At 40.1% G+C, this 144,179-nt stretch overlaps 7 protein-coding genes and 2 non-coding genes across 17 annotated transcripts; 4 read left to right on the forward strand and 5 right to left on the reverse strand.

Moving 5' to 3' along the window:
- The first annotated feature begins 6,591 nt into the window (after positions 1-6,591).
- Positions 6,592-39,746, forward strand: cbfb (core-binding factor subunit beta). 4 transcript variants are annotated; one of them, XM_062421069.1, is made up of 7 exons: positions 6,592-7,060; positions 7,730-7,816; positions 13,756-13,872; positions 30,534-30,650; positions 30,922-31,017; positions 32,331-32,396; positions 38,912-39,746. In XM_062421069.1, exons 1-6 carry the CDS (start codon positions 6,983-6,985, stop codon positions 32,358-32,360), a joined length of 525 nt encoding a protein of 174 aa, XP_062277053.1. In that variant the 5' UTR covers positions 6,592-6,982; the 3' UTR covers positions 32,361-32,396; positions 38,912-39,746. The 4 variants fall into 4 exon arrangements, with proteins under 4 accessions (XP_062277053.1, XP_062277054.1, XP_062277051.1 ...); XM_062421070.1 differs by having other exon boundaries at positions 38,917-39,746; XM_062421067.1 differs by lacking the exon at positions 32,331-32,396.
- Positions 39,747-45,714: 5,968 nt separating this feature from the next.
- phaf1 (phagosome assembly factor 1) lies at positions 45,715-61,494 on the forward strand. 2 transcript variants are annotated; one of them, XM_062420170.1, is made up of 16 exons: positions 45,715-46,957; positions 47,177-47,259; positions 48,247-48,330; positions 48,704-48,747; positions 49,140-49,219; positions 49,357-49,451; positions 51,246-51,343; positions 51,802-51,914; positions 52,345-52,478; positions 52,648-52,731; positions 54,074-54,156; positions 54,349-54,392; positions 54,533-54,582; positions 56,899-56,957; positions 57,077-57,149; positions 57,368-61,494. In XM_062420170.1, exons 1-16 carry the CDS (start codon positions 46,894-46,896, stop codon positions 57,461-57,463), a joined length of 1,284 nt encoding a protein of 427 aa, XP_062276154.1. In that variant the 5' UTR covers positions 45,715-46,893; the 3' UTR covers positions 57,464-61,494. The 2 variants fall into 2 exon arrangements, with proteins under 2 accessions (XP_062276154.1, XP_062276156.1); XM_062420172.1 differs by having other exon boundaries at positions 51,279-51,343.
- A 4,268-nt stretch (positions 61,495-65,762) lies between these two features.
- b3gnt9 (UDP-GlcNAc:betaGal beta-1,3-N-acetylglucosaminyltransferase 9) lies at positions 65,763-70,002 on the reverse strand. Its single transcript, XM_062421223.1, has 6 exons — positions 69,895-70,002; positions 68,854-68,973; positions 67,270-67,647; positions 66,558-66,799; positions 66,193-66,448; positions 65,763-66,104 (listed from the first exon to the last, which is right to left on the reverse strand). Exons 1-6 carry the CDS (start codon positions 70,000-70,002, stop codon positions 65,763-65,765), a joined length of 1,446 nt encoding a protein of 481 aa, XP_062277207.1.
- A 4,926-nt stretch (positions 70,003-74,928) lies between these two features.
- bbs2 (Bardet-Biedl syndrome 2) lies at positions 74,929-83,037 on the reverse strand. The gene is made up of 18 exons (XM_062420847.1): positions 82,934-83,037; positions 82,251-82,380; positions 81,837-82,064; positions 81,411-81,536; positions 80,819-80,881; positions 80,649-80,726; positions 80,382-80,486; positions 80,178-80,264; positions 79,892-80,027; positions 79,385-79,524; positions 78,679-78,808; positions 78,418-78,589; positions 78,159-78,288; positions 77,843-77,962; positions 77,295-77,432; positions 76,952-77,064; positions 76,335-76,483; positions 74,929-76,074 (listed from the first exon to the last, which is right to left on the reverse strand). Exons 2-18 carry the CDS (start codon positions 82,365-82,367, stop codon positions 75,968-75,970), a joined length of 2,139 nt encoding a protein of 712 aa, XP_062276831.1. The 5' UTR covers positions 82,368-82,380; positions 82,934-83,037; the 3' UTR covers positions 74,929-75,967.
- Positions 83,038-90,421: 7,384 nt separating this feature from the next.
- trnap-ugg (transfer RNA proline (anticodon UGG)) lies at positions 90,422-90,493 on the reverse strand. Its single transcript has one exon. It is a non-coding gene; the product is annotated as a tRNA-Pro (tRNA).
- Positions 90,494-99,343: 8,850 nt separating this feature from the next.
- On the reverse strand, positions 99,344-99,415 carry trnap-ugg (transfer RNA proline (anticodon UGG)). The gene has a single exon. It is a non-coding gene; the product is annotated as a tRNA-Pro (tRNA).
- A 469-nt stretch (positions 99,416-99,884) lies between these two features.
- Positions 99,885-103,241, forward strand: setd6 (SET domain containing 6, protein lysine methyltransferase). The gene is made up of 9 exons (XM_062420098.1): positions 99,885-99,998; positions 100,962-101,042; positions 101,153-101,297; positions 101,397-101,538; positions 101,674-101,868; positions 101,956-102,100; positions 102,208-102,388; positions 102,581-102,717; positions 102,821-103,241. The coding sequence occupies exons 1-9, from the start codon at positions 99,972-99,974 to the stop codon at positions 103,145-103,147; spliced, it is 1,380 nt and encodes a 459-aa protein (XP_062276082.1). The 5' UTR covers positions 99,885-99,971; the 3' UTR covers positions 103,148-103,241.
- A 772-nt stretch (positions 103,242-104,013) lies between these two features.
- cnot1 (CCR4-NOT transcription complex, subunit 1) lies at positions 104,014-125,118 on the reverse strand. 5 transcript variants are annotated; one of them, XM_062420102.1, is made up of 49 exons: positions 125,015-125,118; positions 123,098-123,392; positions 122,879-122,986; positions 120,940-121,032; positions 120,587-120,655; positions 120,448-120,502; positions 119,423-119,626; positions 119,121-119,289; positions 118,706-118,832; positions 118,241-118,351; positions 117,810-117,980; positions 117,462-117,589; positions 117,059-117,299; positions 116,810-116,929; positions 116,525-116,647; positions 116,260-116,411; positions 115,890-116,040; positions 115,427-115,640; positions 114,302-114,427; positions 113,495-113,619; positions 113,086-113,372; positions 112,921-112,999; positions 112,535-112,780; positions 112,248-112,388; positions 111,971-112,150; positions 111,642-111,758; positions 111,426-111,536; positions 111,189-111,266; positions 110,730-110,907; positions 110,366-110,523; positions 109,916-110,212; positions 109,540-109,680; positions 109,326-109,430; positions 109,029-109,148; positions 108,703-108,897; positions 108,425-108,567; positions 108,194-108,302; positions 107,847-108,016; positions 107,485-107,716; positions 107,125-107,373; positions 106,854-107,017; positions 106,618-106,735; positions 106,408-106,509; positions 106,115-106,288; positions 105,865-106,014; positions 105,585-105,765; positions 105,329-105,461; positions 105,086-105,220; positions 104,014-104,965 (listed from the first exon to the last, which is right to left on the reverse strand). In XM_062420102.1, exons 2-49 carry the CDS (start codon positions 123,197-123,199, stop codon positions 104,887-104,889), a joined length of 7,161 nt encoding a protein of 2,386 aa, XP_062276086.1. In that variant the 5' UTR covers positions 123,200-123,392; positions 125,015-125,118; the 3' UTR covers positions 104,014-104,886. The 5 variants fall into 5 exon arrangements, with proteins under 5 accessions (XP_062276086.1, XP_062276084.1, XP_062276085.1 ...); XM_062420100.1 differs by having other exon boundaries at positions 115,439-115,640; positions 120,940-121,038; XM_062420101.1 differs by having other exon boundaries at positions 112,535-112,789; positions 120,940-121,038.
- Positions 125,119-128,250: 3,132 nt separating this feature from the next.
- On the forward strand, positions 128,251-139,961 carry si:ch211-216l23.2 (uncharacterized protein LOC565061 homolog). The gene is made up of 9 exons (XM_062420845.1): positions 128,251-128,432; positions 128,619-128,705; positions 130,021-130,094; positions 130,951-131,071; positions 135,947-136,146; positions 137,546-137,824; positions 137,975-138,145; positions 138,428-138,667; positions 138,904-139,961. Exons 1-9 carry the CDS (start codon positions 128,371-128,373, stop codon positions 138,939-138,941), a joined length of 1,272 nt encoding a protein of 423 aa, XP_062276829.1. The 5' UTR covers positions 128,251-128,370; the 3' UTR covers positions 138,942-139,961.
- Positions 139,962-144,179: the final 4,218 nt, after the last annotated feature.

The following is a 144,179-nucleotide window of genomic DNA, read 5'->3' on the forward strand; positions in this document are numbered from 1 at the left end:
CAAGAGCAGAAATCGTTGTGTAGACAAGTCAGATGGCACTTTCCAGCGTCGGTTTCACTGTCACAGTTACAGACGGGTACGAAGAAACTTGCAAACGCCTCGTTTCTGCACTACAGTGTGTCTGAACATTATTGAACAAGAGCAGATACCACCCAGGTAGCCGAACACAGACAAACACCGAGAGACACTTTGTTCGTATTCTTGCTCATTCTCCTTTTTACACAAACACACATCAGAGAAATAAGTCGAGTACGGCATTTTCGGTCTCACCTCCTCTGTATACACACACACACACACACACACACACACACACACACACACACTGATTGTCTCGAGTCAGCTGTGTGTCACTGTAGCATCATTAGCTCTTGTGTGTTCCTGTGTTATTGATGCCTTTTTAAATATTTATTAGGCCACTTCCACAACAGCAGGAGCATCTTCTAAACCAGCGAATATATAGCAGAGATATTTCTGCTTGGGTCCTTGAATAACAATGAGGAGGAACAACAGTGATACATCCATGTGATATAGGACAGATTTTCACTTTAAGGTTTGAATTTGTGTCTCAGGGATGTTTAGGAGCTACTTATTGTACACAAAGGGGAACAGTAGAGAAGCTGAAGGGTTTATATGTTCCTGTGATCCCTGGTCAGCTCATACTTCAGACTTGAACTGAATAATTGAAATCATGCTCATCTGGATATAACAATGTAAACTAATGAATGATAGAAAATAAGATAGCTAATTACTAGTTAGTCAGTAGAGCAGCCTTATACACTGCTCATTGTATCATCTGTCATTTCAGTCGTGTTTTTTTCTCATCACCATAAATGAAAAAACATTGGGGCAGAAATTAACAGTTATTTTCATTATTGATTAATCTATAGGTTTAGTTTATATTAAATTACAAGGAAGTGGTTAACAGATGATAACTTCATTAACTCTAAATGGAAGGATCCTGTAAAGGAAATCTATGAAATGGAAACAATAACTATGAGAATTAGAAATCAAGTAGATATCTTTGTAGAAAGATGGGAAAATGGGCGAGGTACATAACACATAATACTTCTAATTAGACAATTAGACAATATAGGATGAATTTAGTTGTATTGATGTCACTTTGTTTATGGATATATAAAAGAACATACTCACAGGTACATATGTGAGAATCAATTTGTGAGCTAGCAGGCGTGGTGGTGTATGAGTGCTTGGTATATATATATATGTATGTCTATGTATATATATGAACATGTATGTATGTGTATATCTATATGGCACCTGGCACCTGTTTGTATACTGGCATAATATATCCTCTGACCTAAAGGTAAAAAAATTATCAGACCAATAAAAAAAAAAGTCCATATCAATATATTTGCTGATAATGTTATATGTATAGAATATATACATAAACACACATTTTTTTGCAATGATCCCTCAAATGTGGTTATCAAACACTGATTAAAAAACAAAAAACATTAAACTTGAATTAAGTAAGATGATGAAGTATACATAAAATGCTGCTTATATAACTTATAATAATATCAGCACATATCAGACAACATTCGCAGATACCAATATATCTGTGATAGGTCAATATCAATATCGGGCTCTAGTTTATATCATAACACTGTTCCTCAGATTATATGGGTGATAACCTTTTGTTGTCTAGAAATACCTTTTCATTTAGAGTGATATAAAGAGATAAAAGGAGTAAATCTTGTCATTTTGAGAAGCAGTAAACACTGAATTTTTGGCACGATGGCTTGATTAAACTTAAACTTAAAATAGTTTGTGCCGTATATTTAATATCTGAAAGTTATCATTTGGACAAAGGAGACAAGTGAACAACACAAAGACACAGATGATGTGTAAGAGTCACACAAAAACCTGGGTTGTGATAAATTCAAAGTATTCTGTTTATTGTGCACGTGTTAGTATGTGTGTGTTAGTGTGTAAAGATTGAAGAGAGAGAGAGAGAGACAAAAAAAGGGACATAAAAAATAAATGAAGACATAACACACAACTTTTTCTCATCTTCTTAAAATTTTACATTTTAGTGAGACAGAGTTTATCGCCTGCATAGTGCAACAGCTACAACAAAAATAGTAACGATATTCAGTATTACAGGAGGTTTGAAGTTTTTTTCTAAGAGCTAATGGACCATACATAAGAGGTGACTCAGCCTCCCGTATCCCAGTGTTACTCCAAAACGCCTCGCTCAGAAAACATTAGCAGAGGAAATCCATCAAGCTCTCCGTGATCCATCATTAATGTAATTTCACTGACAGGAACACTGCACATCTTAACATCATTTAAAAGGCTGAAGTGCATTTTGCTTTTTACAAATTTGGAGAGAGAGAGAGAGAGAGAGAGAGAGGGAAAAAAAGCGGTCAGAACCACAAACAAAGGAGTGCACAAGCAGGCTGACCTCCAGTGTTTCAACCAAATTCTTTTAAGACATGACATCATATATTCATCTATACATAAATAAACTGAACTAATTTAAGATTTATTAACGAGTGTGTATTTATGATGTGAAAAATAAATATTCTTACATTATTCAGACTGACAGACAGTTAAAAATTGTTCAAAAATGATGAGTCAACCAGCCAAACAGAAAAACAGCTCAGCACTGCACAAAAAAAGAAAGAAAATCATTTACAGCCATCATTTCCAGCACCGACGTGGAGACAATGCTCAGCTCCTCTGCTTCCTTTCCTCCACTTCCTGTGGCTTTCAGCGTGAAGAAGATGAAGAAGAAAAAAACAGACACACAACAAACTAAATGAAATGTACAAAAAGTAACCATCACTAACTTAGACTTAAACTTTACTATAGTTTAATTCAGCAGTTCCCAACCTAGGGGTCGAGACCCCTTCAAAGGGTCACCAGATAAATCTGAGGGGTCGTGAGATGATTAATGGGAGAGGAAACAAAGGCTTTTGGACTTTTTCTATGATCTTTGATTTTTGTTGAAAAAAAGAAAAAAAAATGAAACCATGTGAGAAGTTTAGAGGGAAAAATCACTATTCGGTGGAGCTGTTAACAACTCATAGACATCTGAAATGTGAGCCTGACTACACACTGCTTTTTATAAGACATCAAAAGACAAAAAGGTTTCATCTTTAACAATGTGTTGTATTTTAAAAGCTTGTTATATTAACCATTGTGTCAATTCTTCATCTGAAGAGTAACTAAAGCTGTCAGATACATGTAGTGGAGTATAAAGTGCAATATTTCCCTCTGAAATGTAGTGGAGAGGAAAGTATAATGTAGCATCACATGGAAATACTCAAGTTAAGTATCTCAAGTTTATACTTAAGCACAGTACTTAAGTAGATGTACTTAGTTAATTTCCATCACAGCACTTGTGCTTTTCCTACTGTGACATATGAAAATTAACTTTCTGAAAAAAATCTAAACTTATTTTCTAAAGTTACCTAAAACAAAAAAAAAAAGAGAAAAAGATCAACCAGAATAAACCTCGACACAAACTAAACTTCACACTTGACCCGACGCTAAAAACACGTTGAGGGGAAGACGTTAAAACGAAGTGACGTGAACTAAAGTGAGCTGTGCCCACTGTGCTGTGTGAAGATGAGACCAGACTGCATGTCAGAACTCTTCGCCATGGCAACCGCAGATTATCTGATTAATTAATGAACCTTTTACTGCGTCACCAGCTACTGTTGTTAATCACTCACGCACTGTTTGGCCCGCAGCTAACACACACACACACACACACACACACACACAAATGGCCACTTTGACATTGTAAAGCAGTCGGCTCTGTGTGTGTGAATGTGATCCTCAGGCTACATGAATGGGTGAAGAATTGTTTGAAATCAATGACATGGGTGTCATAAAAGGAGCGTTTCTTTTCATAAAAGGTTTTAAGAGCATATGCTGTGGCCCCAGGCTCTGTTTCCACCCTTGTTAGGATAAAAAAAGTAATGATTAAAACATTTAGCTGCCCATTCTGCACACAGGCACCATAAGTAGGTCAATGTGTTTAGTTTTACACACTTAGACATCTTGTACTCGATATTCCTTCATGATAATGCCAGATATTATTGCTCCAATAAGTTAGAAAACTCTGTCATTAGTTGAGTTTCTCCTCTGTAGAGTGTATGTGTTTGTTTGTTATTAAAGGGTAATTGCATGTGTTTCATTTTCCTTCTCCCTTTAGTCTCAGGAGATTCTTTGCAGCAAACATACATTTCACAAGTTAGTCTGTGAACACACACACACACACACACACTAACAAAATAAACAACAAAACATGTCATGACAGAGAAACACTGCATGAGAATACACACACACACACACACACACACACGCTTATTTTCAACCTGCAAGTTCTTGTTCATCGTTTAATTAAGATCTGTGTGGGTGATTATGAAACTCCTCAGGGAATCACGGAGTCATATTTACTGTGTGCATATGTGTGTGTCTGTGTGTGTGTGTGTGTGTGCGCGTCTGTGTGTGTGTTGACTACAAAGGAGCCGTGCTACATTCCATGGGGCGTGTGTTCTTATCCACCTGTTTATTGCATAATCAAACGTTCATTCCTCATTAACTGCCAATATGTCTCGGCTGTAAAGTTGTAAATTTAAGTTTTCAGCCTGAGAGTCTGTGTGTGTAGCGTTGTGTGTGTGTGTGTAGTACCGTGCGTGGAGTGTTGTGTGTGTAGTCGCGTGCGTGTGGTGCTGCATGTGTACGTGTGTGTATGTCAACTACTAATGTAATACCAAACATCAGGAAATACTCAAGTAAAGCCAGGTAATTGTAGTTATGTACTTTGGTGTTATTTAAGAACCATACTGAGTCTATGTACTGAATAATAATAATAATAATAAAACATTTTTTGTACAAAATGTTGCTTTTTTATATAAATGTTTTACTGCTATTGTCTTTTTATTGCTTGTCTACTTACTTATAATTTATTGTTTTTTATTCTTTCAGTTGATGCTCTTTCTTTTTTGTTTTTTTTAATCCACTTTGCTGCTGCAATAATGTAAATGTTTCATATTTTGCACAAGGCCTAATAGAGTTTATGAATGAATGACTTCAGCATTTGCAGAAGAATATACTCATTTAAAGTAAATCAGCAAAATGTACTTAATGTATAGGTACTCACTGAGGAAAACTGGCCCATTTGGTTGATTTATGATTCTATCTGACATTAGTAGATTTTTTTTCACAGTGTTGCATCAGTGTGTGAGTAGAACTTTACTGTTTTTAGCTGCTTGAGATGGAGCTTGAACTACTTTACATGCTGTTAGGTAGTTACATCCAGCGGTTCCCAACTTAACCCCCCCCCCTGTAAAGGCTCTCAAAGTCAATCTGGAGGCTTGTGATGATTGAATGATTGGAGTATACAAGAATTTTTAAAAAAAAAACAACAAAAGTCTGAACAAAATCTGAAGGACCTGGATCATTTGAACAGATATTTAAATGAAACCACATGAGAAGTTTAACTGCAGACATCTGAATCATGACAAAGGGGCCCCAGCTGGACACTATTCTTTTTAAAAGGGGTCACAAGCCAAAAAGATTGTAACACGGTATCAATTTCATTAGATTATTATATGTGAAGTAAGTAGTGTCAAATGGAAGACACTGTTGAACTTAGTACGGCAGTAAGCAGACTGTGTGACTCTCCGTGCTCTCCCTCCATCTCTCACTTTCTCACATAAGGATCCTATAAAGTTTCTGCGGTCCGGGACCCCTTTGACGCATGCGCAGTGACGGCCCCGAGTAGCGTGTGTAGTAGTATTATTATTGTGAATGGGGGGGCGGAGGTGGGGTGTGTGAAGGAGGGGGTGTGGGGGCGGTATTTTGGGTGCACAGTCACAAGAGCGACTCGACGGAGCCAGGAAGTAGACTGTTGATGCCTTCAAGTGCGTGCTGGAATTGTGGTAATTTCGAGTGAGAGATGTGCCAGAACGACCCGCCAAAGTGTTACAAAGAGCAGGAAAACAGCGTGACGTGAAGTAGAGTGATGCACTGAGGCGTTGTTAAGTGATGAATAAACAATAGATATAACATATGAATAATAGTTTTATCCTTTAAGCTTTATGTTGACTTGTGTTTTTTTGGCCCAATTATCACTTTTTAAATCTTTTTTTTTTTTTTTTTTACTTTCAAATATAAAGACAACCCCCTGCAAAGTACATGCATTTACTGAATCACTTTCCTTTTGACTGATACATAAATACAAATGTTAATTATAGGCTTACATGCCTCACATATATTTCCTCTTTAATCGGACACCAGAGCGCAGCGCAGCTCGGTGCCAAATCATCATTAAAGCCGTCAAAAGATGATTAATTAGGCTATTTGATGGATTCATTTTGTTTGTTTGTTTGTCTGTTTTTTTTCTTTCATGCACAAATACTACTGGGGAGGAGCAGTTGAAAGTTGCAGGTAGAGAGAGAAAGGAAGAGAGAGAGAGAGAAGGAGAGAGAAAAGGAGAGAGCGCTCGTTTGTTGCCTCTTGCTTGAGATCACACGCTCGTCAAGAGAGAGAGAAAGAGAGAGATAGAGGTAGAGAGACTGAGGGAGGGAGAGAGAGAGAGAGAGAGAGAGAAAGAGAGACGCATGGTCAAATTGAGCTTTATCTATCGCAGTTGGTCACTTAATAAGACGCACTTGGATCCAGAGGCGACCGGGACGCAGATCATCTTAATAAGAGCAACCGTCATAATTACAGAGGCCAGCAGAAGAAAAAGCACATTGCTCCACACAGGGAAGAAGAAAAAAAAAAACCACACACACACACACACACATACACACACATACATAGAGAGACTACACACAGACACGGAAGAGAAGTGAGTGAAAGAGAGGCTGAGTGAGGAACAGGACGGCGAGAAACACAGCTGAACTTTTACGCAGCGGGGAATCGTTGAAGCAAAAAAAAAAAAAAGAAAAAAGCCAAAAAGTGACAAAAAGGAGAGGTTGGAAAGTGTTGGTTGAAGATGCCTCGGGTAGTCCCGGACCAGAGGAGCAAGTTTGACAATGAGGAGTTTTTCCGCAAGTTGAGCAGGGAGTGTGAGGTGAGTCTGCTGCGTTTCTACACACACACACACACACACACACACACACACACACACACACACACACACACACACACACACACACACACATATATATACACTCACACTCAGACTCACACAGTGGATCCTTTCTGTAAGACGGCGGAAATAAAAAAAGACAAGAGAAGAAGGCTAGTTAGAGGAGAGAAGCATGCTGGCGGGTTGAGTTTCTCTTTTTAAGGATTCATAAAGATTACTTCATTCATGTTGGGAGAAGATTTACAGTTGAATAAACCCCCCCACCCCCAACCTCTAAAGTAGACTTGAAGCTTTAAAAAAGAAAAGAGAAAAAAAGGTGTATTAAATGAAACAGTTTCACATGTATCACTACTTTTAAGAAAGTGAGGAAAATACATTGGGGGGGAAAAAGGCTGATAAAATGATAAATGATTACCCTCTTTTAATATATTTTTATTAGTTATTTTTTATGTAATGCAGAAACAAAAGCAGCCTTAAATCAAAATTCCTGTGGCTTATCTTCAAATTGCAGGCTGCTGTCAAACAGAGTGTTTTTCTACTATAAGATCAAACACATGGTACACACTCAGACTACGAATGCATGTGTGAGTAAAGATTGTATAGCGAGTGTGCTCCTCAAGGTGTGTGTGTGTGTGTGTATGTGCTCTATAGATCAAATACACTGGCTTCAGAGACCGACCCCATGAGGAGAGGCAAGCCCGCTTCCAGAACGCCTGCAGGGACGGACGGTCAGAAGTGGTGAGTGCAAAACTAACATGTATACTCCTCTTCATCTTTGTCCTCTTCACACCGTACAAGAGAGGGAGATGTACTGTAGAGCTAAATGATGATGAATATTTGACTTAAAGAAAGACAGAAAGAGAGAGAAAAAGAAGGCGGTGTGTGTTTTTTGAGGGATGTGAAGCTGATGTTGCAGAATAACCTGACACAATAGATGAGTAGACATCATAAGCATGTCTTCTCTAATCCTTTGTGAACCATATATTTCTTTTATTAAACTGTACAACACACTGGCTCATCTCAGAAGCTTTCAAACAGCTTGCAGTAGCGAGCATTAATCTCAAGACTTAAATAGACAAATGAGCTCTTATTATGAGAACACTGCTGTGTGTGTGTGTGTGTGTGTGTGTGTGTGTGTGTGTGCGAGTGTGTGTTCTGATGTCTCGGTGTGTCCCTGCACCAGGAAGTAGACGTGCTATCACGCATGCAAAGACCACCAGGCTTAACGTACCACACTCCCAGGCTCATCACCACTTCTTCTCCCCCCCTCTTATATTGTACAGCTGCGCTCATCTTTCGTCTACAGCTTTGTTTGTGCAGAAGCACGAACGCACACATCGAGACACGTCGTCGCACTTTATGGTTACAACAAACACCGTTAAGGCTGTAATTTTGGGCCTAAAAGCGGTAACGTAAAGTAAATATTACCTGTCACGTCTAATTTTGGTATATACAGTAAACACGAGGATACAGTGAGCACACAGTGGATAACGCAATGACTCGACAGGAAATACAAACACCTGATGTGAGAAAAATACAGAAGCCGTTCAGTACATAGTGACTTCATTTAAATATGTATTTGTTTGGAGTTGAAACTGTTTTTCTAGTTAAAGTTCCAGCTTCTCACCTTCTCTTCATCTTATGTGATAAATAATAACCTTCACTTTGGGTTTTGGTAAAAATGAAGATATATCACAAGGGTTGAAACTAATGAGTTTTTTAATATCTGTTAATCTGTGTGTCAAAATGATTTTTTTTTTTTTTTGTTAAAGGCAGCTTTATGATTTAACAGGCTCCATAGTGGCATCTTTAAATTCCTTCTTTTTTCCAAACAGAAGTCCAAAACCCTAAAATATTTGTATTACTGTCCTATATGACAAAGAAAAGCAGCACATTCTCATATTTAAGGAGCTGAAGCCAAAGAATGTTTAAGCATTTAATGATTAATCAATTATGAAAAAGCCAAATATTTTTTTGTGTCGATGGGTTTTACTGACTGTTTTACAGACTAAAAGATTCATTAATTGAATGAGAAAATAATCAGCAGATAAATGGACAATGAAAATAATCATTAGGTGCATCTTTACTCTTATTTAGTCCTCTGCTTGAGCTGTTTTTGTGTTGATTCATCTCTTTTTGTTGTATTGTGGTGTTGAACTGCATTATACTGAAAGCTTTCCCTCTTCATTTTTTCATATATGGAGGAGACAGTCAGTCAGTCCGTAGCCCACAGTGTCACAGCAAGTGTATTCTTCACCGGCATCTGTTTCCCTCCATTTCCAAACCGCGCGTCTCTGTCGCCGCGTCTGAAACGCGTCTGATCGTCGTCCAAATTTGAGAAGGGTTGCCTCCGAATGAGCGTCAATGAAAAGTAGCATTTAGGAACTGAAAGTAATAATATTAAAGAGAGTTTTTTTTTCTTTTATGAACACACATCCTTTACACAAGACACAAGTCTTCACTTCTCTGCAAAGATTTCTCCCAAAAAGTGAAGCCGAACCAATCGTGACCTTTTTTACTGTTTTCTTTCAAAACACTGGGTGTAGTGAGTGGAGGTTTTGTAAATGAGCAGCTTATAGCATTTAAAGCGAGTTAGGACACATTCATATTCTCATTATGTCATTACTGTACGCTCGGTGTGTGAAGTCTGTGTAAAAAAAAAAAAGAAGAAAAAACCTCCCTAAAAACAGTGTGCTCAACAACAACAAAAAAAGGTGAAGTCAGGCTGACACAAAACACAGGGGCAACTTCTGCTGTCTTAGTCATCCTCCAGGTATTTTTCACAAACACGTTGTCATCATTGCTGGAGGGGTGGTGGTGGTGGTGGTGGTGGTGGGGGGGACACACATCTAGTTTTACCATCTTTTAGTGGGACATGATGCGTCCGTCTGTCTGTCTGTCCTCACTGTATTTATAAGCCCCCCTCTCGCCGTGAGAATTGATGGCTACAGTTTTAATGGTTTGACGGCAGCTGTGACATCATGTCGCTGATTTATCTATCGGGCCAGACGCCGCTAAAGACCTCCTGCTATTTTCATGGTCAGCGCGAACAACTATTAGACACAATGAGACGCGAACGTGCTGCCAAGGTCCACTTTTTTTATAGATGAGACGGGCGAACGGAAAACATATAGACTTTGACGCTGTGTTCAAGCTTGTCAGGTTAACACTGGATTTATGTTTTGTTTTTGTTTTTTTAAAAGTCACCTTCTGCTCAAAAAAATGGGCGTTTTGCTTGATTGTTACGTGTGCAGGATGATGTACATGCATGTTTTCACCTTCATTTGCTGAATCAGATATAAGACACGTTAGGTTATAACATCATAGCAAATCTGGAGCCAACCATAATCCAGTGTGCAGCTGACACGAGTGTACACACACACACACACACACACACACACACACACACACTGAGAATGGACTTTTTTAAGTAGGAGACGTCTTGTGTCCAGCAGGAAAACTTTTGAACTATCTCTGAATATTCATAGATTCACTTTTTTATTTTAATCATAAGAGAGAAGAAGTAGATGTCTTTTTAATGAGGTAATTCAATTTTCTGTGGAAAAAACATAGCAGACAGATACATGTCCGGAGGGAATCTTTAAATATCTTTATCCCCCATAAACAGTGCTTTCTCTTGTCAAAAAATTTGCTTCCAGACTTGCTGTTTTTGTAATAATCTAATTTCCACATGAAAAACAAAAATCGCTGGTTAAGTGAATAAATGAACGGTCTGTTAAAGAGGGCAGAAAATGAAAGACTAACACGGTATTCAGCGGATACTTTATTCTCCAAATGTTAAAGCAGAAGAGTAGCAGGGTAGTAGATATATAGATATAAAGTGTGTGTCTTAATACACCCCGCATTGATTAAACAGTAATATTCAATATTTAACCGGTTAGTCAGGATCAGAATTAATCATGTCTTTGAAACTCAAATTGAAACCGTTTTTACAGAGGGATCAGTCATGATGGATGTTTTGCTTGTGGTTTCATGATGCTGATATAATTGTTTGTTTTTGTTGCTGTTTTGTATGTTTTCTTGTGCTTTAATTTATGTTTATGTTGATTTTTTATGCAGTTCCATGTGTATTTTACTGAGTTTGATGTATTTTAAAAGCCCATCTAAGGACATGCATTACTAGCTTAGGTTATAAATGTTGTTGTAGAGGGTGTATCAAATAAATATTAAATAAATAGACAATAAAACTAATAAAAAATATGTCAAATGCAGCACATGCAGTCATTTTATCTCGTACTATAAATTACAGGCTTATTTTTTTTCACTATACGTATCATGTAAAATGCAGTTAGGCAGCTGTGTATTGCCAGGAATTTCAGATCATCACACACACGCACACACACACACACACACACACGGCTCGACTCACAGGGCGACTCTAAAATGTTCAGGATTGATCTGATAAATGGGACAATAATTCAAAGTAAATTATCTTCAGCTCAGCTCATTAGAGATGAGTCGCTTTCTAAACTGCTATTGATTTTCATGCTGTGCTTCTCTCTCTTTCTCTCTCTCTCTTCCTTTCTCTCTATGTCCGTTCCCTTCCCTTTTATATAATTTCCTCCGCTCTCAGTTGTATTATCTTCTTTCGTCTCTCCATCTCACTTCCATTTCCTCTTCCCTTCTTTTTTTCTGACTTTACTTTTTATCACGCTGTCTTCTCCGCTGTCCTGTTTCCCTTCATTTCTCTACCTCTTTCTCATCTTCCTCAGCATGCGTCCACCCCCCCCCCCCGACCCCACCACCACCACTTCCATTTCTCAGCGCCTCCCTCGCTTTCCTCTTTCTCCTCCTTTGTCTCTCAGTTTCCCTCCATCTCTCTCCTCTCTCTGCCTCCCCTTCCCTCTTTTTCTCTCCAGCAGTAGTAGGCAGCAAATTGGTATCAGATGGTTGTAATCCAATACTTCAAATACAGCAGAAATGATGACTCGGGTGTTCTTTTAGCTCTCAGTTTCTTAAGTGAGTGTGTGTATATAGACGTGTGTGTATGAGAGACGGTTTTTTTTCACTTTGTGTGTGTCCATGGACGCTCATAGTAGTTTTCAGCTTTGTCCGGCCTCCATTTCTCTGTCTTCTGCTTTCTCCTGTTCTCTCCGTCTCTTCCTCTTTCATTCAGTTCTTTTCTCATTCTCTCTCGTTCTCTCAGTCTCTGATGAGGGACAGATTTGACAGGATGCATAATTCATATGCTTCCAGCTCAGTCGCAGCCCTAATGTCCTTAGTATTGATCTGTCTCAGCACACACAACAGACCACACACACACACACACACACACACACACACACACACACACACACACACACACACACACACACACACACAAAGACAATTGACACAAACACACATCCACGCATAAAACATAAATTTTCTAACTTGATTTTCTGCCTCTCTGTAATTCATTGCTTTCTGACTGCAACAGAGAAATGCTTTCTATTGATTTTCATTTTGTTTGTGTTTCAGTATTCATGCGTGCCTTTGTGCATGTGTGTGTGTGGTTGTGTGTGTGTGTGTGGTTGTGTGTGTGTGTGTGTGTGTTTATCTTGAGGCAAATGTCTCCCATTACAGCAAGAAGTCATTTTACAGAAATCAAAAAATGAGGGAAAGTTCCAGTTTGATGTGATTATGTGTGTGTGTGTGCGTGTGTGTGTGTGTGTGTGTGTGTGGCGAGCAGGCCAGTGGTTCAGTTTGGGCTTTTGTTCTAAGACGGAGAGCGGTTTGACCAAAAAGAGGGAGCGATGGAGGGTGGGCGGGTTGAGCAAAGGAGAGAAAAAAAAGGAACAACTTTGATGCACTCTATCAGACTTAAACCCTTCCAGGCTTTCACCCAAATAAGATATTTAAACTTATTCAAACATTCTGCTATTCCAGTTATACAACAGCTCTGTAGAAACCTCTATGAAGCCATGGTAATGGTGGAATCATTTCCAATAGCTACTGTCTATTTGAAAATATTGATTTTGGACCCACTTTACCACTTCTTTAAGTTATATTTCATATTAAAAGACAAGTAGTAAGTTATTATTGCTCTATTATACATTTATAGGACTAACAACAACAACAAAAATAAAAATATGCCAGATTTTGGTCATTAGTATTGATCATGCTCCCCAAAAAACTGGATCCTACACTTCCCACAATGCAACTTAACAGTGGTTTTCTTTAGACTAGGTATGTCCAAAGTATTGCATAAAGGGCTGTGTGTCTGTAGGTTTTTGTTCCAACCAATCAAGAGCAAACGATTCAACCAATCAACTGTCTGAAGAATGAGATCAGTTGATTAAATGAGTCAAGTGTGTTGTGCTCCTGCTTGGCAGCCACATGGCCCTTTAAGGAATAGTTTGGACACCTCTGCTTTAGACCCTCCCTCCCATTAAAGCCCAACTTTCTAGTTTAACTTTGACCTTCTGTACTTGCCGTAGTCATATAATTCAAACACACATTTTCTTCTGGTATTATGGATGCGTTCAGTATAGTATTAGTATTCGGTGTAGCGTCAGAGATCTCCACGATTACTATAGTGCCCCGAGAACTGATGAGCCATGCTATGAAAATAAAACTGTAGTTTTCCTTTATCGTTAAATGTAAATGCAATAAAACAAGTTATAACTTTCTAAGGCAACAATGATTAATGTGTTCTTTTCTCTTTCTCTCTCCAGGCCTTTGTAGCTACAGGTACAAACCTTTCTCTCCAGTTCTTTCCAGCCAACCTGCACGGAGATCAGAGGCAAGTGCCTACAAGGGAGTACGTCGACTTTGACAGAGAGACAGGAAAGGTAAGACAAGTGCAAGACACACACACACAGACACACACAGTCACACACACACACACACATTTCATTCTCCTCACCTGTTGGAAAGGTCATATGATTTGATTTAAAGCAGACAGATTGGTGAAAAAAAAAAGACAAAAGTGTTTATTGGTGTGCAAATCCAAACAGCAGCAATCTGTTGGTTTTCACCACATATTTGCCATTTAACAAAACTTATATCATGCTCAGTCATGTGCACTTGATTATTCCAGCTTTGTTGACACATGTGACAATGTGAAACTTTTACAGGAAAAAGTAGCTTTTGGAGAAACACATGCATCTCCATCTGCTCTTTCTGTTTTTGTTCCTCTTTCATTTGGTGAAATGAAAGGCACCCACATACACCCACACCCAGACACACACACACACACACACACATGCCCACACACACATTTTTTTTATCAATACAAAAATTTAACTTAATCCTGAACATGTGTGTCAGGATGGTCAGGGTGTGTGTGTGTTGATATCCCTGACAGAATACAGATTGATTTGTGTGTCAGGTTGAACACAAAGACAAATGAAAGGGATAAATCAGTCCGTAATCAGCTCCGTGTTGTGTAGCGTTGAGCTTTTAAATCAGTGTTTTTAAACCAGTGTGCGGTGTATTAATCTCCTGTGGTGCCTTTAAAACTATTTTCGCCTTTCTCCCACCAGCCTCTGAACATGCTGTGCAATGTTGTGACTGCAATTTATCCTGGTCACTGAGGTGAAATCACTGCTGTGCTCCTTTTCACACAATGGTCAGAAGTGATTGTGCTTGATCGAGATCACGGTCAAAGTTAAACAACTTAAAGAAGCTCAGAAGCAGTTAGTTTGCTGCTGTTGTCAAGGTGATATCTGCCGTACAGTGCAGCGGTGTTGCTGCTGTGTTTATGTGTATGTTAATTGTCTCCCCTGGCACTACGCCTGGACTCTCTGTAGGTGTGTTTGTGTGTGTGTGTGTGTGTGTGTCAGAGGGCCCTCCACGGACTCTGGCCAGCTGAAATGAATGCCGGCTGGCGGCTCATTAAAAATGCATTCTGGGGAATCGATGGACCTCCATGCCCCAAGGCTGACAGACTAATCTCACACTGTTAATTATTTAACACAAGTGCACTGATGGTTGAAAAACAGTGTGTGTGTGTGTGTGTGTGTGTGTGTGTGTGTGTGTGTGTGTGTGTGTGTGTGTGTGTTGATGGGCGTCAGACATTTTGCAAAGTTTCTGATTTGTCAGGTGTTTTTGTGTGTGTGTGTGTTTGTGTGTGTGTGTGTGTGTGTGTGTGTGTGTGTCAGACAAAGGGAGAAAGAGACTGTATGCAGTGTGTTTGTAGGTGTGTGGCAAAGAAAGAGAGAGCGAGTGTGTGTGTGTGTCTGTGTGTGTGTGTGTGTGTAAGATGATACCCAATTCTTTGTCACCTCAACAGTGCTCACAGATCTATGAAGTTTTAATGAGGCCAGGAGTTGTCAATGTAAAGCAGTTTCACAGTTCTTCTGAAGAAATGAAGCCAAGAACTCACAATCACACACACACACACACACACCTCTGAGGATCCAGACAAACGTGCTGACAGTCCGCTCTTTTCATCCATATTAATCTTTTGGACTGAAAAACATAAGTCATGATGTACCAGCATAGCTACTCAGATAAGTTATTCCAGATTGCTGAAATGTTCTTCTTATGGTGCTCCCCACAAAAGACACAAGTATAAGGTTTCGGTCTTTACTTTTATGTAATGCTCATTTATATTCCACGTGTATAAAAAAAACGACAGGCGAGCGCAAAATTGTGGTTTCCTGAGAGCAATATACTGTAAAAAAAGAAATATTGTTGAGAGGCTTCAATCAGCTGTCTCTATGCAGTCTTTAATTGTGTACTGAGTGTATGTTCTGTATTATTTCAACTTGCAGTTCATACAGTTAAACACACACACACACACACACACACACACCCAAAGTAACCCCCCCCCCCCCCCCCCCCCCCCACACACACACACACCCACACACACACACCCCGATCCCGCTGGACCTCCCTGTAGAATACAACTGACAGGCCAAGGCAGAGATCTTGTGAACGTTGCAACTTCTCTTAATTACTGTCACAGCTAAACTCCACACTCACATGTGCACGTACACACACACACACACACACACACACACACACACACACACACACACACACACACACACACACACACACACACACACACACACATACACATACACACAGATCTCTGATGCTTGGATATTAGTTATATCTCTTGCAAAAGCTTTTTCTTGCTTTTAGAATATTCTGTAGAACTTAAAACTGTTAAAAACACAAAATGATCCATGTTGCCCTTCTTACTTCTTTATGAATGACTTCACAGAATAGGTTATTTTGTGAGTAAAGCGCTAATAATAATAATGATATTGCTCATGTTTATTTATTGAGGGATGACACAGGAGAAAGATAACTTGAAGAATAATAGAGAGAGATTAGACAGCAGCTCCTGAGCTATGATTCAGTACAGGCTACCTGGATTCTGGTAGCCTAGAGCTCTTTCTTTCTTTCTTTGTATTATTTTCTCTACATGTTTCCTTTCCTTCAGCCTCCCCTGCCTTTTTCTGTGTTTGTTATTCTTGTGGCAATTTATATGAACATCCACACTGCATGTCTGTCTCTCTATCCCTCCATTCTTCCTTATTTCCATTCCCTGTGTTTTCTGCTTACACCCCCCCCCCCCCCCCCACTCCTTCCTTTTATCTTCCTCTCCTTCACTCGCTGCCATCCTCCCCTCTGTCCGCTCTCCCCCTCCAGTCCTCCCTCCCTCCCTCTCTCCCACCTTCATTTCCAAACACAGACCGTGCCAAACCAAAAGGGTAGCACAGCCAGGTTAAACTTGGCGACTGGATAGCCAAGTCTGTGTGTGCGTGTGTTTCTGTGTGTGTGTGTGTGTGTGTACGTGTGTGTGTGTGTTGGAGAGACAGAGAAAGAGTAGAAGTACAGGCTCTCTGTGTCGTTGCAGGCTAATGGGAGCCAGCTGTGCACAAGGTTAATTTTAGCAGCTAACGTGGTAGCGAGCATTAACCCTGTTGTAGGCTTGAACTGTAGCATCAGCAGCTTGTTTACCAGCAGCTTTAATTACAGCAGACTGCTGTAGTTTGTTCAGTTTACAGGGTTTCAATTTTGTAGCTGAACTGAAACACTCTGAATGGAATGGTTCCCACAGTAATTCGTGCTGCCATGTATTATATTTAAAAGTCTCTCCATTTAGCCGGGCTCACGTTAGCTCCTTAGCTTAGTTAGCTCCTGTGTGCCAGGAACTGGACCGGTTTGCTCTGGCTATATAAAAATATAATACAATAATGTGTAATTCCTTAAAAGTCAGACATGATTCTGGTGACTAGAATTTAGGTCATAAACACATTTTTTTTTTACACCCACGATATGAAATGAAAGAAAAAAGAAAGAACATCTGTTTTGGGTAGTAAGCTAACTTTGCCTGAAAGGTCATGTTTTTAATCTTTCAATATGCAGTTTTTTTATTTTGTTCTTGAAAAAAAATCATCCGATTCAAAACCAACAGCGACTGTATCAGCTTCTTCCAACTTTTCATCGAAGCTAGGACATTCACAACAAGTATTCAAAACTAGGTTCCCACAATAACTCGTGCCTGTATGTATAATATTTAAAAGTCTATCCAGTTAGCCGGGCTCACGTTAGCTCCTTTGCGCCAGGAACTCGACTGGTTAGCTCTGGAATATAAAAAATATAATACAATAATGTGTAATTCCTTAAAAGTCAGACATGATTCTGGTGACTAGAATTGAGGCCATTGCTGGATAAAGACTTTTTTTTTTCTACCCGTGATACTAGAATAGAGAAATGAAAGAAAACAGAAAGAACATCTGTTTCGGCTACTAGCTAACTTCGTCTGAAAGGTCGTGTTTTTAATCCGTCAATATGCAGCGTTTTCCTTTGTTCTTGAAAAAAAAAAATCATCCTATTCCACACTGACAGATTCTTCCAACTTTTCATCAAAACTAGGAAATTTACGAGTAGTACGCTATTCAAAACGAGGCCTGAGACAGAATGTAGATATTCTAGGTGCCTTTGCGACATTTTAATTTGCTTTTTATATATATTTCATATTTAGCTTAGGCCTATACAGTTAGCAGAACACTTTATTCACAATAAAGTTTACTTTATTCAAAATGTTCTGATACTTTGTCCAAAATACAGTTTTCTGAGCGATGTTTGGCTGCTTAGCATAAGTCAGTGAGGTTTAAGAGGTTTAATCTTAGGATGACTTCCATCATCGTCCTGACTAAAATTACAAAGATTTAACAAGGTTCATTTACATCACAGTTTTACATCACAAATAATCCAATAAATACAGACAAATTTTATAAATAAGCAGATGTGTGAAGTCCTACATCCTCCGCATCCATCCTGACTATATTATTAATTAATTGAATTATTAATTACAAGGAAGATTAGCACATGCCTATTAACAGCTGGTCATATTATCACACACATATCAAAACATGGTTGTCAGTGCGGTAAGCACTAAAGTGATCACATTTAACAGATGGGTGTTAAAAATGTGACAAGGACAAGATGCAAATGACAACCACATTTTGACAGCAGTGTTCTTGTAGATGTACAATGTATGCTATATTCATCTCTGTAACAATTTTAAGGCAATTTTTTTATCTTTCAGGACAGTTTTCTAAAGCGGAGACTGTAGCCTTACATACTGTGCTTTTTTTTATGTTGTTCCAAGCACATCACATTTGTCATCACTGAGATGCATTTTCCTGTAAAGGTTTGCTCTTTGTGACATTGAAATGAACTCAGCGTTCCTTCCTCTTGGTTGGTAAAAAGGTTTTTTGCATTCACTTGTTCATTTAGTCTTTGATCTGTCACCATTATGAATGTGTATTTAAACACTCTTTCCCTCCATTCATTCACGAGTTGTCATCTATCGAGTTTTGTTTGTGGTTTCCTTTGTGTGAAGCTGCTGAGCTTCTTGTTTCCTTTAGGTAAAACAGATACTGGACTTTCCTTCCTTCCTTCCTTCCTGAACTGCACTTTATCCCTCCAGCTTGCCTAATCAACTCTAATATGCGTCTGAAAATGTAATATACTTCCTCCAGAAGCAGGGATGCTGTAGTGTATCTGTCATACTTTTTAAAAAATAAAATAAAACAAAGGTACCAGTCTCTCTTATGTGCCTGATTTGAACCGTGAAGTTTTTAAGCCAACAGGGAACCAAATAAGCTCAGAGTGTAGTTGAGCGTGGAGTGCTTTTGGTGAAACATGTTAAACTGATTAACATGACAGCAGCTCAGCAACAGTTACTGCTCATTTCCATTATGCTCTTATTACATTTGAACTAAAGTGTCAGGGGAGAAGAGGATTCAACAGAGCTGATTTTGCCAGCCGCAAACAATTTTTTTGGTCATGAAAGCGCTTGGAGCAGGATGAGATCTGGTTGGAAACTGGAAACTTGCTCCAGTAGCGACCCTTTCCTTGTGGAAAAGTCATATCTGAGGATGTGACTTTAGACAAGGTTGAAACCGCAGGAATTACTGTGCAAGTTTCAGTGTTGAAGATTGTTTCTCTATATTTGTGTGTGTGTGTGTGTGTGTGTGTGTGGGTGTCCATATGTGTGTGTGATTTCTCATTTCTACCGCATGCTGATGAGATAGTGGCGCCAGGCTGATTGCTGAGCCTTACACACAAATATATGAATGTCTACACACAAAAAAACACACAAATATATGAACAGTAAACACAATCTAAAACAGAGAGAAAAGAAGTAGAAAGGGACAGAGAGAGATTAGTGGTCGTGGGGGGCGGGGGGGGGGGGGGGGGGACTAAATGAGAAGCAGACGAGTGTCTGTCAACTACATGATGAAGGAGGGTGGGCTGTCAGGGAGGAGCTCAAACACAAAAACCAGGAACTAGAAATGCACATGTGGGCCTTCATGCGTTCTCAAACTTAGGTATTTGCATCATTTCCTGTATATGCATTAACACAGTCAAACTCTTCTGTGTTTTATTTAATTTGTAAAGTTTTTTTTTGTTTTTTTGTTTTTTTTACTTTGAGCACCTCTTACCATCCAGAGAGAGTCTTCTATCTTTCAAGTAATACTTTTCAATATGTTTAAGAAAATACTCAATACTGACCTTATAATGCCACAAAAACTCACCCACACAACTTTCATCTCTTAATTCCTCTCTGTTTTTCGTCCACCATGCCACATTAAATACCACTATTGTAATAGTGAACAAAAGTCGTTTCAGATTCAAAAAGTCAAAAGAAAATACAGCGAATATGGACACAGCTGTCGGTGAACTGTGTAAATATTTTATTGTACCTCTGCAGCACTGCAGCTCCACACCTAGAATAAACCGATTGGCCACTATTGTGACAGATGTAAACAGTATTGCGTAGTCATTGATAAAAACACCCATTAATAACTTCTCGATTTCAATGTACATTCTTAACACATTGAAGTTAACTTTTAAAAAACTTTTAGAGCTCATAAACCTGGCCCTCTGAACAAGTTAGAAGACAACATTAAAACTTTTTTTCTGGTAAACAAAACAGGACATATTCAGAGTGTCGGAGTTGTACGCTATGTTTACCATTTGGAGAAGGTGAGCAGCTTCCGGGATAAAGAGAGATTTACTGTAACCACATTTAGTTAACCATTCTTGGACAGATAGTGTATTCTTAGCAGTGGTATCAAAGAGTAAGAATCATACCAACATCGAACAGGTATAAAGTTGAATTTGTAGGTATGTTTACATGCTGTTTAACAGGCTGCAGCTGAGCAGCAATCAGCTATCTGATCTATTAGCAGGAAAAGCTAATGTGGGTTGTTGTTCAGAGTCTGTGGCTCTTGTGTCATGTAGCAGGATGCAATCAGGCTCAGTGTGACCGTCTGCCTATGATAGACTGAAGACCTTAATGTAAGATTTGATTGGCTGATCAAATGAATGGATACCTAATAGTATTCCACCAAATTAATGCAAAAGAGGACGCATGAATCATGAAACCAAACAATATAAAATATGATATTTATGCTGTAGTAGACAAAAAAGAAAAATAATTATTACAAAGTACTTTATTTCCTTGTATTCCTTATTTCCTTTAGACTTAAATTCCATTTTGGCTTTTCATGCCAGTAATCTTTTTCTCTCTCACACACACACACACACACACACACACACACACACACACACACACACACACACACACACACACACACACACACACACGCACACAAACCCTCTAAAGGTCATTTCTTACCTGACACTTCTGTTACCCTGTAATTTAGTCATCAGGAGAAGCCGCTAGGATTCTCCTCTGTCACATGCATATTAACATCAGTCCATTTGTGTGTGTGTGTGTGTGTGTGTGTGCGTGCGCGTGTTTGCCTGTGCGCACAGTGTGTGGTATTATGTTTCCTTTTTGAACGGAAGCTGTGCCATCAGTGCGTGACTTGTCAGTGACATCATCAAAGCCAGACCACTAATTGGTTCCCTCTGCTACTGCTGCTCCACATCAGACAGAGTGTGTGTGTGTGTGTGTGTTTGTGTGCATGCGTATGTATGTTTGTGCAGTTGTGTTTTACATCTCATGTGTCCTCGCTGATTTCTCAATACTTTTTAATGAAGTTTGTTTCATTTCAATCAGTATAAATGAACTTTCCTCAGAGTCTCCCTGCTGATGTTAGTGTCCTACAAAACCTCCTCCCTGAAAACACACACACACACACACACACACTTGCAACGCCGTCTCCTCACACAAGGTTTCATATTTCCTGCTCCGGGCCTTAGATCAATGACCACACCCACTCCCACAATGCACTGCAGCACACATTCAGACAGGGTCCTCTGTTTATATGCTCTTTTCGTGCGTGTCTCTTACTGATTCATGCTGGTATCATGTCTTTGTATTCGTGTGCATCTCTATCCAAGTGCATCTGTACATAAAAGGTAAAGGCGGAGAGATGCTGTGTTTGTGTGTTCTTGAGGTACAAAAACTACTGATAGAGACACAAGGTTCAGATAGAAAACTAGTGCGAGAGGTCAGTCTGGTGTGAAATCCAGCATGTGTGTGTCAGCTCCATTCCTCTATTCTTAGTCCCTCTCTTCCAGTAAGTGTCTGCTGAGCTCGAGTGAAGAATGCAACACAACTCACCTGGATGTGTGTGTTTGTGTGTCTGCAAATATTTGAACCTGTATGAAGTTGAAAATGTCCTCAAAAGGACAGGAACATGATTTTTATGTTCCCCCCCTGGTCTATTTTCTGGATTTGGGTTTAATATTACAATATGAAGGAATGTTGACCTCAGCATATAGTAGGAGAATAAAAGTACTCACTGTAGACATCATATGCAATTGGTCAGACAGTTAATGTCTTGTAGGAAACATAACACAGACATGTTTTTATTGAGCGTATCTGAAACAGTTCGCTGTCAACGTATTGTACTTGTTTTCCAACAATATCTCCCTCAAGGAACTAAAGAATGATACATGTTTTTTATGGCCATGTTTAGGCAACCAAAAGCAGTTTAGTCTTGGTTGAATTTTTAAAAGGTTGTGTTGACCTTTTAGTTTAAACCACACTCTTCCCCTAAAGTAGTCTGAAACCTACAAAGACTGAACAAATCCACCACAGACTGTTTCCACCAACAAATCCAGATTTATTAGTGTTACAGTTAGAAAGGAGCACATAATCAACCACTGAGTAACTACGGAGACAATGCACTGGGCGAAAGGGTAGACTGATGATTACAGTCACATCACCAGACAACTCCAAATCCTGTGAGAACACAAGATTTGGGTGGTTCACACATGTTCCTGTAAGAAATGCAGAAATGGGCATTCATCAAAAAAAGAGCACCATAAACTCAATAAGGAAGTAAACTTCTGACAAAACCTGACAAAATGGATTATAAAATAATAGCTACTATCTCATTAGACCAGTCTTGTTTTATATAATTATTTCTCCCATTCACACATGTGATGTTAACTCCAGATCCCAGGCGTAAATATAAAATAAGTTCAGAAAAAATAGCAATGGCAATGATGTGGAGCGACTGGACAAATGATAAGGATCCTTTAAAACCACACATTTGTATGATCTCAACACCAACTGCCCAAAAGTTTAACAGACTTGATCCAGCATGGTCTGATCATGCTCAATCATATTCAAAATCTGCTCAACAATCAGAGAACACAGAAGTATGACGGTTAATTATAAGGTTAATTTATATATCTTCTTATTTATCTCTCTGTCTCTCTCTCTCTCTCTCTCTCTCTCTCTGTCTGTCTCTACCTTCCTCTGGTTTCGTAACTCTATCTACAGCCCGTGTGTGGATTTGCATGATATTTCCATGCCTATGAAAGCCATAGGAACAAACAGTGGTTTTTTTGGACCTCCGGTGCTCACCAAGAGGACTTTGCATGGCAATGATGCATATTATATGTCTACAGGCAGAGACCCAGATGGGACTGGGGCCAATTCACTCAACCCACAATGGAAATTTAAAAAACTGCCGGTGAACCAGTGAACAATTATTATATTACACGTAATTAGTAACAGACAACATATGACTTGACAAAGGTTTTTCAGTCTTTTCATTCTGAAAATGAAACTGATATGATGATGAAAAAAAAACATGAGATACGATTGTTGCGGCTGGTTTTTCTTTCTGTTCTGTTTGTTTGGGAGTCAGTTTAGGAGTGAACTGAATAAGCACTGAATTTTTTAAAAATGAGGTGGGGGAGTGTGTGTGTGTGTATGTAGGGGGGGAGGCATCTCTAAAGGTCAACCATGTTTTAGGTAACACACACTATGTGAAGTTGTTAGTTCGGATCCAGCTTGTTATGCATGTCGTCACCCATCTCTCACATCTGGCTCAACTGCATACACAACAATACATTTAACACCAACTTCGATGACCTGGCTGTCACTGAATGTCTAGTGATTTATGTGTGTGTGTGTGTGTGGTGTGGTGTGTTGTGTGTGTGTGTATGTCTCATGTTGTTTTGCAGCTCCTATAATTACAGGGTGGGAAGGCAGAAGAAGAGAGAGTGATCATGCAGCGGAGAGTACCGTACTATTATACTTCTGTTGCCTTAGCAGGTGACGAGGGTGTGTGTGTGTGTGTGCGTGGGTGTGTGTGTGTGTGTGGGTGTGTGTGTGGGTGTGTGTGTGTGTGTCAGACAATAGACCAGTAGACGTTGGGTTGTATTCACTCGGGGATTAGGAACAGAAGGCCAGTAACGTGCTTTATCTCCACCTGCTGCTGTCACACCTGACACACACACACACACACACACACAGTGATTCTCACACTCCTCTATCTCATTGTGTTTTTCCCTCCCTCTCTCCCTTTTGCTGTTAATGTTTTCAACTACTTCCTTCAAAAAGAAAAAAAGTCTCAGAAAATCTCAATTTAGAGGCTTAAAAGTTAAAGCTCTAAATATCTTAAATTCATTTTTTTTTTACGTTTTGCTTCATGTAATGGCATTTTTGAGTTTATGATTAACCTGCGTTTAATACAGTGTGAGTACAGGTTGGTTGGTATTGACAGATTCTTTAAAACAAACTCAAAAAGTTATTGGCACATCTGAGATATTACAATTTCCTGTGTGCTGCTTTGTCATTAATAATCAATTCCAACATTCAAAAAGATCAATCAGAAGGTGATTATGTGTCAAAGATATCTCGCTCCACCAGAAAGAGTTGTTTCTCTGCCTTCATGCTGTATTAAAACCACATACTGTATGTGTCATCACTTAAAGGGTAAAACAATGTGTCAAATGAATCTACACACATACTTGACAATGAACCGTTTAATGCCGTGTTTGTTCCACAGAGTTTCAGTGAAGTTGAGTTTCAGTTTGATTCTGTACTTTGGCTGTTGGTGTAGTCTTAATTTTGAAATGCAGATAGTGAAAAAAAGAGCTTGATAATTGTAGATACCTCAACTCTCTATCTGTCTTCCCCCACTTTCATTCCTGACAAAAAAGACAACATGAGGTCATGTTCAATAGAGTTGTTATGTCTTTGTTGTTGGCTGTGAAAGGGCCGCTGTGTGCCAGTGTGTGTGTGTGTGCGTGTGCATGTGTGTCATAGTGCTGTGGAGGGGAGAGCATGAATCAGGCATGATTAATGTACAAAATACTTGGATCTCGAATTGTCCTGCCGGCAACACCGATGCCGTTTGCTCGCTCTCTTTCTTTTTGAACTTTACACTTTTTTACTTGAAAGTATATCGCAATCTTTTATCAGATGAAGTTACAGATGGTTTTCTATAAGATTAAAAAGAAGAAGAAGAAAGAACATGAGTTGTCTGACTGTCTGGCTTCTGACTCAGACACACACACACACACACACACACACACACACACACACACACACACACACACGTGTTTATTGAGTGAATAACACACAGATTTCCAGCCAGTCACTAGAGCTCATCCATAATCTGAATGATACGTGCACGCACACGCACACACACACACACACACACACACACAGATGTTGAATGTTTGAATATAATCGACACACGCAGCCTCCCAGACGCTCTGACAGTCATTGATGTAACATTCTTCAGGATAATAACATAATTACTGCTCTAAATCAGTTGGTGCCTCCAGCTTAGACAGTAGACACACACACACACACAGACACACACACACAGAAAAAATACACACGTATAGCATAGAATAGAAGTGGAGTAGAAAAGCTCATATACGATCTTCATATTTAAGAAAAAAAGAGGGGAGTAGTGGTGGTGACTGAGGAATTCAAAGTTGCATATTTAAGTCTCCGAGCTGTTTATTTGAATGATTTGAATGTGTTTATATATGTGAGACTGTGCATGTGTGTGTGTGTGTGTGCGTGGGAGAGACACACTGCCACAACTCACGAGGCTGAAAACACAGATGCCCATTGTGTTCACTCACCTCGTGGGCACTGTTCCGTGTGTGTGTCTGTGTACGTCCGTGTCCACGTATATGTGTGTGTGTGTGTGTGTGTGTGTGTGTGGGTGTGTGCGTGAGCACTGGGCAGTTGTGCTGACTAGATGGTTGGCACTAGGCTGAATGAGAGGCACAGTGCCAACACATCCCTCTACATCTGCGTCACACACTCTACAGTACCCCTCTCTCTCTCTCTCTCTCTCTCTCTCTGTCACACACAGTGAGGGAGACTTGCCGGATGAAGGCTGAGCGTATTGGAGTGTGTTGATGTTTTTTCTTCAGTAGAGGTGTTGGGTTAAAAACTGTCATAGTAAGGTGTCACCTCGAGCTTTGAGAGAAGCTTCAGCGCTCCATGCCATCCATTCTCCACTTCTGCTCCATGCTTCAAGAAATCCCTGCATCTGGCGTTGTGATGACGGGGGTGGACAGTGCTGACTAACATCTTCAAATTCCTCACGTTGCATTGAGATCTGGTGACTGTGAAGCATACGATTCACATCACTGTCATACTGACACCCCTTTGGTCCCTCATGGAAAGTTATGTCCCTCCACTGGTTTATTCAGGTTTTCTTTTAAGTTATTCTACAGCAACACAAGAAACAAGAGTACAACAAAGCATATGTGGCACTACTAGTCTTTACATGATTAGGTGTCATAAAGTAGGACGGCATAGAAAAATGTGACACAGATTTCATGTGGGAAAATGTCACATAAAAGCAACAGTGGTTATGCAGACGTGTGACTTTTGATATGAAAGAATCGAGTGTGAAAACCTCAATTTCTCAAGTGAGGAGGATTCATATAGGCACATGCACATTTTCAGATATTTAGTGTGAAAAATGAATGTTCGTGTACTGTCTCAATCTGCAAAGTAAGTAGAAAAGCTGTGAAATGAATACTCCTCATCTGTGCTGCTGGCAGATACAAACAAATCCAAACAAAACACTCATCTTCCCGCCTGGACCCCTCAGACAGCAACAAGGCCTCACTTACACTTGGTTTTAAAGAGAGTCTGAATTGTCACTGAATTTTACCCTGCTTCCTTTTTTTATTCACAGAGCACTGCAGCGTGTGAGAGTTCTCCAGTCTTCATGTGTGTGTGTGTGTGTGTGTGTGTGTGTCTGTGTGAGGGGAAAATATGTAGAAACGGCCCAACCACAGACTTCCTCTGAGAGAGAACCATGTCAACCCCCACATCCATTTACTGACACACACACACACACGCACACACACACACACACATACATACATTTTCCCTGTTAAGCCAAATGAAGCTTTCTTTTAAAAGCACCATGCAGACCATCTCTTTCTCTCTACCTCTCTCTCTTTCTCTCTCTTTCTCTCTCATGTACACACACATGCAGTAAAACACACACACACACACACACACACACACACACACACACACACACAGAAAAACATTCACTCGAATAAACACAAAAACCCACAGTCTCTTGGGGTGCGGTCTCCCCTGCAACCCCGGTGCAGTGTGGGTAGCTGTGGTAAAAGAGGTCCCTGTGAGAGGCTGTCCAAAAATAGCCAGAGTAAAAATGCAGGAACGTGGAGCTCGCCCAGTGTCACACAGAAAAATCAAGTTGTGTGTGTGTGTGTGTGTGTGTGTGTCGAGGCGGGGGGGGTAGTGTTTGATTTTTTTGATTTATTCCTAAATTCTTGTTTATTTGGATAAAAATACCACGTAAAACATTCTACTCTGGGAAAAACAGACCATCTGTCTGCGTCTCACTTCCTCTCACTGTCTCTTCATCGTCGAAAACAATGTCGTGGGAAAGTAGAAGACAATGAAACAAAGAAAAAGAAAGAAAAAAAAAACATGCAGATTAGATTCCGGCTTAATCGCTTATTACATTATCGGCTCCTTTATCACATTTAGCTGTAAGACACATTCAGACAGCTCTCCTTGAAAGCCTGTGCAAATTTGTTCACGCTTCTCTCAATTTGACATTATGCAAATTATTTCATGGGTAAGTCAAAGCAAAGTGAGCCTTTTCAGTATTAAACCTGCATTCATTGAATTTGTGGCCACTTGGGGGCAGCAGAAACAAGCTAAGAACACTGACGCTGACATATTATCTATCAAACATAACCTATTTATACATCTTTTGTAGTATGTTTGTCCACCTGACGAATGTATCTGGCTCTTTACCTGCTAAATACTCCACTATGTTTGCCAGCTAGTTGCTAACTTTGTCTGTTGGTGACAGGCAGGTAGTGCACAGTAGATTTTGAGAGCTTTTTGTCTGAAAACAGCTGCCTCCTGTGGCCGAAAACTCTGTAACGCGATCTGTTTCAAACACAAGGTAAGGGTGGGCGATATGGCAAAAATATCATATCATGATTTTTTTTTTTAGGTAGGATCACGATCACGATCTTATCACGATTATTGTTCATATTGGTTTATTATTTTACAAGTTACTGAACAGTGCTTAAGACTAAAAAAAAACATTGTCTATTACATAATGACAGAAATGTGTCTGAGGTTAGGGGCTCACAAACAACACAAAAACTCATAAAATGACATTTAAACACAAACAAGTCCATAAATAAACAGGAGCAGGTGTTAAAAAGTAATGGCTGTTTATTTGGACTGGATATTGCAGTGAAACAGTAAAACCAAACTAATTTTACAGCTGAACAGCAAACACTTGATGTTGTGTAGAAGCGTTGATAGTTTGCCAAACACAGTACACCAGAGCTGACATCACGCTAGCTGGCGCCATGGCAGAAGCTAGTGCTACCAGTTAGCAGGCAAGCTAACAGCTAAACGGTGGTCGTGTAACTGCAGCCCAGATGTCAGATTAACATGACATGTAGTCATGTTCTTGCCATGTCGCCATGTTCTGTTCTCCGTTAGCCTCATGCTAGCAGACCGTGCTGAGTCATGGAGCTGAACTGATGCAATGTAACTGTGGAACAATACTAAAGATCCAAGTAGTCATGTGATCCACTGTCAATATAAAAGTATTGATTATAGCAGCTTTAAAGTTAATTGAGATATATTTTGAAGGCAAAAAAAATGCTATAAATTAGCACACGGATGTTTTAAGACAGACATTTGTCGCCACAAACTGTTTGGAGGTCACTTGATGAACACTGTATGTATTTTGAACCCGTTAAAAGGCAGAACTGTTACTTAAATAGCTCCAGAGAGTCAAATGCAACTCCAGAGGCTAACTCATTGTGTGTTGTGCCTTTGATTGACATCAGAAACAATATAATCTTTTCCCCTTAACAAAATATTTGTATTGCCAAATGTTGAGAAAGAGTTCACGCCGCAACATTTTCAATGTAGCTGAGACAGAGAGGCACATCTAAACAGGGGATAGGTTCTGTAATGCACATTCCCTCACCTCAGGGTAATAAACACACACAGGCACACGCACAGACACACACACACACACACACACACACACACACACACACACACACACACACACACACACACACACACATATTTGGTGGTTGCATTTCTGGCCTCTTGGCACAGAGCCACAGCCATGTAACCTAACCAGGATTCATGAAAGAGACAAAGCCTGACCTCCTCTGATGCTGCAGACTGTCTTATGTCTACAGCTGGCTTATTGTGCTGCTTAGTGTACATGACGAAGAGAAGAGGGTTATTAAGATATAAGTAAACACTTCTACCGTAAGTCCCTTATTATCTCTGCTCTTTCTCCCGCTGTCTTGCTCTCCCAGACAAAATACACACGACACAAGGTCAAAAAAGACTGACGTACTCCGTTATTGTACGAGGAGCTCACTGGGGTTGTTTAGCTCACACTCATGTACTTTTTTTGTTATTATTATGCCAGTGTCATTTTCCTAGAAGACCACAAAGTTATATATTAGCTGCCAGTGTGTGAATAAGGCCATTGAATAAAGTACGGACCCTTGGCAATGATCGTAAAACAAACACACACACTTACAAAAGTGACATCTCTCATGCATATGATATTTGCTTTTGATGACTGTTTCACTCAGTTTAATTCACAATCTAAACAGCCTACAGTAGCAAACACACACACACACACACACACACACAAGTAGACTCACTAACCTCGACTGACACACGTATGTAAATGAATGCGTGTGTGTGTGTGTGTGTGTGATTTACTGGTCCAACACTCAATTGTGCTGGAGAGGTTTTTGACGTAGTTGGTGGTTTTTCTCTTTCACAGCATTCAGAGTGGAAGGAGGGAGGGAGGCAGGAAAAAGCCCCCACTTCCCAAACACAGAGCTTTTCATTATTTCGGAGAAAAACAGCTGACGGTTTCTGATTTAGGAATTATAATTACTTTATGAAAATCCACGTCATATTAAACTGCATATTAAGCTCCTCCTTGGGCTAATGTAACAGTGGACAATAATATGACCAAAGTGATCCATGTATGATTGTGGATAAGCGTCAGACTGCAATCTTTTAGTCTTTCGTTGATTGTGCTTATTTTACATGTAGCTTCCTGCCATATTAGTTACTGAACATTAGATTACATCAGATATTTGCTCATATCAGAGGATTTTTAATCCAAGGGAACTAAAGAGAACTAATGTTGATTTTCGGCTGAGTCTATGCTGAGTTTTAGAGCTCTAAAAATCTCTCTCTCCCTCTCTCTCTCTCTCTCTCTCTCTCTAGGTCCATTTAAAGGCTCCTATGATCTTGAACGGGGTGTGTGTGATCTGGAGAGGTTGGATCGACCTACAGAGGCTGGATGGGATGGGGTTCCTGGAGTATGATGAAGAGAGGGCTCAGGTAACACACAACTACACACATCAACACACAGACATGATGCATATAAACACAAACACACACACACACATACATTGTACATACACACACACACAAGCGACACTCCACAATTGTGGTTATTCTTTCCTCTTTACCTCCTGAAATCAACCCCCAGTCTCTAAGGATGAAGAAATATAACCTGGTCATAAACTTGGACCGTCTTTGTCATGGAAGAGACAGAAAACTGAACACACTCTCACTTTCTGTGTGTGTGTGTGTGTGTGTGTGTGTGCAGCACGAGGATGCTTTGGCCCAGGCAGCGTTCGAGGAGGCTCGCCGCAGAACCAGAGACTTTGAAGACAGAGACCGATCACACAGAGAGGATCTAGAGGTGAGAGGGCCTGGGACTGTTACTGGACCGTGTATATCTGCTTCCTAACCTCGCAAAGCCAGTCTCTGAATCTCATCCAATCACATTTTGCTGCAAGATTCTAGTCTAGAAAAAAAAAAGGCTATGAATCAGTAACATTAACTGTACCTGCAAACTGTCACATCAGAGTAACTTAACACCAAAACTGAAAAGCAAACGTTTCACTTAGAGTCTGTTGCACGTCTGACCAAAACCATCATCTCTGCTGGGTGTGGTCAGCTTTCGTGCACCTGTAACCGCACCCAATAGTGATGAGTCAGCGGTGTATTGACCAAACCCTGAGTCAGCAAAAACAACATGCTCAGCTACTATTAAGTTACTCTATAAAGAAACCAATGTAAATAAAAAAAATGTTACAATCTAGAAACAGCATATCTACTTCTGGACTCGAATTTATGCATTCGGTGGTGTCAGTGGATAATTTACGAGGCAGCTGGCGTTTCCTGGACACCTGCCATGTTTTTTCAAATTACTCCGCTGGTATCCAGTCAGGTGTAGAAAACATCAATATGTCTTGAAAAAACAGGAGATTTCAAGTTTATTGGCTGGCTTTGCAAAGTTAGATATATCCAACTGGAAATTTGCACATTTATAAATTCATAAACCTAATTAGAATAAGGATTATGGAAATATTTGGTATCTGAAATTAACATAATATGCTATAATCTTTTATTATAACACCATGTTTTTTATATCCACAAGTCAAATTTCCAGTAGGTTTTTTTTTGTTATTGTTTTTTTTTTTTTTTGCTTAGTGCTTGGGGGCGGCTTAGGGTGGTGTTTGTGTGCTTGTGTGCTTTTTACTTTTCTTTTTCATTATTCAGGTAGAATTTTGAATCATAGGTTTAGTGCATGATCAGTTTGACAATAAATCTAATTTGATAATTGATTTGGTTTGATATTATTGAAATATTGAATGACTGATTCAATTTTGTCAGGTGTCCCAAAAGCCTCAGAAGGGAAAGTAGTTTACTCGCTTTGTGCTACAGATCATTGAAAAATAAACGAAATTATACTTGATGCAAAATAAAGATCTGTTCTTAAATTGTATGGAGTTTACTGAAATTGAATTAACAGTTTGTGTTGTTTGCCACGTCTTATATGTAAACCAAATTCAGACTTGTATACGCTGTAGTTTTGACTCGTGTAACCATCCCAAACACATTTAATTGCTTGAGACAAACTCACTTTCCCAGCAAGGCTTTGGGGAGATCGATGGCATCCTTCCTCAGTTGACGCCCTACGAATGAACCCCGAAATTGTTTATTTTTTAGGACCCTGTGGTTTCTAAAATCTGGGACTGATGACACACAGACAGACAGCCAGCAGAAAAGAACAGGGTCTGTGTCCTTCATTTCTCACCATCTATCACACTGTCATGCACTAAACCACCCTGTGCGTGCGCATGTGTGTTCGTGTGCTCATGTGTGTGTGTCCACCTGTGTCTGTGTCCACCTGTTTAATGCATTCAGCTGTCTTTGTTTTTTTATTTACATGTATATGTATATTACACCGTGTGAGTGTATGTGTGTGCGAATGTGCATGCACCTCCTAATGAATTTTATGACTACGGTATAATGTTTGTTTTGATGCTTTCATGATGTGAGAGACAGAAGCAGCAATATGTGATCATTTCATTGCTAGTGTGAAGAAACAAGCGCACGTGCATACACACACACACACACACACACACACACACACATACACACACACACACACACACACATATACACATCAAGACCTACCACAGCTTTGTAGCACATGGTTCTGCAGAAATTAGAGAAGAAAGGCAGGAACTCAGCACATGAAAAGAGCAGAAAGACAGGAAAGAAAGAAAGAAAAGAAAGAGAGGCTTTTCTTTTTGAAGGTCGTCTTTCGTCTGACTGATCTCATGTTTCTTCCCTGGGGCTCTGAGAGAAAAAGAAAAACCTTGTGTCTCCCTCTGAATCAATATAAGTACCATCCCCGTCCCCTAAAACACCCCTTAACAGTGTGTAAAAACTAAAAGGCATTTGATGTGGCACTGAAAAAGATTCAGATTTGGCAATAATAAGTGTAAACTGTGCCCCATTGCTTTAGGCTATATTCTGGTCCCATCACAGACAGTTTTGTTGCTAGATCATACTCACCTTTTTCACCAGCAGGAACAAAGCATAAGAAAAAAGGCATAAGATGTGTACTATGATGGTATGTTTTGTATTGTTTAGTCAATGGGATAAGGTGAATTCCCACAATACAGTAGGAAGTTGTTAACAGAATAGTTTTGGGAAATACTTGGCTCTGTTTAAGTCCAGCACTTTTAAAGCTCACAAATGAATACATTACATCTCATTAGTTTAATCCATATACAAACAGAAAGTTTAAAAACAAAAAACAAAGTGGTAATTATGTGGAAGGTTATGTGTTTCAGCTACTTCCTGTCGACCAGCAGCTGGTCGCAGCGACTTCCTGGAGTGTCCGCTGGGCACCTGGCAACCACGTGGTGCCAGCAAGACTCGAGGAAGTTAAGAGACATAACATGTCAATTTGTGAGTTTTAAACATGCTTTAAAATGTGTTTTAACCTGGATAGAGCCAGGCTAGCTGTTTTCAGTCTGTATGCTAAGCTAAACTAAGCTAAGCTAAGCTAAGCTAATGGTCTGCTGGTTCTAGCGTCATACTCCATGTACAGATATGAGAGTGGTATTCTGTCTTCCTCCTAAAATGCCACACAATTCCTTTAAAGTCTGGAACATTATATGTGGTGGGAGGAAATATGTTAGTGTGTATCTGTGTCATTACTCATGGATTCACAGATTCTTTTTTTGCTGTTAGCTTTAAAAGCTAAATTAGTTTTTCTCTCTGCTACCGCTAGCCATGTGCTTTTTTTGTTGTTGTTGTTGTTGTTTATTTAAGCTGTCCATTCCTTCCAAAAATGTGTGTGGCAGTTTGTCAGATATTATCCCTTTTTTTAACTTCTTTGTCTAAACCAATAAGACCAGATATGATTGAATTTTAGGTCAGTTATAGCGGATTCCCTTCTCCTCTTAATGACTTTATTTATGAATTATGGGCCTGTTGCAATTCTTCAAAACGTTCTAGTCCGACTATACAAACTACATGAAAACTATACTAAAGCCAGACATCTTAAAATATCTACATGTTTTTTCTTTCTATAAATACACAGTACATTGCACAATCCATATATTTTAATCTTGCTTGCCTTGTGCCGTTTGGCTGATATTCATAAACAGAGGCCTGGAACATTTTGTACATTTACATCCGTATTATGTAGAAAAACATGAGCACATGGTCTTTATTTGTGTCCATAGTAGATAGGTATACTATTTAGTATCCGTTTTGTAGTAGAGACTTCTGTAAAGTGTGGGTAGGAAACAGAGAAAGTTGTGGAAAAATTGATGTTGGATGTAGTAGAAATACATACAGTTATATAAAAAAAAATTTAAAGTATTTCATTTATTTACAGAAATACTTTGATGGCCTTGCAGATAATTTTACAAGTTGTTGCAAAATTAGTTTCCTATCATATATGTCCATATGAACTGAATGTTAGAGTTTTTAGAAACAGCAGTTTCAGTGCAGATGTGCTCTGAGTGGGTCTTTGGGTGTGACTGACGAGCATTGCTGAGGAGCTGCAAAGATTCAGCCTCTGCATTTCTGTGGTCTGAACTCCACCTCTCCTTCCGCCTCCCCACTTTTTCATCCATCCAGTTATCTCTCCGTCCTGTCTATGTAATTCAAAAACACAGTTAAGTTTTTCATCTTCTTTCCGTCAGATAGACGATAAAGACAAGACGGACTAAATTAGTGTTCTTTTTGTATTGCAAAGTATTCTACTTTTCAGTCTCTCCTGAACAGAGGGTCAGGCAGAGAAGAAGACACGAAAAAAATATTTGAAATGTGAAAGAATTAAGTAAGGCAATCAGGAAAGGACATCAGCATACAGTATTCACAATGATGTAAAAAAAAAAAATGGATTTGGACATTTCCTGGGTAATTTACATATCCGGGGCACACACAAGATTGACTGACACAGGATTTATGATATTTAAGTTGAAGTCATCACAAGTGGTGGTTATCAAGCTAAAATCTAAATCTGAGAAAACATCTGTGAAACATTTCTCAAACCATAAACCTCTCACACAAACCAAAAAATATAGATTTTATAGGTTATCAGCAGTTTAAGACAAAATTACAGATCTTTATGATTAATAAATATTACATTAAAAAATGTTGCTTGGGGATGACTCGACACTTCCTCTTGAATTAAATGTTTCCATTGATTTGTTATTACACGTGTGCTCGCTGAATATAAAGTTGTTTTACCCTCAATTCCTGAAGCTTTGTCATTTTGGCAGATATAACATTTTTCATCCAAAAGCAGTGATGCTCCAGTCAGTCAAGGCCAGAAGGTATCTGTCAAAATGATGGATGGTGAAGCAATAGATCAAGAAGGAATGCACACACACACACACACACAAACACACACACACACGCACTTCTCCAAGTGCTCAGCAGAAAGAGATTTGGTGGTGAATGATGAGCTGGCACTGAAAGCATTAATATATCATTAGTATTGATCGCCATCAGACCCCCTGCTTTGACTTACACACATCACACACACATTCATACTGTTCAGGCGCATATGTGCACAAACTCGCAGATACAGCAAATCTGCTTGTCGTTCGCCGCCACACACACACGCACACACACGTACACGTACACAAAAAGACACACACACACACACACTTCTCCAGTATTGAGTTGTGGTTAAGCAGCCTATAGCGGCTCAGCAGGCTTCCATCTGTGTGTGGATCAATAGAGAAAGCTCTTCTGCCCTTACGATTAGCAAAGACCGCTCCCTTCTTACAAACACAAACACCACACACACACACACACACACACACACCACTAAAGGCCCTGATGCCGCGGCAACAGCACGGAGTGAAAACACTGGATATTTCAGGCACGGCTATGAACAGCTTGTTTTTTTTTTACCTCATACACTCAAAGCCCTCTGTGTTCACACTCACATTTCTACAGACTTCATATAATTTGTTGGATTTATATAAATTGAAATGATTTATTTGAATTATCACCTGAATGTATTTTTTAGCTCTACAACCTAGTATGAAATGAATACTAATAATTAGTAAGGAGGAGAAAAAAGAAACAGAGCTTTGTCACCACAGACACAAACATAGGCGTAACTTATTTACTTTTTTACTATTTGCTTACTTAACATCATTAATTGCCGTACAACACTTGCTGGAGTGGAGCCAATCTTAAATGTTATCAGTTTCACTTGTGCTTTTTCCTGTTGCCGTAGAAGAGGTCCTTGAATGTGATTCATTCGGGAACGACAAAGAAACAAGTGTGCTGTTTTTGCTAGTGAGGCTGTCAAAATACAATTTAGAGAGACTTATACAGGAAGCAAATTGGCACATGAAGCTAAAAGTGGTGTTGGTTATTGCACAAACACCCATGCAAATTTAAAAGTCAAATTTAAGTCTTTCTTGCAAGCATGAATTCATTATTCTTTTTTTTAAAAAATCTGCTAGGTAAGATTATTTAAAGAAAAACAAACATAACATTAATATTAATAAGACAATTCTGCAAGATCCCAGAGTTGGAACGTTCAATGCCAACCTTTTATAATTCATTTTCTAGTATCCACAAATTGCACCTACAATGATGCAAAATGTTAAAAGTGAGGCAACTGTGGAGCGCCCACGTAACTGCAACATCCCCGGTTGAAGCCCGGCAAGGGACCTTTGTTGCACGCCCTACCCATTTCTCCTCCCTCGTCTCCTGCCTGCCACTTCACTGTCCAATAAAGGCCAAAATGTCAAAAAAAAAAAAATCTTTTAAAAAACTAAAACAACATGAATTGTTGGTTTGAGATGCTCATTCGCCTCGAAGCTTCTGCTGCTTTCTGCACTTGCGTTAATTGTAGGCTGTGGGTGTCGATACTGTGCTGCAGAGTCATCAAATATGCAATTTTCGTACCAGAGAAAAGGTGGATTTGGCGTGTGGCGGTTAAGAGTTGAGACGTATTTATTGTGACGCCGAATGAATCCAAAAGAAAGTAATTCTGAAGTTCCAGAGGAGGCAGACAGATACTGGAGTCAGTCTGGCTGCGAGGAGGTAAAATGGTAGTATGACATACTGTATGTGTGTGTGCATGTGACTGTGTGTATGTTGCTATTATGGTGAGTCATTGAGATGACACAAACTGCATTCCAGTTGAACTAAGCGACCCCTTCACTATCTCTGTCTGCATTTCCGTCTGCGCTGCTCTCTGCCTCACCCCCTTCTCCTTTCTCCCCCCTTTTCACCCCTGTCTCCCCTAGCCCTTCCCATTTCTCACAGCTGAGCTATCACTTGAGTGTAAACATATAACCACAAGTATTTTTTACAGCAGGGGCAGGTCATGCCACGGGCTCACAAACACACACACACACTCTGACACACATACACACATTACAGCAAGTCATGAAATATGTTTAAAAGTCTTGTCATGCCAATGATGACCTAATGATCCAGAGTGTGTGTGTGAGTGTGTGTATTTATCTGTGTCGGACAGCCTGCATGTCTGCCGCTGCCATGTCTGTCTGTCTGTCTGCCTTTCTTCTTGTCTGTCTGCCAGCTACCTTGACTAAAATATCAACATCAGTAAATGTATAAACAGCAGCACAGAGCCGTGTTACTATAAAGCTCTCTGGCTTCCTCTAGTGACACTTTGTGGAACTGCTGCTTGCCGAATAGCTTTTTCAATCCAGGAACTAAACTGAGTTCAGTTAATCTCATTAGGTCCTTGCTGGCCCTTATTTATCATTTATAAGTCATATATAATCAATTAATAATTGTTTCTAAGACACCAAAACACACTATGGTGTTGCTTTAAGCAGATATAAAGCCATGTGTCAGTGTTTATTTCTTCACCAATTACAACTGCTCCAATGAAGTGTTTACAGAGTAGATGCTTCATAACACAGTATAATATAACTATAGTCACGTACAATCATGTCTTCTTTAGTTGTAAATGTACATATGTACACAGAGTACTAAATATACTACAAATACTTTATAACCCACTATAAAAAAACAATATAATATCTTGTAATCTTAAATCATAAAGTTACATATAAAAATAAATATGGTGATTTCTTGTTGCACTTCCATAAAGTTGGGGTGCTGACTGCTGAGGCATTTCCTGACTTTTAGACACTAGTGTGGGTCAAACTCCAAAAAACACTGGATCCTACATTTCCCATAATGCAACTCAATAGTGTCTTTAATTAGGTTGTCCCTGCCTCCTAAATAGCCACTTCTTTCAAACGTCACACCTCCAGTTTGTATTTAGTGTCAAGCCCAATTTTTTAAACACACCGATGACATCATCAGTTATTTTTTCAGACTTCAGAAATTCAGAGTCAAAGACGACGTCATTTAACTGCTATACTACTACTAGTGACCAAAAGTATCAGTGGAGGGCCCCTTTAAACCCATATCAAGACATCATTCACCATTTTAAATATGTTTATGTTTATGCATCTGTTTAAAACGACTGAAGATAGATATATGATTGTATACATGATTACAGCTCTTATACTGTTAATACAGCAGTTACAAATGAATGGTGAAGCAGCCATCAAAGACATTTATAAAATGCCCTGCACAGATCTAGCTAAATCCCACTGGGCTTCAAATATTTGAAAATCTGTACTTAATTTATTCTCTCTCCCTCTCTGATCCCTTTTTTTGCCATCCCTCAAATGCCCTCCCCTCCCTCCTCCCTCCTCTGCTCTTTTCTCCTCCCTTCTTTTCATCATTCCATCCCTCTCTCTCCCCAGTCCAGACGACAGCAGGACCCCAGCCCTGGCTCAAACATGGCCAACGCTGACGTGGAACACAAGATGCGCTGAGGAGTGGAGGATGAGGAGCAGTGGCAGGAGGAAGAGGAGGAAACCAGGACTGGAAGTCCTTTCACTTTCAATACAATCAGACAAAAAGAAGAAAAAAAAGTCACCCGAAACTGCAATTGTAGACCAGTTGTTATCCATTATGTCCTCACAGGTTTGATATGATTATTTCCACATGCCAAACATTTTTGAGATATTTGAATGTAGATTTAAAAAAAATTAACTTCCTGAACTGATTGAATTGAAAGTGAAGCAAGCCCTAGAGCAGAAGGATTTAAAGGATTAAGGACACAACAGACCTGCAGGGTAAAAAAAGTATATTTAAATGTGACACATCCAGAGTTGAAGTTGTTTCTTGTTTCAAATATAAAGTCAATATCAAATCATGCAAATGCTCGCAAGCAGGTACATATTTTTTTTGTCCGGGTCTATAAAGGATTTGATGGATAGCTGTAGATTCAAATAACAAAAGTATATTTTCTAGTAATACAAGATGCTGAAAGTAGTAACAGAGGTATGGATGTGATTAACGGGGGAGTGGAGGAGGACAGACGGAAGCCAGAAGGAGCAGTGAAGAGAGAGAGAGATTTGTTTGGCTCAGGGTCATGGTCAGGGTTTATTAGTCAGGATTACCACAAAAGAGGTGTTGACAGTTTATGAAAAAAAAAAAAGAAGAAAAATCTGTATTGTTCAGTGCCCATTTGTGAACATGCCTTTGTTAACCCTTACTATACCTTGCTCACATCCCGAAACCTGCTGTTTTCTGAGACCAAAGTTCACTTTGCTGGAAAGTGAGGGAGCGGGGGGGAGGGAATAAAAGAAAAAAGACGATTTAAAAAAAGTGGGCAGGAGAAGGAGGAGAGCAACCAGAGAGAAGTTTTCACCTGGTTGTAAGGTTTAAGAAGTGTTTGCTGTATTCTAATCTTTTACAACAACACAACAGCATCCGGTTAATAGAGATCATAGATCACAGGTAATGTAGCAAAAGCCTTGAGGGCAGGACGGACAAAGACAACTCTGCTATCTTTGGCTCTGGAAGCGATTGGGGGGGGGGGACATGATTGGGTGTTTTTTGTGGGTGAGGGTGGGGTGGGTGGGGTATTAAAAACAGATCAATTCAAACGTCTTCCAAGGGGTTTTGCACTATGTGATACAATCAGTCTTGCTGTCCATGAATTTTTCTTTATATGCATGAAAACCAAACACAGGCCTACCTATGTTCTTTGATGTTCCCTATGCAGCCTATTTATCGTGAGCTTTACAGCGCTTGGATGAGGAATACATGTGTGATTTCGAGGCTAACGTCATACGTCATCGCAAAGCCAAATTGACATCAGCCAAAAAAAAACACGCTCACAACATCCATTAGTCGATTTTTATTCATTCATTTGAATCAATCACGCAGGTATTCCTCATCATGAAGGGACTGTAAGAGGCCTGAATGCAGAATACTATTCCCTGTCCTGTTACAGCACTAGTGTAACGAAAAGTTTTGTTACCTTATCGTTTTTGTTCGTGTGAAAGTCATGATGTTTACTTTTTATATTACTTCTCATCTCTGTATGTATTCATTTTTTTTTTGTTCCTCTTTCAGCTTTGTTATCTACTAGTTTGTAGCAGTGGTATTTCATGTAAAGTTGAGTCGAGAATTACAAAATTGCCTCCGGAAAACTGGGAGTTTTGAGGACTTTTTTGTTGCTTTAGTTTTGTTTTTGTTGTCATACATGTGTCCTTTTTTTTTTGTATTAATGTTCCTTTTATTTTTTTTTATTTCTTATTTTTAAAGAAAATCCACTTCCTGGGTTAAATGCATTGAATGTGGATTGACTCATTAGGCGACATAAATGTTTTTTATATTGTAAGCTCATTTCATCTTCCAGTGTGTTTTTACATTGAATGCACTCAACGGTTTCATTGTAATTATTATAACCAAGAAAATCTCATCATGTTCATGTTTTTCTTCCTTCTCAGTGTTACTTATTAAGAATTTAATGAGCTTTACATGAGCTAAGAAAACTGACTTTACATGCGGTTTTAGTCGTAAAGACGCATTGTTGTGGCTAACAATGATGATTGATATTAAAACTTTTTCAAAAATTCAACTCAAAGAAAACAAGATAAGTTTGATGACAGGACCCCAGGATGACAGGTCCCAGAGAGGGTTAGATAAGAGCCTGCAGGACGCTAAAGAACTGGAAAGTTTTCTACAGCTTCTTTAACATCATGGAGCTCAGGGTGCAACAACAACGAAACAATGCAGGATTGTATTTTATCCTAACATTTAGATACTACACAGGTCACATTAGGTCAGAAATTCAACTTTCTCATTGCTAGCATCATTTATTTTTTTCCAATTTTCTAAGACCAATACTGATCCTGCAAAGTCAGCCGGCGTTGTACCTCAATGCTTAATCGGTCAGAGAAGGCACCTTCGTTGTGAGAAGTGGTAGATATTTGTGGTCTGGGCTGTGTTTGCTATTGTATTGTAATGTTGAAAAGTCCCAACAGATGAGATAGTAGTGAAGTTGCATTAAAGACGTTTGGATAAGGTGTTTGAGGGTGGAAGGATAGAGGAAGGCGACAGAACATCGATCGTATGTTCTGGGTTCATAAAAATAGGTTAGATGAGGTTCAGGTTACTACCTAAGCTTTCAAACTGTACATGTGCAGTGAATGGTTATGATTCTAAGAAGATGCTAAATCTTTAATACAGATGGTGTAGACGATGGCGCAAACTACATGTTCAGATATTGGTTTACCGGTATTAATATAAGTGGAAACTGCATTATGTATGAACCAGTCCAATGAGAGATGAAATGTACGTGGACAGTAAGAAGCGGTACAGGTTTGAGATGCTTTAGCCTGGGGGTGCTCAGGTTTCTGTGTGTTTTAAGGAATCTGGAAGTCATGCGTTAATAAATCACGTCTGTGAAATGGCTAGATTACGCTTGCCACAAGTGTTAATAGCTATATGGCTCAGATAAATCTTAGTAATAACACCACTCATGGGTGGTCTCATGAAATCTGCCAAATGTGTGAAAACTGGCACAGCTCTCGGTCTCCCCCCTGAATATATCACCTTCATGGGAATAAACAGTGCTTAAGTTAAGAAACAGAAGTGAGGGAGCGACTGTAAAACTACATTTTTTCCAGTTGTAAGAAAGTAACCACAATGGGTCACCCTGTCTATATCATTACACCATTATTTAGTTGATACTCCATCCTTCAATTTTCTTAATGCAGGCATTAAGGCAAAAAAATAAACCACAAACTGTCTTTGTGTCATCACATTTTTTTTTCATTTCTATTTTCTTTGTTTTGTTTTTAAGTTATTTAAACTTTGGTTTTATTTAGAGATCCAAAGTAAATCTCTGATATTTAGTGGCTTGTACACACTCTCCAACTTTTTTCTCTTTCCCGTGCGTGTGTGTGGTCTTGTCTTTCCATCTGTTTTAGGGTTGAGCTTGTCCTCTCAGGAGGGAGAATCTGAAATATGAGATATTCAATCAATCCGAAATGTTGGATTTTTTTTTGTTTTTTTTTCTTCGTAATAAACATGTACGAATTCTTGTATTTGTTTTTGTCCTTTTAAACTGAAACAAAAACCGATTCGTCACTTTGCTCTTCTACGTCCGTGCTCCAACTGGACAGGTGTTTTCTCTTTGCCTGATTACACCACAGGACAGTGAGAGCGTGTGCAGACTGTTTTTAGATTGGCGTCTATCTCGCTCTCCAATTTGTTCTACTTTTATACTGTAATTCACGCTATGATGTAAAGTTTGATGATGTCATGATATTCCCAGCATAAGCACAAGTGTAATCAACCAGAAAAGGCCTTTTTTCATAATATAGTAGTAAAGTGCAGGTGCAAATAATAAAATGAATGAGGCTTAAATTCCAATTCCAATAGCTGCTTCAGTTTCGGGGGTCCTGGTTCACTGTCACATTGCCATGGCTTACATGCTTTTCCTATAATGACAAGTCAAAGTGTCTGCTGTGAAAAGGCCTGTAAATGAAAACACATGTGGGTGTATGCAGCCTTTAATTTGAACTTAACTTGCTGTGGTTTTGTGGTTGGCCTGCTTGGACTGAATCACACTAGTGCCTACTTTTCTCAGCCTATCAAATGAACATTCTGTCATAAATAATGGAATTTTTTTTGTTTAGAAATTGGTAAAACTGTAATAAAACACTGTAAAATAATCCCTTTTAGAATTATGTTATACAGTGGGAAATTACGGGGCCAGATATTTTTTGCTGATATTCTAAAATGTAACTTTTCAATATTGTAACGCCACAAATAAAATATATTTGCTACCTACCACCAAGTACAAAAAAGACAGCACAGGAGATGAGGAAGAAAGAACAGACCTCCTTTCTTCTCTAGACAGTCTTCACAACATGGATGAACAGAATAAGTGGACCAAAAAATGGCACGATGAAAGAGAAAGACAAACAGTTCACCTCCCCAGGTGTTCAGGCTGCGAGGGAGGAAAACAATGAGACGGAAAGAGGTCACAGAGCTGCAGCGAATAGATGAGAAGTGGTAAAAGAAGGTGGGACAGCTTAAGGAGCCCCTGAAAGAAATGGAGAAAGAGAGTCACAGTAATAAGGTACGCCTGGCTGGTGAGGAGGAGATCTTCAGATGTCTGTGGAACACTTCAGGAAAGGAGAGACTGTGAAAGAGGAGAGCATGAAATATGAACTCTTTGCAAAGGCTGGAAAAAGAGGATACACGTTTTTCTTTAAAAGCCTCAGCTGCAAGAGATGATGAAAAAGGCAGAAATGGATGGTGACAACTTGATATCCTGAAAGTCTGTCAGTTTTACTGAGCCTGTCTGCTCCATTGAGGTCAAAAGCACTTAACGTTAAGGAGAATAAATTAAGATGTTATCATCTTTAAGGAATGTTTTCTTGCGATTTTGCAAGAAATCAAAAAAATACCAAAAATTCAGTTAAATTGTTAACATTTATCCAGCAACATGTTACAGCATCCCTTTTAAAATAAATGATTAGGACAACAGGTTTTATTGCAACAAAAAAGAAAAAGAAAAAAAGTGCAAACGCCTAAGAGGGATTTCTTTCTGTCTTTGGAGTATAAGAAAATGATATGAAACTGATGTCTTAATGTCATGAAATTCAATATCACAAACCTCCAGCACCACTTTCCCCCTGTAATACATCCACAGACTCATATCATGTTCCTAATGTATCTTATTTTATCTCACTTAGGCTTCATGAACATGAAACTTAAGGGAAAATATTACCAGGTAATAGGCAACAAACCAAGCTTTCTTCCTATCCAAGGATACAGTTTACAGTAGTCTACAACATATCACACACACACCACAGGGACTAAAAGGTTCTAATATATACAAAATACATTGTGTACTTGCAATGACAATAAAGACCTATTCTGTTCAAAAAATATAAAAAATAAATGGTCTTGTAAATCTTACATAGATCATAAGTTTTAACAGATTATTAGTTTGTACATTCAGATATTGAAAAATCTATTTTTTGATATGAACGGTCAGCTCTGAAAAGTTAGGCTTTTTGCTTAAGAATGTGGATTCATGAATATAAATCTTGGATTCACTGAATCCAAACAATACATTTTTCCAGAGTAATATAAAGTGAGGGCAGATATGATCGGCAATAAATCTTGACAATTTACTCCACAGTTGGAGTAACACCAAAATAAATGTACCAGCGTTTCTCTGAGCCCCTCTTTCTTAACTTTCTGCAAATGATGATTAGTTAGATAAAACATGTGAAGCATTTTAAAGGATATCTCTTTATCTCTTTGACTTTGCTAGTTAAAGAAATACAACTTAGCCAATAGCCAAACTCTTTCCCAACCAATGTGGACGAACAATGATAAGGCAGAGGGTGTATTATGATATATTATTGGAAAAAGTTGATGGATTGCCTTATTTTTACTCTTGGTTGCCATAAAAAACAATTTTGTTTCAGTTGCATCTAACAGGGATGATTGCCATTCCCCTTAAATCTTTTAAAAGGTGAAGTGATAACCTGAGGGGAAAGCATCAAAGACAATTGAGAAATCCTTTGGACTTGCATAAACTCAACATAGTAGTAAAGAGTTGACTATAATGATTGAATAAAATGTTACTACTAAATCACTGTTGAAAACAAATGTATTTTTTTATAAATTTACATTTATGGATATGGTCTTTGGTCATTACAATAATAAGATTCATTATGTATAAATGTGTTATTTTCCGTGAGACCAAACAATACATTCTTCCAAATTACAATAAAACTTTCATTAGTATTTTCAACAATAAAAGCAACAGAATATATTCACAAATGGACAATGCCAAAATAAATGTATAGTTTCTGAACATTCATAACAAAAACTACAATTCACATCAATGTCTCTCTTAAATCTCTTTTAAAGATCTTTTTTAGCTGGGTAAACTTTATGAATGCGTTTAAAAGAAATGTTTTCCTTAACTTTATTAATTGATTAAGTATGGATTTGGTAAAAGCCTTCTTCCACACCATCTCATCTCCAAATCGATTCCAATATGAAATCACCTATGATAATGTAGTAATATTTATTTGGAAGAGAGCTCTTATAGATCTGTTGTTATTTGCCTATGTGAGTGTACTGTATATTACTTCTTGAGCTCGCTGTGTCAGCTGACTGTGACGTCATCACGTCAACTGACAAACCTGCGTCAAACACGGGAAGTTGAATTATCAGCTGATCCTGCTGGCTGTTGTTGATGCCTGAAGTTGCCGTTGTTTGGACACTGTGTCGCTCTTTATCTGCTCCTGACATTGAAGACACAGAGAAAGGGACACGGTGGGCATTTACCGACTGAAGGGCTTATGAGTAACAAGGGACGCTAGGACTTTGTAAACCAACGCACTAAAAGCGGCACAAGAGCTAACGTTAGCTCCAACCGTCCGCTTGAAGGGAAGAAAGAAAAACAGGCTTTCTTTGTTTATGTCGTGCCAGTCTCAAACGCAATATTCACTCTCCTTGTTGTTAATTTAAGCATATTTTTCTCTGTGCACACGTTATTTATATTTATACTTCATTGCCATTACGTGAAGGGCAGCTAGCCCGTGAGCTACCGTTAGCCCATAGCGCGAATAAAAACAGTGTTGTTGTCAAAGCTTTGATGCGTTTTGTGACCGCCCGACAGCGACAGATACCGACAGCTCACAGTCTGAGTAGTTGCGACAGTTAGGAGACATTATTTCCGTGCCTCTGTCATTTTTTAACCTGTTAGTCACTGGACTAGATGGTCTGTTTAGAGACACATAGGACACAACACTAGCCAAACAAGCTGTACATTGAATCCTGTTGGAGTTTGTCCTCTCCGTCTGTTTATTCTAAACTTGCATTGACTGGATTCAGGTTGTTGTTGTTGTTTTTTTATCTGTATCGATTTTTCTAGACCACACAAACAAGCAATAGGTTGACTGACAGCTGGCCTTGTGCGGTTTAAGTTTGCTGGCAGGTTGCGTAATTTGTTTGTGTGCAAGCTTGTCAGTCTTGGCAAAGGAACTTTTTAAACAAAATCAGCTGTCGGCGCCGCTGTGAATATCATTTTATATGTTCGACTCTTTTTATCAGTCCACTCTGGTACCGTTTTAATGTCAACAGTATATGACATGTGATCGAGTGGACACTTTTTTTTACTGTAACGCATAGATCGAGTGGCTGCTTCATGCTCACACTCATGAATTTGGTGGCTTTGGAGAAATAAGTGTGTCGCTGTAGAGTTATGAATTAAAGTAGCCGACTGAAGCTGTTGTGAGACAGTGCTGTGATCAGGGAGAGACGAGCAAAAGGAGAGAGAGAGAGAGAGAGGGTCTCTCAGAGGGTCCCATTGTGTCTTGAGGTGAGGTGAGCTGCCCCCCACTACTTGCCAATGCTGGATCTGGAGGTGGTGCCTGAGAGATCACTAGGAAATGAACAATGGGAATTCGCCTTAGGTAGGTATTACAACATTTCCACGTTATAAATAAGTTATTTGAACAAATGGCATTAAAAAAGATTACCAAGAGCTATTGATTCATGTAAAAAAACATGCACACATTGCATGTTCGTGTTATTGTTTTTACCATTGAGGGCTAAGGATGTATAAGACATACCATTGCGTTTCCTGATGTGTGTGTGTTTGGGGTACATTTTTTTTGGGGGTGTGTTTTCAGGGATGCCATTGGCCCAGGCCATCTCTATTCTGCAGAAACACTGCCGTATCATCAAAAATGTCCAGGTGCTATACAGTGAACAGGTAAGATGGCCAAATGTCTGTCTTTTTTTCTCTTTCTCACTCTCTCTCTCCCTCTTTCTCTCTCTCTCTCTCTCTGACACACACATACACAAAATGATAATCAGCTTGTGTAAGAGTCACCTTTTTGGCAGCAGTACAAGTTTCATGTGTACTGTTTTCTGGTTTGGTGGCAGTAATTCCAGCTGTTTTACAAACTGCCAATTTGTATTAAGCTCTTAGTTACATTATATTAATAACAAGACATGTCAGTACAGACATACAAAAGTACAAAATATTGATTCATGACCAAAGTCCCATCAGAATTACAAAATAGCATGTCGTGCTATTTAAACTCAGTTCGTCTGTTTCCTCAGCGTTGTGCAGGTGCGGTTTGATAAGATTTGATTGTAAGTGACCTCGCAACATAAACATAGAACCTCACGCTGTCATCAGATTCTGATTTAAATGTTGCTGAATATTGATTCGTGGAGCGTGTAGTGCATGACATCACCTTTTCCTGGCCCGCTTCAAACCAGTGAGAAGAGCGCTGACAAAAACAAAAAAAAATGTTCAGGCTGGACTCTTGTGCTCAAAACAAGAAGCAAATTGAGAAAAAGGTTTTCAGGGCTTTTAAAAGATTAAGTTATCTTAATAAAAAAGTTGTTTATGTCATGTGTATAAAAATAGATTTGGGCCATTATAGCCTGATCTGATGGGTTTTTTTTTTTATAAAGCTTTTAAATATAGGCTTCAACAATTAAGTACTGGCCTGACTATAGTTGAATTCTTTACCCAGGTGTAATGGCTATAAACTCAATTATAAAGACTTATTTTGAGACGCTATTTTAAGACTAATGACAGGAAGTGTAAGCAGCAGCAGTTTTTTTGTTCATTATACAATCTTAGTTCAAAAAACAGCAGACTGATTATTTGCTTATCTGCATATCTGTATATGAGGGCACATCCTCACGCCTCTGTATTAATTAATGTGTTTATCTCCTCCTCCAGACACCACTCAGCCATGACCTCATACTGAACTTGACTCAGGATGGGATTAAACTGCTGTTTGATGCCACAAATCAGAGACTCAAGGTGAAACATGTTGACTCTATGGCGGTTCTCACTGGCGAAACAGAACCAACGATGTGTGCACGCTGAGTCTCGGGCTGTGAGAACAGTTTCATTACGTTTGTGCTGCTGTCCAGCTAAACGAGTCTCTAAAGACATCATCTCTCAATACAAGGCCAAATCTGGATGTGACAAGTATATAATACTAAATAATTTTAGTTTGGAGTTCTACACTGGATATCTGCAAAAGAGAGCAAGTTAAAACAGTTGCAAAATTTCCCCCCATTTCTAGATAATTTGCCTCCCTTGACCTCCTTGTATAATCACATTCAGCTAACCATTTGTCTTGCACCTGTTAGACTCTAACTCCTTTCATGTGTCTGTTGTTCCATTCCAGGTGATTGAAGTGTATGACCTGAGCAAAGTCAAGTTGAAATACTGGTGAGTAGGAATATATGTCCAAAATGAAGCTAAGATATCATCAAACCTGATTAAACCAGGATAAAAGCCACGTATGGCTTATTGTATCTGCTGTGTACGCTGTGCATTTATATGCTGCTGACACAGAGACCACTTTCAACTCCCAAGCCATAGCTCCTCACAGATGGGTATGCAGGTATTACTGTACAAGCGATAACGGAGTCTGCCTACATTAATGTGTGTTAATGTTTACTCTCTGTGTGTGTGTGTGTGTGTGTGATTGTTTTTCACCGGAAGTTCCATTTCACATCGCTGCCCGTGTCTTCTCAAGTAAAGCTGTGCAACCTGTATGAATGTTAATAGGTTTAACACTGACTCTGTGTGTGTGTGTGTGTGTGTGTGTTGCATTTCAGTGGAGTCCATTTCAACTCTAAGGCCATTGCCCCCACAATAGAGCAAATAGACCAGTCATTTGGAGCTACGCACCCTGGAGGTACACACACACACACACACACACACACACTTGTACTCCTCCCACACTGTAAAACTTGGTGTTTTATGTGTACTCGCATGCCACGATATTACTTTATTTTTATTTAAGTGTCTTCCTCCTCCCCTCTCTCCGTCAAGTGTACAACGCAGCAGAGCAGTTGTTCCATCTCAACTTTCGAGGACTGTCCTTCTCCTTCCAACTGGACTCATGGAACGAAGCCCCGAAGTACGAGGTGAGAATGTTTTTTCGATCGATCTGCTCGTCAGCCCCTTCGAGAAGCGCCGGGCGGTCGATTCTTTACCTCCGTAGGGATTTAGGGCAGCCTTGTGATTTAGGTAATTACCATTCTGAGGTCAAGCCTCAGGTTTGCCTTATAAGTGATGAATCAGGGATGTGATTTGTCAGCTTATTTTGGACAAGGAGCTTTCATGAATCTAATAAGAGGTGAGCCACTGCATGCACAAATGAAAAAAAAAAAAAAAGAATTTTGGCAGATTTTCGGGGACTTTAGTAGATCTCAAATACACAAATGTGTTACATAGGCAGAAAAAAAACCAGACTTTAGACTTATGTTATCTCTTCACAATATGGTCACATTTTGATAAAGTCTGCAAACTGCATGTTGATACTTTGTTCCTTTCTAGCTTTGTGTTTGGGTTGCTGTTTGTATGATTAGTCAGACCCTCTTGTTGATGTTGGACTGTCTGCACTGTACAGCTGTGGTGTCCGGGGTGATGCGTGTCACAAACCAGCTGCTCTGCCGTCTGCTCAGTTCGCTACTGTGAAAATCACACATCATATGCACCGATGTCGTTACCGCTCCCGCTCATGTGTCCAGTTCACCTCAGTCGATGTCAAATCCCATCGACAAGTTTTACACAGCTCATCACGTCTTCTTGCTTTATCCATTCGGCTCGGCTTCAACGTACCGCTCCATTATATCTGTGATATGATCATAACTGCATTGTGTGTTTACCAAAACCGTCAAACTTCCGCCCCTCCCGAGCTGCATGTCGTTTTTGGTTGAACGCTTTCCTTTGGGTCACTGAAGCAGCAGCTTGTAGCTTCTAGTTGTGTGCATTGGCAAACATGATGGCTTCTGATGATTTATCGTTTCCCAAAGTTCAACACTCAGCTGTAGTTTCCTGTTTATCACGAGTGTAACGATGACAGATTGGTGAGTCGAGGATTCTGTGAGTCAGCTGTTTTCGTAAAAGTGATACAGTGTACTAAAATTAAATAAAACCACTTCAAGGTTTACTTTGAGTTATATTCAGAAGATATTCAGACACTTTTGCCTTTCCCACACTTTGTTGTTAATGTCAACAAATCTGTGCAACAACACATAGTGACAGAAGGAAACATCTTGTGAAATGTGAGTATGTATGACTCAGCCTGAGTTTATTAAATCGAAGTCATTTCTACAAATAAATAATTATAATAGATAGATAGATAACGCAGCAGTAGGTGATCTGAGAGTTTGTGATGGATTGTGAAATGAGACTCAGAGCGATGTAAGCTGGTCCCCAAAAACCATTAAGAGCTTTAAAAACAAGTTAAAGAAACTTAAATCACATCTGAAAGACACCATAGTAATAATGCATCTGCAGCCTTTCTGCATCTGTGCTAATTGTCTAGTTGAATAAATGTCTTCCTCTAGATTTAATATGGTGACAGCAACTTGGAAATTAACAAACAAAAATCAGCACAAAAGTGAAGTTCCAACTGCTGACTCACAACGAATTTTGATTAGGTATCGGCCCTCTACAGATTAAAGGACCTACCTGACAAAGATTCAAGTTGTATTAAAATGCAGTGTCATCAATCAGCAGTTAATTCCCACTGAAACGTCAGTCAGTGACTTATAAGACACTTCTCTGTGCTTTATCATATTTCTATCATATCTCTCTGTGCTTGAGATATATCTCTGTCTGGTTTGTTGTGCATTGTGTTCTCGATGTGTGTGTGTGTGTGCATGTGCAAACCCATCAGTCCTGTACTACTCCCAGTTGTTTTGCCTTGGCAGCCTAACTTTGCCATGGGTTTGGCCTCCCTGCAGATTCCACACGGGGCAATGGTCAAGAGGATGCACATCTACACTGGCAACAACCTGCAAGAAACAAGGTAACAAACAGGCTGCACAATGCTCCAACTTTATTATTTTAATGAAAGAAAATGTCATGCTAAGTAATAAACAAATGGGACAATAATATGAGAATATATGATTTTTTCAAAGTGGCAGCATGTTGGTATAACAGACTATATAAGAAGAACAAAGAGTTCAAAGCAACCTGTTTAGAGCAGCAGATGCTCGTTGATTACTGGCTATTAATTCAATGTGTTTCTGTGTCTGCAGTGAAGACAATTTTGATATTAATGCTCCCATGTGATCAAAAAAATCCCACATTACATAAGGTTATTATTTCAACAAGTTCCACATGTAACAAACTGAATAAATGTGTGAAGAACAAGGACCACATTAACAACAAAAGCCATTAGAGACACAAATATTAAACCTCACCTCACATCATAAGAAACCACTCAAACAATTGACACACACACACACCCTCTTCTGTCTTCAGAGCTCCGGTGATGCCACTGGCTTGTTTCCTTGGCAACATCTACGCAGAGTGCGTGGATGTCCTCAGAGATCGTGCAGGGCCTCTGGGGCTCAAACTGCGCCTCCTCACTGCTGGTAACATATGTCTCTGTGTGTCTTGTGTGTGTCTGTAAAAGAGCGAGGGACTTCCATGTTTATAACAAGACTCCAAAATAGTTTCCCCTCACATCTACATTTGGATTAACTGGGTGTGTGTTTTTTTTTAATTTTTTCTCCTGCCTTTCAGACTTTCCATGACAGTCATACCACAATGTATAATTCTACTGGACAGTTAAAGCTAAACAGGAAATCCAAATTAAACATTGTTAAATTGGGGGAAAACATTTGCCCATCTGCACCAAAGGCTAATATCAAAATATTTAACTTTACTAAATTGTGGAACTCTAACGAGGACAAACACAGACTTAGCTGCTGATACCCGGCAGCTAAGACCACATGTATCTATGGTAGCTGCTCACTGTCATTCTCTAACCTGCTGTTTGTCATTTTCTCGTCATTTTCTTAGGTGGTGGTTCCGGTGTGATGGCTGATGCTAAAGTGAGATCCCTAGAGAGAAGCATCTACTTTGGAGATTCCTGTCAGGATGTACTGGGTGCTCTGGGCTCGCCACATAAAGTCTTCTACAAGTCTGAGGACAAGGTAGGAGAACTCTTTTTCCATTTAGTGTTTTCTTGTTGTTTGAATTACATGTATTGACTTTACTACATCCTGTACTGTCAATCAGTGTCAAACATAAAACAGGCAATTTTCTGTCTTAATTTTCTGGGGGTTAACATGTATTGTCATTGTGTGTTGTGGTTTCTTTTAGATGAAGATCCACTCTCCGTCACCACACAAGCAGGTTCCTTCAAAATGTAACGACTACTTCTTCAACTACTTCACCCTCGGAGTGGTACGTAAGCTCGGCCGATGCTTGTGTGTGCGCGTATATACGTTTGCATACATGTGCGTCAGCGTTTTTTAACGTGACCGTATGCATACAGAGATTTTAGAAGTCTAGGTGAGAGGAAGTAATGACACAGGGCCTGTCCACGCTAAGTTCATCAACACTACGACTTTTGAAAACCCTGCTGACCCTGTTTTTTTTCATCAGCTATTTACTATAATGAGAATAATATCTATATATATGAAAATTAATAAAAATAGGGACATTTATTTGATAAAGTTGTTTATATGACATAAACATACATGATATATATATTCAGCCATAATTCTAATGGTTCTCACTTGATATATGGTCACATAGTTTAGTAATTGTCACACAACAGCATTTGCACTTGAAAAAATAAACGTTGGGAAAGAGGCTGTAATGAGTCCTGCTTGCCTGATGCCTCCTTTATTAAAAAAAAAAAAACCCAGAATATCATGTTCTAGCCAACCAGTCTGATGTGTGCAGAGAGGGGTGTGTGTGGTTGTACTGTAGCAGCCCGGTGACATCAGGTGGTTTAATAAAGGTAAACACAGCGAGCAACTGTGCGTAATAACACTGTGCTCTGGTGTGACACTTCTCAGACGCTGCAAATTTATCAACATAGATTCAAGATGAACTGAAGGAGAAGCTTTTCATACAGTATAAACAGCTGTAAGAATCACCCACATTCATTTATAGATCAGTGCAGGCTGATTGACTGATTTTCCAGCTTGTTTTTGTGATGACATGATATGCATTTTCAGGTGCATTAGTAAGGGGGGAGATAAATTCTGAAACGGTGCTAAAACACTTGTGCAGACAGAGATCATTTTCATTTTAAAGTGAAAACATATCAGTGTGGATGTAACCTCACTTGAGCACCACTGATGCAGAGAGTTAAAGTCATAGCTGGAGAGAAATGAAAGAAAACACAGTTACGATGAACTGTAACAAGATGCCAGGTTCTGATATGTATATCACGTTGTTATCTTTATTAGATATGGGTCTTTAGTTTGTGTCTGTCTTGTCAGCCAGATCTTGATTTTGAAAATATTTTTAGCCAGTGACCTTTTTTTGGGTCACTGTCTTAATTCCCAGACCTGATTTGGATAATCTGGGCTGGGAAAATGACAGATGTACTCATGTGTTCCTCAGCAGCTACTGTTTAGATCCTCTGAACAAGAAGCTTAGTGCCCAGCTGGTGACACTGCACAGTTCCCTCATATCAATAGCTGTGGCAGTGTGACCCTCCCTTTATCTGCAGTTACTCGCCCTCTGTTTACATTAGATAAGACTGCAGTTGTGTTTTCTTTCTTTTTTTCAGGATATCCTGTTTGATTCGACATCTCACCTGGTTAAGAAGTTTGTCCTCCATACCAACTTCCCCGGACATTACAACTTCAATATGTAAATATCTTGCTGTCTGCGCACTTCGTCTTTATGATTCTTTTACCCAATTTTTTCCATTACAGTCGATTATACTGAATCATAAATTAATGAATCGTAATTATTTATGAAAATAGATCTGATTTTCTGTTGTTTGTTGTTCTGTTGTTTAATTTTCTGTGCTTTTGATTATGTTCTTTTCCCTCATCGCAGATATCATCGATGCGACTTTAAGATTCCACTAGTCATCAAAAAAGGTGAGATGCTTTTCAAGTCACAAATTTTTTTCAAGGAGAATTATGCTTGCATGTCACCTTAAATAATGTTTTTTTATCTAAAATTATTATTCTCCTTTCATCTAATATCTGTTTCTCTATTTTTGTCTCTGCGCTGTCAGATGGAGCTGATTCCCAGACAGAGGACGGCATATTAACCACCTACAGCAAGGTCAGTCATAGACAGGATTTATACATCTTTTCACAGAGTTCAGCGCTCTGTTGTAAATTCACAAGGTGGTGCTGTGGCAGGGCTGTAATGATCTGACACGGTCTCTTGGCCAGCTCTTTATCAGTGAGTTCAGCTTTCTAACACAGGACTCTGTGCCTCCTTGTTTGGGATTACACAGACGCCTTTCCAGCTGATTTTCTCTTTTTTGTAGTGTTGCTAGGTTGTTTTTTTTGGGGTTTTGTTTTTGTTTTTTAATGAATATATAAATTAAGTGATAGCAGACAGTCATTTCCCATAATGGCTTTCACTACTTCCAAAACCTGGTCTCTCCTGTGCCATTAACATGCTCAATAGAACAGAAACAAATGATAGAGAAAGACATTTTGTAGTCTAAATAGGATGTACAATAAATGAAAATACACTAAATGAAGAAAAAGATAAAATAAAAAAATACAATAAGATATTTACACAGTGCAGCTATAGACGTGGGTGTGACAGCACAAAAATACAACAAGGTACAGTAGCTGTCAGTGATAATATGTATTAATATTGAAATGATGGCCACAGTACTGACATCAGGAGCAGAATAGATGGGGTGAAGATAGATGAATATAATTTATTCATCCCCATTAGCAAAATTCATGTATCCAGTAGTTGGTACATATACACAAATAAACACATATACATAATAAATAATAACAAATAATATATACAAAAAGAGATGAGATGAGCCTCCAGCTGCCAGCACTGCTCTCCTGCACTTTGAAGATGTTGTACATCTACAGATATTTCACTCAAACTAGATAAATTAGCACATTACTTTTTCCACAAGCCTGTAAAATGTAACATGGCAAAATGTTACCGTCTTTCTTAATGAGCTTGTTAAGTCTGTTGGCATCGGCTGCCTTCACACTGCTGCCCCCCAGCACACTGCTGCCCCCCAGCACTCTGCTACCCCCCGAGCACACTGCCACACAGAAGATGACGCTCACCAATACAGAGTGGTGTATTGGCCTTCTCAGCAGGAACAGTCAACTTGAACAGCCTTTTCAAACACCACCAACGTCCCTAAATTCCGCCTCTTGTCCTCAACTGTCACAGCCCACAATAGCTGAGTCATCCTAGAATTTCTGCAGATGACACGACTTTGATCTGTCCCTGAAGTCAGAGGTATAGAAGGTGAAGAGGAAGGGAGATAAGACAATCCCCTTTGGCGCTCTAGGGCTGCTGACTAAGGTGTCCGGGGAGCAGTTCTGCAGCGGGACATACTGTGGACAACCTGTGAGGTAGACCACAGGTCACAAGTGGTGCGTCCACATCCATGTCAATTAGCTTATTCCCCGATAATGACGGTCTGATTGTGTTAAAAGCTCTGATGGGGCAAACAAGGTGGGTAGGGGTGTTGTTGCAGACAGGTGGGAGAATGGTTATCTAATTACCCACTTCCCTGGTGTTATTCTCTTTGAGTTTCCTCTCCAGCCTTTTCCTGTAGCAGTTACTTCCCTCTTCAAGCTTGATTTTTAAGCTCACTCTGTACCACTCTCGATTCTTTCCTGTCACCACTCCCGAAAAGCTCTCTTCTTGTAGTTTAGCCTTAATGTCCTTCGACACCCCCGGTTTGTTGTTGGGGAAACAGAGCATAGTCTTAGCGCGGACCACAGCATCCCCACAGAGTTTGATATATGATGTAAACGCGGTAAGTCAAGCTGTCGATATTTTCTCCTCAGGGACTGCAGAGCACTTCCCAGTCCGTCCACTCGAAACACCCCTGCAGAGTCTCCTCAGCCTCCTGTGAAAATGCTTTTGCTTCCAGCTCAGTTGTGCAAGCAGGCAAAGCCCTAAACAAAACCGTTTTAACACATTTTATAAGCAGCAACTAATTGTTGTATAATTCAAAGCCAAGATGTTGTCAGGGTACAAAATTAACACCAGCTGGTAAAATATGCTTCACTCACCAGCAAAAAAAGCAATGGTTATCTTTTGAGAGGCTGGCAACATTCATTAATTGGCTGCTGCACAAAAAAGATTACATTTGGACCCTGTTCACTAATTTACACTAGACTTGTGAATTTGACACCTCTTGAATTTTGATATGACTTCTTTTTTTTTTTAATACTCTAGCTACAGTCATCCTCTGATATTATGACAGAAGGAGAATGACGTTTCATTATGTCACTTTTATGTCCCAATTTTGCGTCTTTTATGGAGATAATGGCTTTGTTTAGTGAAAACACAATACAAGATGTCAATGAACTGTTTGTCTTGTATTAAATTCAGTGTTGGGTCTTGAATTGTCTGTTTTTGTTTCGTTGTCAGTGGGATCAGATTCAGGAACTGCTGGGTCACCCAATGGAAAAACCTGTCGTGCTCCACAGGTAAAGAAATACACAACATTGCATTACCGTAAGAACATTGGAGAGGATATTTCAGTGTTGCTGCTGGTTTACAAAAGCAACTTTAGATCCAGTGACAACCAGATGTGTGTGTTTGACAGGTCTTCGTCAGCCAATAACACCAACCCCTTTGGCTCTACCTTCTGCTTTGGACTGCAGAGGATGATCTTTGAGGTCAGAACACTTTCTGTCTTTGTACATTTAACTGACACAATATGTGTGAAGCAACAAATGAAATACAGCACACTGGTTGTACACAATTTTAATTTGGATGTAATCAGAGTCACACGATTAAAACCACAGATTCTGTTTGAAAAGGAGTTCTGCTTGTTTGGAATATTTTCATATGTGACTCATTCATCGTACCACATCTTATTTTTCTTCCCCCCCAGGTGATGCAGAATAACCACATAGCATCAGTGACCCTCTACGGTGCTCCAAGGACCACCAGTCAAGCCCGACCTGAGTCCAGTAGCAGTTCCCACTGAACAAGTAACCAGAACCACATCCCATTCTGGCCTGTTCCGAATCTAGTACCTCTACTGACTGAACTTCTAACCCAGAGCCAGATTCTTAACCAAGCAGACCTAACCCAGAGCAACAAAGTCATTCTAGCCCAGCTCAGATGCTACACAACAGACACCCAGGATCATTCAGAACAACCAAATTCAACTTTGCATTATTCAACTTTTTTCCCTGGTGGGTTCCATGAATCACTCTTCTAACCAGACCAGACATACCGGGGGCCCGCCAGCAACCCAACTTTGACTATCGCAGCGGTTCTGCAAACTTGACACAGTGAAAGAAATGTGCATTCTAGTCGAGCTGAACCGTTTCCTGTTTCCATCCAGCGACAGCATCCGCCCAGGACCACAAATGAAGAGTTTGGCCAGACTAGTTTGGATGTCATTTTCCACCGTTAAGATGTAATGGCAGACTGTATGTGACAACACCCTTCACAACATCGTGGTGATGAAACGCAACAGAAGGAAAATGTCAAAAAGTTAATACAGCCGTCACCGAAAACTGCTGCGGCCAAAGTCTTTGAGACAAGGGCTGGCTCGACCCGCCGAACACACATCCACCGACAGCACTTCCAGCCCAGCTAGTACCGCCTGTCTTCCTGCCACACATTCAGAATTAGACTGAACTGGCTCAGTCAAAAAAAAAACCCGGGACACATCCAAACTGCGAGAACCAAAACCAGCCCAACGAGGAGAGCCGGCGGAGCCAAACACAGCGGAAGCTGCAGAGGTAACCAAAACCGGAAAAAACAAAACAAAACACCAGAATCCAGATTTTTTTGTTCGGACTTAAGAAGAACCAAACACACTCAGGGGTTTGGAGACAGACGCGGCCCAGGATGTAACCCCCCCACCACCACCACCACCACCACCACTCCCCCACCCCTCCAATCCTGCTCACTGGCCGGGCCAGTCCAACCAGATGTGAAGCCTCTTGAAAGCAGAATGATCCAAACTTCCAACATCACCTCCCTCATCCACCTTCACACACACACACACTCTTCCTCCAACTGTCTCCAGCGGCACCCACTAACACACACACACACACACACACACACACACACACACACACACACACACACACACACACACACACACACACACACACACACACACAACACTCTATTAACAGACGTTGGCATGTCTGGCTTCTTGCTTACACACACACACACACACACACACACACACACACACACACACACACACACATACACATACATTCACATAAACAAGCATCTGCATGCGTTTGGCTGCTGATTTTTTTAATTTTTTAATTGACATTTCAACAGACTGTAACTTCAAGCACACCGCATTTCAATCTGCTCTCTAACTACAGCGTGTTTTCTCATGTATTTCTAATACATGTCAACCGGCTCCATCTTTTTAGGCCTTTTTTAAGCGAACACGAACACGGAGACATGCAGGCATGCACGCAGACGCAAAGGATTTGCATGAACTATGACAGACGCATCTGAATGAGAGGAAACTTACTAAAAAGCACAAAGTGGCGACCTGTTTTTGTTTAGTAGCTAGTACGGTCCTGCATGTTGTGAGGGGCACACAGTTTTTCTTCGAGTTTTTCTCTGCCCTGTTTTAGTCATTCACACCATTTTCATGTTGTTGTTTTTTTTTTTTTTTTTTTTTTTTTTAAATCAATGTTTACATTTGCACTAATACACACCCTTTTACTTGATTGGTTTATCGTGCCCTATCCTCAAAAGATGGATCAAATTCGGAGAGATAGCGGTGTGTGTGTGTGTGTATGCACGTGCGTGTGTGTGAATGTGTGTTTTATCCATATGTTAGGACAGAGAAGAGGTCGTATGCAGTCATGCCTTCCGTGTTGCACTCTTCTCCCCCTTTCCTCTGCGCTTTTCACCTCCGACCCATCCCTCAGTGATGTCTGCGTTTATTTCTTTGTTGTCCAATTGCCAAATGCTATAGCCAAAGACGTTTCAGGATGATTTTTTTTCCCCCCCCGTTGTATCTGCTGACATTATCACTGTAATCTCTCTCGTCCGAACGTGTCCCGCGGAGAGTTGCACGTCCTCGTCTTTCCCGTCGCATCTTTTTGTTTTTCTAACCTGCACATCAGAGTCATCGCCGTGGTAAAAGCCTCTAAATTCAGCTCTTGGATTTCCGTAATTACGCAAGACACAAACAGCTGACTCGTGTAAATGTTCTACAAAGCAGTCAGCCATTTTTGATCTGGATTTGGTTACAGCTGGAGACGCATTAACAATACTAACAAGTAGTGTCTAATCGTACAGTGGTTATAGTTGTCAGAGAGCTGTAATTTAAAGAATTACCATTATTTCTTTGTGAATTCAGCACATTTGAACCCATTTTTGGAAATGGGGAAGACCATCAGTCATTCCTGCATCGTAGCATGTGACTGCAGTTTGCATCTCTCCCTCCCAATATATGAATTTCAATTTTTTTTCTTTTCATAACAAGTCATTCAATAAACGGTGTATTAATTGTAATACACATTTGCATTTTATTTTCCGTTGATGAAATGCCATTTGTTTTGTATTTTTCTCATTATTGCTGAATATATGATGTGTATGAAAGCATGTGAAGGCTTCAGGGGGTGAAGTCAGGGCCTGTATACATGATGACATAATGTATTAAGTGTTTGTGAAGCAGAGACAGATTTGTCTTTGTTCACATTTTAAAAGCATGAAATGAGTTTGGCTGCTTGCAGATGGGTTTGCAAAAGATATAGAGTTTCATAAAACGGGTACGATGTTTTGTCACGAGAGCAGTTTTGTATTTTACTGGCTTTTACTTTTTTTTTTTTTTGGATCTCATTAATAGGAGGAGGAACTCTTCCTGCATAATATAAGAAAAATAAGATCGACTCAAGGTGTCAAGCCCAATGTTTCTGATAAATTCTTAATCAAGAGGACAAATCTGTTACAGTTCATCGATGGTAAACATCATTCATGGTACCTTTTTAAGTCAGAAGGTTAACTGGATTGTTAAATAATTCACATGTTCTTTTGTTTCTTACCAGACAATTTTACCACAAGAAGGCCAAGTTCTAATTATCTCTCAGAACATTCAAGCTGTTAGTTCTTTCTGTTTTCTTCTTTTTTTTCTTCTTTTTTTTCTTATACGGGCCCTGATGCTTATGGAGTTTATGTCGATGCAGAAAATGCTGTAAATAGTTGTGTGCTCGTATTCTGCTGTCTTTTTTATTTTCACGATCTAACGGCTTGGCAACAGACACAAACTTGACTCGGAGTATCTTTAATTATTTCCTCCTTGATTCTGATTCGATTGAAAACTCAGGAGGAAGCATCTGCTCACAGCTGACTCATTAACAATCACTGGAAGTTTTTTTTTTTTTTTCTTTTATTAAATTTTTATTCCAGACCACTCAGTATTGACACTTTAATTTCTCCATGTGCCATGCTAAAGCTGCAAGTAGACAGATGTGTTTGGTATCAGCGGACGGCCCTGCTTTCAGCTCTGCTTGACCCGTAGCTGCAGGGCGTTCACGTTTTGACCCCACAGAACAGCATTGAACTGATCATCCTTCTCCAGAGATGTTTTTTGTAGAGTGGACAGAATCTGATTTGGAGTCTAGCTTTGGCATGATGCTAGATTTTTATTTTTTTTTCTTGTTTACACTAGTAAAAATATCTCTTTGGTTGTAATGTGGTTTCTGAAACCTGGAGATGGATATTCCACTGCTTGGTTTCTTAAACTTGGGACCCTGAAAGCTAGAACGGTGTTTCAGGATTAAAGTCTAATAAATAAAAAAACAATTTTCTCATCGGGTTTCCAGGTTTAAGACATTTAAGAACAACGGCTGTCCGGCACCGTGTTCCCTACTCCTGTTCTGGTGTATCCACATCTTGGGTTGAAATAGAGCAACGGATGTATTATAATTGTTATGAAAAATTATATTCGAACATTTTACTTTACATTTTACAACTTGCTTTTGTGCAAGTAAATATGAAAAGAAAAAGAAAAAAAACACCAAACTGTTGAACATTGTGCCTCATCTCCCACCGAGCCTGTCTTTGACTTCTGTCTCTCTCTCTCCTCTGTAAAAAGGAATCGCCTTGTACATACAATTTGAGAATGCATTGGAACTGCATCATTGTACAGTATGTATGTGTGCGTGTCACTGAGCATAGCAACAAGCTAACATGGTATTACGGCTGTCTCAGTCATTGACATTCTCCTGCAGAAAGGCAGGTTGGGTTGGGTTTCCCAAAATGTCATGTTTTGTACTTTGTTTTATGTGTTGTGTGTGTGCGTGTGTGTGTGCGTGCGTGTCTATGACGACACCAAACACCTACAACAATGTGCAAATGTTCACAACTCTTAAAAAGCTTGTTATGGTTGTCTTTGAGCTGATCACTTACTGTAGAATAGATGATTTTCACAGAGGGATTCCACCTAAATAAATTCAACCTAGTTGTGGAGATACTATCAGAAAAACCTAGAATGTACGCTGACAGAGAATTTTAATTAAAACCTTTTGACTCTCTGGACTCTCTACTGAATTTAAATAAATTGGTCATTGCCCAAAAAGATCTCTAACTTGAGCTTTGTTCCATTAGAAGCAGATGGGGCATAGATCATATGAAAAAAACAGAAAAAGTAGAGCCAGCAGTAAATGAAGCAAATAAACAAGCTTCTTTGGGTAAATGTATGGACATTTTCAATTATTTTAGGGAAGAAATGAAAGTTTCCTCTCTTTGGAACTTTTTCTGACACATTTGACTAAATTAAATAACACCACAGACACATCAGGTTGAATCAAACCTAACTTGAATCAAATGTATATCCAGCCAAGAACTGGTCTTCTATATGAACCCTTCAACCCTCGTTGAATCGTTACTCTACAGTTTGGTAAGCCCAGCCCAGTGTCATAGACAGTCAGTGGTGTTTTGACCCATTGTTACTGAGAGAGTGCAGTGAGGAGCTAAGGGGTGGGTGATGGGTAATCTCACCCAAACTCAGGTGGACATATCACATCCTTGTTTTTCCAGCATTTTGAAGATGGAAAAACAAGTGAAAAATGTAATCCGGAGATCTGTGTGGCTTTTTAAATTTCACCTGTTTTATTTTGTTTTTTTTGTTTTTCATTTATTGGAGGAATGAATGATTGTCATAATCAGAGTGTTGTAATTTATAATGGACAGCTTCAGTTCAGTGTAATGATACTCTCATATTAACGCTTTGTATTGTCTGTTCTGTTGCCCATCTCCCTTACTTCCCTCCAATTCTTTTTTTTTTTTTTTGTGGATTTACAGTACATTTTAAGCCCATTTCTGGAAATGGGGCAGTTATACTTAATTAAAACTTGTGAAATTCATTGGAATGTGGTGTTTTATATTTTGAATACTATAACTTTGTGTATGAAGAAAATAAGTAGATTTATTCAGCATGTCCACTAAAAAAGGCAATAACAAAATCATATAGTGCAAAGAGAAAGGGTTAGGTCGACTGAAAGCTTCAGATGAGCCGCCACTGTGCAATCTCAAAGAACTCTGATGCAACGTTTGGATTTTTCTGAAATCAAATGCTCACTGTTCATTGACATCAACGATCATGTTGTGTGTGTGCAACCAGAATATATTAAAAAAATAAAAAATGTGGATGTGAAAAAGGTTGGGAGGCTTTTTTTTTTTAAGTTGACAGAACCTTGACACTCAAAGTTAGACACAAATTTGACGTCAGTCCTGAACTAAATCTCAGCATCTGTTTTGTATCTCAGCCTTCATTTTACTTCTAATAAATTACATGATTTTATATCAATATACACTAGTTGATATTTGGTTCATTCTAGCGTTCACTTGACATGAAATTGATGTTTTATTTTCCTCCTGTAACATATCGAATCACAAAAATGGTTGTCTGTGTTTCTGGGCACAACACATCGCTAGTTTGTCCATAACTGTCCGCCAACATGTGCAGAACCAATCAGAAGTCTTGACACACCTTCTCATTTAAATTTTTCTTTATTTTTTACTATTGTCTACATTGTAGGACAACACTAAATACATCAGAACTATAAAATAACATATAGGATCATCAGCATAACACAACTGATGGCCTCAAATCCATCAAGAAGGCAAGAAATTCCACCAATTAACTTTAGATGGGGCACACCTGTTCATTAAAAACCATTCCAAGTGTATACCTCATGAAGTTGGTTAAGATATTGAGTGTGCACAGCTTTCATCGAGGCAAATGGCAGCTAATTTGAGAAAGATGAAGGTTCGCACACTGTACCTCCTCTAGATGCAGTTTATTGATATTGAGACATCCACCAGTGATGTTTCAAGCTACACGCTCTTCTTCAGACTGGTGTGAGGAATCAGAAATATGAAGAAAGTCAAAGCTCCAGTAACTGACCAATGCATTTCCGCTTGTGGCCCTCATCAGGGTCATCAAGGGCCAAAAGCTGAAACGTGTTGGTCTGTTAGTAAAATTCTCCTTTACTACAAGTGTTACTGGAGCTTTGACTTCCTATTTTCCTTCTTCATGCACCTTGGAAGTAGGTGAAGTTGTGCCAGACACTTCGACCCTGTTTCTACAGGAATCTGAAATATGAAACATATTTTGGTTTGTTTAACACTTCAATTTACTACATAATCACAAATGTATTAGTTTATAGTTTTGATGTCTTCAGTGTTGTTCTACAATGTAAAAATGAAGTGCAAATGGAGAAAAACCACTGAATGAATAGGTATGTCCAAACATTTGACTGGTACTGTATGCAAACCAGCAAATGGGGACGTACATACAGTCATCACACCAATTAATCCCTGTGTGTGGAGGATCCTTCCACACACTATTCAAAAAGCATTTATACACTAATACACCATCTAATGTCCCAGAAGTGAAACTCTCAACACCCACACTGACCAACATTTCTGCACATTTACACTGACAGCGTGTCCGCATTCAGTCTTACATTGAAACATGATGCAATAAACCCCTTTGGGACCACATCCCTGCAGCCACAGTTGTGCATCATATGATGAATCTATGTCTTAGTGTGTGTTAATGTGTTTTTGGGGAGCTGACAATGAACCATGTAGTCAATTAAAATCTCTCGCCAACCAGCCTCCCATGAGTTTTACTTCAACAATTACTTTATTTAACATCTGAAATCAAATTGGCTGTTGATGTTTTAAAAATGGACTGAAAACTGTGCCGAATAGCAAAATTGAAGTTGTTAAAATCCAACTGTGTGCAAGGCATGGCACTATTTTTCCACTACGTCCACTGTGTTCTACATCTCGATCCGTAAACATGTTTTTTTATTGGAATGCAGCTGAATATGATTATGTTTCTCTGCGTAAATCTACCTTTAGTTTTCTTTTTAAACAGATGATGGTGAATATATAAAGAGGTTTAAAGAAAAACAAAACTACACAAAACAAATCAAATCATTATAGTAATAAGTGAAATGTTCACATGAAATGAGGAGAAAAAAAAGGGTTTACATGCCCGACTGTGGCTTTCTCACAAATACTCAACAGAAGTTTTGTTTTGTGTGTGTGTGTGTGTGTGCATGCACACTATGGTCCCAGCTAGTTCCCAGTGTGCAGCTGGTTTCCATTTAGGCATCATTTGTTGTTCCTCCAGGGAACAGATACTATGATGGTCCATGTGTGCATCTATCCAGCATTAAGGGAGAGAGGAACATTTCTGCAAGTTACCTCTGATTCACATCAGACCACGACGAGTCTCTTCTATCTTCCCACTCGGCCGGCACACGCAGACATGTCCAGTTCTGACTGTCCACACAGTCCAATGAATGTCAGAATATTAACACTGCATTTACACTTCAATGGGGTTAAACCAGCAAACCACATTTCGTTATGTTGTCTTTTTGGCTCGCTTGTCGCTGTGTAAACAGTTATAGCACATTACATTCAAAGTCTTGCATCAAATTTATGATAAAAAAAACACAACAAGACAATTCTAATAACTTGACAGCAATCATCCTTACGAATCAAGTTCTTCACAAACACTGTATGAACAAACACTGCAGACAATAGTCCTAACTCTCTTTGGTCTTCCTCACTGAAAAAGCTGAGGCACATCTGGCCTTTGCCAATTCATTTCCCCCAGAGACGATCTGCCAGTTTGGATGAAAGTCTCATATGAGTCAACTGTGCTTTTTTTTTTTTTTTTTTTGCACAGACCTTTCAAGTTGGCCGAAGATCCTGTGATACAACTGTTTTCTACGATCTCGGGCTCTTGCAGATCCTACTGCCAGAAGTCACTAATGCGTGACAAACACCTGCTTCTCACCGTAGTCAGTATCCTCTCCCGCATCTCCCACCTTCCCCTTCCACTTGAAGGGACCAGATGTTGGGTTGGTCCTGTTGTGGCAGCTCAGTTTGGGGTCGTGCAGCAGGTTCCACATGAGCCATATCTGTGGCACACTGAGGCTGTGAACAACCATGAGTTCCCTGTAGAAACAAGGGTCGAATGTCTGAAGGTGAGGCGCTGCAGATGGTCGGGGAATTCCAAAAGTCCGAAAACCCTGGTGTCGAGATGGTTTAACACCAATCAGCTGAAGGCACATTCCTAGAAAGACGTCATCGATGGGAAACAACTCCACCTAGAGGTAAAAACAATTATTGTATATCAAAGAACTCTTAAAACAGACAAACTAAGTTGTTCAAATGTATTTTCTAACTGTTTAATACCTGTTGACAGGCAGAGCTAAGTCTCCGAGCTGTATGCCCAGACATCACAAATCCTCCTCCCCCAGCGTAAGATGGGTACAAACCCGCTCCATACATAAATTCTGGCACGTAGTACTTGGAACTGCGGCGTCGAATGGGTTTAGCATGGAAAATAATATCGCCAACAAAAAGATCCTCGTCTGACTTTTGACCTTGAAGCATCTCTAGTATGTTTTCTATATTCACATACACATCGGCATCACCCTTGAAGATGAACCTGCATGAGAAAGCATAACAGGAGAAGACAGGAAAGGCATCAGGTATAAGTCACATAATGCTAGGAATTAGCTCAACTCATGATTCAGGTTAGTTTTATAAACACTGACTGGACATGAGGACAGGTGCTGTTGACCCATTCCAGAAAGTGCGTTTCCTTCAGTGTCAGGTTGAAGAAGGTGTCGTCAAAGTCCCACAGCAGGATGTCCCTGAAGGTTTGACTCTCGTATTCCAGGAGCCGATCCCACAAGGGCAAGGCGGTCCGATTCCTGGGAACCCCCAACAGGAAAAGAGTACGGATGGACACGCCATTTTGGAAATGTCCTTCTTTACCCCAGGTCCGACGTACCACCTGAAAGAATTAAATGTGGAGAGAAAAAAGTTCATTTTGTTGACTAAGAAACTGACTGTGATAAAAGAAGCTGAAATGTGTATTACTTTATTTTGGTCGGACATTTGGGGGCAGCGCAAGAGCGAAAGTGCTGTGAACATATCATCTACACTGTCCATTGCTTAAATATTGAACCGAAACTTTTAAGTTGTGGGATGGAAAACAAAAATGCGAAAACAATGAGCTGAAAGACACTAAAAGTAGCTGACGGGAACGGCAGAGTCTGCTGTGATAGATCTCTGTGGGTTCATTATTACTTGGGATCCCTTTCACATTAAATGCAGGCATTTAATCCATTGTTAATAAAATAAGTCAGCTTTTGTTATTATCCAAACAAAACAGCTTAATTACTTATTTGATTCAGAGCAAAAGTTTTAAAAGTGGCACTTTTTGGTAGCAAAGGCATACACACACAACATGGGATATTTTACCTGCCGCTTATCAAAGTCTGCAGCAACAGATTTCACTGCAATGAGCATGTAGGGAGCAGTAGTAGACCCTTTGCCTCTTCCTTCTTCTTCCTCTGCTCCTCCAATGTGACATTTCTCTGGCTGATCTATGAGCAGCCTAAATTTTCTGTTATCCTTCTCTCTTAGATAGGTCTCAAAGTCAAATGGCGGCAGTGTGGGTAGAGGATTGCCAGGGGCCTTGGTCGGCGTGACATTCTTCCGTCGCGACTTGGATTTTCCCTTAGATTTGACCTGAGGTTTGGACTTGGGCTGAGTAGGCTTTGACTTGGACTGAGTAGGTTTCGACTTGGCCTGGGGCCTGCATGGAAGCAGCTGTGGCGCTGAAGGGCTGGATGGTAACTGCTAAGTAGGGGGAAATGATGCAAGACAGGAAACAGAGGACATTTATTATAACAAATGTCATTTTACTGAAGGTATAATAAATTTAGCAACTTATATGCAAACACGCATTTCAGAACTCCAGAAATATGACAGCTAAGAAGCTAAAATGACAATACATCACCATACTTTCTGTTTATACTGCTTCATCTTTATCTAACTGGTTCATTATAAAAAAAAACAAGTCAGTCCCTCTGTGATTCAGTGCAGATGTCCATTCACACAAACATAATTACAAATGGAATGTGTGTACATACATTGCTACACTCAGTTTGAATGTTAATGCTACACATACTGCTTGTCGAATTCAGCTCATCATTTCAAAACACCAGCAGACAGTAAATGAGTATATCTATTCTTCTTATGACCACACTGCTGCGGTTCATCAGTGAAGCCATTTGCATAGATGCAGTGGTACTGAAAGTGTTGCTTACTATGTAGTGTTTTCCATGTAACATTTCCAGTGACACACCAGTGTGTCGCAACACAAAATTTGAAAAGAAATGATGACCTTAACTGATAAAGCAGCAGTAACTGATATTTTGGCCACTTGGGGGCAGCAGAACAAGCGTTAAACACAACACTGCCATATTATTGCCTTATCAAGTTATTATGGAAAACGTATGAGAAATCAGTCGACGCATCCTGCAGACACGAAGCAACATTAGCATTCATTTGGAGTCGTGTTTCTGTCCAAATAACAAATATGTACAATATTCACTCTACATGTTTTAGTCTCCACTAAATCCTGAGAGGATTATCTGGCTATTTGACTAGTACACTATGTGGAGCATTTAGGTGTTTCAGAGATGTATCAGAGCTTTTTCACTGAAAACATAAGCCTACTGCGTCTGAAACCAAAGTTGATGAGACAGGTGAGACTGAACCAAAATATTAAAGTTGTGGGCTTTGAGGAATGAGCTGAAAGATGCTAAAAAGATGCTAAAGGGAGCTGCAGAGTTGATGGTAATTCACTGTGGGTTTGTCACTACAAGCAAACCTTTCACATTGTTCATCATCTCTTGATACATTCTTAGTATAAACATGTGTGTCTTTCAATTTCCAGCATACTCATAATACATTATATTATGAATGAAGCTACTTTTTTGATGTCTACATGGAAGAATGAACACACACACACATAAATGGAATCAGATCAGGTCATACCCCTGGAGACGCCTGGACTACTTTGGCCGCGTTGGCTCCCAGCAGGGTTCGGCTGGAGCTGGTGGAGCTGTGGATCTCCAGCTTCCACGCAGGTGTGTCCCACCCAGAGGACACCAAGACCTGGAGACATGGGTGGAGCCAACCAGTCAAGTTGCAGTTTATATCCATGTCTATCATTTAATATTTGTAGTTTAGACTTTGAACTTAAAGGTATTAAGTGTGTTTTGCTTGTATGTGGCCAATGAAGTTGATTCTGATAGAACACAAAGTTTTAGCCATTACAGTAGACCATACTTCAGACCTGTTGCTGCCAGAAGTCTACAAATTCTAAAACACGGATGCTTAACACACATCTTCAACCCAGCAGCACAGAACATCTATACCAGTGGTCTCCAACCCTGCTCCTGGAGAGCTACTGCCCTGAAGGTTTTAGGTATCTCCTCACTCTAACACACCAGATTCTAATAATCAACTCGTTATCAAGCCCTTTGACGAGCCTCAGCTGCTTGATAACGAGTTAGAGTGAGGAGATACCTAAAACATGCAGGGCAGTAGCTCTCCAGGAGCAGGGTTGGAGACCACTGATCTATACAATCACCATAGTTTCAAGGTGGGCACCAAAGATGTGAAAGACCATCACAGTCTCCTCTTCTGTTCCTGAGTCATAGCGTTGAGTAATGGCAATACAAATGTTTTAGCAGAACATTATAATGTCACAGTGAAGTTGAATTCTGACCTTTTGGATATAAAATGCCAAAAAGTGTTTTGGCAGTAACATGTGAGGTCACAGTAAACTTGACAATTGATGACCAACATCTAAGCAGTTCATTCTTGAATCCAAGTGGACGTTTGTGCCAAATTTGAAGAATTACCGTAAGGTATTCCTGAGATATTGTGTTCACGAGAGAATACCCGAAAAGAATCAAATAGGTCTGTCAGCGTAGTATCTACACGAGACTCCCACTTGGTGTGGGTTAGGCATGAGAAGTGAGAAAAATCTGAATCTAGCTACTCATACAATGTGACTGGTTCTGTCCTTACCTGGCGGGCGTAGAGCAGCAGGCAGAATAACACCAGTAGCAGCATCGTGCACATCACATCTCCCTTCACATGGAGGATCCTCCTCATCATCACCATCTTCCTCAGCATCTTCTGAAGACACTGACTTCAGTTAAGTATTGAAAAGGAATGCACTGGAATGGGGCCGCTGCAGTTCATACTGCATCTCAGCTCGGAGGGGTTTAGCAGTTTTATTTGGGTTTGCAGACTATTCTGATGAGTGTGAAAAAGAGATACGAGGATATTCCTTTCCCCTCTCTGCTGCATCGCTAACGTCTACCTCAAACTTCACAGTTTGTCCGTATAAAACACATTTCTGCTAGGTTTTTTAACAGGCTAAAAAGTTGCTTTAGGAGAATAGCAGCTTTTTGGGTCCTTCATACATATCACTGGATCCCTTTTGTCAGTCTTCATCCTCCTCCTCTCCTCAGGCAGCATTGGACAGGTGCATCCTGGACAACAAAAGCAATAATCACAGATATAATCTGGCAAACACAACAAGCAGGAAATTCTTAAATACTGAAATGAAACATAATCTCCTATAAACCATTCAGCTCCCCTCCTCACTTTTTTCATCTATTAGAAGTACACAAGATTCTCCTTTTACTTTGTTTCTGTGACAAATGTTTCTGTACAGCAATCACATTCATGTTCTGTTACATACTTATTATTATTATTGTTATTACGTATGTTTCTTTACTCACCTGTAACTTGTTAACCATCCAACAAACACATACTGTACTAATATCAACTGTGCTGAATTATGTGCAGACTTATTAACAATTTGCATAATACGCATATTTAGTGTCTACTTTTCAATGTGTTACGGTTGAAATAAAAATACATCAACTTTCATTGTATTTATAAGTCAGCCACTGTGTACAGTAGAAACTCCATTCAGATTTCAAAATGCTCATTGTGACATGCTGATCAAATGTGCACACTTTCAAATTGATGACAATTATGGTTTATGAGTTACAAAATGTATAGGAGTTAATGGAGCCCCATCCACTCCCATTGTATTTATAAGTCAGCAACTGTATACAGTGAAAAGTCCATTCAAATTCCAAAATACTCCATATGACACACTGATCAAACATACACACTCTCATAATGATGACATGTACAATTTATGAGATATAAAATACATGACCACTACTATTGTATGTATTGTATGGGCTGAACTTCATGAAGCCCACATATACAATGCAGTGGAAACTCCAATCAAATGTTCAACTTCTCCTCCCCACCCCTCCCCTCCTCCTCTTCTCCTCCTTTGTCAGTAACTCTTCTGTTAGCAGCAGTATTCAGGCTCCAAGGGCTTTTGGGGCAAACGGGCTTTCAGTATGTCATCAGAATTTGCTGCAGGATCTGCAGCTTGGTTCCGCAACTCACTGTACGTGTGTGTGTGTGTGTGTGTGTGTGTGTGTATGTGTTTGTGTGTGTGTGTGTGTTTGTGTGTGTGTGTGTGTGTGTATGTGTTTGTGTGTGTGTGCGTGTGTGCGTGCGTGTGCGTGGTTCAACAATAAGGCTTGCCTGATTGCCCGGGGCAAGTGAAATGCCACATCAAGCAAGTGAATTAACTTACTTGCCCGATCAGGCAAAAGGTAAAATGTGAATAAATAAGTAAATGTTGATCTTTTTTGGATCATCATTGTATCATAAATTATGTTCTCATTCTCTGGCATAAGAATAAACCCCTCCCCTTGAATGTCATAGTTTCTTTTTTTTTGTTTTTCCATTGAGCCCCTGCCCCCCAAAATATCTGTGCACAGCCCTGCTTATACTACACTCACCACTTCAAATTTAAACCAAACTACAGCAAATCACACCAATGTAAATGATCATTGTTTACCTCCCAGGTTATATATATATAATTAAAAAACAATTCAAAAGTTATCTTGACATCTTTGTTAAAAATTACTAAATTTGGCTGAAATGTTATTGATTAAAAGGCAATAACTAACCTGTGTCTGTTTCTAGATACCCATCCCAATCCGTCCAAGAAGAGGGGGAGTGTCTTATGTAAGTCAATACGAGGGTATTTCAAAGAACACTGTGTCCCAACATTCATGTCACTAGGAGCAAATATGTCTAAATGTTGATGGAAGATTTTTTTTTTTTTTTAACTCTTGAGTTGTATACGTGACTCATATTTGACACAGAGCACAGATTCCAGACTTTTTGCGCAATTTACGCAGTAAAGATCATTTTTCGCCCTGCACACTCCGCATGTTTCACAGTTTCAACAACGAATCTGATCGGTTTTTATTAAACAAACTTTATGAAATGATCGATAAGTAGTGCAAGTCATGCAAACTTACCAGACGAGACGGAGGGGGAGGTCAAACTGAAAACATCTGTGCTCTGGGTGTCTGAAACTGCAGCGCAGGCTCCTCTCTCTGCAAACTACAGCACAAAGAAAAGTGCTTTCCAAAGTTTGTGGAAAAAATGACAGAGATAGAGAGAAAAGAGAAAAGAGAGAGCAGCCCAGATGATGTACTCATCAGTGTGCGTCTCTGTACCTGGACTGAAGATAAGCCTGTACCTCTCTGACAGACCTGGCGCTGATCAGCCAGTCTTTACGAGCTGTTGCGCTCTTGTTGCCTTCAAGTGCTGTCGGAAAAAACGCCTTCACAAGTTGTCTCCAGCACGATGGATCAATGCGTGCGTGTAAAAGTGAAGTTTTAGTAAGTAGGAGAGCTGTACTGACTGTACTTGCAATGGACATGATTCAAATGACAACAAACAGGATAATGTTATTTTTATGTACGCTAAAGTCACAAATAGCATGTGGGTATTACTATTATTAATCTTTCAAAGCATTTATGGTGGAATTGACAACCAGTAATAACTTAAAACCTCTGTAACCAATTTACGATAGCTTCAACTGACTTTATAGTGCTTTAATTAGTTAATATAACCTGAAAGAAAATTTAAAAAAAACCCCAATTGACATTTAATGAAGTGTAAACTTCAAACCTAAACACATAACATGATAAAAACTGATTCACAATACCCAACAACCTTTTGCTAATGTGCCATTTAAACATGCTGATACTTGGCATAACTTTGCATGAGCCAGTAATAAGTAGCAGGAGCTAACCAGGGGCACGTGAAGGCAGCATCTTCAGCACTTAGCATGACCACGTGACTTAAACTGGAAAGGAGCAACTTCAAGCCAGATGCCAACACAGCAACTGGGGAGGATGGAGAGGGTAGAAACAGAAGAGGGGGATAAATACCAGGGAGTACAAGTTATAATAATGAGTCATGAGTTTCTCCTGCTTGTCTCTACAAAAGAGTCAGAGATCAGGTCCATGTACAGAAGCCTGTAGGGGACACATACTCAGGTTATTGCTTATTGATGCTTTCAATCAGAGCTTTAATTCCTCCAGCTGAATATATTTGATTTCCAGGCCTTGTCACCCCTGGAAGAGTAGGCACAGATGATGGGTATGTGTGTAAGTGAGGGAAATCAAAGACATACTGTAATGACTCTTATAACTCAATATTCAAAGGCTCAAACTATTTTTAACATACTTAAACTGTGTTCAAATCAAAAGAGGCACTGTGTATTTAAATATATCTCCCAAGCTTAAGCAGTACACTCTGTACCAGAAAGCAAACACATGCAGCAGCAGTGAGAGTAATTTATGACCTCAGACTGGATCCTTACTGAACCATATGCAGCACCATATGTAGAATTCAGCTGTGAGTGGACATGTGTGGATGATATCAGACCTATACAAGAATGTAGGGAAGTTGGGGTGGAAAAAGCAGAGGGTAAGAAATAAGAAAAAACTCAGGAGGAGGTTTCTAGAAGTATCATTGTTGTACAGTATAGTGCAGCTAAAATCACCAAATTAATAATGATAATAATGAAAAGATATGAATAATTGGATTGTTTAAAATATGCCAACTCTGACAGAATGGAATGCAACAGAAAGGATGAAGCTAGAGAAGCACTGAAACATGGGCACCAGTGGGAAAGTACTTAATATCACTATAAAAATCAATCCAAAAACACTCTTTTAAATTCTTTCTTTCTTTTTTGAATTGATTAATAATTGTTCTTTGTTCTTTGTCTTCTTCTTTTTCTGTCGGTGCCGCTCTACAGTTTTAACACTGCATGTTATCTGTGCTGTAAGATGTGAATACAGTGAGAACGGAAGGATGGTAATAATGTTTATGGCTGATATTGTTTGAGATTTGGAAATTGGTTTGCGAGGATTAGAAATGGTACGACTCACTTTGTTAATTCTCAGAATAGTATTTTTGTGAGTCTATAATAGTAATAGTAATTTTTGTTGATATTGTCAAAAAAGTGATAATTCTGATTTAAGTTTATTACTGAGGTTGTACTAAGTGGTGGTGGCATACTGAGGTGAATTATATTGACTGGTCCTAATATTTTGCCCACCTCATGTATTATTTGAGCATTTTGTGTCACAAAAAATGACCTATATCATTTAAAAAAAGAAAACCTGACATAAATGTGGTAGAAATTGGACATAAACATTCATGCGACTGAGATGTTCTTGAGATACTTTTCAAATACTAAACAGAAGTCTAGTGAGTGGAAATCCAAGCGATTACAGATGAAGTGTCCTGGAATGAAGCACTACAGCCCTGATCTCTCCAGTAGCTGGAGCGACTTGGTTAGGAGTCACGTACGCTTTGACATGACTTTGGAGGACTTCTTCAGCTCTAAGTGGGCTGAAGTTAATGGCGCTTCACATCTGTTTAACAGTTTCAAAGAGGTGTTCAAACATTAAACAAAAGATTTCCAGTATGAAAAAAGCGGCTAAATTGTTTGGCTGCTCTTTTTAGATGAGAGAACAGCACTGACGTCACTGGGTTTTTTTTTCCCCCTGCACACTAATTCTAGTTTCCAAAACCCATATTCAAACCAAGCCAGAGGTACGCTCAGAATAAACAGCTGAGCAAGCCAACTGGAGAGTGAAATCATTTCCTTATGAAACAAGTCAACTAACAGTTATACAAAGCTTTAAAACATAAGTTAATTTAATGATAGTTTCTGCCACCAACACATAGTTACATTTACATCCTCTGTGTGCAATCTACCAAAAAAAGGTAAACACAAAGCGTTGGTCCTCTGTGACATTCACTCATTGTAGAGTAGTTTTCTTTGGCTACAAACACCACACAAACACACAACAGCTGGGAGCAGAGACCTGAGTCTGATCGAGCTGTCGTACCGGACTTATCCTGGCCACCGGTGATTTCGATGGCACGGCTCTCTCTCTCTCTCTCTCTGTTGGGGGGCTGCTCTCCCGTCTCGCTCCAGCTGCGCTCTCTCTAAACATCACTGTGTCAGCTGAATTAAACAGTCAGGGTCAGACGGGACACGCTCGCCAAACGCTCGTGTCTTCAAGGAAACGAGCTTTTCTTAGACAAATGTGCAACGTCACCTGGAACACATCTAGTACATCTGTAGACTCACATCGGGCTCAATTCTTTCATAACTCATATCGAATGATGCTGGCAAAACAGTACAGTGTGTGAGCAAAGTCTTGTATGTTCCAAATGGATTCTTTTTCCAACTGAACCGTCTAAACAGCTCTATCTCTTACACCTGCTGACTCGGATACATCATTGAACTATTATGTAGCTAAACTGTAACTACACTACATCAAGCTCTTCCAGACAGCCACAGGAGTTGACTGAGATGGATGGTCACCAGTGTGCTAAGCCAGCGGTTGGCATGTTTAATTCTGTGAGCTAGCAAAATTTCAAGTTTTATTTCATTATGGAGCTGGTGTCAAATGTTGCTGTTGGGCAGTTGCTTATTCCTAAATCGTGAAAAAAAAGAAAAGAAGATTAAGGCTACAACAGTGTCCCAATTGCCACAATCTTAATAGTGTCTTGTCCTCTCAGGCTCATCGTTCTGGTGAAAGGTCCTTTGCTGGTGCCGTGCTGGAAGCAGATGCTTTACAGTGCTTGACCGGTTGTGCTTTTGAACATCTCTTTCTCTCTCTCTCTCTCTCTTTTTCTTTTTCAATCTACTTTTCCTGCCTTCCCCCCTTCACCCTCAGGAGGATGCGGTGCCGGCTCTCATGATCCTGAAGAGGGTGTTGACGTTATTGCTCTTGATGGCGTCTCTACAGGCGGAGATCACTTGGTTCTTGGGCTTACCCACTGAAGAGAAAAAAGGAGTGGGGACATTCAGATTATGGCATGTTAAGAGAAACAGCACTGAATATTCATAATGTGCACAAAAGCTTTGGAGCACCCCCTTCTCCCCTCTCAAAAACATGGAGCCAAGAGTCCAATCATGCAAACACTAGACAGAGCAAACACATCTGAATCCAGGATGTAAATAACACACACACACAAGTACAAATGGTCTCAGACAGGCACATCCTTTCTCTCCTACACACAAACACACAGAGGCCTACCTCGCAGTCTACCAGCCCGCTGTATAGCCTGGTTAACAGACTTGAGGCAGGCCAGCAGGGCATTGTGGTTATTAGAGCGAATCTTATACTCGTTGATGAGATCCCTGTTTAAATCGTACAGCTCTCTGTAGCGCTTCTTCATATTCATCCTACAGAAGACAGAAGGAGAGAAAATTAGAGAGGAAACATGGTGAAAAAAGGGTGAAAAAGGAGATAAACGGTGGAGATAAAAACACAAGGGTGAGTTTGTTCCTCCGTTTGGTCCTGTGGTTAAAAAAAAAAAAAAAAAAAGACAAACTACAAGCATTCATTAGACTGTTTTCACAGCAAACATCTGGACTTGTTATAGGCTTTTCCATTAACTAAGACACAGACATGCCTTTAAGGAAACATTCACACTGCTAGAGAGCTGAATGGAACGCAGCCATCTGAAATTTTATTATATACACAAGTGCTCTTTCTACTCTGACGTGTCAAATATATCTGCTTAAAAAGCTCTATAGCAGAAAGTTGAAGGTATTGTCCACATTTACCTGTAGTCACACACAATGTTAATGAATGAGTCCAGTTCATTGTATTGTATTGTACATTGGTGTTTGTATGTCGTGGTAACTCACATGTCACCCATAAGGCGAGAATCCTCAGCTTGCACCAGCATGTTCCTAATGTAGTTAGAGTGGTCGGCCATCGCTGCAGTTAACTTCTGATGGACGGAGTGGAACTCATCCACCTAGAGTACAGATATTCAAGACCTGATATTAAAGGCAGCACAGATTACAGACTAAACAGAACTCAGTTTGTTAGCAGACGTAGCACTCTCTCTTAACTGTTTGTTCAAATTCAATTCAAACTCAATTTAGAGTTAATTTCTTGCAGTCATATCAGTCATTGTATAGCAGATACACTTGGATTTAATAAACAGCATAAAATGTTGAGGTTTCAGTCAGATTGAAGCCAAACCTCTGTGAGTGTGGTGTGCAGCTCCTCAAAGTAGCTGGGGAAATCTGCATCTGCTGACAGGTCTTCTATTGCCAGGAAGGAGGCCAGTGATTGGACCAGGTCTCCTGCCAGGTCAATATCGTCGGTTCTCAGGGTGATCTGATTGGACAAATTCAAATCAGTTTATTAAGTGAGTTTTAGTCGATTTAATTGTCAACATAAGTTTGTGGAAATTAATATCATTGCATTTTTAACTTTTGACAAGGTGAATTAAAAATGATTTACGCAGCCAAACAAAACTGACATCATTTTTGTAAGTGTGTAATGATGAATGTATATAAAAATAAATGATTCACACATAAAAAAATGTAATAATTACTTCACCAATTTTACTTGTAATGTACATTCAAACTTCTCACTTCATGTGTGTTTATGTTGAGCCTTGTTAGGACCTGGTTAGATTAAATCTGATTGTGACAAAGTGTAAAAATAGCTTGTGTGTATCATCAAAAACACATCATCTTGAATCTATGTTTTGTGTGGTTGTTGTTTTGTGTGTCTGTGTGTACCTGTCCATTGCTTGCCATGCTGATGGACAACAGTCCCCCTCCCCTTAGTGAATTAAAAGTGACTTCAGGACTGTCTACTCCCTCTGGAAGCAGGAAGTTCTGATTTAACCACATCACCACCTGCACACACATGAGGAGACAAGATTCAAATGAATAAACATGTCTGTATTATACTGTGGGATTGTACAGAATAGTGTTGCCATGATGCCAAAAATTTGACTTTGATACGGTATTTTTCTAAATTTCTTGATACCGATACTGAAACGCCGTGCAACACTAACACAGAAGCAGGACTTATACACTCCAGACAACATACCCGCTGTGGCCGGTCGTTGATACTGAAAGTGACCCTTCCAGTGGGCTGAGCAGCTGAGGAGTCAACCGCGACGTCATACATGGAGAAACGAGGGAGCTGACGATTGATTTCAAACACATGGAACTGGGTGCTGGAGTGGACGAAAAAAAGGGGTGAGGTGTAAGGAGAAGAGTGCAAACAGTTCATTGAATGCACTCAAATGATTTAACTATAATGGTACGACAGCACTGACACTGCCGCACTCACACACACACCCTACCTAGTTTTCCCACCAACGAAGGTTTTGATGTGCAGATCTACTGGTATGTCTTTTGGGGGGACGATGGGGACTCGTACACAGCCCGACAGGTTTTGGGCGCTGGGGTGGACGACATGGCTCTCACCTTCAAATATTCCCTCTGCGAAGATGAGCACTGCGCGGATAATGGTTTCTGGAGAAGATAAAGACTTATTAATATTTACTCAATCCTCAGTCCTCGACATGTTGGACATCGTAAGCTGAAGTAATAAAAGCTTATACCATTTGGTGTGGAGATGCTGAGCTCTACATGAGCCTTCTGGGCCTCCGTTGCAGGTCTCACTGACAGTGCTGTCTGAAGCTGAGTGTTGGCAGGAATCACACCCATGCCACTGTTTGTCTCTGACACGCCCTGAAACAAGGGGACAGTTTTTTTCAGATGTTCACATGACTGATGTTAATTATGAATCCTGTGTTTATCTGTATGAAGTGCTACCATATGTGACACAAATAGGGTTATGGCCAAAAAATTGGGGAATCAGCCACAATATAATTATAACTAGAAATGTACATCAGTCAATATGATTATTCTTAAGTGAAATATAGAAGAAAAGCAATTTTATTTTATGTATGTAGCCTAATATCACAAATTTACCTTGAGGGGCTTTACAATCTATACAGCATAGGATTCTTAGATTGTTAGGACTTAAAAGCCTAAAGTCACACTGGCTTCTCTTTGAGACTATGACGTTTAATACACACTTTAGAAAACAAAACAGCAAGTTTGGATGAAAGATGGAGGACCTGTGAGATGGTACTGGCTTCCTGGCTTGTTATAATAGGGCAAACTTGTAATACTGCAATCATTTTTCAAGAACCAAAAGATAAAATGGATATATTCACATTGTACATCCAAGGATGAAGTCTTTTTGAATCTATTTTTGAGTGCATTGTGTAGGATGTGAATTAATGAGAGAAATAAGCGTACTTTGGCATTCTCTTCATAGTTACGTAGCTCCAGCAGCAGATTCTGTTTGTGGTGGCTGAGCTCTCTGATGAGGTCCTGTTCAGCACTGGAGTCCATGAGGTTTCCTTTGAGATCCTTACTGGCTGGCAGGTAACCACGGACTACAAAACGCACACAGTGACAACACTGATGACATCCTATTCCAAGGCTGAGTCACGTTTGCATGCTAAGCTAAATAGCAGTATAAGTGTCAGTGAGGGATATTTCAGTACCACAGTGACTACTACTACTAATTTGGTTTAACTGACCCTTTAAAAACCACATAGGGAAATGAATGAACATACACATACATAAACTTTCCTTTATCTTACAATTATGTAACTCTTAACTGTTTGGCAGTAAGTGATGTATTAGTGATGACAGGACAGTATCTAACAGTATAGCAATACATTAAAGTGTTTTCCAAAGCATCAGTGACATAGATGTATAAAAGCATGTATCCAACCACACACACGCACTAACACATACCTTCTCCCTCTATGGAGGTGCAGATGAGCTGTTTCTGTCCATCCAACCTGTAGTCTCCCTCCACCACTCCGGCCACAGAAGAGGAGAAGTTGTCTTTGAAAATGACCTCACCTGTGCGGTCACTGCGAGCATCGATCTGGAACAACAGGAGGATGTGATTAAAGGATAAAACACTGGCTACAGAGAGCGTAGAGATGAATAAATTATTGTGTAGAAAAATCTAATGAAAGATCGCATTCTTTCAAGTGTGAGAGAATATTTCTAGATAGCTCAGCTGTGTGCTGACCTTTCCATTGGACCAGCCAGTGATGAGCTCATCAACACCATCAGCATCCAGGTCAAAGGCATGGATGCTCATCGCATGATTTTTAGACTAAATGGGAAGAGAGAGGAGATGAAGAAAACATTATCAATATTTGAGGTGTGGGTGTAGGTGTGTAAAATGAGCCTTTAAGATTGATGAGTTGATCAGTTGATAGCATGCTGGTACCTTGATCCTCCAGGATCGTGCAGTGCGGTCATAGACTCCCACAGTGCCATTAGCCAGGGCGTATCCAAACCTGCTGCCATTCATATGGCACAGTGATGTCACCGTCTGTATAAAGAAGAACCCAGGGGAAAAATGTCAAAAAAGTGTTACTCTCCTCCAGCGCAGCACTGGACAGATGTGAGAGAATCTATGTCGAATGATGATTCCAAATATCGTTACGTGAAAGCAAAGCATTTTCAAAAAGCATGCCACAGTCCATCCATTTACCTCATTTTCAGTTATCTCAGACACAAGCTCATCCTCTTTGAATACCCTGATGTCAAAGTCTTCAGATCCTACCAGGAGCTGTAAACACAATACACAAGAGCGGTTTATTTTATTTATCAGTAGGGGAAAAAGTAGCATGTGTCTCAAGCTGCCTGCCAGCCAGGACTTACCTCATTTTTTCCGTCCCCAGTGAAGTCACAGAGCACTAAAGATCTGACATTATCTCCTGTTACCTAAGAACAAGATACTTTGTGAATACAATCCACAGACATGTCGATCCAGTCACATAAAGTTACAATTAATCTTGACGGGGATTGAAAGTAATCACTATAATAAAAATGTGCATTCACTTAACTACTAATGACAGTATAGGTTTAAAATTCAGTCGGCAAAACAACCTACAGTTACTATCTAGTGGTAAGTAGTAATTATGAACGGGGGAAGTGACACTGTTCACCCTAACCCTAAACATCAATATAAAGGTGACAAGGTTCAATATATATGGAGATACAACAAATGAAAATGTGGCATTAACAGCAACACTTGGTAGATTTGTTATTAGTTCAGGACAAATTCTAAGGTTTTAGACATCATGTTTCACATATTATACTTTTACGCCACACTACAGTTTGATGAAGTGTCACTGGCTCATGAGTTATTTGTCACACTGCTATTCAAGGAAACAAACTTTTTAAATGTAAGACACACAGTAGTGTATTCTGATATTAAAGTGTTGAAAAGTTGTCTTAGCTCTGTTCTTACTGTCCAGAAGTGGTCGTTGCCCTCAGAGTCAAAGCCTTGTAAGGCACAGTTCCCTCCGATGATGGCAAGAGGATTCGGGATGTCCCCGAGTTTCCCCAACACTATAGCATTGGCCCCATCTGACACCTACACACACACGCACACACACACACACACACACACACACACATACACATACACATACACATACACATACACATACACACACACACACACAACAGAAAACAAGCTATAAGTGTCTCCTCCTCTGTGTCAGAAGCATTTCTATTAACATTGAGCTTTATTTTTTTATTTATCAGCAAAATAGCAAAAAAATACAGAAATGTGACAAAAATGACTTGTGTCAAGTAATAACCTGTATACAACAATATATATTTTTCATTCTGATTAGTTAGCTCTCCACTTATCCTTCTCAGCTCCACTCACCTCTCTATAGAATATATCAGCATTGTCATGGACATCATAGGCCAGCAGGTTGGTCTGGGACCCCACTAACAGTGTGTCCCCAGTAGTGTTTGCTCCCAGTGTACCTGCCGTCAGACAAGTAACCGCCTGGTTGATGTTTAGCAGAGAGATGTCTGAGTCCTGGGTGCTCTGGCTCAGTCGGTGGGCCGCAGGTCTCTGACCACGAGCATGAGGGTTGTGAATAAAAACCTTGAGAAGAGAACAAGAAAAAAGTTAATGGCACGGGATGAAAAAGTATTAAATATGAATGATTAAAGTAACAAATGAATCCTTTAGTTAACATTAGGGGGAAATCATGTACTCAGAGGGAAAGCATACTTCTACCAATGTACTTTTTGTTCATGCTTAACTCAAAAGTTTGTACATTTCTCTCACCTTTCCAGCCTGTGTGGCTGCAGTAAGGCATGGGTGGACTCCATCAAATTTCCCTACAGTCACCATACGAGGGTTTATCTTGTGGTTGAGCTTCAGAGTGAATATGGGGACCAACATCGTTGCTATGCTTCTATTCAGACAAGAATAAAGAAGACAGGAGCAGTAAGAGCATTTTTTTTCTTTCTTTTTTTTAAGGATTGTGGATATTTTCAGATAGTCATTTAAAAGAATGGCAGCTCAGGCGCAGAAAGGTTGCCGTGCATGTAACCAAGTGACAATACGTAATTTTGCAACACTAATGTAATTACAGGCTTTACTTCAGGCACCCTGCAGAGTTCTGTTGCCTAGCAACAAAGAGTCGCAAGCCAAAGCTTTTCATCTGGCTAGCGTTAATCTCCCTGTCGTTTGCTCTAAAAGAATGCTAACTGTGTGACAGCCAGACATCATACATGGCTCTTCAGCTTAACTATAAACTCTGTATCAACACCAAGTACGATATTAAGTTTTCGAAAGACAAATAATTCGCCTACATTTGTCTTCATTGCCTTGCAAACCTAACGATAGCATAACTAGCTCACGTTAACGACGTTGGCTGCAGTGTTTCCGAAAACAACTCCAAACTACCGCGTACAACTAAAACAAACGACTTCACATGCTTGTCGAAAACTGCAAAGTTATATCACCTGGTCCCCGCCTTAGCTGCAAATGTTTGACTTTTGTCCAAATTAACTAGCCAGTTTATCAACTAGAGGATGGCACGTCAACGCAAGGAGGCGGTGTTAAATTGTCCACCCGCATTCCATGAAGACCCGCCCTACTCTGCGTCTGATTGGCTATGATCTTGATATTCTTACCCTAACCCAACCATCTCACTCCCCATGCCTAAACCTAACCAATCGAACCAACGAAAGCAACGAGGACTAGCCAATCAGAGGCAGAGCAGGGCGAATCTTCACCGAATGCGGCAGGGAAAAAATAAGGTAAGGAGATGACAGGCATCAGCTGTCAACAACCATTTCCGGTCTGCTGCCTTTCTACAAAGTACCTGTTAGGTTCTTAACATTCATTGAAATAACTGACCATGAGGAGAGTTAGTAATATTATTCTTTAAAGTTCTATTTATAGAGTTATTACTATTACAATAAATACTAATACATTTCATTTGTACAGCACTTTTCATTCACAGCTCAAAAGTGCTACAGTATTCATAACATAGAACACACATTATAAATAAAAAGTAGTAATAAGATGAAAAAGTCTTCCTGAATAGAAATACTTTCTTATTGCATTTATTTCAATACAATTACAAGAATAGTATCACACCTGGTGCAAGCAGGGTAACAGGGATACAGGGGGAGGACCCAAATCCAAATGACTGATATAATTCTGTGATTTCAGGATGAACATGAGATACATAGACTTATGGAGTATGTCAAAACCAGGAAAACATTCCAAAAACAGGCAGAGGTATCCAAAAAGAGAGCAGACAAGAATCCAACAGCCAATATATAAGTAACTTACAGGATATAAATACTTGATCCCCTGTGGTTCAGAGCTTTGTACTTTGTACCCAATATGGTATTTCTATGGCAACTCGACTGACAAGGACTGTCACCTCCCTCAAAGGTTCAGAAGTGTCTTTAAACATCATAGAGATGGATTTGCCCTCACCCAACAGTATCTGTCAATGGCTGCCTCAGGAATACCATTATGATGGACAGCAGTCATTCAGATCACTCTCTGCTTGTCTCCCCTGTCATCTGGGGAGTGCTATCTGAATACCACCACACAAGAACCCCTAAAGGTGTTGTTTTTTAAACATAGAGTGCACTATTTGTTTTGTTTGTTTGTATACTGTTGGATGTCTATTCCATATTTATCATTTTGGTTTTTGTGGTGTTTTAAAGTTAGGGTATCTGATGTTTATGTCACATATAAATTATTTAAATTACCAGATTCTAACCACAAATAGGGTTGATGTTAACATTTAAGTTGCAATTATGACCAGGAAAGGGTGAGGAACCCTAATCTGGCCAATTCTGCAATCATTACCACAGTCTTGAGCTGTCTGGTGACACGAATGCTTGCAAGTTGTAAAATGAGAATCTTCCTATAAGATGTGAATTTATCATCAGTACCAATCAGTACCAATAAGTATAGATTCCTAGTGGTTCTTATGCAGATGACAATAACAATCTTGAACCCCTGCCTCTTCATTACCCCAAATTAGTCATTTACATGAGTCACACATTGATACAGTTACTCAACCAAAGCTAAATGGACAAATGCCAGAATATGGGGTATTTAGTAGGAGGTCATAAGCAGTGACAGGAGAATATAAAGTCTTTTAAACATAAAAATACTGCACAAGTAAAGTATTTCAGGAGATAAATATGAAAATATGATAGCTGTCATGATTGAATTATAATCATTCACACTGGATAGCTGGTTTAATTTTTTTTATTTTATTAGGACTTTATGGAGCTCGAACATATTTCGATGAAATGAATATTGGTCATGTATTGTAGAAAAGGAATATACCAACACAAACATTCTGTCACTGACCATTCCAGTGATAGTTCTGTTAAACATTTGTATTTAGACCAACTGAAGGTTCACAAACCAGGTAAGTATGAATTAAATAGTAGTGTCTCAACATGGTCATCATGGACCTGTTAAGGTTTGCAAAGTTTAAGTCAACGTTAACATTTCATAGAGGGGCGAGTTTCACCATGTTTGTTGTAGCATTAGCTCTTGTTGTAGACAGAGCCCACTCATGTAGCATTAACGCTAGTGTTAGGTTAGTTATCAAATGACATACAGCCTTAGATAAGAGCCAAGGAACTTATTTAGGGTGTTTATTTACCAAAATATTAAAACAATGTACTTAGCCCGTTATTTAACGTTAGTATCAAAGTGTGCGAGAAAAATCTCTAACGTTAAAGTAACCTTATCCTCTCTAATTAATTACAATAATTCCTTTATGAATCTTATTCACTGGCTAATTGAACATTATATAAGAAAATAAATTGTTGCATTAAGTTTTCATATGGTGATCAAATTAATCTGCCATGACGAATTTATACCGGAAAGACAACATTGCAAAATAAGTCCTTTATGGTGTTACATAGTTTAATTTAAACATATTGGACTACAGGTGCATGAAAAGCTGAATGTAGCCGTGTTTGGAATGTTCAGTGTCTAATGTTACAAGTTATGTGTTCATAGTTAACTCTCACTTTCTCTCTGTTATGCTGTGTAGAAGTTAGACATGCGTTTAACACTGTGGCCCTTTTCAGATCCAGATTGTGTTTTGTTCTGCACAGCAAGTATGTGGCACTAATGTGTCTCAGGTGATTTAGGGCTCCTGCTCATATTTGATTTCATCTGTGGAAAACTGCAGTGGATACAAAAGAGAAAACAGACATATTGTGAAATGCAGTAATGTTCAGCTATTCGGCTGAATGGGGCATTTTTGTTATGCAACAACTGTAAGAACTGAAAGTAGGTGTAGATAGCACCATCTGCTCATGGGACATTTAGATTTCTTGACAGTGTTGTTACATAAAAATATCCTCATACATTTTTATACATATAGAAACATTTTAATAAATGTATAAAAATGCGTTGGTCTATTAGTAAAGTTATTCTATGCAACGGGTGTTGCTGGAGCTTTGACTTTTTCCCCTCTCCATGCACCTGTGTGTTGTTACAGTGGCCGCACATTAACAAAGAGTAGTATTTAAATTAAACCTTTTGCATCTATGTAAAGACCGTGATATAAACATTGGTACACATTGTACTACATAGTATTTTTGTACTTTACTATTGACTTTAACAGAAACATTTCTGTTGACTGACAAAGCGATGAATTGTTTCAGCCCTATTCTCAGTGTTCTCCTAAAGTCTGAAATATACATGGTAGGATGTGTAGCTGATGACATCTTGTGAATTATACTATTCTTGTTTTTTATTTAAAAATATTATAATAAGGGAAGCTAATAGAATGTGAAATATACTTGGCCACAAATATAAGAGTATCACACTGATTTAAATGATCAGTGGTACCATTACTTTATACAGAAAGTTAAAGTAATGTACATTGGATTTTTTAATGTATGTGTATTTTTGATGGTTATTTGTTTGTTGTTGCAGAGAAGCTATCAGGACGACTGAAGGAGGTTCAGTACAGTGGGGACCGAAGTGCTCATAAGATCCATTTAAAACACAGTCCACATAGAAGCAGGTAAGTAGAGGACAAAGTGTCTCATCTCATCCTTTTGTGTATCCATGGTTTGGTTGTGTTGCTTTATTCTATTTAGTTTTCTATATGTTTTACAGTCATACTGATACTTTTTATCTGTGTTCATGGAAGTGAAGCTCTGATGTCAGTGTGAAACATACAGACTGAAGTTTTAGGTTTTCCCACTTGTATCAAACTGTAGTTTTATATTTCCATCACTCCCAAGTTAAAATCTGGGCTCGTCCGGGATTTGAACCCGGGACCTCTCGCACCCTAAGCGAGAATCATACCCCTAGACCAACGAGCCAGCTGTTGCATAATTCAATATATTTTTGTCTGACGTGTCATACGTGGTCGTGATTGAACTCTTTCTGGTGATGTGGCGTCTTTGATCCAGTCAGAGAGCACCCTCTTTACATGATTCACTGTGACATAGCCATGGTGACAAGATTGCTTAATGTGCATCATTAGCATGCACATTAACAGCAACAAATAAAATATTGTATTTGGGAGACAGTCCATCATTGAAACTGAAGAAGTTTAAACAAGCATTCATCTTAACTATGCTTTGCTTTTGACTTTTGAGGCAAGGTGGTCAGATAAATATCAACAATTTTGATTTGACAGGTTGTATGAAAGTCCATCACTTCAAATCACATATAAGATTGGTCTATGTAGAACTTGAAAATATCAGATTTTTGTGCTCACTCAGCTCACAAAACATGGGTGTGGGCCACATTTGTAGTAACAGTCTGTCAGATAATGAGAGACGAGTCTGGTTTAAAATTCAGAAACCAACTTCCCAAGAAAGCCAAATATTACACAGATATACAGACTCATATTCAAGTGCTCATAAGATCCATTTAAAACACAGTCCACATAGAAGCAGGTAATTACAGTACAAAGTGTCTCATCTCATCCTTTTGTGTATCCCTGGTGTGGATGTGTTGCTTTATTCTATATGTTTAACAGTCGTACTGATACTTTTTCTCTGTGTTCATGGAAGTGAAGCTCTGATGTCAGTGTGAAACATACAGACTGAAGTTTTAGGTTTTCCCACTTGTCTCAAACTGTAGTTTATATTTCCATCACTCCCAAGTTAAAATCTGGGCTCGTCCGGGATTTGAACCCGGGACCTCTCGCACCCTAAGCGAGAATCATACCCCTAGACCAACGAGCCATACTTCTGCATATATTTATATGATTTTTTCTGACCTGTCATAAGTCGCGATTGAACTCTTTCTGGTGATGTGGCCACATGTGGAGTAATAGTCTGTCAGATAATGAGAGACGAGTCTGGTTCAAAATTCAGAAACCAACTTCCAAAGAAAGCCAAATATTAAGCAGATACACAGACCTATGGAGTAAGTGAGGCAGGTAATACTCAAAACTGGGATAACATTCCAAAAACAGGCAAAGGCTTCCAAAAAAGGAGCAGACAAGAAACCAACAGCCAATATTCATATAGATTGGATAGATTGGATTTTTTTCTTGAAAAATGGTTTTCTGTTGACTGACAAATAGATGAATTGTTTCAGCCCTTTTTTCAGTGTTTTCCTAAAGTCTGAAATATACATAGTAGGATGTGTAGCTGATGAAATCTTGTGAATTATACTATTCTTGTTTTTTACTTGAAATTATTATAATAAGGGAAGCTAATAACATGTGAAATATACTTGGCCACAAATATAAGAGTATCACACTGATTTAAATGATCAGTGGTACCATTACTTTATACAGAAAGTTAAAGTAATGTACATTTCATTTTTTAAATGTATGTGTATTTTTGATGGTTATTTTTTTGTTTTTGCAGTGGGGACCGAAGTGCTCATAAGATCCATTTAAAACACAGTCCACATAGAAGCAGGTAATTACAGTACAAAGTGTCTCATCTCATCCTTTTGTGTATCCATGGTTTGGATGTGTTGCTTTATTCTATATGTTTAACAGTCATACTGATACTTTTTCTCTGTGTTCATGGAAGTGAAGCTCTGATGTCAGTATGAAACATACAGACTGAAGTTTTAGGTTTTCCCACTTGCCTCAAACTGTAGTTTATATTTCCATCACTCCCAAGTTAAAATCTGGGCTCGTCCGGGATTTGAACCCGGGACCTCTCGCACCCTAAGCGAGAATCATACCCCTAGACCAACGAGCCAGCTATTGCATAGTTCAATATGTTTTTTTCTCAGCTGTCATAGGTGGTCGTGATCGAACTCTTTCTGGTGATGTGGCGTCTTTGATCCAGTCAGAGAGCACCCTCTAAACATGATTCAATGTGACGTAGCCATGGTGACAAGATTGCTTAATGTGCATCCCCAGCATGCACATTAACAGCAACAAATAAAACACTGTATTTGGGAGACAGTCCATCATTGAAACTGAAGAAGTTTAAACAAGCATTCATCTTAACTATGTTTTGTTATGACTTTTGAGGCAAGGTGGTCAGATAAATATCAACAATTGTGATTTGAGATGTGTATGAAAGTCCATCACTTCAAATCACATGTAAGATTGGTCTATGTAGAACTTGAAAATATCAGATTGTTGTGCTCACTCAGCTCACAAAACATGGGTGTGGGCCACATGTGTAGTAACAGTCTGTCAGATAATGAGAGACGAGTCTGGTTTAAAATTCAGAAACCAACTTCCAAAGAAAGCCAAATATTAAGCAGATACACAGACTCATAAGATCCATTTAAAACACAGTCCACATAGAAGCAGGTAATTACAGTACAAAGTGTCTCATCTCATCCTTTTGTGTATCCCTGGTTTGGATGTGTTGCTTTATTCTATATGTTTAATAGTCATACTGATACTTTCTCTGTGTTCATGGAAGTGAAGCTCTGATGTCAGTGTGAAACATACAGACTGAAGTTTTAGGTTTTCCCACTTGTCTCAAACTGTAGTTTTATATTTCCCATCACTCCCAAGTTAAAATCTGGGCTCGTCCGGGATTTGAACCCGGGACCTCTCGCACCCTAAGCGAGAATCATACCCCTAGACCAACGAGCCATACTTCTGTATGTATTTATGTTTTTTTCTGACCTGTCATAGGTCGAGATTGAACTCTTTCTGGTGATGTGGCCACATGTGTAGTAACAGTCTGTCAGATAATGAGAGACGAGTCTGGTTCAAAATTCAGAAACCAACTTCCAAAGAAAGCCAAATATTAAGCAGATACACAGACCTATGGAGTAAGTGAGGCAGGTAATACTCAAAACTGGGATAACATTCCAAAAACAGGCAAAGGCTTCCAAAAAAGGAGCAGACAAGAAACCAACAGCCAATATTCATATAGATTGGATTGGCATTTTTTTCTTGAAAAATGGTTTTCTGTTGACTGACAAATAGATGAATTGTTTCAGCCCTATTTTCAGTGTTTTCCTAAAGTCTGAAATATACATAGTAGGATGTGTAGCTGATGAAATCTTGTGAATTATACTATTCTTGTTTTTTACTTGAAATTATTTCTAATAAGGGAAGCTAATAACATGTGAAATATACTTGGCCACAAATATAAGAGTATCACACTGATTTAAATGATCAGTGGTACCATTACTTTATACAGAAAGTTAAAGTAATGTACATTTGATTTTTAAATGTATGTGTATTTTTGATGGTTATTTATTTGTTGTTGCAGTGGGGACCGAAGTGCTCATAAGATCCATTTAAAACACAGTCCACATAGAAGCAGGTAAGTAGAGGACAAAGTGTCTCATCTCATCCTTTTGTGTATCCATGGTTTGGATGTGTTGCTTTATTCTATTGAGTTTTCTATATGTTTAACAGTCATACTGATACTTTTTCTCTGTGTTCATGGAAGTGAAGCTCTGATGTCAGTGTGAAACATACAGACTGAAGTTTTAGGTTTTCCCACTTGTATCAAACTGTAGTTTATATTTCCATCACTCCCAAACTAAAAGCTGGGCTCGTCCGGGATTTGAACCCGGGACCTCTCACACCCAAAGCGAGAATCATACCCCTAGACCAACGAGCCATACTCCTGCATATTTTTATATGTTTTTCTCTGACATGTCATATGTCGAGATTGAACTCTTTCTGGTGATGTGGCGTCTTTGATCCAGTCAGAGAGCACCCTCTGAACATGATTCGCCGTGATGTAGCCATGGTGACAAGATTGCTTAATGTGTATCACTAGCATGCACATTAACAGCAACAAATAAAACATTGTATTTGTGAGACAGTCCATCATTGAAACTGAAGAAGTTTAAACAAGCATTCATCTTAACTATGCTTTGCTTTTGACTTTTGAGGCAAGGTGGTCAGATAAATCTCAACAATTGTGATTTGAGATGTGTATGAAAGTCCATCACTTCAAATCACATATAAGATTGGTCTATGTAGAACTTGAAAATAACAGATTTTTGTGCTCACTCAGCTCACAAAACATGGGTGTGGGCCACATTTGTAGTAACAGTCTGTCAGATAATGAGAGACGAGTCTGGTTTAAAATTCAGAAACCAACTTCCAAAGAAAGCCAAATATTAAGCAGATACACAGACTCATACTCAAGTGCTCATAAGATCCATTTAAAACACAGTCCACATAGAAGCAGGTAATTACAGTACAAAGTGTCTCATCTCATCCTTTTGTGTATCCATGGTTTGGATGTGTTGCTTTATTCTATATGTTTAACAGTCATACTGATACTTTTTCTCTGTGTTCATGGAAGTGAAGCTCTGATGTCAGTGTGAAACATACAGACTGAAGTTTTAGGTTTTCCCACTTGTATCAAACTGTAGTTTATATTTCCATCACTCCCAAGTTAAAATCTGGACTCGTCCGGGATTTGAACCCGGGACCTCTCGCACCCTAAGCGAGAATCATACCCCTAGACCAACGAGCCAGTTTTTGCTTAAATGAATATGTTTTTCTCTGACGTGTCATAGGTCGAGATTTAACTCTTTCTGATGATGTAGCATCTTTGGGCTAGTCAAAGAGCACTGAACATGATTCGATGTGACGTAGCCATGGTGACAAATTTGCTTAACAACCTAGTGCTTTATTCTGCCATACCAGGAGTTAATGGTCAAGGTCATTTGCATTGTCTCCCTAGAGAGAAGTTTGTCTCGGACAAATTGTAGTTCTTAATACCTGATTTGTGACTTCACTCAATGAACATTGAGTGAAGGCTTTTGGATTAAGTTTAGTGACAGTGCTTTTCATGATTAATAGCATTAACATCTAACCTGTGGTTTTGTGTGTTTTTCAGTGCCTTATATTTACAAATGAAACATTATTTTAATGTAATTTATTTTCTGTCTTGACCTCAAACTTCATGGAAGTGAATCATATCCAATATCAGTGTAAGCACATTTCCCTTAAAAAAGGCCAGTGTGTGCACATTAAGTGACAGATAACATAATGTAAAAGTAGTCTACATAGAACTTGAAAACACCAGATTATTTTTGTTTACTCTACTCACAAAAAATGGGTGTGAGCCACATTTGTAATAATAACCTGTCAGACGATGACAGACGAGTCTGATTTAAAATTACAAAACCAACTTCCCAAGAGAAGGCCAAATACATTACTGACACATACTAATAATGTCATTAACTCAAACATAATCTTTGTCAGACATTTTAAAACATCTACAGTGCACTTAGAAGTTGTTAGTCCACTGATGGGCTTGACTTAATTTACTGTTCAAACGTGAATGGTACACCAAAGCTGTAACTGCAAGATACAAATACCAGAGATGATGACTATACATAATACTTTTTTGGCCAGGCAATTTGTGCTGTTACTTGTAGTGATGTACTGTGTTTAGTAGTGCAAGTTTCATAAGTTTTTCCTTTTGCCTTGGAAATTCATTTCCCACTGTTTTTTAGGTGTCTGTGTCCCCAAAACAAAAAAAGGAGGGCTCGTCCGGGATTTGAACCCGGGACCTCTCGCACCCTAAGCGAGAATCATACCCCTAGACCAACGAGCCAGTACATACAGCTGTTTACATCTGTAATTCTCAAATGTTCAGACCTGTAATTGAACTCTTCAAATTGATGATGTGGCAACTTGTAGCTCTGCATCGCTTGTCCAACAGCACCCTCTGGTGGCCACAATGTTCATTTCCCTGTGCAAGAAGAGCATCAGTTAACATTTAGGTTGCTTGTGTAACTGGTTCTCAGAGTAGTATGAGTAGGATGTCTCACTAAGGGATACGCACCCCTGTGTATTCCTCAGAAGCGTTGATCTCATTACATGAAATGCTGTCGGGCACAGTCTGCATGTCTAAGATGTCCTCCTTTTCTCGGTTGGACCAATTTGCCAGTTTAAGCCATGGACCACACAGCAGTGCACATGGAGACAAATGTCCACAATCACCTGGATTTCCTCCCACAAAACAGGGCCCAGGTTTGTCGCCATGTCTTCACATAGCTCTGCCTGGTATGCTGCCAGCATAGAGGACATGTTCAGTGCCCTGACCGCCAAAGTCGCCGCTCTGTTGGTCCTTTCAGTCATGGCAGACTGGAAGTGGTCTGCTTTCAATGGCAGTGTGGGGTTCCTGGAGGATGGAGTCATCAGCTGTGGGTTGAGGTGGGCTGCAAGCGACTCCAAAGGGGGCAGATGGAGAATGCTAAGCATCTCCATGCCCTCTTCCACAAGACTGAGACCTCATCCAGCAGCTCAAGGAAGAACAGGAGCACCTGTCTTGCCGCCCTCTTGGTCTCGGGCAATTTCTTGCTTTAGTAACAGAATCGGGCGGTCCCTGTTACCAATGCCAATCACGCCATTCTCACCTTGCCCTACCCACTTTTGAAAATGAAATGCTTTCAACACGTCCAATGAACAATAAACATTTTTCATGCTCAGTGTATCAACATTAACCTTTAACATCACAATACCAGAAATATCGGAAAGCAATGCACTTACAGAGGTCACCACTCCTGACCTTTTAAGTAGCAATGTGTGGGAAGTGTTTTGATACCCATCAAAAAATGGATATTTAAAAAAAAAAAAAAAAAAAAGCAAGACTACAGTAAAAGACTACAACTCACATATTGATGTAAACAAGCGCAAGTTAAGTGCGTCATTTAATTACTATGATCCCTGCTATGATTATTTCATATTTATATTTTAGTTAATGTTATTTATTTTGTGCCCAATTTAATTATTACTTAAGCCAACCGCTGTGTTTCTGACATGAATGAATCACATTGTGTGTTCTTCTGATAAGACCATATATTTTCTTATTTAACCACTAGAGGTTTAAAAACAGATATTGTCAGGGTTTTGAAACCAGAACCTTTTGTACCTGAACATCTCTCCACTGGCTCAGTATTGGACATTTTGGCACCTTTTAAACATCACAGCAAAGGTTAACTGTACTGATTTAGTATTATTTATTAAACAGTTCTTGCGAGCCGGGCACAACATGACAGTCCTTGCAGCCAATCAAGCTGTGTCAACATCCATTAAGTTTGATTTATATTGTGTGTTAAAGGGTTATTCCGTAGCTACAGACCCTAACCATGTAGCTGCAGAAGCTACACCGTAGGTTACGCCATAGCTGACATGCACCTCCTCTAAAATGTAACAACACGCCGAGGTTACGGCAGCAGTGGATATATCACTGCGATTGGTTCTATATTTGGTTTGACTCCTGACTTTTAACCAAGAAGAGAGTTAAGACTGTACTTTAGTTCAAAGGTCATCCTGGATATCAGATCCCAAATACCATCACATAATACGTCTCATTTTGTGTGCGAGTGTTAATAATGTTGTAGCTGTATGGCTTTCACATGGTGAGCTGCTGACTCATGTATCTCTTGTTATTTGTCAGTGTGCATGGGGGACCAAAATAGTTTCCCTTCTGGTGACCATCACTCTGTATCACAGTGAATGAATGAAAATAAACACAGCGACTGCATGACACTTGTCTCCTATTGACTAATGAGACAAGGCAAAACATTTTTTTTAAATTACCAGTAAATCTGTAAAAGTTTGCCTTGATCACAAAGTGAAGTGGTGCAGTTACTGTTGGAATATAATTAAAGCATGACACCACTGGATTATGTACAGTACACATGTTTAGTGTTGTACAAACTTGTTGTGAAGGTGCTATCAACTGATGAAATGAGACACAGACCTACAAAATCACAATACACTGTAGGTATCTATGGCAGGACTACCATTATCCCCTTGTGTCTCACATAAATCTGGCATCCTTTCATTCATTCATATGAATTGGCTCAACATTATATGCAGTAATGTATCTGACAATAGAGAAAACTCCATTTAAAAAACTTGTGGTGATCAGTTTTCATTGCTTTTGTAGCACTTGGGACTCAGTCATTCAGAGTTTTGTTTCACCCCTTAAATTAATCTGATTGGACAAACTACACTGATTATAATTAACAATACCTAATTATAATTAAAATGGTGTATCGCTGTAATTAAATATTTGTACTCTGTGTAAGCAATTTTTTGTCAATGTCATGTGACGGCCTTGTGAATCAATGAAAATGAAAATCCTTCCTACACTTCAGGGTCAAAGAAAGCCAACTGACATGCTCACTCTAACTCAGTTTAGTGTTTGCTTGTGTGACCCCCAAGAGATTACACACTACAAAAAAAGGAGGGCTCGTCCGGGATTTGAACCCGGGACCTCTCGCACCCTAAGCGAGAATCATACCCCTAGACCAACGAGCCAGTACATACAGCTGTTTACATCTGTAATTCGCTGATGTTCAAACCTGTAATTGAACTCTACAGAACTGTTGATGTGGCAACTTGTAGCTCCACATCTCTAGTCCAACAGCACCCTCTGGTGGCCACAATTATATGTTCAACTCACTGTGCAATATTGGCGTCAGTGAACCCTAGGAAGTACTCCCTCATGGACCAGTGCACCATCCTGCTTGTTGTAAAAACAAATAATATCTGCCTCTATTATTTACATGTATGAAGTTTCATCCTGTGGAGATGGCTGTCCACTCTCGCCTGCACTGGAGTACATTTTATCCCATCCACTACACTTTTGTCACATCTTGTATACTGAGAATTCCACTCATGTCAGCTGTCTGAACTTTTATGTAGAAAGTAGTAGGTAAATTAAAAGCTTGGTTAATGATAAGGGGTTGTGCCATGCACCTTCTTTAAAATATAACTACACATTATGGCAGCTATGGATATATCACTATGATTGGCTTAGTTTCTGAAGTTGGTAAAGATATATAAGTGGAGAAAAAACAACTAGGACGAGAGTTCAGACTATACTTCAATTTAATGGTCAACCTTTGGTGTTTTAAGTAGTCTAAAAAGTGTGCTGAATGACAGGTTTAGGCTGCAGAGATGCTACACAACAAAAACAATTAGAAAGTCTTTTGTGCCCACAGCTGTGAAACGTTTGAGTAACACGATTCTTGTTGTGTGAGGTTTTGATATTTAGTTCACTTCTAGTTCAGGGGACATCCACTATTCCCTCGTGTCACACCTGAATCCTGCATTTACAGATATTATGAAATGTGAACATTTTAAAAAGCATCAAAGCAATTTTCAGTGTTGTGTGATTGCTCAAGTGTGCTGTAATATGTTTTGAAAATGCTTCCTACACTGCCTACACAACAGGAATTTGTTAGAGTCATGAGTGTTCACTGTAACACAATTGGTTATTTGCATGTGTCACCCCCCAAGAGATTACAACTAAACAAGGGGGAAGAATAGGGCTCGTCCGGGATTTGAACCCGGGACCTCTCGCACCCTAAGCGAGAATCATACCCCTAGACCAACGAGCCAATGTTGGCTCCACATCACTAGTCTAACAGCACCCTCTGGTGGCAACAATTATATGTTCATCTCACTGTGCAAGACGAGCTTCAGTGAACCCTAGAAAGTACTCCCTCATGGATCAGTGCACCATCCTTAATATTGTAAACACAAATAATAATTGCTTTTATTACTGACATGTATGAAGTGTCATCCTGTGAAGATGGCTGCCCACTCTCGCCTGCACTGGAGTCAATTTGACCCCATCCACAACACTTCGTGTCACATCTTGTATATTGAGGATTCCACTCAAATCATCTGTCTGAACTGTAATGTCTAGTGTAGAAAGTAGTAGGTAAATTAAAAGCTTGTTTTATGTTAAGGGGTTATGCCATGCACCACCTAGGTGGGGAAAAACAACTAGGAAGAGAATTCAGACTATACTTCAGCTTAAAGGTCATCCCTTGGGGTTTTTAGTAGTCTAAAAGGTATGCTTAGTGACAAGTTTAGGCTGCAGAGATGCTCCACAAAAAAAAGATTTAGATGGTCTTTTGTGCCCACAGCTGTGAAACGTTTGAATGATGTACTTCTTGTTGTCTGAGGTTTTTATATCTTGTTCACTTCTAGTTCAGGGGGTTTACATTATCCCCTTATGGACCTGGATCCTGCATTTACACAGATATAAAGAAATGTGAAAATGTTAAAAGGCATCTAAGTAATTTTCAATCTGGTGTGATTGCTCAATTGTTCTCTAATATGTTCTGAAATCCTTCCTACACTTCAGCAGAAATCTGGCAGAAAGAGCCACATTTATTATTTGTTTGTGTGACCCCCAAGAGGAAAAAAAAGCGAGGGCTCGTCCGGGATTTGAACCCGGGACCTCTCGCACCCTAAGCAAGAATCATACCCCTAGACCAACGAGCCATACTTCAGCTGGACAACAGAGTTTAAAATATCCTCGCCTGTCCCATCTAGACCTGCAATTTTACTCAACAATGGTGATGTGGCAGCTTAGAGACCCACATCTCATCTAGCTGAAGAGCACCCTCTGCTGTATGATCCCCTGTCCAACACATCTGTAGTTCTCTGATCTCAACAGTAAATTCCTCAGAGTTGGTATTTATGTCTGTGTTGTTGTATTAAAAGTAAGTATTAACAGGGGCAATTTCAGCATTTACGTTGACCTGAAGATCAGGAACTACCTGCAGCCTGAGGTCTCTGCCAAAATGACATTTTACAACATGATACCTCTAAAGGATTTCCATGATTGTGATTTCAGTATGGCAAATATGTCAGTTATGGTTTATAGCTTGTTTTCTGCTCAAGAGCCACTACAACTTTTGCAGAAGACCTCCATCTAACACCCCCTCCCTCTTTCTCTCTCAACCCAACTGGTCAAGGCCCATGGATAACAACTCAGAGTTTGTTTCTGACAGGATCTAGTATAGTAACTGAAGGAACAAAGGAATGATCTGTGATTGGTATAATATGCCAACCTATACCACTACAGCCAATGGCAAATAGTCACAATGAAATACATTTGCATATATAAATATTTATTACCCAAAAGTAATGTCATACAAGGGTCACACATCCCCCAGACATAGGAAGGTGGGGGCTTAAGCCATAAATGATCTACTGGCACTTAACCACATCCTGCCCTTACCAGGACCCCAAGCCTTTACCGTATCTGGACACAAGTCAGGAACCTGGTGACCATCAGACCCCTTAAGCACCTCTGATCATTCCTCAGGGCACACACAAGGCAGGAGTCAAGGCAGTGTTCATATATCCGCAAAACCCAGAACTCCTATCTTATCTTGACATGCACCAAGGCACCAAGGCAAGGAAGTAGCAGCACACTTCTTAACAAAGAGCACATTCCACAACACATCCCAATTACAAGGCAAAAACAGTGCACAAACATATATCAAAATGGTAAAATCAACCATTTGTTGCTTCTTTACTTTTACAGTTTCTTCCCCTCAAAGAGGAGTTTTTCCTTGCCACTGTCACCAGGTGCTTGTTCATGGGGGAAAGAGTACAATCTGCTCTATGTGAAAAGTGCTCTGAGATAACATATGTTGTGATTTGGCACTACATAATTAAAATGGTCTTGACTTAAATAGCAATTCGATGTGTGTTTGGTGAGTTACAGTATTCACACACGTGTCACGAGCATTGCGTCACCACCTCTTGTGGCCTTGGAAATATCACCAGCGCAGTCCACACCTGTTGCATGTCTCATGGCGCCTCACAGACCTTCAGTTGAAACCCCCCTTGTGCGTTCTTATAGAACAACTTTGTTGGCTCCCCCTAAACTTGAGCTTTTTTTCTGTTGAGGTCAGCAGTTATTTGAATGTGGTGACTGTGGTATAGCCTGATATTGATTAGCTATTGTTAACGGGTGTAATGGCACAGAGGCTTAATCTACAATGACAGCCAGCACTGCCCCTCTCTCCTGAAATGATTTTAGTAAAAGTTTTACTATGTGACAAGGCAACTCTCCTTTTTTACATCAAGAACTTTAGGTTTTACTTCATACAAGCATATTTCATCACTAGGAGCGAACCACCTCTAATATGTACTGTTGAATAAAACCTTGCAGGTGGTAAGTTTGAATAATTTCTGCATTTTTTTTAACAACATCTTACTTATCATCTTTTCATTATAGATATTTTATGTTTCCTTAATGACATTTGTGCTAATGTTTATCATGAGTTCTGTCTGTTAAAAGTAGGCCAAAGTTGCAATAGTTTATTAGTGTAAGAAATCAGAACATTGAGTTAAGGGAGCTTTAGAGAGTTAGTCTTGTTTCAGAAACATGTTGCTGTGTGTAGCTTTGCTTACATATTTATCATGTTTCCTCACAAATGGGATTATAATATTAAACAACTTAAAATGTTTGAATTTTGTATACGTTCACATTTGTTTTGATTTATGATTCACTTCTGATAGAAACCTTTTTGGAGGAAATGTGTAGTATTATGATTTTGGCTCCTGAACTAAATTTAGTCACTAGTTGTTATACTACTGTACATACTGTAACTACTGGTTGTCAGTATGAGTTATTTATCTGCTGTTTTCTGTGACCTTTGACCCAAGGGGTTAAAAGTGAGGGCTCGTCCGGGATTTGAACCCGGGACCTCTCGCACCCAAAGCGAGAATCATACCCCTAGACCAACGAGCCAGATGAAGTCACACTTTGTCATCAATGGATGTGTACAATCTCTCAGACTGGTGATGTGGCATTCTGCAGCCAGGCAGCTCATCTAACTGAACAACACCCCCCAGTGGTCATCGAGGGAAACACAGCAACCAGAGCAGCAGAGCAGCAGCCACATGAGCTGAAATACGAAGCAGTACAACTCTCAACTCACTCTAATAATGTAATACTAAGATCACAAATAAAGCCTGGCTTCAGGAAAACCAATGAAATATCAGTGAGTCATATCATTTAGTAACATTGTGTTTTACATAAAATAGACGTTTTCAAAGGAACAAACACATGAATAAAACAGCTCCATTACAGACACAAAGTACTAACTGAAAGAAATGAAAAAACTGAACTGAAAGAAAGTTTATACTGTCAATGGTATAGTCAGCCAGCTGCCTGCTAGCTTACGCTCAGGTCAAAATTAACCCACGACACGGATGTTCACAGTCCGCATGCTGGAGTTAGCTTTGGGCTAATGTACCTGTAGCAGCGCCTGTCAACTCCTGACCCAGCTTATTACATCCACACAATGGCGACACAAGCGAAACGAGCCAAGGTTATAACTGAATCTGTTTAAATGGAAAATAAGTCTGTTATTGCATTTAGCTGTATGTGTGTGTGGTACAGTAAGTGTGTGTGTAAGCGGTTAGCTGCTAGCGGTGCATGCTGTGTTGAATGTAACTGTTAGTTTAGTTTATTACATCTATCTGTGGAGTTTGTAAGTGTAACTGCGTTTTATGTGTAGTGTTGGTGAGGTAGTCTCTTTTCAGGTGAAGCACTTGGGACTTTGATATAAAAGTGTGTGTGTGTGTGTGTGTGTGTGTGTGTGTGTGTGTGTGTGTGTGTTTGTGTTCTGACAGTAAGTTATGTAAGAGGTTGGTGTTATTAGTATTATTACCTCCAGTTTGCTCCTCAGCCAGCTGTCTGCAGCTTATTCTGTTTATTTTCACTGGAGAAAGATGATGTCATCTTTTGTTAATCAAACTTCGACTAATACCAATAAAGACATAAAACATATATTAACAGGGGATGATTGTTGCATTGCAGCTGTGTTGTACATTGACAGTAAACCCACGTGCACTGTAGCATTAGTTCTTACATGTCTGATCATAGGCTGATATTGTTAGTATATACATTTATTTTTTCTTTTTGTTTCTTCAGTTGGATGTTTGAGCGTCACTGTGCAGAATGAGGGATGTGCAGAGTTTGTTTCACATTCATCTGAGTAGAAGTAGAAAGTTTGTTTGTACTCAATGAAAATCAGGTTTCAAGGGGGTCTATGAGCAAGATTTGTGGCATCATCACTAGTTTGGAAGGTTTTCTAGTCCAATATTCAACTTAGATAAGTGTGAGGAGGAAACTCAAAGCCTGCAGGGCACAAACATTGTTAATGTGTTTCAGTGAAGTAGGAGACTTCTTTCAGAAATTAAATATATTTGAAAATTTCTACATTCTACAATACATGTCTGGATGGCATTTAAAAAAAAGTTTTGAATCCATGTGATTCTCTTGCTAACAGGTAGAAGACCGCTCAGATCAGAGCGCCCTGCACAACTTTCTCCAGTGGTGCGACAGTGTCAGTCTGATGCTCAGCAGTAAGGTGAGCTGCACTCCACAAACAGCCTGTATTGTGACATTTAAGAGTTTTTCTGTATTGTACTCCGTCTCCACATTTAGACATTTTAAGACCACCCCTCTCTCTCTCTGCAGGTGTATGTGAGTAAAGAGGGAACAGCGGCAGAATATGGGATGCTGGCGAAGGATGACATAGAGGAGGGGGAGGTTTTATTCACCATTCCCAGATCTGCACTTCTTCACCACGGAACAACCAATGTGTCTGCTCTGCTGGAGCAAGGTGATAGCAAAGTCAAACTGTAGCTCTGTACATATGATTGGAGCTGCCTGCATCACCCGGCCCCTGCTGTTTATTAACACTCCTCTTCTACCTTTGCAGAGAAAGCATCCCTGGAGAGTTCATCAGGCTGGGTTCCTCTGCTGCTGGCTCTGCTGTATGAATATACATCCTCACAGTCCCGCTGGAGACCCTACCTCTCACTCTGGAAGGACTTCAGGACACTGGACCACCCCATGTTCTGGTAATAAACAGTTTTGAAGCAGTTTTCGAATCCTACACTGGCTTCTTCACACTAATCTTCCCGATATCTTCTAAAACTGAATCACTATTTACACGTCTAGCTTCCCTCACAGTAACTCACAGTTGATTCATACAGGTCTAAAGAGGAGCGGGATAGACTGTTGAGGGGAACAGGTGTTCCAGAGGCGGTGGACACAGACTTATCTAACATCAGGAAAGAATACACAGATGTGGTGCTGCCCTTCATCGCCAGGCACCCTGACTTCTGGAACCCCGACAAACACACACTGGAGCTGTACATGCAGCTGGTGGCCTTCGTCATGGCCTACAGGTTAGTGAGCGTGCATCATCATCTTTCTAAATTCAATGTGTGAACAATTTTCCACCATCGCCTCCTTGTTCTTCTTTCTCTCTAAAGTTTCCAAGAGCCACAGGAAGAGGAGGAGGAGGAGGATGATGAGGATGAGGATGAGGAGAAGGCCGCCAACCCACCAATGATGGTCCCCATGGCCGACATGCTCAACCACGTGTCCAATCACAACGCTAATCTGGAGTTCACACCAGTGAGGAGACACGAACACATTAATGTTGTTGTTATTTTTCAGTCTGTTTATTCCTCACATTCTCTCCTTCTCTCTCTCTCTCTGTCAATTCCCTCCATGTCTCTCAGGACAGTTTGAAGATGGTGTGCGTGCGGCCCATCCGTAAAGGCGAGGAGGTATTCAACACCTACGGGCAGATGGCCAACTGGCAGCTGCTGCACATGTACGGCTTCACGGAGCCGTATCCGAGCAACAGCAACGACACCGCCGACATCCCCATCGACACCCTCCACAAAGTCGTCACGCGAGGTGATTGTAGAGAGCAACACACGTATTGAAATATTACAGAAGCAAAGGAGTAGATTCATGTAATGAACTGATAGGCAAAGAAAATAAAAACAGTTAAATAACTTATCTCAAATTTACCTCAATGCTAAATGTATCAGTGAATAAACAAATAGCCAGTCATTTAATGTTTGAGCTTTCCTCTTCTCCTCACAGGTTTTCAGTCTGATTTGGACCGGCAGCTGGTGGAGGAGAAGTGGGAGATGCTGTGTGAGATGATGCAGGAGAAAGCAGCGTTTGTGTTTGGCAGACAGGGCTGCCTCACAGACGCAGAGCTACACACTGTCCTCAAGGTGATTATACACCGAAAAACAACACGCAGCAGCTTATTAAAAAGGTGAACATTTAAAGAACGGTTGCTATCGGAAACATAACCGCGTCTCTCTGTATCCTTAGGTGCTGTGCATGTCAAAGGAGGAGTTCTCGGATTTCAAAGATAACGAAGGATGGGAGGAAGAGGAGGATGACGAGGAAGATGCGAAGATTTCCCAGTCTTTCTCCAACGAGGGGCTCCCCGGATTAAAGCCTGAGTGGAAGCGGCTGATCCACGAAGCGGCTCGTCTGACTGTGAGCTCCTACGGAGACGTGGCTGACCACGACCAGACTCTGATGGAGGACATGGCAGCACGTGCAGCACTGAGCAGCAGGCAGCTGAACGCGCTGCAGGTACGCTACGGACAGAAGAGCATCCTGTACAGACTGATGGAGCTCACCAAGTCATGAGATCACCTGTGACAGGGACCATTTTTTTTTTATATCTCAAAAGGAATACTGCAACTTTTCTCAACACATAAATGAATAAATATTTTTTTCTGAAGACGGGTCTGATTTTTTTTCAACAGCACTCCTATTTATATACATTGTTAGTTATTGACATGCAGGATATTTTGCAATCATCCTCACATTATCATTTACAGTATTCGAACTAGGAAAAGCATCTGCAGGGTACAAACCATTCACACACAATCTGGGGTCATATCACAACATCTGACCTTAGACTGACACACGCTATAGTCTATAAGACTTGTTGCTCATGTTCTAAAACTCTTGAAAGTTTCATATTAACCAATTCTGTTCTTAGTCAACGATTCATGACAGAGGAGCACTCTTGGATCTTATTGCAATGTGACAAACAAGCATCATAATACAGTTGAGGAAAAAAAAAAAAAAAAAAAGCTTTCTCCAAAATATGCAATGTACAGCAAACAACCTGATAACGTTTTTCATTTAGTAGAATTAGAGGGTTTTTCTTGAATGCCAAAAGTAAACCAGTAATTGTGGTAGTCAGATTGGATAACCTCAAATACCTTCAAATCTAACTGTCATGAGCCATTTATCATTATTTGAATGTCAACATTTTCTAGTCATCCTGACATATCTTCTAACTGTTTCAAAAGCAGGTATACAAGTTGTGATTGCAGTAATGTAAAATGTAGATAATTCAGTTTTTTAAGTGGCATCTCTGCCTGGAGTAAAAAAAATAAAGTACATCAGAGTATTAGATGTATAAGAATGCTTGTAGACACCTCCTTTTGAAACAGCAGGTATATATTAGCACCATCACATCACCTGAATGAACACAGATACGCTGCAGTTTGAATGCTTTATTTCCTGTATGTATGCATACTGCAATTAAGTAGCAAGAACTAAAGGCAAACTAGAAAGGACTACAAAATACAACACATGGACCAATACATTTACAAAACATTCAAAATGTTACAAAATGGGCTGTATTGGTCCTTCTATTGTTGTTCTTCAATTTGGATCTTTGTACAAATTTGTCAAGATACCATGTTACCATTCTTACTTTGCACAATTTTACAAGTGCCAGGGAGAGACTTCCGGAGCCAGTTAGAAAACTGTCTCCACCCACACACCGACACACCAGGAGTAGACCCCCACCCCACATGGGAGACTAAACTACATCTTCCTGTCCCACTCAGGGATAAAAAGGAACTAAATGAAAGAAGCAGGCAGCTTTTTTTTCTCTTCAATCAATCATCTACCATTCAGCCTCTGAAAAGCAAAAAAGGAAAGAAAAAAAAAGTCTGAACAAAAAGGATTTGTGTGGGAGGGAAGCAAACCAAAGACTTTGGTAGTGAGTGAAAATATGTTTCGATGTCTTTACATGTCAGGGAACGTTTCACTCCACATGTTCATTGCTCTCCACTTATTCTATACTCCCGTTCTCCCTTTTTTCCAATATTTACATCAAAGCATTAAAAAAGTATATTAAACAGCATGTCCCAATCCATTCTCTCCATCTCAATTCAGCCCCGAAAGGCATAAAGAAAAATCGAACTCTTTATATCCGTGAGCAGTAGTCCTTTTGTCCACATTTTCATATAACTGTGGTTGCCAGTTTATCCAGTGCCAACAGTAAAGAGGGAGGTGTGTGGTGGGGGAGTGGGTCAAGGCCGCGGTATCTCTCCCGATGGCTTCGAGCTGGCTGCTTTCACAGGCTAGCTGGCACCAGTGCCTTCCATCACCTGCTGGGCCTGCTTCTGTCCCATGCAGCACTGGGCTACCGACTGGAACAGCCTGAAGGAGAGAGAGACCAGGAAGAGTTCAGCTTCAGTTTTACAGCTTGATAAAAGAGTAGTTTCATTTGTGCAGGCTCGGTTATTCTAGTTATCCCAGAAGGGGGAGGGTGGGACGTACTTTTCAATCTCAGGTGCACAGTGCACAAAGTCGTGACTCCAGAACTTGAAGGCAGGATTCTTGATCAGCTCGATGAAGGTGATGAGCAGACCCCACGGGTGAGGCCTGTTCACAATCAGCCTCTCCAACAGAACCCTGGAGGAGAGAGAGAGAGGAAGAAGAAGAGCGAGCTTTAGCCAACAGCACTTCTGATGATCTGCACACCAGATACAGACACTGAGACCCCCCTCTGGTCGGACTCACCTGGTGATCTGCTCCTGGATGGCCTCTGTGTTGGCCTCAGCGAACAGATAAAGCATGGTGCAGCTGAAGTAGTGAGTGTGGCTGTTTGGGTAACGTAGCTGATTGGCGATCGCGTTCAAGAACAGGTAACGCCCTGAGAAAAAAAAAACATCCAATCATCCATTTAGTAACTTTAGTCACTTAAAAAGTACAAACAAACTCAAGAAAGTAAAGCTGAGCAGTCCATTGCGCCTCTACAATGTGAAAGAAAACATACCCTCTGTGTCCAGGTCCACGGCCAGATTCTGGAAGATGTCCATGTGTGCAGAGTGGGTGATGGTGCTCATGGAGGGGGTGCTGCCCTTGTTGTGGATGTGAGCGATTGCCTGTGTGCCTACATACAACACTAGAGCATTGATCAGCTGGATGTTGTAGCGGTTTCCCGGCTCATTCGACACCTGCGAGACAAAAAAACGGGAAAACAAATGAACACCAAGTTGTATTTTTGATAGCCGAGGTTGTAATGATACGGACTAATGACAGACACTGCTCCACACCTGCAGGTTACTGCGCAGCTCAGAGAGGAAAGTGACCGGTGAACGGGTCTTCAGATACGAGTCCAGATCCTTCTTGAACTGATTAGGCATGACGCCTGTAAAGTTGGTGAGGATACGGGGAGCGATGTTGATCTCACTCAGCATGTCCACCTGCAGCAGAGGAGATGATAAAGATACACATTCATGATATTAATTAAGCAAAGTTTGAGAGATCCGACCACTCAATGTGTAGAGGTGTGTTTTTTCCTACCTTGAGATTGGGTGTGAAGGGGTCGGGGAGCCTCATGTTGCGTGGAAAGGCACTGAGGATGAGGTTGCGGAGCTGGATGCAGTTGGGTGGGATAACGTCACAGAAGCCGTAATGGTAGTCGCACAGGAACTCTGGGAAGTCATGCAGCAGGACCAGGAGCACCCGCAGTGTGCCCTGAAACAGCCGAGAGTGAAAAAAGGAGTTGACAGATTAGATGCATGTTTTGTAAATTAAAACAAATGATTATTCTACATTTAAGATGAATATTAATACAGGAAAAAAGGAGAGAGCACCTTGTAGAGGATTTGCATAGGTTTGTTGAGCTCTACATTCCTCAAGAAAGGGGCCAGGTACTTGAAGAGATCAATCAGCAGCTGGGCGTACATAGGCCAACCCTGGAAGACACAACATCAATCCATCAACACCAAAAAAAACCACATCTGTATCTGTAGTAGAGTGAATGTGTTTACAGTGTGTGAGAATCGGAGTCTTATTATTCGTACCTTCTGCTGTGGTGTGTGTGCGAGCATCCTGGCAATGAAGATGCGATGGGAGATCAGTTCCAGCCAGGCGTACACAAATCCAGGTGCTTTGGTGGGTCTCAGGATGTGGAAGGTATTGCTGTAAATTAAAACGAGACAATCATTAAAAATTTTACTTTCTCCAAGTTCATGTGACGATGAAACCGCCACACACACAGACTCTTCAGATATGGTCATTTTGAGTGTGTGTGTCCTACCAGAAGGCGGTGAGCGTCTGGAAGTTGATGGTCTCGAGGACGTGCTCGGGGGCATTGAGCTCCAGCAGCAGCATGATGAAAATACGGTGGTATGGCAGCTGCTGGAATTCTGTCTGGCGGACATCATGGTCCTGAATCAACACCCCAACTACGATACCCAGCACCTGAAAGCAGAATTTAGAGTGTGATCAGAATCAAGTAGGTTTTAAGAGGAGCATTTATACTGTTAAACTGATCACAGATGATAAAATAGGTCATCAGGTTGCTGTACCTTGTTGAGGAGGTTGATTTTTGTCACTGTGTTCGAGGCCTCTCCAGAGTGTTTGACCAGTAGGGCGATGAGCCTCACAAAGGCATCCAGGTTGTGGTAACACTTGGCTCTGATGATAGCTGCACTGGCTGCTGGGTTGTGCTGCTGCTCAGCCTGAGCTCTGTAGCTTATCTCCACGCACATTTCCGTGCACAGCCGGAAGAATCGTGTGATCAAGTCGTCGGTCTTCAGGATGCCCTGCTGGTGCATCTAGGAGGTGCGGGGAGGAGGAAAAAGAGGGGAAAGACGTGAGATAAAACAGGAGGAGCAAGAGTTATAATGATTTTTGAGCTTTGGACTAACTGATAAATGACTGCTTACCTGGCCGACAAATGCAGAGAAGGCTTTGGTGCTGTCCCTGCCAGCAGCAGCTGAGTGATACAGGTTGACCCACTCCCTCAGGAGGTACTCTGCCTTCTCCCTCAGGCCGGGAGGATCATCATATTCGGAAGCCTGTGAAATCCCAGAGTGCATCATGAAGTTGGGTCCACCATGGGCCCGGTCGATCATGGCCTCGTAGTTAGAGCGAACGACATCCATCAGCTGGGGAAGACTGAAGAGGAGGAGAGCACAGAGGAGTCAGTAACACTAAATAAACACATTTAGTAACTATAATTGCTGCCATCAATGCTACCCTCTTGTACAGGTAAGTACTAGCATGTTTTAACATTGAAGTTGTTTACCCCTCAGGTGCGTTGGCTCTGGAGTGTGCACAGGTCCTCATTAAAGTCTCAATGGTGTGGAAGAGATCGGCCTCTGTGACGTGGCTGACACTGCGTTCATCCACCAGCAGCAGCTTCACCAGCTGCATGGCAAATGCAACCGCCATGTAGTGCAGTCCGTTTTCCATCGACTGCGAGAAAAAACAGTTAATGTTAGATCAGACTGGATTTGTCGAGTTACAAATCTCTTAGTCACGATGCAGGATAAATAGAAATGTATAAGATTGGACTGCAGTATTCACACCAAACCCCAAGTCACACTATTAGAAAGAAAATAAAGTAGTAAATGACTAAGTTGTGCTGTGTACCTGTGCTAGGTGCAAGTCATACTGCTGCATATTCACAAGATGGTTCCTGATCAAAAGCTCCACTGCTTCAACGTTGTATTTGTACTCATCACGGCACTCAATCAGACACCTGAAAATATAAACACGGCAAGCTAATAAGACACCAAATCCAACTCAATATGTCCATGTCGGTGTTGTTTAAAAAGAGATGTTCATATTAAATTAAATTAAATTAAATATGTCCTGACTCACCTGGTGATCTGCTTGTTGCACCACTGTGGTCCATAAGCACGTCCATCCTGCAGGGCTTTAAGCACCAGCAGGTGGCACTCCCTGTAGCGGAGCAGCAAGTCAGCATCAGCCCCACTAGTGGCATCCAGAAGACCTTCAACAGCCTGTCAAACAGAGGCAACAATTTGGTTATATTCTAGACTTTGACTATTCCATTTATATGACACACTGGATATGCAAAGTGTGGTGGAAACAGTCAACGGATGAAAGTTGCAGGACTTGATAGATGAGTCTCTTACCTTCTGCAGCAGGCCGAGTGCTGCGATGCCGTCCCTGGAGTTCCTGGCCAAGGCCACTGCCTCCAGCAGACTGCGCAGGGCCTGGGTCAGGGGGTTCATGGCAAGAGCCGGAGGGATGGCGTGCAGATGCTGCTCCAAGTCTGCCATGCACTTATCATAGATCTGAGCGACATCATCTGTGGCCCAGGCCTGTTGCTGTTAACCAAAGAGTAGAGATGGAATTGAGGTGTGTGGGTCTAAAACTGTAACACGAGTAGTGTTAAGTCAGTTTCTGATACGCTGAGGAGAGCTCAGGGTTTGGGTGGAAAAAATGAATAAAAACATACTTTCATGGGCTGAGCCAAGAAGCCGGTGGGCTGAGAGAGATCATTACTGGGCAAGAAACCTGGAACGTTCCTGGCAAACTCCTCATATACAGCCAGTTGTTTGGGGTCCACTCCTCCCACCTGCAACATACACATGTACAGTATTTTACAAAAAATGTTCACAAAAATTACATTCACACACCGCAAGCCCTTTGACCTCTTTTATATGTATATACACACACACACATATATATGTAGTCTGTGTGATATATCCATGTATATAGATTAAAAATAATGTTGTCTACACAGTGGTCTTACCTTAAGTCTTATCTGCTCAGGCATACGCTCAGCCTGGTAAGTCAGAACCACAGGATCACAGTAACGACGTCCTTCTTGGCGTGCGTGCTTCCTCAATTCAAATTCCTACAAGACAGACAATTTTTTTCACTTTCAAGCTAAATGTTTTATAATCAGTTTTTAGTAAAAATAAAACAAAGACATTATACAATTGATTTCAAAGTGGTTCTCTCACCGTGGCTAGTCTCTTGTCCATTTCAGGTCCAGCCTTCTCCACGGCTGTCTTCTGAATGAAGCAACAAGCCAATTCACAGTTATCTTGAGCAATCCTGGCTGCAGCCTCCTCCATCATTTCCCTCTGTTGGGGAGTTGGTGCCTGAGGGAATCAACAGCTTGGTTAAAAGAAGCATGAATAGTGCAAGAGATCAGACAAAAGCAGCAGGGAGGATGAGTGCACAGGAATCAAATGCAGTTAAATAAGGAGATGTATTTTAGAGTAAAATAATGAGGGGATCCTTGCTTTCTCTATGATGTCTTTTTTTTTTTTTAAACATACACTATGGAGCATTAGTAATAAGGGAAATAAGCAGTCATGTTTGCATTCAGCTTACTCTAAGTGCAGCGGCAAAGCTGTTCTTAAGGTTGGTGGCAATGCTCATGAGCAGAGGCTCGCGGCAGGTGATCATGGCCATGCCAGCGGTCAGGTTTCTCATCATGTGGTGGGCAGCCACACGCATGCGGGACTCCTCAGAATCCAGGGCAAAGTCCTTCCTGATGATCTGCTCACAGGTTGTCATGGCGATTTTGATGGAGCGATCTACCACAGGGTGCACCAGCTCCTGGACGGCCCGTTCAACAGACTGCCGCACACACTGCTTCAGCTGAGGATGGGCCTGTAGTAGAGGGATCTGAAGAAGAAGAGAGAGTGAGAGAATAGTCAAAACAAGAAACACAAGATAAAAATATCTGTTCAATTATTATTCCCTCAATAATTTCGGCTTGTATTCAGCTCTTATTTTAAGACTTCATTAACTCTGTCAGTGGGTTTTACAGGTACTTACGTTGACATTTATATTGATGTGTGGGGCCAGTCCTGCCAATGCGTACACATTGATGTCGTGGTAACTGAACTGTGGGGTGGGGGGGCCGGTGGTTGTGCAAGTGGTGGTGGTGGTGGCAGCTGGGGTTGACGGTGGAGCTGCAAATGGAACAAAGTCTCCTGTAGGTCACAAAACACTTTTGATTAAAATCACAATAAAAAAACATAACATCCACACAAAAAACAAACAAAGCAAGCATTAAGCAACATAAACAACTAATATGAAGCGTGTTAAGATGTGGCAGATTTGTTAATACTTTTTTCTTCCATTTCAGATTCAACGTATAGGTTGCGAAGAACATCACAAACTGAGGTAAATATTTCACCTGTAGTAGAAACTGGGAGCATCTCTTCTGGAGGCTTTGTCTCTTTCTTTGGTGCCGACAGCTGCTCCTCCAGGGTCTTCAGCTTGTCCTTGTCCTTCAGCAGGGTCCCCGGCTTCAGATCGTTGATGTCCAGAGACAAGTTCTTACACAGAACTTCAATCTCAAACTTCAAGTTCAACTGCAATCAATGAGAATGAGTGAGAAATCATTTCATACTTGTCGTTGATAAATATTTAGTTTACATCTGTACATTAATTCTAATTGTTGAGTTTAACTGGATTTGATTGGAGTCACTGGGATGTATATTAATATTAGAGGCACTTGTGACAACATGTGTGCATAGACCTATTTAGGCTTATAGTTTTAATTGCATATAGCTGGGTCAATTTAAATCATCTTTACTATGACTTGTACTTGTACACTCTGGGCAAGTGGCAACAAGGGAGAGTAATCTATTACCTTGAGGTCATGTTCTTGATGCAGCTCAGCAAGAACATTCATGATGGCCATTGTCCAAGGGTTCTGGGGCCTGAAAACCTACAACATCAGAGAGACACATGAGTTAAGGTTGGTATAAAGAATCAAAGGGCATCAAATAGTGGAATCAGATGTGTATTTGAGGAAAATAGATATATTTTTGTCAGCTTGACATTTCATACTGGGCAGGAGTATGAGGTTATGTTTGAAGTTGCTCACCATGCTTCGTAGACTGGATTCCAAAACTTTGGCCACAAAGGGAACCACGTATAGTAGCTCCTGTTGACCTTTCACATAGGCTTCCAGTAGCAGAGACTTCACTTCCAGGTCCTGTGAGAAGGACACAAACAAGGGTTACAGCTAAAAGCAGCCAAAGAGAAAAGAGAGCCATCACATCAAGATAAACAGAAACCAAACAACTTGTTACAAACATACTGTATAGAGGATGGGCTTATTTTTGGCCAGTGTAATCATGCCCAGCCAGTGGCCCAGGTTCTTCAGCAGGGAGCGATCAGAGAAATTGGCAGCTGCCTTATCTGAGGTCAACAGAACCTGGAAGAAATTGAGAGATGGGAGACGAGTGTCAGTATTTTACTAATTATGAGCCTTTTTCAGCAGTACCTGTAACCGTGGTTATCAGGAACAAAAAGAACGAGTCGATATGGGACAAAACCAGTGTCTTGTAGAGCTTTAAAGCCAACACTGTTGGACTTTTTTATGAGCAGCAAATAAGAAAGAACTAACAAAATGTTCAAATGTTTCACCTTGATGTTTCTGTATGTTTCAATGAGGACCATCTTGACAAACTCGGGGTTCTTGAGAGTGTCCAGAAAGTTGGAGTAGAGGCTGTGGAAGTTGGGCTCAATGCTGACACGCTTCATCACCAAGTATTGAGACACCCAGGGCATAAACTCCTCCTTCACTGTCTCCTTTAACTCCTCGACCTAAAAAAAGAAAAAGAAGCAAATACAATTTTATAAAAATCTTCTTTGACTAGTGACATTCTTGAGATCTGTTCATGTTTCATCCGTTTCCCTTTACCTTCTGTGTCATGTTGGACTGAGAAAGGTTGTTGAAGATAAAAGCGATTTTCTCCTGGACGTTCTCTGGAGGCTCTACGATCCTTTCTGTTTGGTCAGTGGCCACCAGCAGGGTGTCAATGTTGGTAGTGTTTATGGAGGGCTGCAGGCAGGAACAGCGTCAATTACATTTTTAACAGATGTGCGTCTGTACACAGCGTATCATTTTTACGTGCAAAATGATTAGTAATTGTTAACATTGACACAGCACACATTAGAGTGTTTAGTCATCGATTAAACCAAACTCACAGGCACATCCTTCTTGAAGGTGCTGGGCGTGGGTCTTGTGATGGTGGTGGTTTTGGCTACTGTGGTTGCAGTCGTGGCGGTGGTCACAAGGGTGCTGGGCTGACCTGGCTGCGGTGGTTTGGGGACGCCGGGTGGCTGCGACTGGACCTGGGATTGTACTTGAGCCAGCGCCAGACTTCCGGGGGTGGTGATGGAGCCTTGCATCTTCACCGGAGGGTCCCGTGACTGTTGGCCGTACTCGATATACTGCACACACAGGATATTGAAAGGTGCAGAGCGAGAGATTTCATCTATCTGTCAGTGTGACGCTCCTCCTGTCATCGCAACAGGTGGAAAACAAAGAATTTGTGAATGGTGAAATTTGTAAATTAAGGAAACCTGTTTACCTCTTGTAAATGGTGGGGGAATTGCAAGAAGTGTGCAATTGAAGCCAGATGCTGACAATATTGAGGATAATCCTTTAGTCTAAAAAATATATAAGATAATCGTTAGCCTGACAAAAGATGACTACACTACATAAATACTCACTGCACCGGAAAAAAATTAAATACCTGTTTTTGAACCTATCTAAAGCAGCAATTCCAAAGTAATACATTTTGGATCCAAAAGGTTTTCTTAAGGCTTCAAGAACGTATCGGAGTGCAAGGCCCAGGGCCATGTAGGTGACAAGACCCTTTTCAATAATACCACCAAAAAGGCAGGCAGTGATGTGCAGCTCCTTGTCTGGGTACTGGGGGAAGAAACGGTACTCCTCAAACAAGTTCCGAAGCATGCAATTGAACACCTCTCGCTCCCGCTTGATGGTTGAATCCTTGAACCTCTGCAGCATCTCCAGCACCTAGATGGGGACCGTAATGGAGCGGGAGAACATCGTGATTGTAGAACACAGAACGTGACATGAAGTTTGTTTGTTTAAAAAAAAAAATTGAGAACAAACGAATGAAGAACAAAGCTACGTACCTCATCCACAGACATGGTTGGATGAGGTGGGTGGTTGTAGATGCGCTGGAAGTAACTGTTCGCTTCGTCGTCTATCTCCTTGCTAAAGTGCTGGTTTGCCTCAGGCCACACCTGAGAAAGGTCAGCTGGTAGAAAAACAGAAGAAATATTTTCACACATGGAGCATGAGCCAAGTAACTAAACCTTTGTGCCTCACTGGGGACATTTTTGGCTCTTTAATTGGTAATTTTATTTTATTGTTAGGGCTGTGTAAATGCATAGAGCATCATTTTTTATCTTGAAAGCTCAACCTTAGCTATTTGTATTAGTTGGTAGTTAGGATCAGGAATGATACTGGTTAAAAATTTAAATCAATTTAACTTTTCTTTTTACTAATCATTGATATGTCCAAGATTGTGAAAAAATAAAACTATACTACTTTACTATACAGTGCATACAGAAATGAATTACTGTTTGTTCATAAAAATAGTGTCATTATGGAAATAAACCAGAATGTCACTAAGTGGGGCTGTCAGCATAAGCAGACAAGGAATGGAAGACTGACCTGTATTTCCTCTATGATGAATTACATTTCAGAAAGAGCACAGAAATTTAAGTAAATCAGCCAATCATCTTCAGGAGGTTACAACAGACCAGTGAGACTCACTGTACTGTCTTGTACACTATAATGGTGAAGCACAATATTGTGCATTACAGATAAATTTGCCAATAATTGTGATCATTGCAGAGGAAATACAGTGCTGAGCAGCGCAGGGCGGGGCTCTCAGTCACACCACTACCACCACCACTTACAGGCCTTCATCTTACTCTGTTGAAAGGTAGGAGGGTTCAGGCCTGGTGTGCTCATCTTCCTGGTGCCAAATGGATCGGTGCTGACTGCTGACATTCCCAGGCTAGACCCAATACCGGAGCCGATGCCTGATCCCAAGGGACCTGGAGGGAAGACTTGAGTTATTTCACTTCACCCTCTGAACGGCTGTAATTTTGTAGGGGTGCACCGATCGATTGGCCATCAATCGAAACCGGATGATTTTACAGCTCATCAGCTCAGACCAGAACCAGCAGGTCTCTAACTATAAAGCCAATTATATTAGTCCATCTGGCATCGCACTGCGGCTTGCTCTGTCTAGTGAGAACATCAGTACATTAACATGCAGACAAGAAACCAGATTATGTTACTGATTATATTCAAAATCTCTTTATACGCGAGTTTCACCCCTACATGATCACCACGCTGCAGCCGGTGCACCTGTCTGCTGAAGAGGTCAGACAGCCTCTTTACATAATCTGATAAAAAAACAAAAAACAGGCATTTCCCTAAATGCTTTGCCAACTGTGAAATCCACATTTTCATCTGAGATCATTTTAAAATTAAGCATTATTCAATGAGCATGTACAATCTCACAAGATTACATAATCTGGTGCACTTTATTTTGTTTTCATTTAAAGAAGTTGTTCAATCTGTTTAGTGTTTTATTCAATTTGTGTAGGCTGTTAATAATAACAATCTAAAGAATAGAAGTATCACTGGGATCGGTAGGAGTGCCTCAGGCTTAAAAAACAAACAAGCTGGAAAAAAACTGCGGTTCAATCGGTGCATCCCTAGTCCTTTACACCATGAATCTAGTTTCATTTAATGTGGAAATATGTGACTAAACAAGACTTCCTGCAAAGATTTAACTTAAAACATTTTACAACATGATTCAAATGAATAAAGTTAAAGATCTAACCCTAACTATGCCAACCCCATGCTTACTGTTGCTTAAGCTTACTGTTAACACAGTGTTTACATACAAAATTGGAAACCACAAGAAGTTTTCAGTCTCATTTATCAGTAAAACTCAGTCTAATGCCAGTGTAGTGCAGTATGACTTGCTAATTTAGTGTGAATGTATGCATTTTTTAAAAGAAAATAATGAAATAGCATAGTACCAGAGTCCATACCAGGGAGCTGTGAGGACAAGCTGCCAATGCCCCCAAATGGTGCGCTGGGATTGGTGTTAGTGAGGGGTGGGAAGGCCTTTGCTGGGGACTGGGGATTACTGAAAGCTGAACTCAGTGAGGTGGGAAAACCCTGCATGCTCTGAGTATGAGAGGTGGCTGTGCCACCCAGATTCAGGGATCCCATCCCAGACAAAGGGTCCATCTACAGAGGAGCAAAAAGGCAAGGGATGGGGTCAGTCAGTGCTATACACATGAAGCCTGTGCAAGCAAAATAAAAAAAATGTTAAAGTTAAAAATATCACATAACTATGACAGTAATCGGTTATATTTATGGGAATTTTAAAAAGGAAGTGAGGAATAGAGATCAGTTTAACTGACACCAAGTTCTTACATGAAAGGGCATTTCAAAGTTTTCCTGCAGAGGCGTGATGAGTCTTTCACATGGAGATACCTGTACAGGTGAGATGGCATCCAAGCTGCTGGTGCTAGGGGCACGTCCCTTAGGCATAACACCTGGTGGCGGTTGCCGAGCTTTGTTCATAACATTGCTGCAGTTCGCAACCATGGTCAAGATGGTCTCTGACAGCTCCTGAGACACACTCCTGGGAAAACGTCAAACATATCTTTAAATTACCAGATTACAGACTAAGACTACTGGGTTTCTACATATGACTAATGATAAAATAAATATTCTTATAAAGTCAAAGCACAACCAATGCTGGGCTTCACTGAGCAAAACTGACATGATTAGACATTCATTCAAAAAGGTCAACCAACAGTTATTTAAAAGTACCAGACAAGCTAAAACTACAGTGTCTCACCCAGCACAGGACTGCAGGCAGGCCAGCATGGTGGCTAAGGTCTCTGGGGGTAACTGGGCGCTTTTGGGCTGGTCCTTGTCTGGGGCCAAACCTCCCATAATGGATGGGCACCGCCTCTTCAGGAATGTCACACATGCCTGGATAAAAGGTTCCTGACAAACAGATCCAAACACAAACATATTGTAAAATGGATCATACACAGGAAAGCTAACAAGCTCTATTGATTATTTGATCAAACTTTACTTAAATCAATTCATAGACTTACCCCATGCTCTCTGATTTTGTCAGTCAACCACTTGTCAAGTTTGAGGTATTCACGGCGGGAGGCAAGTGCAGCAAGGTCAATAACAAAGGCAAATGGAGTACCATTCAGCAGCATCGACAGAGACTAAAGGGAAAAACAAAAAGGCTTATTAAGCATCATGAGGAGGATACCTATATTTAAGATAAAGCAGACCACCAAAGAATATAGCCCTATATCCTGTGATTAGGCCTTTAAAAATGTTTTTATCTGTGTGTACACAAAACCATTTGGTCTATTCTGACAAACCTTCAAGTCCTGCGCCACATCCAGGATGCGAGACAGCTTGGCCTGGTCATACTGTTCACCTCTCATGTACCACTCAGCCATTGAATGCATAATTAGCTGACGGATGGAGGGAGACTGTCCCTAGAGGGAGAAAAACACAGGTTTTATAAGTACACAGGTTTTTTTGTGCAACATCACCTTTTGATGATTAAAATAGCTTTTATCCAAAAATCAATGAACATTAACAGCAGGAAAGATTCTAACACCAACCTGTCCATGCCAGGCGTAGTGCAGAATAATGGCAGAGTTGGGGTGGTTGCCCAGAAAAATGGGCATTAGGGTAGAAATGAGCTCATGACGCAGTGTGTGCCAGGAGGTGGAGATCTGCAGCAACGCCAGCACCAACATGTCTGGGCAGTGTTTGATTGGGAAGCTGAACAGCTGCTTCACCTGATCATACTGGCCCACCTCAGACAGCCTGAGCAGGCTCTCCACCAGGTCCAGACTTTTCCTGTGAAGAGTTCGAGACACTCGGTCAAACAACATTGTAGCATGAGGGAGTGTCAATGAATAAATGATGCACTAAAGGAAGAACTGCTCGAAGAAGGGAGAAGAAAAAAAAGAAGCAACCACTACATGCTTCTGCATAACGGCCAAGCTACAAGCTCCGTACCAGGTTGCAATCTCCCTGTTGTCATCCTCAGGTGGGGCCTTGAGGATGTCAATAGCAACAGTGTGGCAAGGGAAGTCAGCAAAGCAAAACACTTCTGGGCTCATCAGGGAGTGCTGAATGAATGACAACTAAAAAACAAAAAGAAACAAAAGCGGTTAAGACATTTCAAGAGGGAATACGAGGCTCAACCTCAACCACTCATACCGGATTGTTGAGACATAGAAATCAATTCCTGCCTGGCATTATAAACCTTATTTTTTACTCATGTTCTTCACAGCAAAAAGCCACTTCAGCTTAACACTTCTGAAAAAGCACATGATCCCAATGGAGCAGATGTCTGTTAGTTACCTGTCCCTCTGCGTGTTTCCATGGCCGATAGATGAGATCGACAGGGAAGACCTCCATGCCCAATCCCCTTTGAATGGCATACACCACAATATGCAGACCTTTGTGGTCCCGGATTATAAAGCCTTGGTGGTCCAGTTCATATGTGACCTCTTTGAAGTTCAGGTTGGGATTCTAGGGTACAGACAATAATCCACAAATTAAATCTCAGTAGTTTTTGAAAAATAATCTGCTACAAAAACTGATTTCTAAGACGTTTTTATGCCAGACTAGTTGTGTGATTCGTTCTAATGCATTTATTATTCTAACTCAAAACTGTTTATATTTTTATTTAGTTGATGTCTGTGGCAGAGGGTTGAAAACAAACTTTATTAATCAGGATTTCTTTTTATTACAGCTAACTGTTAAAAATAAAATAAATTTAGTTTACTCACCACTTCTTTGACTATGTCGATAAGAACCTCGACGTTCCACGTGTGTGCCTGTGAGCCATCGTTCTTATCTTTACCATCACTCCAGATGCCACTTCCAGGAGCAGAGATGGACTGTAAGAGAAAACACACAAAAAATACAGCATTTAAATTCAAGTGTACTGAAATATTAAGAACCTAGAAGCCAGTGCCCTAAAACCAGCCTCAACCAACATTTTACACATCAAAAACGTTGTATGCAATTTTAATTTTAATGTTAACTTCTTTGAGGTCAATGTTATGATTTTACTGTCCACACATTTAACTTAGTTTGAATCTAAGCTGCTCTCATCATTCCTCAAAAGAATCCATTTCTGTGTCGATCACAAATGGACGACAATCACATTGTAAATGAAGTAAACCAAATTACAGGTGGTCAAAGTGACCTCAGACTTGGAGCAGAACCATTGCAGCAGATCACCAACTCACCTGTAGTGGGATGCCATCGGTCAGGCCGGAGTGGGTACGAGCCATCATGCCTAGGACCCTGGCTACCTGGCTGGCTGTCACCTCCCTCACCCCATACTGCAGGATTATGTTTCTGCACTCGTCCAGACTGGAGACACAAGGACAAACAGGTCAGGCCTGATCATCTTTCAAACAACCTTCAGTTACACATTCATTCTAATCAATTCCACCAGAAATTGTATTGGGCATAAAAATCCCATCAACGAATTCAATAACACCAAGTTTTATAGTTTTTTTCTTCTGCTATGATAGTGGATGACAGACATCTACTGTGTCTTAGTCATCGATAATGAATCCTTAGAAAAACATGTGAAAAGATCTGTAGACACAAGAGGTTCTGCAATATATAATGTGAATGCGTTTGGTATAAATTCACCTTGCACAGAAGCCATAGCCAACTTCTTGCATAAATTCTGCAAGAGAACTCTCCATCATGGTCTTAGCTAACTCCCCCGAGTCTGGCAGGATCCTGTCCATGAGAATGTCCCGTTTTTCAGGGTACAGCAGTGGTGCGAGCACCACAGGGCAGCGCTCCTGGGGGAAATCTAAAAACACAAACAAATGTAACACGTTCATAAACAAGAGTTGTACCACTTCTATTCAGACTCACAGAGCAAAGTATGTTCAACTGATGGTATCAATATGCTTCAACATCTGTTTGCATAGATCCAGCCATACCTCGGCAAAGTGTCTTGAGGAAGGCGTCAATCTGCTCTTGTCCTACCCCACTGGCTCCCTTCTGGCCAAACAGTAGATGGGAGAGCAGTAGGTGCAAGACCTCTATGGCAATGTCTTGGAAGCCACCTTCCTGGTTTCCTCCGAGATCAGCGTCAACGTATGAACGCAGGAGGTCTGGAAGTTTCTGCTTGATGAACTGCGCGGCTGAAAAACAAGTCCGAAACAAGTTAAGAAAACACAGACAGCAGTTTACTTCGTACTGATGAGTCAATTAAAAAAACTGAAGACTGTCTGTCTGTTTCCTGCATTGCTAAGTAATGTGAGCATGATAAACAACTTCAGATAATTTAGGTAAAAGCCTCTAATTGCCCACTAGCACTCTTTAACACAGCTTGATCCAAAGCACAAGGAACTGTGCAGTCAATTCATGTTTGTCTCAGTGTTTGGTGTTTTTCAAATCAAGCTTCAATCTTAGTATTTTTTAATAATTAAGTGTCAACAAATTACACTGAAGACTGTACCACATGACATTTTATCTACCTTTGCAACAACATTGTTTATGTAAGTGGTCTGTGGGAATTATTGTCACCTATGTTACCCATTCATTTAAAGCTACAGGAAACTCAAAAACTTTAATTCTGTGATTATTTTCTGTCACTCTACTGCAGTACTTTTATGTTTTGTTCCTGGTGTGAGGGATGGTTACCTTTATAACCAACAACTACTCCATGCATTATTATCTGGTTAAACAAAATTTTAAAAAAAAGCTGACTTGCCCATAGTGTAAAGAAAGGACTATAATGAACTGAACACAACAAGAATGTGTGAGTTGTTCATTCCATTTGTGTGCCTGTGCCACACATATTTCAGCCAACATTGAACACAAAACCCCACAGCTAAAAATAGTTGGATAACTTTTAATAGTTCTCACTGTCCGTAACATATTTTGCTGCTACTTAAAAAAAAGGGTTTCACGTTATGTTTGCACGAGTTTTATCATTTTAAGATTCATTAAAATGACTTACCAAAACCACGAAGGTCTGCGTTGCTGGAGTTGAGCAAAGCAAGGCCGAATATCACCTGAGAAGCAAATGAACTGATGACTTTAGGCTCAAACATTTAACAGTTTGGTAATTAATGAAGGCCACGGTAGAGCAGGCTTACCTCTTGAACTTTGCTGAGCTTAAGAACTTTACTCAGTTGGGTGAATAAGTGGGCCGATGGCTTCAAACTCTGAAAGACAATTTATGCACAACGCTTGAATGGAAATTACATTCTAAATTGTTTTTATTCACATGCACCTGCAATATGTCTCTGGAAGCATGCATGTTTCAGTGGATGTTTATGCGAGTTACAGCCTCATATGGCAGCTCAAAGCAATGTTTTCAGACATGTGGAACTGATAAAGGAGATTGTTGATTGAGCTTGAATCTTTGAGTGTATTTAAACAATAAAGGCTAAACCACCACAACAATAATAATCATAATAATACTAAAATTCAGGCAAGTGCTCCTTACCTTCTGGTAGTGCAGGGGATTGTCAACAGCGTAACACAGGGTAGAGATAAAGTTTGGCTTCGATATCAGCGACACACACTCCTGGATCAAAAACTGTGTCTTGGGCAAGTTGAAAAGGAGAAGAAGAAGACAGAAAATAGAAGAGAGGCAGATGAAGAGCAAGATAAGGGCAATAAGTCTCTCACAACAGTCAATATAAAAAAATGTAAAAAAGCAATAAGCAATATGAATTCAAATGTCTAAAATTATAAAAATTACACATTTTCCATCGATAGAATTTTTGATCAATATCCCAGAAAAGGGAAACCCCATCCGTGCAGAGCACATAGCTGTATGAGATTTATAGTTATTTTTACACACTGAGCTTTTCTTCCAGATAGAAAATGAAACTTGGCTCACTGGGGCAAGATGTGATGTTTTTTAAACACTGCTGAATACACAGACAGTGTCCCAAAAGAAGGAAGCGGCTCTCTTTCTCCACCAGTGCACCCAAATAACTTCCATCTTTTTAATAATACAGTAAGTTAAAAATGCACACTGGCCACTCAAATCGAATAAGAGCACTGTCTGCAAACTAAGAAACCAAAGCACTTGCCTTCAGTTTGGTTAGGATAAACAACACCCAGCAAAACAAGACCCTGAAGAACAACCAGGGCTGAGATAGTAAGTGATTGACAGACATCCTCTCTAACTCTTACGACGTGTTCCAGTGACTAAAACTTTACTTCTTTAATTGACATATAAGTGAAACTTTGACATGTACTGCTCTAAATGTTTAAGGAAATAAGATACAAACATCATTCTAGTTTCTAGTATATTTTGCTGGCAACAATTTAACCCATCTTTGTTCTTAATGTATACTTTCAGTTTCACGTCCTGAGACAGTTTCAGATTTACAGCTGTGTGAAACATAAAGTCATGATAAATTCCTGATAGGTTTCTCAAAATGCAAAACAAGGAAAAGATATTACAACAAGAGTCCAATAATTTAATAACCGTTCATTTTATACCATTTCACAAGTGTAATATTTAGATTCTTAATGTTTTGAGGACTGTATGAAACGCTTTCATTGAGCTTTTAATTATTGTGCTAGAACAACTGTGTCTGTTTACCATCCTTAGTAGTTTTTTTTGTATAATGGGTCTTGTTTTTTATTATTTGCTTAACGTCAGCCTCTGCAGGGTGTCTGGGTTCAGCATTAGAGATATGGTGATGAGCTCAAACATCAGGGGGAAGCTTGGTGTAGAGCTGTGAAAGGAGCCAACTGAGGTGGTTTGGGCACCTGATTAGGATGCCTCCTGGACACCTCCCTATGGACGGGCTCCAGGCACGTTCAGACCCTGAGGCTAACCAGAACACGCTGGAGGGACTAAATATCTCTTCTGACCTAGAAACACCTTGAGAGGAGCTAGACGTTACTGGGGTGAATTATGTTTGGGTTACCTTACTCAGTCTGATGCCACTGTGACCCAGTCCTAGATAAGTTGCAGAAAATTGATGCTCTTTTTTATTTATTTATCCATGTACATGTCATTGTTTGAGCCCTTTTTCTCACCCCCAGGAGTGACTTAAATGGGTTCCAGCTGGGTTTCCCTGAAATTCCATCATTCTGTGAGTCGTCTATTTAAGTATGAAATGGTAAACAAGTTGTGGAAAAGCAAGGGTGAGTGTCTACTATTAGTTTACTTCTAAATAACGGATTATATTGTCTTATTGTAAGCAGTTTTCAGGTCTACATTCTTAAACAATACATTAATGTGTTTCCTTCCACCAGCTGTGCACGCAACCTTGATGGAAAGTGTTAAACTGCTCAATGAATTTAGCTTCCAATAAGAGGAGGTGTTTACAACAAATGCTGCTCCCTTGTTATATAAAATGTAATTATGAAGCAACCTGACAAAAACCCATAATATCGATGTGTTTCTAATCAAAAATTACCTGGTGAAAGTCCTTGCCACTGCTTTTACCATCGCCACTGAAATCCACATGGGAGAAAAGACAGCGTAGTAGATGCCTGTCTGCCTCAGGACCGTGACGATTTACAATCTGGAAGAAAACAGGGAAAACATCTGTATACATCACATACGCAAGCTATAAAATGTCTGTTGACGGACGTGAAAATAAAAAAATGCATGTGATGTCTTCGCTACCACTTACATGCTGTATTTCCTGCTGGCTGGCTCGGTAGTTTTTCTTTGTTAAATTGTCCACCAGATAGCTGATTTGAGACAAAGCCAGCGAGAGCGAGTCAAGATTCATTGCTGGTTGGGGCGGAAGCAGGCGGCCGAGCACGGCGCAAAATCACCATTATTCCCCTTTAGTCACTTCAGTGATAGGTTACTTCTGCTCCCCCCCCCCAAAAGGTGTAAAAAATATAGGCTTCCAAATCAGTTTTTTCGATCAGTGGTTCAGTGCTAGGTGAAGTCCTTCAGTTTAAAATCGAGTTCAGCATCTGTAATGAAAGAACAAAAAACAACATGTTTTAAACAAACAATCAGGTGCAATACAGTGGTAAAAGAGACAAAAGCAGGTGTTCCTTGGTGAAATGCAGTTAACGTGGAGCTGCTTTAATCTGACTCTGCCTGCAGAACAATATTTACTATCCTTCGACAGGACAAAATACTATGACGGGCTTTGAGGCCTAGGTGCATGACATACCAATAGGTTCAGTGAGACATATTTTAGCGTCCACTGCCCGGTCGTTTATCTGCTAAAACATCCCAACCTGAGGTCAACGCCATGTAGCTTAGCGCGCTATCTTCACGGAGATATTTAAGTTATATAAATTGACGTGCCAGCAGCTTGTGCTAGGCCTCGAAATGTACCCAAATATCATGCACACAGCTTCAAACCTTCAGTAGTTAGCTCACTCGGCTAACCAACTTCTCCGTTTACAATTAAACATACTGACTTAAGCAGCTTTATCAAACGACACAAAAGTACGTACGTTAACAATACTATAACCGCTATCTAGGATTTACCAATGACTAGTGGAGAGATGAGAGAGCTAAAAATCACCCACTGAAACAAAGGGCAAGCGGATATAGCAAGTATTAAGCCCATTTCAAGAAGTCTACGTGTTTCTGCACGTTAAGATCGGTCATTATTGCACTCCTTAATCACAGCTGGGTAGATTACTGAATGAATTTAACACAAACGTTACCTTTCGAGAGCCTAACTCATACGGCAACATAGCTACCCCTCACGCTAATATTACCGTAGCGCTAAGCATTACTAGCAACGGGGAAGTTCCAGCTAACGTTAGCTAACATGTTTACCGGATAACTCAACAGTTGACGTTAAATTTGCCGCACACTTCCGCGTTTTTACATTACATTCAGCCTTACATTCACAGCCCTACTTTAACAACGAACTCCTCCGTGGCCAAAATACAACATTAAACTCGTTGAAATTGCCTCGAGTCCGTTTGGGCTACGAGCTAATGCTATCATATTAGCATGTAGGGAAAGCCAACACTAGCAACGTGAGCCCGTCTCAAGATGCTGTTTACGGATCGGCAGAAGCCATTAACATTGTTCTGTTTAGCGCTGATTTTAAACTGTATTTTTGACAATGTAACAGGCCACTAAGGCGTTTAGGTTGTTACACATGTCTTACCCGTGACACAGCGGCCGTGAGCTTGAAGGCCGCGAGTATTGCGGATGAGGTTTTTTTTTTTTTTTTGCGCGATCGCACTAGCTAACGTTAGCATAAGCTAACCTTGTTAACGTTAGCAGTTGTTATTTCTACGGTCTCCGACTAGTATTTGGAATCGCTATCAATATAATTCCAAATGCTAATTAACCTACCTTGTAACGACGTATATACATTATGTGAATTACACACAAAAACATAGAAATGAATAATATGGCAAACAGCCTGCAATATATAAGACACGGTGGTAAATTAACGAGTTATTACTTTCTTGATGTGACCAATATGACAGCTGCTTTCCAGCAAATAGACCGCCCCCCGCGCTGGTAGCTAACGGCCATTCTCAGTATTAATACCGCCGCTAGTGAGCTGTGTATAAACCTGTCGACAGTTGTTTCACGAACATGTTGCAAATCTCACCGTGCTTCCAAGAAAGTAATTCAGATGTTCATCCCTTCTCGTTTCTCCCAACAAACTTGACGAAATAGAAGAGCCGCTGCGCCTCCAGTTCAGTTTGATTTTCAAAATAAAATGGCGACTGTCACCACCGCGGCGCGCTCACGGTACGAGACGAATGCGTGCGCGTGCCCGCACGACCGACACACGCGCCAGGTGTTTACCAGGAGATACCTGTTATCATATACTCATCAAAGTACCTTGTTTCACTCCTTCTACTATATTAAAACTAAGAGCATTCAGGTTTTTGTCTCATAGTGGAGGAAACTGGATCAACAGTAGCCCAGCTGACTTACTAATTGTAAACAAATAGATATAAAACTGAATGGTGAATATGACTTAGATTTTGTATTTTGGGACAATTGCTTAGTATTGGGGTTTTTTGTTTGTTTGTTTGCTTGCTTGTTTTGTATGAGGTAAATAAGGTAGGTAGAATAAGCTAAAGATTCAGGCTACACCTTTTCGGTCAATAACATTTCTTTTTTTCTTTGTTTGATATTTGTTATGTTAATTTGTTATAATTTATCACACATATGTGCATTCTTTTGTAACACTGTTAAAATAAGTAGCCTACAGAATAAATTAAAATTAAATTAAATACTAAAGCAGGACTCCACCAACTGGTACGTGTACATCAGTGTACTCCCCACAAGAAGTGCTGCAGACTGACGCAACAAGCTATTTCTTGTGTGCTTCTGAGTGGCGTTTTCTAAATAACCCAGATGATACCATCAGGGTTTTTAAACTTGAGGTTTAGAATGTGAAAGGAGGGTCTAACAGAAATATACAGAAGATGGAGCCTGTGATTATGGAAGTGGAAGTGGGAAGAATTGATTTATTAAGATTTCTTTTGTTTTGTTTTTTTCAAATTAACAACTATATATGAACCCAAATATAATGAGTGGACACTTACCAACTAAACCAACTTAACTACCTACAACTTACTTTGAAAATTTCCAGGACATTAATGTAAAATTAAAGGATCTGTAAATAAAAACACATATGTTCTCACCTTTCTTATCCTCTGTGGCATCCAGCCATACAGATGAGATTTCTGCAATGGATTTGCCATATAGTTTCTGAAATGTCTGCCATCAGCCCAGTACAGGTGTGGTAAATGGAATTTTGTTTGAGTCAAAATTGATGATCCAGAATATCCTTATCTGTAAGTTAGTAAAGCAAGACCCATTTTTGAACCCTTGACCCAATAATATCCAATTAATCTTCATAATGCCACACAGTAAGAAAACACCTGCTAAGAAATGCCCTGACGCCTGAAAGCAGCTTAATTTAGCCATGCTCAAAACAAGGTATCATACTTTCTGTCTCAATTTTATTTATTTATTTTATTTTAAGATGTTGCATCTTCTACCAGTCTATTGCGGCAAGTGCAATATTCTTTGCTGTTATTTGCTGGGGCAGCAAGATCAGAGCTAGGACACCAACAAACTGTACAGGAAGGCTGGCTCTGTACTGGGGACTGAAGACAGACTGCTCCCCTGGACTTTTATTTTATTACATTATCCATCATGTCAGTTATATTTCAGATTCATTTTTTTGTTCATCTATAAGGTTCTGTCTGTATATATTGTGTAAATTCAAGTATTAATATTAGGGCTGGATATGGTTTAAAAAATGTTGATACCAGTAATAATCCAAGTACCTTTAAAGTGATACTGATAAATTGAGTACTTCATTTGATACCCATGTGAATAGATGCATTAAATTGCGACTTCACCACCACAGACAGGTTGTAGCTGCTGTGGCAGTGGGCCAATCACATGTTGCATTAAATTGAAGAACGCTTACGTTGATTGGCTGTGAGCCAGTCCATACAAATAGTCATATTTTCCTGCTCTGAGTGCAAAAAGTATCAATTGCAGGTATCATTTGACGTGAGATGTTTCGATACTACTTGGTATCAATTTATTGCGGTTGATACCTTAAAGGTATTGAGTACCAATACCAATATTTACTACATTCAGAGTACACTAGTACTCTAGGGCAATCATGCACTTTACTGCCTGATCAATATCCACTTGATCTGCACTATTCTACAGTGTACTTTATAGCAAATTAACATCATTAAACAGTGTATGCTCAGCAATATTACAGTTATGGCTATATCTCTAGTACTACTACTATAACTGCTACGTATTTAGTTATTGTATATAATTTTGCCCTTTGCCTTTTAGCCCTTTTGTATTTGTTTCTTTTACTTACATCATTGTTTTTTTAAATTTTGATTAATGTCAAGCGGCTGCTATCCATCCATCCATCCATGAGAATTGCTGTTACTATTCCAGTGACAGTTGCTGCTGCAGATAGGAGCTTCTCCAAATTGAAGCTGATCAAAACCTACCTGAGATCCACCATGTCTCAAGTGCGTCTCAATGGACTTGCATTAATAAGCATAAATCGTGAGGTTTCTAGCCAGGTATCATTTGATGTTACCATAGATTCCTTTGCCGCAAGGAAGTCCAAACGTGCCCAATTCTGATGGGTTGTCCTATCAGGCGTCTGTTGCCGTGCGCCAGCTGTGTAGATATTTGTACCGATTTGGAGTCTGTTGATGTTATTTTCCTCATCTGCTGTTAAACTGAAAAACAAATTGAATTGTACGTTTAACTGTTCCTCGATGCTTTTTAATTTGATTTAATTTAAGAATTTTTTTTAAAGAGATGGAGATGTGTTTCTTGTATTGTACAGCTTATGATAGTTTGTATTAAAGTAAACAAAAGTGTTATTAAGAAAATCCTCATCTGCTGTTAAACTGATTGAAAACACTAATTGAATTGTACGTTTAACTGTTCCTTGATGGTGTTATTAAGAAAATGTATATGTATATCTTGTATGTAGAAGTAGAAGTGTGTATGCATCAGTAATGCCGAAATCTAACCAACAGAATACAGAGTACTCCACCATTTGTATTTTCTCATGCGGGGAAGGGGGGGGGGGGGGGGGGGGGGGGGTAGGGGGGTCGACGGGACGACAGCGACCAAACAAATCGCCTAGGGCACCAAAATGGCTAAAGTCTGCCCTGCATCCATCCATCCATTTCAATGCCAACATTGTGCCAGTAGGTGGCGGTAATGCACTTATACACTGGCTAATCAACCTTCAGAAGAAGACTTCCTCCTCCTACTCTTCCTCCACATACAGGGAGGGTTGTAGTTAGTATAACACCGGTGGAGAGACGCCAGGAGGACGTTTACTTTCTAGCTGTCATTAAACGCATAGATTAAACCACCATCAAAATAAAGGAAAGAAGAAAAAAAAAACGAACAGATTTGTTTCGGGTGAGGGTCGGCGTCAGTAATATGTCGTCTTGGGCGAAATCCTCTGCAGCTGCACGGCGGCCACAGCCGAACCCAAATGGAAGGTGAGCCGAGTGGTAGCAAGTTTAGCATTAGCAGCTAACAGGCTACCGTTATAGCAGCCACAGCATTAAGCTAAACGGGGGTGGGGGCGTTACCTAACTGTAACAGTCTTTTCTTGTACCAATTTCCCTTCGTAGAATTTAGTTGTATTTGACAAGTCACTTCAAAACTTGTATTGTTTTGTGTAGTGCGCAGCAGCTGCGGTTGTTCCGGAGGGCAGCACCGTACACCAACAGAGACGAGAGGACCGAGGAGCTTAAGGATGCTCTGGACAGGTAGCAGCATTAACGCTTCACTCCTCTGACTCAATGTGTTTGCCTGTTATTTGCATTATTTGGAAAGCTTTATGTTTTAGCTTCAAGCTTCCGGTTTGAGTGGACGCCTTTTTGGCCGTTTGTTTTGATTCAATTCATACCGATCGAACAGCTCCAGTTTACATGTTAATGTTCAGTTTTATTCAGTTTCATTGTAAGTTAAATTTAGGATCGTGCATCATGTAGCACAACCTTCTGTGAAAGTGTGACTGTCTCCGAGGAAAGAAAAGCATTCAAAGGCTACCTGGTCCATTTAGAAAATGAGGTTTGAATAACAATGATAATAGCAAAGACAACAACAATGACATCACTGTTAATACATTTCATGTTTAACACATTTTTCTATCATAGTGAAACTTACAGTGAGGTTTTCAGAGAGGGAAGTGGGCCTTTCTCAAGGAAGTGGAAGTGAACGAAAATATTACATTAGGAGAGCATGTAGAGTGTTTTAAATGTGTGATTTGGTTAAAGAGATACAGTAGTTTTGGGGAATTTTACAGTTTTTCCCACTTACCCAGAGTCAGAAACTAATAAATGCCTTCAGACAGACTTTTTATGTGTTTGGTGTAGTATGAAGTAAGTTAAAAAGCAATATCTGCTTTATTGGCTCAATAATTGAGTGTCTGTCTGATCAAATACCAAAATCATGCCTTTAGGCATCCAGGAACTGAGCAAAATTAAATAAGTAGATAAGGAGCCGAGTGAAGGGTGGAAGGGACACCTTTTTTCCAAGCTTTCTGTGAGGGGAGCTGATCTGATTTGGGTAAATTAATAACTTGCCACTCTTGCTCTGCCCCATAATGAATTGGACAAAGTGTCTTATTGTTAAATGCCAATCCAGTTTTGCAGCCACAGTGCACTGACACTAGTGTTTTCATTTATTTTGGCTGGTGATTATTTGGGTTGTACAACTGACACCTCTGTGATTTTTCACCCAACCGTGACAAAGGAAAGTATTTCAGCAGTTCATCTCTGAATAGTTTGGCACTTCAAGAAAAACAAGGCATTGAAATATCTGCAACATCAAGCAATCAATTGTGTTTTGACCAAATTATCAGGCAAGAGAATGAAACACCAAGAAGATATTAATTTCTGGACTCTGGACTTCTTTGAAGCACACTTCTGTTTTGGGGGGTTTGAAAGCAGCTTCCTCCTGCTTTTCTGTTTCTAACATCTTTGATCATATTAAGTCATCACATGACAGGAGGCACAGAAATGCTTCCTTCACCCAAACATAACAGTAAAAGGCACACCTGTTTCACCACTTTCCTTTCAGTTACGAAGAACTAGAGCAAATGCAAAACTACAGTGGAAGCGTGAAGTACGAGGGGTACAAGCATCAACCAAATGGTGAGACTTTGTTTACATTCATCCTTAAAATGCAGTTTGTAACAGTCAAACTATGTGTGTTTATTTTTTTAATGTGGTGCACAGAAACCTTGCACAACACGACTAATGTTATTTCCATGCAAAAAATGCTTTGTCAGTCTCTAACTGCATATAAATTCAAATAAAAGTTTTGTATAATAGCTGTTAATAATATAACATATTGCTCCAAGCTTCAAATAACTCAAATATACAGTTTATAGTGAAATTAAGTTAGTCGTAATCCTTAAGATTTTGATCCTCTTTATTTGGTGATGCCTTTGGTTACCATGGTGACCGCAGGTGTAGTTTAATACTACAGTATAGGCCTACATTTCTTGAGCAGCGACTTTGCCAGAAATACAATAGCAGCTGGTGTATCAGTTTACAGAGCAACCAAACAAACTCAATAAAGAGGCCAAAATAATGCCGCTGTGATCTGATCCAGTGCTGCACATGGCATGACTAGTTCTCCACATAACAGCAAGGCCACAGTAAAATTGGTTACCTTGCCGAGGACTTCTTGTTCCATTACTCTCTTTGAAAACAAGAAATAATCTGCTGGTGAACAAATGCCAAAATGTCTTGTTTTGTACACATTTTTAATAAATTCCAAAACAACCCTTATACCGTGATGTGTCAGAGTTTACTGTGACTCTCATACAAGCATATACGGCCAGCGATGTCCATTTGACAGCGATGAGAGGGTGTCTTACTATTTAGTATATCCCTTTTATATTTTCCCGTGTGGTTTGTACAACTGCTCTGTATGTGTTATGATTACAACAATGAGATCAGTACTGATTCTCTCCCATCTCTTTCACCACCTTCAAACCTCCAGCCAAACAAGAGAGCACTCCAGCAGACAGACGTAAAGCCATGTATCAGAAGTTCTACAGACAGGTGCAGGAGGAGAGGAAGCCGGCTGACTGCGTGGTCCTATCTGTCACCAACCAGTGCCTGTGAGTACTTGTGACAGAAATCTAAACCACAAGCAGTCATGATGAAAACTTGGGTGACTTCTACGTACAAGGATAAGATTTGACTGAATAGAGGGTTCGACCGAGCGCATTTGCTTCATTAATTTACGGCCAGGAATTTATTTAAACAACACACCCTCATTCTGTGAGGCTGGAATGCCGTTCCACTGCCCTGATCCATCCTGAATAGAGATATCTCATGTCACAAATATGGGCCCAGTTTCAGATGAGAATTATATACCATCAACATGTTATCAGTAGTGTTGACACGAACCCTGACACGATGAAGCCCTTCCTTAATGCTATGTAAACCAATGTGCAATACACTACAAAAAAAAAATCCTCCCATCACGCGTAAATGCACCACTTATGGTTATATACTTTCTGGCATACAGTCTATATATTACTTTTAACTGTCTACTCAATGAACAACTCCCAAAACTTGAATTCATCACGAGGGTTCCCACACATCCTGGAGAACAGTTGGCCAATTTTCCTATCCTATGGAAAACACACAGGAAAAAGTCAAATGTCCCATTCTAATATTTTCCTTTAGCTGAGAATGAACCACAAAGCCATCTACCAGAGCCCTGCAAAACTGATAACACTGCCAACTGAAAGGACTAAGTCATGTTCAGGATCATATTAACCCCCCCCCCCCCTTTCAAATATGTGTTGTGCAGTGTTGAGAGAGTTGGATAATAAGGAATGGGAAGCTGGGGTCAAAGAACATTGAACTTCCCAACTATATGCAAGTCAAACACCAGCTAAATACTGGCTAACGCTACTTCTTTTTTTTTTTTACATTGGTAACTTGTCTCGCCAAAGGTAAAATGGACTGTGACATGAAAGGTTTAAATGTTTAAATATTAGTAAAGAAGCTCAAGTACGGTTTTTGCAAAGTGGAGACTAACTTTGAATCGTACTTTTAGGTATGTGTAATGTTCAGTCTAACTCTAAATCTTTACTTTCATACTCGGGCCACAGTGAATCAGTGGAAGGTACTGCCACATGCACATTTTGGGATGATTTTGTATCAACAAATCCAATGAAAAGACCATTGAAGATAACCAGTCGATCTTGTTTGTTGCGTGTTTGACAGCAGCATTCCCGGTGCCTAATAGGTATGCAGAGCTGTAAGGTTAGGTCATATACATTGTCGTCAATGTCATCAGGACAAAGAAAAAAAGACAAAGCCCAGGTTAGGTTTTGTGAATGCGTTGAATGATTGTGTCACATTATGATGACTGACGGCTCCCCTGGCAGCAATATCGTAGTCATGTCATTGTCCTTAAATGTGTTAAAAGCTGTTTGAGACTATATGAAGTTTTTTTTTAATAATCCACACATAATCCTCCCATTATTTTACAATAGAAAGATACTTATAAAAAGCATTTCCTCAAACCGCAGATTCAAATTTTTCTCATTTCATTTAATATACGTTTTTATCACTGCACTAGAATTGTCTGAAAAGACACATTTGTATGCACCATTCAAGATCAAACATGAAGAAAGTAGGAACATTAAGACTTTACAAACTCTATCATAAAACGTTTATTCATGAACAGTCTATTTTGGCAGTTTATGCATTTTATGAGTACGCAATGCCGTTTTAAAATTAGAAACTGATTTGTTTGCGACTCTGTCAAACACATACACACCCTTCTACCAAAGCTTTCGAGTTCTTCGATACACTTAATTGATCTAAATGCCATTAAATAAGTCCCATTTTCTGTACATATCAAATGCAACTTGGATAACGCGTCCTCTCAAAACAACCCAATTTCATACTTTCAAAAAGGCTAAAGTTACATCCTCGTGACATGCTACACACACATTATTCATGAATTCTTAGTTGTTCAGGTCATGGTTGGTCCCAGGAGGGTTGGGTCAAGGGTAACTGGAGTACACGGTTGTAGATACTTGGAGATGTCTCGCATTTTATCCAAGAGGCTTCTTCATTCCTAACTGTATGTTGGGGAGTCCAAGCTATTTAACCTTTTTGTGGGATCCTTGACACCACTTGGTTTATTAGTGCTCCTGGCAGCTGGAATGACCATCGTCAGAGTTTCACTCGAGGCCGAGTGTAAACGACAGTCATTGGCATTGTCAGCATTGTAGGGGGGGGGGTCTCGTAGATCTCATATCTATGATGGTTTCTCTACATTAATGTAGATAAGCCTCCTTCTCTCCTCATTCCAACCACCTGTCTTCCCTATCCAAAATAGGTATGTTGTCCTCGAATCTTGATCTTCAAACTTTCAGATGCAGGTAAACTGCTGAGTCTCGAACTAAGGAGTTGACCCTCCTGTGTTTATCCATGTGGTTTTTGTAATGGTTGCTTAGTTTTCCTGATACAAGTCTGTGCTTGCTGCATTGGACTGCATACGCTGACAAAGAAACAAAGACAACTTCGCCCAAGTTGCTTTCCTTGTGTTTGGGTGTTCGGCCTTTCATGTAGACCACTTCCTCTTAGTGTGTTGATGGGTGTGAAAAACATAGGGATTCTGGCGAGTTGAAAATCCTCAGGAGTTTCTCAGATACTCCAACCATGTAAAGAATGACAATGTTGTTAGTTTATTCCTCTTTTCTTCACTACCCGCAGTGTTGTTGTTCTTCCTGGATCTTGTGCCAGTTTTCACAAAGAACCAGTTAGGCTATCCACAAACTTGTGCATCCTTCAAGGCAAGGCAAGGCAGCTTTATTTATATAGCACATTTCATACACAATGGCAACTCAATATGCTTTACATAAAACAAACATTTAACAGTAAAAATAAACCGGTAGGAGACCCCGGGGAAGACCCACGACACGCTGGAGAGACTGTGTCTCTTGGCTGGCCTGGGAACGCCTCAGGATCCCCCGGGAAGAGCTGGACGAAGTGGCTGGGGAGAGGGAAGTCTGGGCTTCCCTGCTTAGGCTGCTGCCCCCGCGACCCGACCCCGGATAAGGGGAAGAGGATGGATGGAATTGGAAACAAAAAACATAAAAACATGCAATTTGAGAAATAAAAATAAAACCCTATAATAGTAAAAACATGGAAACATTAAAACATACAATTACCCCCCCCCCCCCAACACACACACACACACAAACACACACTAATAATACAAAAAATAAAATGTTTGTGCTCCTTCTTTTGGGCATGGTACATTATCAGCTTAGTGGTGCAGGGTTCTGGTAACTCTTACCTAACGCTCCAGTGTGTAGGGGTTTCCTATATTATCCCAACACGAAGGGCCCTGACAATTTGTATCGCACAGTCTAAAAAGGTCAAGCTGTTGTTCCTGACTTCCTCTCATGTGAACTTGATGTTACTGTCGACTGACTTCCTGTGTTCTGTGGAGGTTTGCACTCGCTAGTGCCCATGTGTCGTCCACATATCAAACCAGTGGCTCAGCATTGTTGCTGTGTAACTCACTGTTGTCTTTTTCAACATTTTGCTAATGGTTGAGCAGTGGATACTCAGCTCAGGGATCAACACCATTATATTGATCCACCCTCACCTAATTTGGTGACAAGTGACTATACAAAGACTACTCCACAATACTGCGTCATCATAAATTAAAAGTAATAGTACAATGCATAAAAAAATTACTCTCACTACACAATGCAACCTCAAAAAGTCAATCATGCACAACATACTCGCACAAAAATGGCATCCATCATGTTTGACAAATATGGCAGCTGTGTCTGCATTTATGTTAATGTCAAACTGTTACTTTTTGGTTAGCCAACTAGTTAGCTGGCTGCTAACATTGAAGCGATAACAGCGCTAATATTTGCTTATTACCAAGTGCACAAACGGGCCAGTGCTCGTAAATGCAACCCAACATTAATTATCTAAACAAAATTGATGGAATTTATCAGTGCTATAGCATGCTTAATAGCTATTTATTATATTTGTAAAGTCATAATACACATTAGTAAAATGTTGATGAGTAGCTAATGGCTAATACTATTTTGTGCCATGAAATATTGGTGTATATGTAACTTTAGTTGCAATATCAATATCTAATGTTACATTGCAGATGTTGTGGAATACTCCCTCTGAAAACCTAGTTTCAGTATGTAATAGATTTAAACGGTGACCCAGTTTCATTGTGAAAAAAAGGTCTAAGGAAACTTGGTAAACCACTTTTCCAACATAATACAATTTTCCTTTTGTCATTTTATGGGTGGTGCATTTTCAGTACAATATGGCTATCACTTCCACCTGTGCTTGCCTACATTGCCCATTGTGGACAGTCAAGCTGCTAACTGTGCTAGTGGAAAACAGGAGCTGTGTAGTTACCCACACTAGCCCTCACACAGTTTTGTCTACTTCTAGGTTTTTTGTTTTTCTTCCCAGGATCAGTATCTTTGACTCTTATAACAGATAGTTGAATGTTGCAAAAAGGTGTCAGTCTAGGAAAAAGCTCCATGAATCGTGTGACTGATATAGAAACATTAAAAAACCCAACATTTACCATTGGTGCTGTAGCACCTGTTTACACATACAGACTCAAACACTAGAGGCACAGCATGCTGCCATTCATTTGAACCTCCAAATCGCCGCCTGACACTTACAAAAGAGCAAACTGTCAACATCTGCTTATAACAGTGTGAAGTTTTTTTGGTGTTTTCCTTTGATAGGATCACAATTCTTTGACACAAAATTACACAAATTCACTAAATTAATACTTTGTTTTACCAGATTTTTGACCTAAACACATGCAACACTCACAACTCCTTGACGATTAAGGTGCATACACTCTTTCACATTCTCAGAGATTTGATTTAGGTTCATCTTTCTGCCAGCTGAGTCACTTAATATAGACATGTCAAGTTAACAAAGTGTTTCTCTTCCTCTCAAAGGGATTACCCCAAATCGCTAGGCCAGTGCTTGCAGGAGCGTGGCCTATCAGTGGAAATGCTCTACCTTCAGGCGGAGTCGGGCCTGACCCGGGCCCTGCAGGATGTGCGAGCAGACGGCTCCCCGTTATGTATTCTGGTGGAGCACACAAACGTAGCTCTGTCCTCCTGCACTGTTATCATATTCTCAGAATCCCTCAAAAGTAAGTCCCTACCCCTCATTCCTTCAAACTTAGCCAAACCACCTCAGTTTACAATCCCTTTTCTAGGCTCACTACTACTGACGGTGTAATGACCATGTACATTTTAAAATCTACCGACATCCAAAACAAAATAAAAACAAGACATACTCCCATTAAATACACCAACATGTACACTTTAAATGCTGTAATTCTAATAGTGCGTCAAATTTACACAATATTCAATGGCGGTCAGCAAATCCTCCATTGGCTGCCACTGGTATACACTGAATAAAACAACTGAATAAAATCTACAAGTAGCACATTTGGCGTGTTAAATGAAAACTAAATTTTGTTACAACTTGGTTTTTTCAAAATGGTTTTTACCAGTGATGTTAACACTGTATGAACCAAAGTAATTGGTGATATCTCAGAACTACAGCTACAATGTGGCAAGAAACACAAATGGATTGATAAATTATAAATAATCCACCAGGTCAAACATAATTGGTAAAGAAAATGAGGCTTCTTGGTTCAAGCTTCTGTATTTGTTGTAGTAAGGCCTACAAGTGGTCAACGGTTGGTAAGACAGTGATTTTCATCGAGTTTTTACCAAATGCCAGTTATATTTCATATTGCATTTCAGTTGAGTAAAGACGAGATGTTTTCATAGCTGATAGAAATGATGGCCTGAAGAACCCAAGTTGAAATAAAGCCTAGTTTTTCTTTTATGTTGACTCGGTTTGAAATACTGCTCCAATTCACTTTGTGAATGAATGAGATTGACGACATCTACGCCATGATCTTCATACAACTGATCAAAGAAATTGACAAAAAAGGCACACCATGCATAGAAAAATCTGCATAATACAAATGTCAAATCCACACCATATGAAATAAGAACATCAAAACTGTGTCATGTTGAAACTATTTAGCTCCTAACAGAAACATGAAAACTCAAATATGCCCTAAAAATACACTGTTTGGTCTACACAACCAAAATAAAATCAATTGATGTATGTCTTTAAAGCTGATAATCAAAAGGAAATGATTCATTGCACCAGATATAAATTCAGATCAAATCACCTAAAGTTAAATCATTGCTCATAAAATATGTCCAAGAACATAATGCAACACAATTTAAAGTTACTGATAGATGCACACCTCCTATACGAATTGCATGCCCCTCACTGCCCACCTTCTTTCAAACAAACCACAACTCACATTCAAAATACTTCATCAAAAGTACTACCTACCAAAGTACCCAAAGATCAGCATGACCCAAAAAATTGTAAGAACCCAATTGGTTTTTACTGCACACTTCAATGGTTTTGGCTCATTTTAGATTACTTTCTCCCCTTCCGGTCCCTTGACCCGACACCACTAACTCTCCCATTTCATACCCTCCCCCCCCCCTCCCCAGTCCATCGCAACATGCCCAAAGACCAGGCCATGGACTTTGTTGCAGCCGAATACAGTCGCGGATTCGTCAAAGATCGCCCGGCAAGGGACCCCTCGGACATTGCAGCGCAGGCGTCACAGCTGCTGGATGATTTTCTGGATCGAGAAAAGATCGGGCGTTACAGTGTTCCCTCCGAAACCCGTCAGCTCCTTGTGCTATTGACAGAGGGGGTGCATCTTTACCCCGAGGAGCTGGAAACCATCACAGAATACGTCCGTTCCCGGCAGGCGCATGCACAAGGTAGGACACTGATCACGCTGTAGCGCCTACACTAACTAGGACTGGTGCTGTGTCAGTATTACGGATTCCTCCTTTAACTCCTTATCTTCCCTGTTCTTTCCTTCTCTTTGGGTCATGCCTTTCTTGTCTACTGTGGTTCTCTCTCCCCAGCCTCCAGCACTGAAGGGGAGAGGGGGAACATGTTACCTCCAGGACTGGGGAAACCACCTCCTCTGCTCCCTACTCCACCTGGGCCCCCTCAACCTCAGTCTGCAACTGGGGGAGTGGGGCCCATGGGGAACCACTCACCACCTCCGCCAGTTCCTCTTTTGCCTTCACCAGGTTAGACTGCAGACTTCTTGACTACAGACAAACAACAACAAACACGTTTTATAGACACAGTTACCATTTATATTAATCTCACTGATTTTGCAGATATCCTTGCAGTAAATGATTGATTTAACTCAGTCATTTATAGTCAGTGGTGGTGTTGTGTTGAGCTGTGTTATCTGTGTTACCTGTGTTATGGTATCTGGATGTGTTTCCATCCTAACATGATGTCCTGTAAGTGGAAAAGTGACGTTTTTTCACTCAGATCTGTTTTGTGTCACTTCTCTTTTTTAGGCTCCTATCCAAAAACCAAACCTCCCCCACTGCTGTCCTTGCATCGGCCTCCTTGTCCGTCACTAGGGCCGCAATCATCACGAGGCCCTCTTTCTTCACATAGCCTTTACAGTGCCCCTGGTTTGCCTCGTGGGCCCCTGCTCCACCCTCCATACCATCCAGGCCCCAGGGGCCCCCATGGAGCTAGAGGAACACCTCCCTCTCTGAAGAGTTCTCGCCCTCCACTTTTATCTGCACCAGGTATGGATAATATAATCATGTTTTCTTCACATTTGTCTTGTCAATTTTTTGTCCTTTTTATTTAATGTATATGGCTTTAAGTGTGCTCTCAGAGGTTGTAATTAGTTTTTTCTGTATAGAAACCTTGATTTAAAACAGAACACTTGGATACAAACAATCAAATTTAATTTAGACTTATTGTATAACATTTTTTGTCATATTCTTTCCTCTCCCCTCCCCTCTGTCTCTCTGCTCAGGTGGCCCTCTTCCACGACCGAGCGGCCCCCGACATTAAGAAAAGACTTGAAATATACACACAAACAAACACACAGGCTACCAGTGCCAGCACTGCACTCTTGAGAAAAAGACTTCTGGCCCCTGCGTAGGACTCCTGTTTGGGAAATTTCTCCTTTTTTAAATAAAATAGTAAACCATTTTAAGTTGGATGGAAAAGATGGTTAATGTCCAATATTATTATCTGAGGTTTATTTGTTGGTGGATTGACAGAGAGTGGCGGAGTGTTCTAATGACTGTTCATGTGTCTTTTTTTTAAAAGATTTTTTCTGTCGGTGTATAGTGCACAGTTCTTATCCAGAGACATCCCATTAAAAACATTGTTTTGGTCAAGGTCACACTGACAAGCTATACAGCATAAACACTTAAAGTCCGTGTAAAGTAAAAATAAATATGTGTTCTGAGTTTGACATACAACAGAAAAGTGTGTTGTTAACCACCCTGCCAAATTTGAATGATTAAAAAAATCGCCAAATATATGAAATTAGTCTTCAAAGTGTAAAAATCAACCTTTTTCTCTGCTCCCAAACGCTGTGGGAGTGACCGCTAAGTACGCTGAAACCCCGCCCCCTACCAAGTGTCACCTGTCAATCAAAGTCACCACCTCTACCAGAAACATGGACGCTAGGTCTGAGAGCTTTCTGCTGCTAACTCGGCGGCTAGCTCGGTGGATAACTCGGCGGCTAACTCAGCTAACTGGCTACCTGTAGACTGTAGTAGTAGTGTGCGCTGAATGCATTTATACCTACAGCAGCAGGGGCGGGTTTATGCTCCGGTGTGTAACCGTGCTATTGGTTAACACTGCCGGTTTGCGTAACGCAGCGGTGATTTTAAGAACCGCCCATTAAATCCAGACACAGAAATCTTGAAACACATTTTGTGAAGCCGAGCTCCACAATTCAAATCTAAATGGTTGAAATGCTTTTTACACCTTTTTTAGAAATACATTTATGACCTGTGTTTAGAAGAAAATGTCTGAATTCACTTTACACAGTCTTTAACATCTAACTTGTTAAGCTGAATGTGCAAAAAATCTTAGCAATCAGTGTGCAGCTAGTTCACATGGGGGTCTCATGAAGTTAATGAGACTTGTTTTTGTCTCTTGAAAATACTGAAAAGGTCTCAGTAGCTAACCCGCTGTATACAGTATTTCAAGACGGTGCTTAAAAGTATTTTTCAGAGGTGTTCTCTGGAAACAAGTTCAACAACTGATTGAAAGACATTACAAGCTGTTTGACTGGGTTTGAGTTTAATGTATATTTATTTTTGTCTTGCGTGCACGTCACTTCAGGTGTGTTGTATCGTAATAGACACATTCATGGGGTATTTCCTGAGAAGTAAAAGTTGTCTTAATATGCAGTAAAACACCATGGTTCCTCTGACAACAGCTTGACTTTTTGTAGGCTTTCGTCATCCAGAATAAAAATGGACCGACCGTTTTGTGTTTCACCAAAAGGAAACAACCCCTAGCCATTGCAGTAAGGTCAAGTGATTCCATCTGTGGGGTCAAAGTGGGGCGTGAGAACCATTTAATCTCTTTGTATGCGGACGATATGATTTTGTTTCTTACCAACTTTGATTCATCTATGCCTGCCCTCATGGACCTTTTTCTCAAATTACAATGGGATTTCTGGGTACAAGGATAATGTTCAAAAAGTGTGGCCATACCCCTTGATTCTCCAGCTGAAAAGACTTCAACGAGTTAACTCCCCTGCTTGGAAACAAATAAAGCAGTGCCACTTTTAAGCAGAGTCGCCAGCTGGCATTCCTTTTATCCAGTCATACCAAACTCTGAAGAACGGCACTGATAATCCATTTATTAAACACACATCCAGAATCTGGTTTGCCATTCAGACACATCTTAATAATATTATTGCACTTAAAAGTAATACTACACACATACAAACATATTTATAGATGACATAACCAAGATGTGGCACAATCGGGGAATTAAGAAATGTGTGCATTTTTACAAGAATGACGTACGTCCTTTAAGTAGTGGCGTAGAGTTTTTCACTTCCCAACTGCTAATTTCTTCAATATTTACACATCAGACACATTTCAGGGAGGAAACCCCACTTCTATAAGGCCTCTAGAGGAAATTCTGAAAGATATCAATAACTTCAGAGGCACTTTGTCCTTGACAGAAACTAAACCCCTGAACACCTTGACCACATTAGAGCAAGACCTGAACTGTACTTTTGAAGATAGTGAAAGGGAATCACTCTGAGGAGCAGCAGTAGAATAAAGACAGGTAACTTTATTCTCAACATTCTGGAAATATAATAAAACATTATTAGGGTTCCAGGTTGGAGATTCTTAAAGATTATTGGGCTTGAGGTCCCCTGTTCACCTTAACTGTCCTTACTAGGCCATATATCTGGCAACCTTCTTAGCAAAAGAAAAAAATGAGGTTTATCAAACTGGCCATTATTTCTGGTAATTAATTTGTTATGGAAAAAATGTAATCCTCCCCATGTATCCATGTGGCATCAAATAATTTCCTTATATATGGCATGATAAAAAAATGTTCAGTCTAAAAAAAAAAAAACTTGTCTTTGATAGATGCTGGTCTGTTTTTAGGAGCTACATGGGAAATATTTCAGTCTGTTGTGGGTTGATGAGATACACTATATGGACAAAAGCATTGGGACACTTGGCCATTACACCTACAGGAACTTTTATGGCATCCCATTCTAAATCCATAGACATTAATATGGAGTTGGCCCCCACATTTGCAGCTATAACATCTTCCACTTTTCTGGGGAGGCTTTCCACAAGATTTTGGAGTTTGTGTGTGGGAAATTTTACCCATTCATCCAGAAGAGGATTTTTGAGGTCAGGCACTGATGTTGGATGAGAAGGCCTGGCTCGCAATCTCCTTTCTAGTTCATCCCAAAGGTGTTGGATGAGGGTGAGGCCAGTCAAGTTCATCCACACCAAACTCACCCAACCATGACTTAATAGACCTTTCTTTGTGCACTGGGGCACGGTCATGCTGGAACAGAAAAGGGCCTTCCCCAAACTGTTCCCATAAAGTTGGAAGCATAGAGTTGTCCAAAATGTCTTTTTATGATGAAACTTTAATGTTTCCCTTCACTGGGACTAAGGGGCCTAACCCAACCCTTGCGAAACTCCACATAAAATTAACCCTCCTCCACTAAACTTTACAGGTGGCACAATAGAGTCAGGCAGGTAATGTTCCCCTGGCATCTGCCACACCAACACTCGTCTATCAGACAGAAAAGTGTGATTTGTCACTGTATAGAACACGTTTCCACTGCTTCAGAGTCCAGTGGTAGGATGCTTTCCACCACTCCATCTGATGCTTGGCATTGTTCTGGGTGAAGTAAGGCTTTCATGCAGCTACTTGCCAATGGAAACCCATTAGCCCATTAACCCATGAAGCACCCAGCACACATTTTTTTTGTGCTGATGTTAATGCCAGAGAAAGTTTGGAACTCTGCAGTTATTGAGTCAACAGAGCGTTGGCGACTTTTTTTTTGGCATTATGCGCCTCAGCACTCGTTGACCCCGCTCTGTGACATTTTATGTGGTCTGCCACTTCATGACTGAGTTGCTGTTGTTTCTAAACGCTTCCACTTGTCAATAATAACACTTACAGTTGACCGTGGAATATCTAGCAGGGAAGAAATTTCACAAACGGACTTATTGCAAAGGTGGCATCCTATGACAGTACCACACTTGAATTTACTGAGCTCTTCAGAACAAACCATTCTCTCAGAAATATTTTATAAATGCACACTGCATGGATAGGTGTGTAATTTTATACACCAGTGGCAACGGGTCTGAACAACACACCTGAATTCAGTGATTAAGAGGTGCGCCCCAATACTTTTGTCCATATAGTGTATATTTGACATATACACGTGCATCTGTGTAGACATGTATCATTGAATTTCAATGTACTCATTTCTGTAAATTTTGTTTATTTCACTAAATGCACCCCACCCACCACCACTGTCACCACACCATTATTATGGCCCCTGTCTGGGGGTGGGGGGGTCTGGTTTTGTCGGATTATTACTTTATTTCATTTTTTATTATCTTCGATATTTCAATTCCGTGTTTTCTCCTCTAGACGGTTCTGTGTTTGAGAAAAAAAATCAATAAATCGTTAAAAAGCAAAGTAGACAGCTTAAAAGGCTCGCCAGCATAAGCTCGAGGAATATAAATCTCTACACAGTTTAAAAATGTAAGTGATCAAATACATTTTCCTCACCGCAGTGTGTTTAATTTTGATAACTGCCAGCAGTAAAAGGAAAGCTTTTCTGTAAAACGTGGCTGAGCTCATTGCTCCTCAGTGTTTTTCATCGAATTCATACTCCTTTATTTTAATTCAGGGAAAAACTTGCAGGTTTAAAGCATGAACAATTTCATCATTTTTCCTGCAACAGCGCTTCTTAAATGTTTTGTTTTTTGTGCTTTTTGAATACTCAGCAGTAGGAATTGTAGAATGCTGTAGTTTGCTTGTTAATAGTCCTTTGCGGTGTTTGGTGTGGCATTTGTTGAGCTCAGACAACACAGTGATATGCTCATCTTTTCAAGATTAGTCAGTGGATGTGAGAAATCCTCTTGAAATGTTTGAATGTGCCGCTAAGTGATTTTAGGAATGTTTAATGCTATGGGAAAGTATGGAATGCCTCCCAGGAACCATTGAAGCATTACAGATTACACACCAGTATCATGCCATTCGTAAGAAAGACATTTTCTTCAACAGTTTCTGCTTTTTTGTAGATAATGTTCAAATCCTCTGTCCTTTTTTTTTTTTTTTTACAAAGACAAATATGGGTACATAGATTGTAAATGTTCAATATGTTGAATATTTTCTCCGATGCTCAGCAGTGTTGGAAATGTATGGAGGAGCAATGTTGACTATATTTTCCAAGATAAATGTATATTACTACAAATATTTTAAATATTTTGTTTCGATGAGCATTTAAATGTTTTTTTTCTTTTCTCAACAGAGAATTAACCATAAGAAAATAAATATGACATCAGTTTAACTATGACTTGACATGTGAATACTGACTGCTTTGTGTATTGTTTTAAAGCACTGAACTACAGCTGATGTCCATTTTTAGCACAAACAAAACATTTTAATTTGAAAAGTGTATAAATTGATTTAACCTTCCTGTCGTCCTCCCGGGTCAAATTGACCCCGTCTGTTTTGACTGTCCCTTCTTTCCTCCCTTCCTTCCTTCTCTCTTTTGTTCCT

The sequence above is a fragment of the Scomber scombrus genome, chromosome 6 (genome assembly GCF_963691925.1).
Source record: "Scomber scombrus chromosome 6, fScoSco1.1, whole genome shotgun sequence".
In the NCBI taxonomy this organism is placed as follows: Eukaryota; Metazoa; Chordata; class Actinopteri; order Scombriformes; family Scombridae; genus Scomber; species Scomber scombrus.

Excerpts from the sequence above, each read along its gene's own strand:
- cbfb (XM_062421067.1), top strand. The coding sequence starts at position 6,983 with ATGCCTCGGGTAGTCCCGGACCAGAGGAGCAAGTTTGACAATGAGGAG. Across the intron at positions 7,817-13,755 it reads GGGACGGACGGTCAGAAGTG|GCCTTTGTAGCTACAGGTAC; the intron begins GTGAGTGCAAAA and ends TTCTCTCTCCAG. Across the intron at positions 31,018-38,911 it reads CACACAGAGAGGATCTAGAG|TCCAGACGACAGCAGGACCC; the intron begins GTGAGAGGGCCT and ends CTCTCTCCCCAG.
- phaf1 (XM_062420170.1), top strand. The coding sequence starts at position 46,894 with ATGCTGGATCTGGAGGTGGTGCCTGAGAGATCACTAGGAAATGAACAA. Across the intron at positions 48,331-48,703 it reads CCACAAATCAGAGACTCAAG|GTGATTGAAGTGTATGACCT; the intron begins GTGAAACATGTT and ends GTTCCATTCCAG. Across the intron at positions 52,732-54,073 it reads ACTACTTCACCCTCGGAGTG|GATATCCTGTTTGATTCGAC; the intron begins GTACGTAAGCTC and ends TCTTTTTTTCAG.
- b3gnt9 (XM_062421223.1), bottom strand. The coding sequence starts at position 70,002 with ATGCTGAGGAAGATGGTGATGATGAGGAGGATCCTCCATGTGAAGGGA. Across the intron at positions 68,974-69,894 it reads TGCTGCTCTACGCCCGCCAG|GTCTTGGTGTCCTCTGGGTG; the intron begins GTAAGGACAGAA and ends CCATGTCTCCAG. Across the intron at positions 67,648-68,853 it reads TAGTCCAGGCGTCTCCAGGG|TTACCATCCAGCCCTTCAGC; the intron begins GTATGACCTGAT and ends CCTACTTAGCAG.
- bbs2 (XM_062420847.1), bottom strand. The coding sequence starts at position 82,367 with ATGTTGGTCCCCATATTCACTCTGAAGCTCAACCACAAGATAAACCCT. Across the intron at positions 80,727-80,818 it reads CTGGGGACGGAAAAAATGAG|CTCCTGGTAGGATCTGAAGA; the intron begins GTAAGTCCTGGC and ends TTGTGTTTACAG. Across the intron at positions 78,289-78,417 it reads TTCGTTGGTGGGAAAACTAG|CACCCAGTTCCATGTGTTTG; the intron begins GTAGGGTGTGTG and ends CGTCCACTCCAG.
- setd6 (XM_062420098.1), top strand. The coding sequence starts at position 99,972 with ATGGCGACACAAGCGAAACGAGCCAAG. Across the intron at positions 101,043-101,152 it reads GTCTGATGCTCAGCAGTAAG|GTGTATGTGAGTAAAGAGGG; the intron begins GTGAGCTGCACT and ends CTCTCTCTGCAG. Across the intron at positions 102,389-102,580 it reads CCACAAAGTCGTCACGCGAG|GTTTTCAGTCTGATTTGGAC; the intron begins GTGATTGTAGAG and ends TTCTCCTCACAG.
- cnot1 (XM_062420099.1), bottom strand. The coding sequence starts at position 123,199 with ATGAATCTTGACTCGCTCTCGCTGGCTTTGTCTCAAATCAGCTATCTG. Across the intron at positions 121,039-122,878 it reads GTGGCAAGGACTTTCACCAG|ACACAGTTTTTGATCCAGGA; the intron begins GTAATTTTTGAT and ends AACTTGCCCAAG. Across the intron at positions 116,930-117,058 it reads ACTACGCCTGGCATGGACAG|GGACAGTCTCCCTCCATCCG; the intron begins GTTGGTGTTAGA and ends TTCTCCCTCTAG.
- si:ch211-216l23.2 (XM_062420845.1), top strand. The coding sequence starts at position 128,371 with ATGTCGTCTTGGGCGAAATCCTCTGCAGCTGCACGGCGGCCACAGCCG. Across the intron at positions 130,095-130,950 it reads GTACAAGCATCAACCAAATG|CCAAACAAGAGAGCACTCCA; the intron begins GTGAGACTTTGT and ends TCAAACCTCCAG. Across the intron at positions 136,147-137,545 it reads ATTCTCAGAATCCCTCAAAA|TCCATCGCAACATGCCCAAA; the intron begins GTAAGTCCCTAC and ends CCCCCTCCCCAG.